Source organism: Rissa tridactyla, chromosome 1 (assembly GCF_028500815.1).
Source record: "Rissa tridactyla isolate bRisTri1 chromosome 1, bRisTri1.patW.cur.20221130, whole genome shotgun sequence".
NCBI lineage: Eukaryota > Metazoa > Chordata > Aves > Charadriiformes > Laridae > Rissa > Rissa tridactyla.
The window spans coordinates 106487985-106632163 of record NC_071466.1 but is presented as its reverse complement, the minus strand read 5'-3'; the positions used below and the strand labels follow the sequence as shown (position 1 = coordinate 106632163).

The window sequence follows — 144179 nt, the reverse complement described above, 5'->3', positions numbered from 1 at the left end:
TACAGAGGGATGAAAGAATACTGTCTTTGCTCAAAGAGAATTTACAGTCAAGGACCAAACCTTGGCATAAATGACTTGTGATTTCCCGTTACCAGCGAAACACTATTTCTCTTGGGAATGATTGTGCAAAGCGTTACTTGCAAATATAAGGTAGTTGTTTAAGAATCAGCTTACGGTTTTGTTTATCTAAGAATTCACAAAGCTAACAACCTTAGAAAGAATAACCAAAAGCTACATTTCCACGGTACATTACAATCAAGGGGGTAGTGTTACCCCCTACATGAGCTACACGAGTGCTGAGAATCCACTGCAAATCCACCACATTTGAAAAATTCATTGTAAGATAGCAATGAAAACAAACAAACAAAAAAAGTTATTTCCTTCTTTCTCTTCATGTACAGTCAGAGAACATCCAAAATACAGCAGACCCTATAGAGAAAATGAGATAAATTGGTTTCAGATAACTTGTCCCTATAAATCATCTTGAACCTCAACAACAGAAGTGCACATGAAAATCCTTCTGAGTTTTCATGGATGCTAAAGTACTGCAAAGAAATTTCATGCCCAGTTTCAGCAGATATGTTTCTTGGTCTGTTTTGCCCAGATCATTCCTTATTCACACAAGTTTGGCTAAGTCAAAGGTAAATAAGTTTCGACCCTATTTGATTCTACCTTAAAAGTTTCATACAGTTTCTGTTGCCAGAGCTCAAGAGATGCATCGTATAGGGTCATCTGCCAGGTTGGACTGACAGCAATCTGAGTCCACTCGTAAGTCCTGATTCATTTATGCACAAGCAAAAATAGGCCAAATTCCAGCACGTTCTTAAACCGGAGACATTCAGTTGGTGCATCCCGGTTCTCTGTCATGCAGCCTGGACAGACGGGGCATAGCACTGGGCTCCATGTAATATAACTGCCCACCAGTGGATGTTATAGCCTTAAGCAGGGAGCAGGCGTTGTGTCTGAGCTGCAGCCAAAGGAACGGTAGACAGGGCCTGGCAGGCGTCTGCCCAGCTCAGGCTCCTCCAATGCACGGGATGAACGTAGCAATGATATTGCATGCAACTTCCAGCACCCTCCTATAAAACACGGCGACGCCACTGGACTGCTTGCAGAGCGGAACAGAGAGCTTTGCCAAACAGAGACAACCTCGTTAGCCAACCCCCCGGAGGGGCTTCTGCGCTGGTTTGAGTGGGAACTGGGTTGAAGCTTTTTTCAGTTTTCAAAAAGAGTAAGGGACAAGTGACTGTGCTGCGACAAGGGAGCAGTGACAGATAGGGTCACTGTTTTTCCTTCTAAAGCTTTGGGAATTCAGTTTGCAAAATCGTAGTCTAGAAGTACACATCAAGCAAGCTCAGTTCCACCCTAGACAAAACTGAAGCAGCAGGACATACTGAATCAGGCCTTTTCCTGAGTTATACCTGAATTAAAGTGCTTATCAACCTGTTGTAATAGGGGGGAATATGAAAGATTATTCGCTGTCAACAAAGGGTAGAAACAAAACATTGCAAGCACACTGCACATCGTTAAATAAGGGTTTCTCATGTAACGTAACCTTATGTAAAAGTGTCCTCCTCTGTCCTCCAACATCAACAGGAAACAGTTGTGTGCCCTTCAGCATGCCTCGAATGCATTTTTATAGTACTATCCTGTGTTGGTGCTTTTAGATTTAAATCATATGCAAAGCTGAGTGCTCTACAGTGATTAGGAGGATTTTCTTTTGAGTTTGTAGGTTCACTTCATTCCAGAACAGGAAGCCGTTTTATTTACTTGCTTAATACAGCATCAGCACGATGAGCAGGATAGCTTTCTAGCTGCAAATGAAAAGGTTCGGAGATTAGCACTTTCCCCCAGTGGATGTTATGGCTCATATACCAAACAGCCCTGAATGGAGATGCTGGAGATGTTTCAGACCTTAAAACTGTAAAACTGTGTGTTAACTCAGACGACTCTCGTATTTTATTACTACAGATAAAACATACGATTTAATTAAACGTGCACCTATAAAATGTAAGGTTCAGTTAACACTCGGCTTTATTTTAATACAGCCTACATAGGTAACTAATGGTAATGTTATATAAAGAATGAATAGCTTTTCAAGTCGTAAAACACCTTGGAGCTATGTTGTTTTCTCCATTTATAACAGCTCCAATTTCCAGCTCAGTTTCTGTTCGCATCATCACTTAACCCTTCATCTTCTGTGCTCTTCCTCACACGTCTATACAGTTTATCTTTAGACACTATAATAGATTCGTTACCACAGCTATTTTCTGTATCATAAATGTAAGCGAATTTCAACATGCATGCATCCAAACCCAAGGCTGAATTTTAAATAGGGGAGATACAATATTTAAAAGAATGCATATGCAGTGGTACAGTCAGAACATCAAGAGCAGCAGAGCCGACGAAAGTAAATTTGGGGATGCTTTTTACCTGGGTGCATATTTGAAAGTCAAAGGAATTGAGTCACAGGTCGTTATTTTCTTATGTGTTACCAGATGCCTCAAAGATTCATCTTTTACTTTGGTATCCAATGAAGTGGGGGTTTTTTTGATCAACAAGCATGAGTAGGGTGCTTTTCATCCTGATGCTGATTTAACTTATAATTTCTGTTGTTCAAAACAAAATATGAAGCATTGCCGCTGTGCAAACATATATTCATCCTCACTTAGCAAGGTCAAGACAACTGGTCTTGAGCTGGTATAAACAGAAGAAAATGAAAATGCTACAGCTGTTTTGAATTAAATAATCTGCTGAGCTGTCCAAAACCTCCTCACACCAAGCACCTGTACTATTACCCATCTACCATAAATTTAAAGCACCTTTCCTGAAGACAAGAAGCATAGGCTTCCTTTCTCCAATACGTCGCTTTTCTTTGCTAAGGCAGCCTTAGAATATCACCTTTTCAGATGCTCATTCTTCAGCCATTTCTCCTCAGAAGTAAGACTGATATTTCAAGTTCAATAACATAATATGGGAGGGTTTTTTATTTAGAAAACAACAGTCAGCCCAAATTCTCCCAAATTCAGTTGGGCCTACTGAACACCACGTTCTCTGGAAAACAAGAACAAAACAAAAGCAACTCTACTCCTTGAGGCAGGAAGTAGTACATTGGATGACAAGAGCAGTTTATGCTGTGGGTCCCTTCGTCTGACTTAGGATGCTTCCTTAGCTTATTCAGTAGGCAGCATCTCTGAAGCATACCTTTCTTCCCTCGCTTCTCTTATCGGTGCTTCCTCCCTCATGCCTGCCTGGTTTGCAGAAACCCTCGGCAGGCAGGTGACCAGCTAAGAGCTACGCGGGCCAAGAACAACAGAAACAGCAGGTACAGAAACACCAGGCTTGGGGAAAGAAGAGCAAGGGCAGGACAGAGAACGTGGTGCCCTGCCTCTCTGGGGTTTGGGGTACTAACACTGCTGCTCCTGCAGCTTTCCTCCTCAGGACCAGGTCAGGAAATTACAACTCGCACGTCATCGCGGAGCGCCAGCGTAACACCGGGGGCCTTAGTGCCCAGAGCAAAGCTCAGCGCCGGCTCTTTACATCCCCTTCAGAGGAGTTTTTACGGGCCAAACACACGCATGGTACAAGTCCTCTCCTGCACTGCGTGGAGCTCGTGCCCTGAGAGTTGGTGTCATCCTCAAACCTTCTTAATTTCCTCTGTTTTAGGGAAGTTATTGTGGCAGGGTTGCCTAAAGTTATGCTTCTCCCTTTGCGTCATGCAGAGGTGAGCCATAGTAGAGACCTAAAGCAGTTGTGGAACTGGCCTTTTGTCCAGATTTATTAAGTGTAATTACAACACCATTCATTCCTTTGGCTTTTAGACATTCATTTATTTCTTGCTGGTTTACAACATCTTTTGCCAATGGAATAACGCTGATTGACTCAAAGGATGTCTCATCAAATAATATTTTTCTCATCTGCAGCCCCTCTAGTTAGTGAGCATATTTAACTAAGTTAATCAGAAGTAGACTTAACACAGTTTACACGATAAAAGAGATATTACTGCATTAATGAAAAGATTTTAATTGGCGTTTGACAGATGTTAAAGAAAATGCATTCCGAGGCTATATTGACTGCATTAGTTTTTCTATCCTGTAGAAAGACCACTCATCAAATTATCTGCCTTGTGACAGCAATAAAAATCTGGATCTTCACAATATGGGAATTCATCATTCCTTAACTGTTACCCTGAAGGCACATCAAAATCTTTTCCCAATCAAAAGCATTGGTCAGTTTGGAAAGTAATGTCTAGAACCATAAAGAAATTTTAAAAAAACCCAACTTCTTTTTGTAAGCTGAAAAAATTCTCAAGAAAATTTCCACTGAATTTTGGTTAGTGAAAAAAATGTAAAGACAAAACCTGCTTTCTATCAGCGCTTTATGCTGTTTATTTTCAAACTTGTGAGAACAGCTTTTATTGATTTATCTTCCCTCTGGTGTGCCTTCCAAAGCAACCATGCACACACACTTACAGGCTTAGGGAAACAATTGTAGTATTGGATAAAATCAGTGTTTTCCTTGCCCTCTGCTTCCCATTCCTCACCAGTCCCTCCCTATCTGCCACTTTCCTAGTGGCAGGTGATGAGGGAATTAAAACCAACTGGAATGAAGGGCAGATGGAATTTTCCACCTGAACTGAAAACAATTAGTTAGAGTGATCCCAAAGGAGAAAAAAATCCATTTGAAAAGCAATCTTTTCTCCCTCGATGTTTCACATGGAGAAACAACATTTTTAGCCAGTTCCGTCCTAGCACGTTTGTGTGTGTATTTAGAAATAAACTCAACACTTGGTCTCCTGCTGCTGCCTGCGCTCCAGAGCTTCAGGTTTATGTTAAAGAGGTGCATTTCAAGAAAGGCACAATACCTAGGAACAAGTAGCACCTGCAATGTTCATAACCATTTCAAGTGAAAAGGAACATTTTATGCTGTGTTTAAACAGGATGGCAGAATTTTTACTCCTAAATTTGGCTTAGGCTTTTGTTTGAATGTCAATACTATTCTAAAGTTATTCACTTTTACCACAATTTGGTTGTTTAGCTTTTATAACTGCAGTTTGAAAATTAAAGACTCTTTTTCATGGAAGCAGGGAAGGCTAACATCGAGGTCTTCTCCAAATCTTCACGCTTCTAGAATAAGGGCAAACTTGCTCTCATCTGTGTGGCGCCCGCTGTACGCAGTCTGTGTCCATCCTTACTGATGGATACCTGGCTAACATTTTTAGTTTATTTTTCAAAGAAGAGACTAAATCCTCTTTCTTTTTGGACAGAACTTAATTAGCAAGAGGGGGACTATATTTTTCTGAAAGCTCTAGCACAAAGTTCACAAAATGCAGTGTAAAAATGCCTTCTTAGTGCTTTTATCCTGATTTCAGTAGCTCTGTGTTTGTACTAGATTTTTTTTTGTCTTTTTCCTATTATCTTCTTCCTTATTTCTCTTTCATACAGAAAGGCAACTAGGATGCTGCTTGAAGGCAACCATTTTCAACAAGATTTTCTCCGAGTCAAACATTTATAGAAGCCGTAATGAGGTCATACTCAAAGAACTGCATATCTCTCTGCCACCCTTTTTAGATACACTTATTAGGCACTTCATAAATATTTGCATGAAGAGGCAGTCCATGAGTCTGGTATTATAAAACCATATACTGAAAATGTCTGAGGATCTAAGGCCTTTCTAGCAGCATCTCTCTCTTCTATTTGGTCCATAACAGAAACATGCAAAAGCTAGGTTTCTTTCCCAGGACAGTGAGAGAAGCAAAAAGTTGCTTTGCTTTGATTTTTGCTTTGCAGGGATGAAAATCTTCCACAGTACATTTAATTTCATCCAAAGCATGCCACTCGACTCCATTTGAATTCCCAGGCAGCCAGGGATGGTACCACTGACTCTGTATTACCCAGAGGCACAGGGTTAGAGCATTCAGAGGGAAGTTTGAGGCGCTGGAGGGAAAGGCAATACTACTGTTCCCCCCAGGTCTGTGAATTTACTTCTTCATTTTTCCATTTCTACCCCTCCCTCCTCCTGCCTATTTTGATATGGCCATAGCACACAGCTCATTTGGGATAACAAAACCCAGGTATTTCACCAGATTTATTCTCCACTGGAAAATATTCAGCATTCTCCTGGAGAGCACTGTGCCAAGAGGAGTCTCCTTGTTGGGCTCAGAATAGTTTACTCAGATACAGAAGCAAAAATACTAAATACCCTGATTTTATGGCTACAGATCAGCTTAAGGATGAGGAGATGGCAGACACAGCGTATGCCTCAGTTCATGTTCCCAACACTGGTTAAAAACCCAGCAAGCATGGCGGCTGTGCGGCCCCCAGCCTGCCAGACAGTGCAAGGGCAACAACTTATCCAGGCCAGTGGAAAGAAAAAGCACAAGTTTATGCACGTGGGAAGAATGGCGATCCCCTGCTTGGGGGCTGGGGGTGTAAGGGCTCACGTAGCAAAACTCATCCTCTCTCACACACACCATACTTTGTAAGGAGGTTCACCACATTTTCTCCACAGGACTCTGATTCAGATAGGAGTTTCCCCCAGGAGCTCAGTGCAGGCTTTCTGGAAACAGCCTGCACACAAGAACACAGGAATGCCGCCTGCAGGGCTGTTGGGTGGCTCCGTCTTCACGGTTTCCCTCTCTGGGGCACTCCCGCCTGCGCTGTCTGGTTCCTACTTGACATCTGGGCCTGGCAGAAGACAGACATGGCAGTTCTAGGTCCCACCCTGGCAGCCCAGACCTCCCCTCCAATCCACGGCACAGCTCCAGCAGAGGTATCTCCTCAGGTGGAGATACGGGACCTTGCACCCTTCCTGGCAGCAGAGCCCAGCCACCCCAGGGCTGCGCCACATTGGCAGGGGAACCAGGGACAGCCTCAGGAGAGGCTTTTGTGGTGCTGCCTGGGACCCTTTCTGACACCTGTCCTGGTGACATATGAGGCTTTAAATGTCCCATGAGCCAGCACCTGTGGACCACAGCCTGGGCAAAGGCAGGAACAGGCTGCCCTCAGGATCCAGGTCCCTGCTTGGAGGCCAGAGAGTCTCAGCTTTGAAGGACTGAATATCTGCTTTTTCGTAGGGATCCCGGCCAGTTAGGACAGGTGATCACCAGCACAGGACAGACACCAGAGCATGGCCCTGGGCACCAATGCACCCCACCGCTCTGTGGTGGAGAGGGAGGGCAGGAGAGGTGTGTGGTGGGTTGGGTACAGTCAGGTCTTGGGGGGCCCTCGCCATGGGGCTGCAAGGCTGGTGGGGAGGGAGTGCAAACCCAAGAGCAGCAGCACAGGGCCGGGGGGGACTGCCTGGAGGTAACTGTGGGGACTTTGAGGCAGGGGTGGTGGCTTGGGGGCACTCTGCTGGAGTGCACCTGGTGCTTCCTGGAGGCCATGCGATAGACACCCAGAGTGTTCAAGCCGAGGCAGCCCTTAATAATTTAATAGAAGAGCAAAGATGTTATCAAAACTATCTTTCTAAATCCATCATTCCCTGCTTTCTGCTCTTTCGGTGCATACCTAAGCATACATTATGCTACCAAGTAATCGCAAAGCTATTAGTATCTGCCCATCAACATTAGCAACGCACCTGCATGTAACAGCACTTATCTCTTGTCAATGAGACATCTCAGGTGCTTACATGCCTAGAATGCTTTGCTGAGCACATCTATGAAATAAGTGTCCTGGCTAAGGTTTTCTAGGTGAAAGACACTAATCTTCCATTATTTTTTGATGGAAAATGTATGGCATACCTAGTCTGAAAATCCAAATCCCTGTGGCTCTGCTGTAAGGCAGCAGTTTTGAACTTCGGTGGAGTGCTGACAGTAAATAGAAAGTTACTTACAAGGCCTGGGCAGCAGCCACAACATTGTAGGCTTCAATTCATTAAAACAAAATTTTAAGTAGGAAGGTAAATTTTGCAGTTGCTAACTAGCATAGAATTTCCCAAAAGTTTCTTTTTAGGTTACAAATTAAAAAGGACATAAGAACAAAAGTCAACATTCACATTTGCCTTAATTTCATATACCAGTGCATTTACATAAATGCCTGAGTCATTCCTTTCTCTTGTAGGCAGTGTGAAATTCGATACTTCACTCTTTTCATAGAATCTTAGAATGGTTTGGATTGGAAAGGACCTTTAAAGGTCATCTAGTCCAACCCCCCTGCCGTGGGCAGGGACACCTCCCACTAGACCAGGCTGCTCAAAGCCCCATCCAGCCTGGCCTTGAACACTTCCAGGGACGGGGCACCCACAACTTCGGACAACCTGTTCCAGCATCTCACCACCCTCATAGTAAAGAATTTCTTCCTTATATATAATCTGAAGCTATCTTTTTTTAGTTTAAAACTATTACCACTACAGGCCCTGGTAAAAAGTCTCTCTCCATCTTTCTTACAAGCCCCCTTTAGGACAGGCCACAATAAGGTCTCCCTGGAGCCTTCTCTTCTCCAGGCTGAACAACCCCGACCATCTCAGCCTGTCTTCACAGGAGACGTGCTCCAGCCCTCTGATCATTTTCAAGGCTCTCCTCTGGACCTGTTCGAACAGGTCCATGTCTGTCTTGTGTTGGGGACCCCAAAGCTGCCATACCACAGGTGGGAGCCTCACAAAAGCAAAGCAGAGAGGGAAAACTACCTCTCTCAACCTGCTAGCTAGGCTTCTTTTTATGCAACTTTTTTCATCTCCTCCCTATCATGACAACAGCCCTTCATCACTCACCCCATCACTTCTCCCTTTATCATCTCACATGGTGCTGAACAAATGTCCACAGCAAAATAAGAACAAGAGAAGTTTCAGGGCTGTTTTTCTTTTGCTTGCAAGTTTCTTCCAGAATCCTCCACTGTCTTTTAAGTAGATTTCTAAGCTTTATGAAAACAAAACTGAGGATATTAAATCTTTACCAGACTACCTCTGGAAAAATACCAGTTATTTTTGTAGCATTCATGACATACATACTTGGGGCATCACAGAGGTGCTTCTGCTGCAAGCACTCGTCAGCTTTCACTGAGAGTATCAACATGAGGACTATCAAATACAAAAGCTTATTTGGGCCTCTGGAAAGTATTTTCACAAAAGATGTTAAGGTAGTTTTGGGCTGTAGTGGTTAAAACAGATTTAACCATGTCATATAAATCCCCAGAAGCAAACTATACTGGCAACGGAGCAGGGACAATAACTGCTAACAAGACAAAACACAAAAGAAAGTAACAATTTTTTTTTCTTTTCTGAACAGTATTGTGAACTTTAAGAAAATTCTTACTCCACAGACTGAAGATAGTGTACTGCCTATGGTTTATAATCAGGATCTCATGGTAATCAGGCTGTTTATTAGGCTGTGGTAAACAAATCATCCTCAAGCCGTGACGACAAACACTTATGTATTTGTAATATAAATAGGAATACTACCACTAGTTGTAAGGAAAAAAACTAAAGAAACAAGTGCATGTAGGAGAAAATAAGAAAAGTCTACTGCTTTAAAACTCACTGGATCAAATGCATTACTGTTATATCTATTAAGATCAATTGAGTTGTATCATGAATGGAGTGGTTAATTGAACAAAATTGATGCGGAAAAATTAAGTCCCTCTTTGTTTTTTTAACAAAAGGAAAAAGCAGAGTATCCTAAGTAAACAACGAACAGGAAAATAAGAGGTTAAGAGTGGGAAAAGCTTATTCATTCTTTTTTATTGAATTAATGGGAAAACAGATTAATTCTGGGAGCTGGTCACGGTACAACCTGCTTGCTTATGCTTCACAAACCCCGCATCCACAGGACCCTTGATGAGCTCTCATTAGGCAGCTTCTCCACTCCGGTGTATTCCATAAGCAAAGTGAAACAGAGGTGGTTGCTTGGAGTCCAGCTGCACTGAAGCTACTCAGCTAGGAGCCACCTTCCTATTGTCAAAGGTTATAATCCGTAATGAATCATTTCAGTAATGTGATCATGAGTTACAGATCATGAGTTACATCATAATAATTCTATGCCCAACATCTGAAAACTTAGGTCGTGAGAACATTAAAGTGGAAGAGGCAGGAGCTGAGCACCTATTAGGACTCACTTTCCTTTCTTAAAGCAAAGCCAAACAGCTTCGTGAACATTAGAAAGATCTGGCATAAAAAAAGCTATTGTATGACTCATCATTGTATGATGCTCATCACAATTGTGAATAATTTCTTAATAAGCAGTGAGAAATCAGAGAAATACCAGTAAGAATCCAACAGCTGTACCAAACATAAGATTTCTGTACCTTGCACAGCATACAATTCAGTAGAACAAAGACGCTGATCTGTATGGTCCTTAAAGCTATTGTGTCTCACCTCATCTGCTAGTGCAAGAGTATACAAGGGGGCCTGAGGTATTTTTCTCCCTTCAGTACACTGGTTACTCACAGAGATGGTAGGACACGTGGCAGGTAGGAGGCTCTTTGAGCTATATCTGTCCTGCATACATAGAGCACACACAAGTCAGATTGTCATGGGCTCTGTGCTGATCCTAATCTTAAGCAATGGGAAGATAAGGGCGAGTTGGGAAAAATGTGTTGCACAGGTGGCAGCATCATCCCAACAGACCTCCGATCTCCAATTCCTAAACTATTAATATTAAACATCCATAAGTGTGTAACAAATGAAATTGTTATTTGCAAAGTCTTTTTTTCCAGTTAAGCAATTTAATAAATCAATGAATTAGCAAACAGAAGGAAACAGAAAATAAATTAAAACACCATACTTGTGTTTACATTAAATGGTCACTTGCATTAACGTTTATAGCTGGTTTATCTAAGGGCAACATCCTATAATTCATTATTCATCAACATTAATGAACCTTTTGTCCTTTAATTCTATAAGGAGTTTTGCCCACAATGTAACACAAGTACCATTTTTGAAGGATGTTTTGAGAACACCAAGGAGCTGGAACAGGAGATCATTGACAAGAATGGAAGAGTACATTACAGAGAAGATGTGTTCCTATGTTTGTAAATAAAAACCACGCAATTAAATAGCAATAGAAGTTATTTTATCTACTGCCATTAAATCAGCCATAAAGTCAATCCTTATTTGCATCTCCTGAAACCCATACTCCAGTAGATGCCCTCAGAAGGCACTTGACAACCACTGGAGGATCTGGGTGTGTTAAGAGACTGTAGTAGTGGCTGCAGGCTTGGTAGAAAAGGTAAAAATGCTGCTGCCACCCCTTGTATATAAAATATCAAACCTCCAATTCTGTTAGGACCTGTTCAGCCTGTTACTTCACGAGAATGATCTGATCACCAGGGAGAAGAAAGGAAAAAGAAACCTCCTTCCACGGTGATTTTCAAGACCTGCCTGGAGAAAGCCCTGAGCAGCCTGCCCTGATCCGAGAGCTCGACCTGCTTTGGGACTTGCTTTTTTGAACCAGAGACCCCCTGAAGGCCCTTCCCACCCAAGGGATTCCATGAAAAAGGAAGCATAGGAACAATGAGCCATAATCACTATCCCTTTTGCTGGAACTGTGAGAAGATCTGAGAAAGCAAAAAAAGTCCTTTCCATCCTAAATGATTCTATGTGTTCAAAATAGTCATCTCACAGAAAATGAGAGGGACCCACGTTTGAGTGTACGTTGCCAAAGACTCTACAGTCACCAGTTAAAACTTGCAATAGAACACACAAAGGCAGACCTTGAGAGACGTTTTTAAAGAGAAAACAATCCTTGAGCTATTCTTGCAAGAGAACAAAAAAACCCAACTATTAAGTGCAGGTACTGGACTTGGGATGCTAACCGGAGGAAGACACGGAGCCACAAGTAAACTCCAGAGCCCTAAAGAGGCAGAATTTGTGAGGTGCCCTTATCCTCATTTTTGTAAAAATTGTATTTAGACAGAATACAGACTGAGGAGCTGTACAGTTGTTGTATCCCTTCTGCAGTACCCAGCTCTTCCTATTGCAGCACACAAGAAGCCAGCACACACCACTACTCGACCGAGGTGAAGAGCCTAGTATCCAAATTGGGGGAACACTGCAGCCTCAGCGCTTGACAAGAAAAGAAAGATCAAATATCAAATAAAAAAAAAAAAGAAAGCACTATGTTCCTTCCTCTCACTTGCAAAACTCAGATTTTGATGCAAAACAGCACTCATTTCTAGTATGCATGGGTAAATAGGAACTTTATAATCCCAATTTTAGGTTGCATCGAATAGCTTTTAGATAGCTAAATTACGTTCTGAGGGCTACGTTTTTCTTATGCGCAGGCTGTTTAATTGGATTCCCTGTACTACAGTAGCCTAGCTCTGGAGTCAGAGGTGACTGCTGCTGGAACTTCAGAAGGCAAAGCAGTTTTTCTATATAATACATAGTACCTCAGTGATCTCTTTGGTGGAATGAGATATAAAAAGACCTATTTAACTGACTCATGCGATGTCTGATAGCTGAAGCTAGAGAAATTCATGCAAAAAACCACACATCTCGCTACATGAAGGGTATTAATTCTCTATCCAAGCAAATCTGTAAATCAACATTAAATCCTTAGAAGATATGTTCAGACAGAAGGGTAAGGGTTTGATGCAAAACACATTTGGTAAAGTTATGGACTGAGCTCTGCAAGATGGCAAATTATTCCAGTAATGCCTTCCAGGGCATTAGTCATTTTGCTAGCAGCAGTGTTACCACCACCAAGCCCCTACCATTAAAATCTGCATGAAATCAAACTTCAACTGGAAACCAATAATCAGGCTTTTTCTTCACAGACTGACCTATTTTTCAGAACCTAATCTGCGAAACAAATAGAAAAGATCAAACAAGAGAGAATTTGATCTAAAGCCTCTTTTCTTCATACGGAGTCCATTCCCATTCACTCCATGAACATCTCCAGATCTCCTAGGCAAGGAGTACAAGTATCCCTTCTCTACTCTTTTCTCTTCTTTTTTTAATGGGCCGTGCACTGGCTTTTTGATTGAGATCCAGGCTCCCTGCAGACTGCCACCTTGTTCCATAAACATTTTCCTGGGCAGCCTCATCACTCACAGCTTCGGGTAAGTCCATCTCCATTAGTGGACATTAAGCCACAAGCAGGAAATTTCACAACTGTTGTATAGATTCTGCATCTCTAAAATGGTCTTTAAGCATATTTTGGCAGTTTTTTGGTGCTCTTTGTGTGCCAAGGTTAAGTTTCTGACTTTGGGACAGAATTCTGTCCTTGCCTGCCCTGTTGGAGAGAATTTTGATTGTGTCTTGATATTTTTGTAAAATAATCACTGCATAAGATATCAAACCTATCGGTCCTGTTTTGACACAGGGTAAGACTATTATTCTCTGAAAGCTCTTCTATGCTAGGACAAAACATTTTGACAGTAAGAAAAAGTCTTTAAAATTATGAGAACATTGGACCTCATAGAAATCATTCATTTGTACTTAATTCTGAAGAATTTGACCTCTTCGCCTCTGTTTCCTCATGTGAAAATTGGAGATACTTGGTAGAGACTTTCATATTCCGTTACAAGAGGTAGTCTGCAATGTTTCGTTTCATTCTTTTATGTTTCCACTTTCGTCAAGAGTACTTCTTGCTGTCCCATTTCTTCTGAATATAGAAGAGATGTAATTCCAACTCAGTGGCTATGCTTCAAGTTTCCCAGTTCACATAACATAAGGTAAAAGTTAGAGACCTCACAGATACGCTTTGGTTAAAACTGTTAACATTGTAGGTCCTAGACAACATGCAATTTTAGGACAGAAGGCCACAGCAGAGATTTCTCAGGATGTAGATATATACATACATTTTCTTCATTAGTGTAGCAGACTGAGGTGGCCTCAAGTCTTCCCATCTCCACTATCAGTTCCTGTTCATGCATCATGGTTTATCACCATCTCGGATATAGCCATGCAATATGAGATCACATTGTAATCCTGATAAGCACAGCAATCCACTTTTTATGGGAAGAAAGCCCTCTCTGGTGCTGGCCTGCAACCAGTGGCATGCCTGAAAGGGCAGACAACTCTAGGAGAGCACACAGGGCAAGGCAGGGCTCAAGCCTCTCAACACTGCTTTGCCCCTAGAGAAAAAGTAGTTTTAAAAGATGTGATTCCATCTGAATACCTCACACATGGTGCCTCCAATACCATGATTCAGCTGAAAACATTTAAAGTAGGAAGGTAAAATTAGAGTTTAGAAACGTCCAGTTCAATAACGGTGTTTACAGTAGATGCAAACCACCTCCTTTAACCCCATTTCTGTATACTGGTATAGCTGCTGATTTAGCAAAGTAATTAAACCATGCCTAATTTTAAGCATGTGAGGAGTCCCATTGGGTTCAAAGGATTATTCATATGCTTAAGTACATTGCTGAATCAGTGCTGAAATGAAAATAGTTACATAATTACAGGATTATATGAACACAGTTGCAAATGTGATGTTTAAAAGAGAAAGGCTAATTTACAGGATGATAGGAACATTTAATTGCACTTTAGAGATGGAAGGAAATCCACCACCATAAATGATGATACAAAACACAGCATGTCTTTTAGAATCATGGTGACATCTTTAACTTGGAAAGCTTAAGCTGAGAACCCCAGCAGGTGTATGAACAGTACAGTGCTGCAAACAAGTTTCACGCAGCCTTTGTACGTTCCATTCTGTACCTGTACACGTCTATATAAAAATATCTGCTTCTCAAAATTTTGGGTTTTTTTCACTCTAATCCAACAGCAGTTTCACTGTGCTGTAATACTCAGGTTGTAACTCCAAGTTATTTCACAAGCCATCCATTATCTCAGCTATAGGAGCAGACTCTGACAGACTAGCGGGCTATATTGCCTTTTTCAAAAAAAAAAAAAAAATCACCTATTACTGATTAAATCCAGCATCTATGTCCATATGCACAGATTTTTGGGACTTACTATCCAGAGTAAGATCCAGAGCTAAGCACCAAATCTACCAATGGTGGAAGGCAGCCCTGCCTTGCAAGTAGGGACTATCTCATGTTGCAATGGTGGGTGACAAAGGTGCCGCCCCACTGCCCACAACACCCTTCTCTTGCAGGTTTTTACTTTTTCTTCCTACAGGGAAGGAAAAGCTGCTCATGAAGCCTCTGAACGTTCTCTACTGTAGATGAGAACACGATGCGTACAGACAAAACCTTCACAGGAAGGTGCTTCAGGCCTGCACAGCCTCCATGAACTGAGGGTAGATGCATCATCTTCTGACCAAATATAAGTTGCCCTGCTTGCAATTCAGAGCCTTCAGAGGTGTTCTAAAGATCAGAACAGAGAAATCTTTGTGTGCCTGAGTCCTGTCCCCCTCTGCGTTTCACATCCCTGAATTGTGAGTACAGAGAGATTTCTCCCTCTCTTCTGTTTATAACCCTCAAGCAGCTTCTGATGGGAGAGGTCTACAATTATCCATTGAAAGAATGAGCCTGGGCCATCTTCCGAGTCATCTAGCTGGCCACATGCTGTTCTCAGTCATATTTAGTTAAGTCAGTGAGGTTGCACCAATATAAGCCTACAATTTGACCTCAGCCATGCTGTTGTGCACGTCTAGCTTCCTCAGCTGAATAGCTGATGACTACAGAGGAGGTCAGCAATGTCTAACAATATTAATGAAACTGGAAGCTGTAACTATATATAACAAGTTCGTAAGGCTTTATTCGCATGACTGTTTCCTTCCTCCTTAAATTTCTCACCGCTGCATAACACTGATGCCATTCTATCAGGTACAGCAATTGTTCATGGGGTGTCAGTTCAAATGTGGACAGGCCACTGCTCTGCTTTGCAAATCAGTACAGCTTGGAATAAATCTCGATAATCCATGTCTGTGTGAGGGTAGAATAACCTAGGCAAAGCCCACAAGAAAATCCAGTGCATTAGGAGGAAGTAATTGAGACACTCCTTAGTTTGCTTGGTTAGCAGGCAGAACGAGTTCGGGGTGGTTTTATGAGAACACCTGATGTGAGATACTTGTTTTTATTCGCTCTTCGATTCCACTGAATGCTTGCTCTAAAAGAACATAGGGCTATCAAAGCAGCCCAAAACAGTAAACCAGTAGCAACCTCACAATAAAGGTTTAAAAACCACACCCACGTGAAATATACTTGCAGAAAATCTTGGTAGTGTTAAGCTATATCATGCCTCACCAAATGGTTTCCCAAACATATAAACTTGCAGAAATACCAGCAAAGATCACCAAAATCAACCAAAGTTGAGACAACTGTTAACTGTGTAAAACAGAAATACTCAAAGCTTGCTGAGAGATACACTATATTGTGCTTTACCTGTTAGAAGAGCACAGTATCAATTTTCCACCATTCAAATCAAAGTTTCTGAAGAACAAAAGCCTGGTTTTAGAAGACAGAAGCAAGTTACCAAGTTTTACCTCTTGTCCTGTCCCCGGGCACCACTGAAAAGAGCCTGGCCCCATCCTCCTGACACCCACCCTTTAAGTATTTTAAGCGTTGATAAGATCCCCCCTCAGTTATCTTTTTTCCAGACTAAAGAGACCCAAATCCCTCAGCTTTTCTTCATAGGAGAGGTGTTCGAGTCCCCTCATCATCTTGGTAGCCCTTTGCTGCACCCTCTCCAGCAGTTCCCTGTCCCTCTTGAACCAGGGAGCCCAAAACTGGACACAGTACTCCAGGTGCGGCCTCACCAGGGCAGAGTAGAGGGGGAGGATGACCTCCCTTAGTATTTGGTATCCTCTGGTCCTGAGAGGAAGGGTCATATTTGTGTCTAGGAGTTTCTCGCGTTACAGACTCATGGCTGTGCTGTAAGAGTAAACCCCTGTGCTCCATACTGTGTTTCCACCTCACTGTGCCATGTAAGAAGAGATGATTGAGGGTGCATTTAATCCAGTCAATGTAATCCCAGTATCAGGAATAGTTGTGGGCACTTATCTCTGCTGAAGAGTATTTTTGGTCTTTTTTTTTTTTTTGCTAGCTTTTTCTGGTGGACTTTAACACCTCCGGAGAAATTAGGTAAGTTTGAGAATCTGCATATAGGTGACTTTTTGCTGTTTCTCTCCTCCAGACATACCTCCTCTAAACAGGGGAAAATGGTCAGTTTTGTTATGACTAAATTGCCTATTATGCTTGCAAAAAAAAAAATTAAAAATTAAAGCCAGACTCAAGCAGCAGGGGTTTCTCAGCAGGGGAGGACTGTGGCTGCAGGGGGCCACTCAGCCCAGGCCTCCTGCCAGAACCCCACCGCAGCTCCCTGAAACAGCCAAGGGTTTCCCCAGGCACCCAGGCCAAGATCTTTATCTGAATGTGATGAGACCCCTGCTTACGTTGTGCCCCTTGCACCCCAACCAAGAATTCTTAAAGCAGCCCAACCTGCACAGAAACAAGACCTGGGGGAGTTCAAAGGAAGCGATTTTCAATTTTAAAAGAATTCCTAGTTGTCCGATGCTCTCAGCGGCAACACCCTCATCACGATTACAGGAGTTACTACTATTCCAGCAGCTGGCAAAAGAAACAAAATGGCATTGTCTGGTCAGTCAGGAAACAAGGGGGAAGTTCTGAGATCAATCACAGCTAACCTCAACAGCTCAAGTTCAAAGTACCAAATAACAATCCCCTGCAGCCTGAGGCCTGCAAGCACTCAACAGAATTAAAAAATGAAAAACGGTTCACTTGAATTCATTCAAGCAAGCGGTTTCTTCCTAAAAAAAGATGTAATGCTTATGTTTCATAAAAAAAAGTGCAAAAACAAATTAATGAGCTTCAATTGTGAAGTAAGCGCGATTTTCATATTGTGAAGCCAAGTACTCTATGTCTTCATAGGTGGGGCTGTGGTGTCAAGTATTTCCTTAGGCCAGTGTCACCGTTCTGCTGTCCCAGAAGCATTCATCCCAATGAGAACCTTAGCAGCTCAGTGTTTTGAAGGCGAGCTGCAAAGGTTTTGTGATTTATTCCCTGCCCCCCCCCAATTATTTTCAAAAAAGTTAAAAACATATGCTAGGTCTTTATGGAGTAAGAAAACACACCCTTTTAATAATTCCATTTTTTTAATAGTGCTACCATTTTTTTAAAATTTGAAAATCATTAAAGCAACAGTTTTAATAAAAATTGGCAAATTACAAACAAATATCTCAAAGCTACATATATTAAGCCAAGAATATGTACGAACATCATAACCTTGCAACTCTTTGGTTTGGTGTTTTTTGTTTTTTTTTTGTTTGTTTGTTTTTTTCCAGTAAACTCTGATTAAAAGCTTCTCACATGCTTTAAAGAATCAGCTAAAATAGTTGTGGAGCAGCCCTCGTTCCTTTGTGCAGTCAGATGTACCAGAAGTCATTTCTGTGACAAGTGTTAGCTGAAGGAAGAACAGTAAATTCACCGCTTGAAATTTTCTTGATCTAACTTGGAAATACCCTTGGTACATAATCCTATCATCAAATATCAACAATCTAATTACTGAACATCAAACATTCACCATGAATTATCTTCCTTCTGCATAAGAGTTAAGTTTTCTGCTCTGGGATTAGGATAAATTGTTTTTAGAAAAAAAGAACAAATAAGCTTTGCAAGAAGTCTGGTATTTCTATTTTGAGTGAGCTTTCCTCATCCTCATGAGAATGAGCCTGCAGAACACTGACTGCAAAACCATTTAACCGATTATCAGTGAAACCCTTCTAATTTTGCAATTACCTTTGATTAGTGAAGGGCACTTAAGGAAACATGATCACTAACTTTGCCTAGAAATTTTGCTCTAGATTTCAGCATGAGAGAAGTAAGCAGTGCACCAGGAGCTGAAGCGCAGCAGGGAAAGCATTGATTAAAAAAAATAAAATGTTAGTCCTTTGCTGTGGTTTGGGCCAGGCTGGACACTGAAACGAACAACAGATGCTCTTCCCCACCTCTCAAGGAGAGGAGGGAGAGAGAGACACTTTGAGTTTAGGAAAAAACAAACTAATGAAAATATTAATAAATTCATAAGAAAAAAGAAAATAATGACATATATACATTATATACAAAACTGTATCAGGCTCCCAGGATGACAATCATGTCACCACCAGGCATTGGGAAAGTCCCAGACTGGACTCAATGATGGATAGGAACTGGATTACGGATCTGGATTTAGGAATGCACGGATCAGAATCAGAGGCGGATGAACAGACAGGGTCCTCCTCAGACATCAGTCATTGAAGAAAGAGAGAGCTGACCCTTTGCATCCCTCAGCTTTTACACTGAGCACGGGGCAGATGGACTGGAACACCCCTGTTGGTCAGGTTTGGGTCACCTGTCCTGTCCGCTCCTCCCTGCAGGTGGGACCCCTCTACACTTTTCTGTTTCCAACCCTCCAATGGGGCAAATAACAACCTTGGTTGTTATGGGAATAAGTAAAGCAAGAGCCTCTCTGCATACCATTCCTTGGCATAAATTATACATAATCAAGTCTTATCACCCTGGGAGAGGACTACAGTCTTAAAAATAACGCCGTTAATTTCAGAGAGTTCAGTTAGTTAGAAGAGGCTAAGCTAAGAAGTAGAATTACTGAACAGAAAATCGGTTCCAATTTATCTCAAACTGAGACATCCTTGGAGTTCTTTTAAAATTGTAGGCTGTAGGTAGGCTGACTTTCCCCATTTTTATATATCTACTTTAAGAGAAGATTACAATCTTCATGAAATAAAACCTGATGAGAAGTAAATAAAGCCTTTTATCATCTCTGGCTACATCCTGTCTCCTTAATCATACTCCCATTTCCAGTATACATGTGTCAAATCAGCTGCTATCTCAGCAGATTGAAAAAAAAAAAAGGCTCCCAAAGCCAACATAGAGGGGCTGATGATGCAGGTTCTCTGTATTTGTGGGCTGCAGTGAAGTTTTCATCCTCGGCTTCCCGTGATGGATTAACCGTGGCTGCTGCAGGGCAGCGGCAGACCAGGCATCAACAGCCAGCAACATCCCAGAGCTGTTTCCCAGGGCAAGTGCAACCTGAGCATTTCCCAGGAAGGACAGATGAAGCTTGTGACAAACTCCCCCGCAGCAAGATGCATCTCAGCAGCCAGGAGCTTTCCCCTCCAGCAATTCACAGAGTCCGTCTTCCCCTGTTTTTGACAGGCTATCAGCATTCTTCTGGCCTCCTATTATATTTGGCTGCGTGGCAGCATCTTTGGGAGTTACAGTGGAGCTCCGAGCACATCTAGTCAGGAAATAAATGGTGCATAAAACGCTGTGAAATCTCTTACGAACACTCTGATGGGCCATGCAGTAGGTCTATCTGAGCAGCAGGTGAGAGCCATGAAGGATCTTGGTATTCTAGCTGGAGACTGATCAACAAAGTTACTCCCTTTGGTCTGCAGACCTCTGGGTGTCAGAGGAAGCCGAGGCTCTGCAGGACAAGGGAAAGGCTGGAGATTCTTCCAACTGTCCCCGACTGCCCTCCAGGGGCTTTGTTCACATCCTCGTCTTTCAGGACTAGTGACATAACTTATAAATAAAAGGATATAGTATATGAGCAGAGTAGAGATTAGACACTGCTTTGGGCTCTCCCCCCCAGCCCCCACCCCAAAAGCCCAAATGGAAATTCCTTCTCTGAAGCTTTCATGATTCTCTCCTCATTGCTTTCTTCTATCAGGCCACATGCTGAAGCAGCTCTGCTTGCCAGCAGAAAGTAGCATTCCTCAATAACCCATTTTACCTTGGATTTCATTCAGGTAAATCGTCCAACAGCTCCAAAGAGCTCACTCTTGCAAGAGACAAGCTCTGTCTCTCAAAATTTGAGTGAGGCCTGCTAGTCCATTTTCTTACAAAATTATAGCATGATTTGCAGTTAAGGTTTTTTTAATGACTACTGTTTTCTTAGGCATGGGAGAAATTACAGAATTAGAGAGATGAGTGCAATGTTTCCTTGGCTATAATGCTGACAGAAAAACTATGTAGGCTGAGCATTTATATGTCACAGATACCACAGAATACTGTGGATTCCATACTGATTTACAATATAGTAAATCAAGATTATCTAATCATTATTGCTACTTAGAAAAGATACGGATTTTGGAAGCCTTATGACCCCCTAACAGTGTATCATGCAAGGAACTGAAGTATTTTTGCATGAAAGCTCTGACTTCAGCAAAGTCAGCGGAATGAAGTAGAAGGTTTTTTTTTTTTTGAACAGTCGAGGTTTTACCCCACCTTGTACTCCCATTAGTATAAAACTAGGATGGCAGAGCCAGCCAGACCCCGTGCTTATATATTAATACAGGGCTGTCCCATGAAAGCATCACATAAATAGGAACATTGCACAGAACCGACCAGAAAGAAAAAGGTATTTTACTGAAGTGCTACAAAGTCAATGTAGTAATACTCGTAACCGTTCAGTCAGGTTTCTCTTAAAGTACAGAATTACAAGTTTGGAGATCCTGCTTTTTGACAGCTGATGAGTGCAGCCGTCCAGGAACCTTAAGTCACATATCCTCTTGGTTCTTCAGCTTTCCTCACGACAAGCTGTCAAGAACCCCCACCTCACAAGCACTCTGAGAAAGTAACCCGATCTTTTTGGGCACACACTGGTCATGGAACAGAAGGTACGCATGCATGGCAAATTAGTTCATGCAAGCTGAAAATGGGTAGTACAACTTTTTCCTCCCTCAAAAGTACCCAGCAACTCTACTCAGCTTGTGTCAACCCTAATTCCACACAGATCAGATTTTTCTTCGTTGCAGCTTGCAAAGAGTTAACAGTTAAGCCAAGAGAAACAAACACTGAGAAAAAACAGTGCTATTATGGCTACATTACATCCTTTAACATATTCTTTTAGGAGGCTGAGTATACATATTAGAAGGAATAATTTTCAGGCCATTAAGTACAATGCCTTACCGAAGAAAACATTCTTGCCTGATCATTTCTAGAAACAGCTGATATCTGAGACTGAGGACAAATTGCCATGGATCAAGTTAAAGCAGGATTTGAAAGCAGTCCAGTTAGACTAGCGAAAAGGCTATATGTTCACCCTCATCCTGAATTAAAGCGGTGATAGTGATGTTTTGTTTTTAAACATAATGGGTTGAAAAGTCTTTGCTCCTTAGCAAGGAGGTATCGACAACTCAGAAATGCTAAATGCAAAACACTTCCTTGAATTTATAAAGGAGGTTTTCTGTGCAACACACGAGGTATAAAGTGGTATATAAAAATCACATCAGACTGTTTGGCATTCTGAGTCTTTTTTTACATTATGGTATTTGGGGAAAAATCCAATAGATTAGTTTAAAAAGTGTGTAAGAAGGGTTAACATGGTAATTAAATACTTCTTTTAGGTGTCGTTTTATAGGCTTCCTCCTCTTCATTTTTATGAGTACTGCTGGAAAGCTGAATTACGATTTTGTTATTTTCCAGCCCTTCAGCGTTTCCCCTTTCCCCCAGGATCATTTTATTTGCAATGAGAATTCATGGGGGAAAGCCCTCAGTAAAACTGACATTTTCAAAACATGCTGGTTTGGATCCTACAAGGCCTTCAGCAGGCGTCTCACTTTCCTGCTGAGCTCAGGAGGAAAGATGCAGACATGGTCGGGGGAAGATTAATGTACCAAGAGACATTTTTTTAGAAAGGAATAAGGCAAGATATTGGCACACATTGTATATCTGTTTGGTTTAACAATTAAGATAAACCAAATAAAAGCTTATTGCACCATATGCTTAAAATAAAGAATTCAGCGTTAAGAAAATGTGATATTATTTCAACTGAGAAAGCATATCCATCTCTGTCACCGCGTTCCATGCATGCATATGCAGGACACAGATCTAATCAGCAGCTGAAGTCATGCTGTGTCAAAGAGACTGAAATACTACATTTATTAGATTTCATGGATGTAGCAAAGGTTCATTTTTCTGGGGAGCTATTTATAACATCTTATAATAAAGGTAAGAGGTTCCCTCCTCCGCGATCATACACATATTCCTTCAGAAGGATTAAATCCTCTGAATTATAACTCGGAAACACTGGGCTCCGCTGTGAGTTTGACAGCAAGCCTGGCTCTGAATGCAGTGTTTTTGTATCTCAGTGGAATAGCTGCACCAGCCACGTTTGTAACTCCGGCTGCCTTTAGGGTTTCGCAGAGCTGGCTTTGTGCTCCCATTAAACAGAAGCTGTGAGTTTCTAGGTGCCTGACAGCCACTTGAAAGTCAATTTGTAGTTGTTTATGCCCATTTTGCTGGAGCGGCTCCTCATGGTATTAGCCAGAGGGACAGCTGCAAACACGCAGCACAACATTTCAAGCAGCCCACGAAAGGGAGGCGATGGGGAGCTTTACAGGCTGTTACCAGCAATCCTGCATTTCCACTTGGCGGGACTTGGACACACACACGGGAATTCATTTGGATGTGGGGCAAAAATCACTAAGAGCTGGACTGGCTTCGGATTCCCCAGAAGATGATAAAAATAAATTGGTGTCCTGGATTTATTCCTAAAATCCAGTCTGCTTTCCCCCAATACTTACTGTATTTCAACACTTACACATTATTTTCCTTACGGTTGTCTAACCACCCCCATTTTACATTTACTACATTTTATCTTTTAAGGATGAATTAGAACCAGCAGCTCTGCCTCTTCCCCAGCCTGTAAAATAAAACCCCAAACATAGTTATAACTGCTTTTATCTTCTGAGTTTTACCTACCATATCCCTTTCATTTTCCAACAAGACACTGCTGTTGCCAAGTCTGCGGTGACACTAAATTCAGTTCCTGATATCATGAGACTTCATGCTTGTACAATTTACCAAAAAATCCATTTTGCTTCTTGCCAAAGGAATACACTCTAGTATACAAGCTAGCTTTAATTTTAAGTTACATTTCTTGTCTGTATGGTGTGAATTACACTTAAAATGGAATAGTATAAACATATGTGATGATTCCTGTGAGCTTGTAGAGAGGCTGAAAAACACCTAGGGTAAGACGCAAGGATTGACCAGTTCACCTTATAAAGTTCATAACTGTCAGTTATGAACAAGTTATTCCAGCTTGAAATTATCCTTCAGTCTCTTTCCAGGCCATGTTTGGCTACTCAGTGTTTGACTTTCACAGAACGCTGAGTGCATTATCTGTATTTTGTGCCTTTTAACACCACCCACACAGTCCATGTGGGACACCATGTAACATCGACCCACCAGTGGTGAGGAGATAATTCTGCATCTCAAGAGAAGATTGTCTTAAAACTGTATTAAGTACACTTACATGCATCTGGACCTCCCTGAACCCATCAGTCTACAGGCCCTACTGGCTGGAACTACATCCAAGCTGGAGGGACCAGGAGCATCTGCTGAGCGCTAGGTTTGGATTCACACCCCACATGCATCCCACGATCATCGTGTGTGTTAGACTTCAGTGTAGATCACTGAGAAGAGCCTAGTGCATTCATGAAGACAGGAGAACAACCCCTCTGTGCTCCCCCTCCCCCTAACTCCACATTTTGCTCGTGACTTGAGGGTGAACTGCAGAGCATAGCTGTACCACCATATCAACATAGTTTTAATCTGCCTCCAGTTAAAAAATATTAACACATCAAAGTCACAGAATCTCCTCCTCCTATCAACGACCACAAAAAATGTTGATCAAAATAAAATAAGAAGAGGTCATAGTGCTGGAAAGACAGAAGCAAGTTTTCGCCTACAGTAAGAATATCCCAAGTGGATTAACATGAAATAGAAGTATATTTAATGTAGCACTGTGGTACACATAATGAAAGAGAAGGCAAATCAGCCATTAATTAGCCATCTTTTATCATTCCTGAAGACAGCATCTACCATCAGTCAAAGCCAGGGGTAACAGCTCAATCGTATATCAAAATAAGCATCACATATGCCATGCTCAATTTCTGCCCCGTTTGCTGAATATTTTAACTCAGAATCCAGACATTACAATGGCAAACCTCACCATCTCCTTTCCAGCAGCTAGAAGCTTGGCAGCAAATAAAACAGTAGCATTCATTTTTGAGTGAAGAGTTATACCAAGGTTAAGGGATACAATCACAATATTGCCAAAGCTTGATTTTGAGATTATTCAAAGGCAAACCTTTTTCACTAGAAATACATCTGTCCTCCAAGATGGACTCAGATTGTCTAAATTAAACTCCTGCTTTTAATCTGCTTCTAGAAGACCCAGCCTCTAAGACTATTTTGAGTAATTTCTTATCTTGGATGTAATGTGTCATTTTCTTTAATGACTGTCCTACTAAAGGGTTGGTCTTTCCTCCAGGCACTTGCAATTCCAAGTTCTCTTCAATATTTAATAGTGCTTTCAGCTTAATCCAATATTTCCTCTTTTTCCAAAGCCTCATTTGCACTGGGCAGGTAAACTTCAAGTTCAGATTCAAAGCCTTGATGGTTGCAGGGGCGGGAAAAAAGTTAGGAAAACCTTCCACAGTAGCCTGTGGAAGATTGTCTTCCACAGTAACCATTACACATGATGGGGCCCTGCTTTTCTGGAGATGGCTGAACACCTGCCTGCCAATGGGAAGCAGTGAACAAATTCCTTGTTCTGCTTTGCTTGTGTGCATGGCTTATTTTACCTATTAAACTGTCTTTATCTCAACCCAGGAGTTTTCTCACTTTTACCCTTCTGATTCTTCACCCCCCATCCCACCGGGGGGAGTGAACAAGTAGCTGTGTGGGGCTTAGTTGCCAGCTGGGGTTAAACCAAGACATGTACAAGAGACAATCCACAGCAAGTAAGGGGCTGGACTGGGCCTCACATGATTAAAGCTGGTTAGTGGTCTGTGCACCAAATCCCACTTCAAAATGATTCCTGATTCGAAAGAAACACATTTGAACTAATCCAGTCTTTCACTGCCAATTTAGTACCCAGAAAAGTCATTATCAAGGGCTGAAATACTAAAACACAGGGGCACAGAAGTAAAAGGACACCTTTAACCAGAAAGAATCCCAAAACAATAACCAGAACGCAGCAGAGGCACCTCAGAGTGCATCCCCCAGCAGTTTGAGACAGCCAGGTAAGTCATCATTCCCTTTGCCAGCCTCCTGAAATCTCCACCTGCTGGGGAGCATCAGGCAGCCAGGGCTGGTGCCAGAGAGCAGCAACACCACTGACAGAGAGGCAGAAGAGGCAGCCAAAGGAAAAACCCTGCAGGAGCCGAGTCACTTCTTGCTGCTTCTCCAGCAAGCAGCAGGGATGACTCGTAGTAGGGCTCCAGTGGGCCAGGATGCCTCGGCAGGGGCTACTGTCTCCTCCTCCTCCTCCACAGTCCTGTCACTCTGCACTTCAAGGCACTGGCAGCACTTCAACAGTAATAAGATGGATACTCTTGTCTGCTTCCATGTTTTTCCGGAATAGACGCTCATTTCCAACCAGCACAGAAAAAAATCAATAAGTTTCACATCTCTGGAAGATCTACCTTCTATTTATACAAGCTACATCCCAAACTCACATATTCCAGTAGTCACATAGAAGAACTCTGGACAAACAGCTGTTTGTCAAGAATGAGAGGAAAGATGCAGTCTTAAAGTACACTGTAGCAAGCACAGTCTGGTACTTTTGAGGTGTTTTAGCAGTAAGAGTTTTGGCTAGTTATAAGACAAGTTACACTGAGAACACAGGGCATCTAATGAAATACTTGGTATTCCTCCTAACTTATTGTATAATTAGATCTCATTCTCACATGAAATAAAATTCAAACCACTAACCAGTAAACATAAATGAAATCAATCCTGCTGAATGCCAGCTGGCACAAGGTTATGTCCTGTTTGCCTTCCAGGTGGTGCCCCAAAATACACTGACATTTCTTGTCTTGCCCTTCTCTTTCTTATTCATGGGCAAGCCTCACTGTGAAACAGCATTTTTTCCTCCACAGAGCAGGTGAATAAAATTATTATCCACACCTTTTCTACTCAACTAACATGCTATTGCCTCCAGAATGATAAGGTTGAAGGATTAAACCCAAGAAGTGGTTGTCCCTCTTAATCTAACACATACCAGAAACACCAAAATGGCAGTCATCATTCAATAACTGCCTTCCTGAAACACAGCAGATCTGAAATCTTTACACCAGCTCCTGGATGGTCAGAAGGATAACAAATGGAAGAGAAATGGGTTCCCTCATTTCTACTGTTGATAAACATAATACTGAAAAAATACATGTCTTTGGAGACCCATTCATGTTTCATCCTTGAAACACGAACAACAACTCCATTTACTACAGAGAGATTAGGCGGTCAAGAAACATGAAGTGCCAGGAAATGAATCCAGAGTTTATTTTAATAGATTCATTGTTACCTGCAGACACAGACTAAGCAAACATTTCCTTCAGCAATAAAGTCAACAGCAGCCTTTCCAGCTGCTGTAATGACTGCCTTTTTTGACATCTCAGTTGATAGTTGTCTGCTCCGTATTAGTTTGTTGCGCTGACACCCACACAATAGCAGAGAAAACTGAGACAGTTTTAATTTTAATCTCCACACTCCAAAGAGATGAGCAGTTTCCTCACATACTCACAGTATAATTAAGAAGTTATCTCAAACAAAATGTGATTATCAGACAGGGAGCTGAATTACCCAGCCCTTCAGAGCCCGTAAAGCAGAAGCTGGCAATGGCTGAGGACTTGTCCCTATTTACCCCACGGCTCCCTGCCGCAGCCGTGAGGCTGTCTGTGACGGGGTACAGCACTGAAGCTCTCCAGGGGTTGTCAGAGTTTTGCCACACAGTAGATATTTACTTACAAAAAAAAAGTGAGCTGCAAGTATATTTAAGGATATTCAGGGTCAACAGTAGGCACTTGAAAAATTAAGAAAGGAGGAGGAGGAAAACGACTTTCATAGCATACATCTTCCTGCCGTGTGTTTTGTGAGATACTACTGGATTTGTTCCACAGTTATCCCTCCCTCTGATTTTGTTTGCTCACATTTTTATCACTAGCATTGTTTACATCAGCAATACAAAAAGCACAAAAAGAGTTATACAAAACAGTACCAACAACAAAAAATTTTAATTTTCCTATCCTTGAACTTTTTCTTCACCATGCATGCTGGGGAGGGAGCAGATTTCACATTACCTTCTGGGTCTCACAGGCCAAGGAATGTCCTGCCAAGGGATTCACCTTCCGGCTGTACCCATTTTCTTGTCCATTTGAACTACTGTGCTGCTGTGATGGGGAATCATTAATTTCTGTGCCTTTCCCTCCCCCCTCCAGGATCTTTTATACACTCATACCAAAGGTACATGCTTGCTCACATGCCCATATGTATATGTAAATACCAGTTTACACACAAAGCAGGTCTTGTTTCTATGGCACTAAAGCAAAAAGATTCTGTTACATATCAGAAAACAAAACCCAGCAAGCAATTATAGGTCTAAAGCTAAATAAATGACTTGCTATACTAGTATGTAAATAAGAATTCTTAATGCATACTATAGCCAAAGTGTATATGGCTGAGGAACTCCAGAAACAAAAGTGTTGTTCAGGATACAAGTCATATATATACTGTATACTACAGGATACTACTAGTGTCACCGCTCCAGCAAAGGGTCAGACATAAAAACATTTTCTTGCTTTCTTTCTTGAAACAGGAACTGGAAACTCAAGAACTTCACCAGTCTGAAATTCTTGTAGTTACAGCAGTGCCAGAGGAAAAAAAAACAATTTATAGATACACACATCCCCCACTTCAGCTGGTTTCATTGCTGCCACAAGAGTCGAGCTCCTTGGATTTTACCCAAAGCAACAGGGCATACTAAGAATGATTCCCAAAGTCACAATAATTCCTTATGGCTTAAAGCTTGTTTTTTATCACATACTTAATAAAAGTCTCTTCTCTGCAACAAACAAAAGAGATTTACATCGCTTCTCTTGTCTTTCACTTAAAATTTCCAGAGCTGCAGATCTCTTATCAAGGCATTTTTCTCAACAGCATGCAGGGAGAAACAAGGAGAACTCTCCCCTCTGCTAACTGAGGCATTCCAGGTATAATTCAGCAACAAAGGCAGAGATGTCCAGTGTCAATAGGATTCCCCCAGCCTAACCTACCTGCTACGTCAGAAGATGTACTGATCCACCAGTCCTCGGTCACCTCTGCTAGCCCCATGCTACCTCTCCAAGGAGCCTAAACAAGCCAAACTGATCTGAGCCCTTATATTTAAGCAACTGAATGCCATCAGACTAGACATTTTATCCACCTGCAGTCAATGAAGAGAACAAAGTGTCTTCAGCAGGTGATTCATCTAATTTAACGGCTATCTGACAGCTATCCTGTAACGGGTAGCTCTTTCTTCAGAAGCTCAGGGTCCCAGCTAGCCTAAACAATGCATACTTTAAAAGAGATGTGCCAATACTTGCTATTGCTATGAAGGTCAGTCGATTTCACATTCCTCTACCTTAAAGATAGTAGCAAGAAAAAAAGAAGGGGCCTAAGCAAGAAAAGCCTAGACCCCCAAAAAGCAGGGCATACTTCCTTTTCAGGTAATCTTCTTTATTATAGGCAGTGCAGTCCTCTTTCTAGCAAAGTATTTAAGTCAGAGAACAATGACAGCACAGGCTGCCAGATATCTGATACACATAATCACTTCTATGGTCTGGTTTCCCTTCTCATCAATCTCGTTTAGGCGACATGACAGATACAGCTTTTATTTGTTTTCTTGTTTACTTTAATGGCATCAGGGTGACTTGCTGCCTGCATGAAGGCCATTTCACTGGCCTTTTTAAAAAAGAAAACATGGTGGCAAATTGACAGTGGACTGAACAAAAGGCAGGAACCAATTATTCTGCTACCGAGCATCAAATTATATTTTTGTTATCATATATCCCTGGGCATGCAAACCTCAAATTTCATGGAGATTTTCAAATAAAGCAAAGAAACAAAAATCCCTGTTCACTCCAGCACATATATATACACATACCAGAGAAAGGACCTGCCACAGATCCAAAATCTATGGCAATTTTTGAATCAAAACCAACATGCGTAGCTTGGAGGCGCACTAGTAAATCAAACCTACCCATGACTGTCCCCTGGCTCTGGGGCCAGGAGCCACAGCACACCCTGAGCCCAGGGAGCAGCCTGAGCTCCGGCTCCCCGGCACAGCCTGGCTGCGGGCAGGCTGTCGATGGGCTCCCTGGTCCATGCTACTCCAATAGTCCTACCCAGGAACTGTCTGGCAATGTACTAGTTCTCCTGCACCAAAACTGTTCAAAAAAACCAGTGAGGTGTCATGTCCCAGTGCCCAGGAGCCTTTGGACCAGTTGTGTGGACACATCCCCCTTTACTGCAGCACTGGTGCCAGCCCTCTCTTTTCAGAGCGGCTTTAACAGCATCCGCAGGCACGAAACCTCAGACCAGACATGCTGTTCACCGGGGCTGGTGTGAAGCTCGGTGCCCCTCTGGCCACCACACTGAAGGGAAGTTCGTGGAGGTGAAGAGGACCCAAACCGCTGGCGTTGAGCCCTGGTGCTGGCAGGGCTGCCCCCGCAAGAGCCGGGCATCTGCAGCAGGAGCAAGGGAGGTGTTGCAGGAGCATCTGGAGATGGAGCAGTGAGATCTTCCTGAGGAAGATGAGGATCCAGTTGTGCAAATGGGAGAGAGCTGTATGCTGTGGCAACAGGAGGTTCTTCACAGCTGCGTGCCACCCAAAATCTACATCAGTATTCAGAGGTTCAGCGTTGGCTATAGCTAAAGGCGAGCCAGCAAAAAAGACCACAGATACTGCCTGTGCTCAGAGATGACAAATGAGATAAAGTAAATTAAGTTTTGAATGAAATCTGTGACTGGATTGAAGAAAGGCCCACACATTTATCTTCAGTATTTTCTAGAAGTGCTAGTATCTCAAGAACACCTTGGGTTGTTTTAAGCCTTTTCACGAGTCTTTCGAGAGCTGCTTCTGCTGTTTAACATTAATAATCCCAAGGATGTTCAACTCTTGCTATATGTGAACGTGAGGATACTAAACAAAACCCGCAAAAGATTTTTCTATGTGTGAGCCACACTGACTGATCTTTTCCCCATTGAGACTGGGATTTGGGGGCAAATGCTATTAGACTAAAGAAGTGCTGTCAGTGTTTACCACAGATGATGTTTTATTTAAACAAGAAACGTCTAAGAAAGAGCCAGTGTTGTTTTACATACTTTATCCTAGATTCACAGAAACTCTGTCTTCTTTACTTCCAGAACATCAATAAATTCCACAGTGTCCCATGGAGAGGATGACTTCTGTTACAAATGTGAAATCTTACTCAGAAAAGAGGCCCAGTTATTTATTTAAGAGAGACAATACAAAGCAAAGTCTCACCAGAAGAGCTCTTGGTTCCTTGGGCTGCTAATTTAAAACAAGGCTTACAGAATAGAGGAGGAATATAAAAATACCTGTGTTTGGAGTACAACTTCAGGGAGGACAGAGAACAGCAGGATCACTTTTAATAGTGTTCCTTCTTTATATGTGCCTTTGAAAATGTAGTAAAGATATCCTGTATCCTCCCTCTTTCTCGAGCAGCTGAGAGAACCATCTTGGGTCATAGCTTCTCAGATTTTCAACATCCCTCATTAAGTAAGTTGAGACACGGAAAGATATTTACAATGATACCACTCTTTTAGGTTCCAAATGATTTGTTTATCACATAATCATTTACGGCTAAAAAAAAAATTAGATGTTGAAATTAAATCATTTTGTATACAGCTTTGTGAATCTAAATGGACACTTTGATCACTAGCTGACACAATGGATTGTCTCCCTGAGAATAATTTGGGTATTAGACTTATGTGTGCTCGCCCGCCGTCATGCCTATAATAAGTTAAGCTACTTAATATGATTAGCTTCCAAAACGGAATTTACTGAATAAGAGAAGACAGGAGAAAATGAGGAAATAAAGTTTTCTTTACTGCTGAGTACTACAAATACTGCATGCCATTTGGCTATGGGAATATGAGTTTTGTCTTGTTTTAATTCATGGCATAGAATATAAGTCACATAAACGCTGTCTTCAGATGGCAGTTTAAGTGATAGCGTACAAGAAGCTCAAATTTAGATTTGGTTTATGAGAAAATAATGCATACAGTACGTCAGCTCTACCAGAGAGTGAAGACTGTCAGAGTCAAGGTTCCTGATTTGTTTTAACAAGGTCCATGTCCTCTGGACCCACAGAGGTAAATCTGAGACCTGGCTTTTGCCTCTGGTTTAGTGTGAACTAGGATCTTGTTGTCTGCCTGCCTTTGTGTAAAGAGGTCGAGAGCCACGGCCGTCCATTTCCCCAAAGAAGCAACCTTCTCTTCATGGTAAAACTGACAAGCTATAGCACAGGGGTCAGCTTGATGCAATTTCAGAGAGTCCAGACATGAAATTTCTGTAATGTAAAGAAAAATAAAAGACTTTTAGGTTTGATAATCAGAAAAAAACTAGAGGGAGCATTATTAACTATAGCCACGTCCAGAGGCAGCAGCGGTATTAATGTTGCCAACATAAGAAATCAATCTGATAGTCATTAAAAAGTTGCAGAAGTAGCTTCAGTGTAAGCAACATCCTGATCAGCTGAGTTTCGAGTGGTTTAACTTTCAGGCAGCATATAGTAAACATACATAGAAGGTATTAAATGATGTTCAGGTTACTGAGGATCCAAAAGAGGAGGAAGGAGTTGGCTTCTTCCCTAGTGTTACCTGGAAGGTAGCCAATAGCATGGAAAGGACAGGGCAGATTGGTACTGAGAAGGCATTTGGCTGTAGGAGGTCGGCTGAGCCGTGCGTGGTTGTGCAGGTCTGACGCTGGTTCCTGCCGTCAGGAACGAGGAAGCACATTTTTTTCATTCGAAGGAAACCAGTTCTGAGAAAAGCCATAAAACTAGCAGGAACGTAAACTTGTTGAATCCCAGGGAAGGAAATTTTATGCAAATCTAAGTCATGTTTTACTTAGAATTAAGCTTCTGAAGTTATTCACTCCCTGGTTAAGCTGGGTGAAGAATTAGGCCAATTAAATGGAATGGACCGTAAGAGAGAATTTTCCTGTCGCAGTGTTTTATCTGGGGGCTACTGGTGGTAGGAGCATTTCAAGTAGTTGCAAACTTTTGAAAAATTTGTGTTTATTTATTCGTTCTTTCAGTCTCACCAATCTTCAGTTGTTGAGGAGGTCAAGGGGTACAAGGATGCGTAATAATCAAAAGCTTCTAGGAAAGCATCAAGTTTATGCCTTCTTCTGGGAAAGGCAGACAGCAATCCTTTATTTTTACCAAGACAGATATAATTATTGCAGTTCTGTTTGGACAGTTTTATTGGAGATTCTTTTGAAAATCATAATAGGAGGGAGAAGAAAAGATGGCCTTTCACCAAAAGCCAGCAGAACCTGAAAAAAACCCTCTTACTTATCACTGCATAAAAGGAATGCACTGTTCAAGAGATGTCTTCAAGCTGGCCTCCCACTGCTTTGAGCCTAATTTGGTTGGAGAGAAACAGGAAAATAGTGGCCCTTGAAAACTCAAAATCGCACTGCAAAAATCTGGTCTAATGTTAACACGGACCTTCAGCTGCCATTGCCACAGTCAGATGTTTTAGAAGTGTTGATTTTCTTGTACTGATGATAAAATGTTATGAGAGTATTTGTCCAGTGAGTGCTTAGTGGCTTTTTTTTCAAAGTTAAGTACATTATCTCATCTGTTTCAGAACATTTTTCTTTCAGAGAAACCGTATGACATTAGACTGCTGTGAGTATGACTGCCTGCCAAGTTGCCTTTGTCTCTTCAATACTTAATTACAAGTCCAAAGAATGACACAAATGTAGGAAACGCTAGTCTGAAAAGCTGCGCTTACTGCAACCCATTTTTCTCAACAAGGAGAACAACAAAGTCAGAGCAAGGTTTTTTGGCCAAGTCGAACAATAAAAACATTTTTGCATGAATATTCATGCGCTTTTTCTAAGACTTCAGCTGTTTACACGGGTTCTGTCTGCCTTCCACGGATTTCAGACTTCTTGTCGAGAACATTCACCTTGGAAATGAAGTCCCGTAGGAGTTATGCCAACCTGCATAGGCAAGTCACCCATGTGGCATGGCTGCGGGCGTATGCAACTCCACCTCCTCAGCGTTACTTCACGCAGATTTCTCCTCTTGACCAAGCTGATGAGATCTCTTCCTGGAGCAACCTCACACGTTTTACCACTTTTGCTCTTGACCTGAGCGCGTTGCGTATTCACTGTTCTGATCCAGCGGATCTGCACGAGTTCAGGCACATCCTGGTCTTCCCTAAAAGAATCCACGTATGTTGTGGTATAACTCAAAAAATTGTTTTGAAAAGGAGGATACACAAAAAGATCTGAGAACAAACCATCCACGTGAATCACTCTCTTACATTTAGAAGCTCATCATGAGGTGACGCACCAGTCTGGTCTCTTAACTGATCACCTTCCTTAAGGGAAGATGAATATGGTTGGACTCGATGATCCCAAGGGTCTTTTCCAACCTAAATGATTCTATGATTCTAATTTTTAGCATCTGTCAGAGCCCTGATATTCCTCCCTGCTTCTGTTCTCTGGATCATCAAGGAATGAGTTCCTGCAGGTTCAAAGGGAGACTGTACCTGAATCTAGGGGCCTTTTTTCCCCCTTCCTGCCTGTTTACACAGACTTTTTGGGTGGTTTAAGCCAACACAGTCATGTGGCAAACCATTTTACAGTGCTAATACATGGCTACAGAGCAACCCTCAGCTCATTAGGGTGCATGTCCCACAAAAACCAGTTTTATTATTATTCGTCCTGACATTGTTTATGCAGAATGCTTTAGTTCTGAGGTAAAATTTAGGACAACAGGAAAATTAAAACAATGACACAGAACTAAAGAAAGGAGGAAACTATTTGCCCCAGTAGGACTCTTAAGGTCAAGCAAAACAAGGATATCTCTGGTTACTGTCCAAGTGATTCTCCCAAAAGGCCCACAGAGCTGTACCATCTTTCGTTAAACCACCGACGTTTGTCCTTTTTATAGTCCTGAACAGTAATTTATTCCTGGATTGGCTGAAATATTAAGTCCCTGGTGTTGCCGCTATGATGCTAAGGCAGAACATTCCGCAAATGTAGAGGGACAACTGCTTGTGCCTGCAGTTATGCGTGTCAGAAAGGTTGAGAAGGAGAGAAGGGCATTTTGAGGAGGCACATGACCGAATTGATCTCAAGTGAAGCAGGGGACAACTCACCACGACAGGGACTTACCTGGCCCAGGGAAGTGCCCCATGAATCAGCCTTGCTGGTGATGGGTTTCCTTAAGCTACGATTCAATGCAATTTTGTACTGGGGGGGAGTCTCAGTTATTTCTTCCAACACTGACACTCTGGTCGTTTGTTTTGCTCTATACATGGGCAGCCTTGGCAAGTTTTTTTTAGACCCAGGCCCTCATCTGTCCCCACAGGCAGATTTCTACAGAGGGCTATCCACTGTTGTGGTTAAAGACACGGGTCTTTTCTACTTTGCAAAGGCCTCTGCGTGGTGGGTCTTTCATGCATACACACACACACCCCCACCCCCCCACAGCCCCGTTTCCCTGCTCATTACAGGTAGTAGGGATGAGGTGAGTGGCAGTCTCCAAAAAGCTTTTTGGCAAGCAGACAGGGGCGCACCACTCCATTAATCTATTCAGGTTTTTTAATGGCCTCACCAGAACCATACCTGAGCCCCTTGCCGACTTTAAGCGGTTCTGTTTTACAATGCCCCCCTGATACAGAGAAATGCCATCCCTACCTCACAGACAGGGAACTGAAGCCCAGCAAAGATTAGATGTTGAAAATCACAGCGGCAGCAGAGTTATGAGCAAAAGCAAAGCACATCCTAGGCGAGCGTCCTATTCATTCAACTATCCTATTAACAGCTACATATTTGGAAAGGAAAATGAGGGTAAAATAATGAGGGAAGGAGACATTAATCTCAAGAAAGGAACCATGGGAAAGAAAGATTTACCGTCAACCGGTTTTACTGCGTAATCAGGCAATTGCTCTCCATTTTGGCTGCTTGCGAGTGTCCCCTGTCGCATAACTAAAATGGCATTTGGGGCAAGTTTGCATATTTCATTTACTGCCGCTGTGAGTGTGGGAACAAGAAGGGCCACTGGATGAGGGAACAATATCTGCTTTGAACCAGGACCGCAGGGGAAAGCAGAAAGCAGAAAAGCAGGACAGTGAGAAGAAAACCTCTGGTCAGTGGTTGGAGAATGCACCTGTAAATAGGTTAAACACTGATTGCTGGCCAGCTGCTTCTAAACGCTGCAAGCGTATGCAGCTACAGGTACTCATAACTCCAACTGAGGCGCTCGGAGTCAGATTTTTTGTTCTGGGGAAATGGCTCAGAGCTTCAGGCACTCAAGTTTCAGAAACTCAGGCCAAACTTAATTTGAACAGGAAAAAAAAACACCCCGGAAAAATAAGAAAAGGAAAACCAGCCATTCTGCAAAGTGAGCTAGAGCCATTGTTCCTCAGATATCTCATAAATAGGATTATCAACAGATACCTTTGGGAAGCCGTTTGAAACTCAAACAAAGGCTGTATTTAAATAATTATATAAACGATACTTTTCTAGACTATTCCTGCTCCCATTTTAATCAAGTTTTCTCTTGCAATAAAACCAAAAATCTAGACATTTAACTACCGTCTCCCAAGACAATGCTATTATTATAAAAGAAAAGCAGATTTAGAGAGTTAATAATAAAGTATAGATTATGTTTTCTTGAGCAAAAAGAATCACTTCGTAATATATTGCTCGCAATAAAGAGTAAGCCTCAGATTCCGTGCAGCAATATTAATTACTAAGGAGGGAGAATGAAAGAAATCACGTCAGATTAAGATTCTTCTGAATCACAGCAGCGAAGACAGAGTGCACCTTCTGAATAAACAGATTATGTTACAGGGAGTAAAATTAGCAGGCAATCTTCAGCGATGCCTGCCTCTAACAGTTCTCCATATGACTTCTTGTGGGCAGGCCCAGGGGAGAACAACTGATGGCAGAATGATTATTTCAGCTTCCCGTGTTCTTATTCTGCAGCCTTTCTCAGAGCGAGGGGGATATTAACTATTCCACCACTTCTCCGCGCTGTGGAGAAATTAGGCTTCGCATCAGCATGTAATGTGCGTGTGACAAATAATTGCTTATCACAAAAGCTTTTTGATCTGAAAGTATGAGAAACGGCACGCAGAAGAGAAAGGACTTCGTGTATTAGTGCTGGAGGAATGATAAATTTCAAATAATTGATGTAAAATAAGATTGTCATCAAGACAGCAATTTAATAACAACAGGTTCTCACACAGGAGAGTCGGAGGTACACGCTTTACATGCTGCAGTGAGAGTATTTCCACCGATTGTGGCAGACTCAGCCATTCTCCCCCACAGACCGGGATGGTGCCCTCGGCACAAACCAGCGTTACTGGGGCTGGGCCGTTCTGCTCTTTGGCTAACGCTGCCTTTTAGGAGCTTTTTCTTTAATTAATGTATACACAGTTCACCCCTCATGGACACAAGGTTTGTGAAGGCCCTGGGCTCTAGAGGAATTTGTTGCAAGCTGCCTCTGAAGAAATCTCTGTTTCCTGCTGAGGTGACAAGAAAACTAATAATATCCGTGCTGCCGGAGCCTGCCGGTCTGTACAGGTCTTCTCCAGCCCCTCCTGAAGTCACCAGCAACCCCGTAGTTACCCCAGCTTCATGCCTTTGAATGCCTCAACCTTGACTTAACACTCTTCTCCAGCCTGCTGAAGAGAGTGAGGAGCAGATCAGAAATCCTCAGAGGGGTCCATGTTGCAGAGACGTGCCCTGCGTAGGCTGGAGCACCTGAAGGACTGCTGGCGTTGGGGCAGTGGCCCAGGTGGTCAGAGGGGGGAGAGATGAAAGACCCCTCTGAAGGGTGCTCTTGGAGGATGGGGTGTCGCCTGGGGGCCGGGGGCAGTGGCAGGAGCACCGTCAGGCAGGCAGCCCCAGATATGCTGCCATCTCGGCGGCAAGGAGCAGAAATGTTTGGGTCAGGGTTGGGGAGATGACTGCCACACTGACAGCCTGCCCTGGATGCCAAAAACTCTTGCCCACGTGTGCTGACTCATAGAAACCTGTCATTAGCAGTTCATTTATAAGAATCCCTCCTATTCTAGAAATCCCGTGGGGAATCCATATTAGAAAAAAAAATAAAAAAAATAAAAAAAAGGAGGTTCTGAAATACAAACTTTCTCCTTAAAGTGCAGTGAGGTTACATCACCTCATGCCTATCTGGCATTCACGGAAATGTCTCTCCTTTTCATCAGCTGAAAAACCCTTTGCTTTGCCGAGCTCTGCAGAGATCCTGAAATGCACCGTTGTTATTTGGTGACAAGAACGGGGTCAAGCATGAGAGAAGCTCTTCATCCTCTAAACTTTAGGGGTGCTTTTTTAAAGGCATGGAGTTAACCGTCCCTGCTAGAAACGATGACTAAAATAAATGTACTGGGATTCTATTCAGAGCTGGTGGTGGGTAGATATGCTGTACGCTGTCTGTTCTCTGCCCTGCAAAAGGCACTCCTGTGCCCTGGTGGCGGGCAAGGCTTGCCACCCATACCCATTTATGACAGGCACAGTGTTTCTCTTAAAGACTGCTATTTATCCCAGGTGTTTCTCCAAAGTTTCATACAACAGAGAAACAGCAGCTGCCTGGAGATAATGATATAACATCTTGCCCTTTGGGAAATACCACCTAGTAAGAATTTACCCACTCTTCGAAAAATGGGTAAGAGAACATTTTTCTTTCAAAAACCCCCACATGTTTAAGTTTAAATCCTTTTTACACTGAAAGGGTTACCAAGCATTGGAACAGGCTGCCCAGGGAAGTGGTTGAGTCACCACCCCTGGAGGTATTTAAAAGATGGGCAGACATAGTGCTTAGCGATGTGGTTTAGTGACGGTTTTTCTCAGGGTTAGGTTGATGGTTGGACTAGATGATCTGAAAGGTCCCTTCCAACCTAGGCGATTCTATGGTTCTATGACTCCACGGAAGAGACTGACTTATATTGTGCTTGTTATGGCGTCCTATCTTGTATTTGGGGGCAAGATCTCATCTGGTGTGTATCAACCCAAAGCCACTGGAGGCTGAGCTGGCTCTGGAAGAAGAGATAACCATGGGAATATGAAGTCCAAACAAGGCAAGCGCCTCTCTGGAGGAACGGAGGGATTCTGCCTACTCCACTACTCGCCTTGTCCCCCAGCACCCCTGCGCCTCACCAAACTCCTCTTACAGCACCCTCTAGGAGTGGGGAGCTTACAGAAAAAAATCCACAATAAACTGCTATCAGTGATAACAAATGCGGTCTATTAATTCTGAAATTCTGTGATAGATCCTAGTTATTTCTGCACTGTTTTCACTAGAAGAGTCAAGAAACATTTAAGGCAAGGAGATGGCTTTTGTGCTATCATCTTGGCTTTTTTTAGGTTTGTGCCTGCAAGGTCCCCAAAAAGGGAAAGGGCGCTGCCTTGGAGAGTAACTTAAGAGGGATGTACAGGGGCTCCTTGCCTTTCTGAGAATTATTTACAACTAAATGGTAGACAGTACCTGTGAAGCAGCACAACTTCCCTTTGTTGTAACTATGGTATAAGGTACTTAATTCCCATACGGTTACTCCCACTTGGGAAGAACAGCGCGAAGTAGCTAAATGAGGCATCCTCATGCCAACAGAAACCCTAATTACATGTTGGGGAGTGGAGAAAAAGAGCGGGGGGAATCTCAGTTACTAAAGCAGTTATTAAAGTAAAATAGGAATGTTCCAGCTCAAGATGAAGCATGAAGTCAGCAAGAAGATATTAGATGGCGTAGAAAACTGAATGCTGGATGACAGGTAGCCCCCAAATCTCCTCCTCTGCAGGAGATGAGGGCTCTTTGCCAGAGCAAACATGCGTTGGCCGTCATTCCTTCTGGGGATTGCCACGATTTGGGCTTGGGCACCCATGAGCAGACTGCCTGCTGACAGCAAATGAGCACAGGTCTCACTGTATAGTATTTCCACGTGCAAGGGGTTTTTTTTTTTGGTATTTTCTTGTGCTTGCTTTGATGTGACACAATGCAGGGCCATATCTGTGGATCATCCAGTCATCTTGTGTTGGGATTTCACCTGTCAGCGCATTCACCATCCTCTTTCAAAAAAGAAAAACAAAGGCCTCAAAGCTGCTCACCCTACAGCAAGGAGGAATTACACTCATGAGAACAGTTGGGGCCGAGGGACCTACTCACATGCTCATACTTTTCCTCAACAGGCAGCTTTCAGAGGAAAGGGAGAGGGAACTGATGTGTGAAAATCAACTATGGACTTAAAAAGATAATTTTCCAAACTACCTGCAGACTTCAGCCTCATTAAACTCACATTTCTGGCAATGTTCTGTGAAGAAACTGGCATATCCCAGCTGGATATGAGGCGCCAGCCGCCAGGGATGGAGGCAGTCCAAGGAGAGGGGCTGGTGGGGGCACCCAGCCCACGCCACAGCTGTGCGGGGCCAGTGCAGACCTGCTCCATCCTCTCCCCCTGCCCCAGAGACCCCATCGCACAGTGTCCCCACCAAATGCAGATGACCATGGCATTGCCACGGAGAGCGAGGCGCTGACAGGCCTTGTTGCAACCGAGCAGCCAGCAGGACCCATCCCTTTTGGCACAAAAATGGAACTTACAGCTTTGGTTCTGGTTTAAATGGGAAGGGAGCCCTTCCTTTCTTCATCTCAGTTGAGATTTTTAAAAAACTGTATCTTCCTTATGTGAAAGATGGGTATTTGCCTATTTTTTTGAAGCTGTGAGACGGCTAATTATCTCACTGAAAAGCTGGGGGGGAGGAGCGACTCCTGTTGTTTGTAGAGTGTGGCTGAGGAAAGGGAAGTTGCTGTTAATATTAAAACTAACAACCCCGACTCTTATTTCTACTTGATTTTGCAATAACTAGGACTGGTTATTAGCTTAGCCTGTGGTACAACATCTTTTTTTTTTCTTCCTTTTTATCAGCAACTTTATTTAAGCCTGGAGATTTCCTGGACAGAAATACGAATGCACGCGCAGTAAATCTGAATCTTCTGGAAAGCTCTGCAGAGACGCAGTAAATCTCTTTCAAAGATAAAATTAATTTACGACAAGGAGCAGGCAATCAGCAGCACCTGAGCTGAAGACCTCTCTGCCCCTTCCCAGACCCATCAGGCTTTCGGGGCATGCGGGCAGCCGTGTGGCAGGCGGCGGTCTTCCCGCCCGGGGCTCTTGCATGGTGCCCTCAATGGGTCTGCTGAGTATTCCCAGCAAAACTCTGGAAAGTCCTCAAAATCTGCCAAGAAAAGCCCTCTGGGTGGATACGGAAGACAGAGAAAAACCGGCGAAAACTTGGAGACAAGGCCGTCTAAGCCCAAGTAGACTACAAACCCAGAGTAGGTGGGAAGTTTTCCTGTGTTACAGTGGTTTCATTACTTTTGCCTCCAGGTTGTCAAAGTTTATTCAGCATTCAACAATAGTGGAAAACAAAGGGGAAAAACCCCTCCTTTTCACAAAAGCACAGACCAGCTGCTCATGTCAGCGTAAACAAACCAAATTACAGAAAAGCATCCTACCCAACTCATATTCACCCTTCATTTATAAAAAGACAATTTTCTTGTAGGCTGTCTGTTGTAAAGCAAATTATAACCTACGACATCAGGAACAAAGATTAGAAAAGGGGGGACTCTCAACCCACTTAGATGGTTCTAAATTCCTTCTGGTCCTGATGACGCCCCTGCAGCGTGCACAAGGGTAAGGATGCTTCCTTCCACAAAGGGTCTGAGGGCAGGCTTGGTGGCCTGCAGTCATCACAAGAACTGATGTCAGTGGCCTGGTCTCAGCAAAATGTTTTATATAGTTAAGTCTCTGTATCACACACTCCAGTCCAGGAAAAATTAGATTTCAAGATCAGCGAGGAAAGGCAATGACGAGCCTTAGCCAAGCTCAGCAATACCCCACAGGTAACAGAAAACATATTAATAAGCAGTGAAGCCAAATACACCACGGGAGCTTCATCTTCCATGTAAATGGATGCTCAGATGAAAAGGATTCTTTAAATGGCATTACTTCTCCCACCGTACTCTGTTCTCACGCTGTCCTTGTGGGATAGCAGCTCTCACTCAACTCGCCACGCCAGCTCAAATTTACCTGTGAGGACATGAGTAACGGCAGCAGCAAAGGTGCGGGGTGAGGACAGCAGCGGTCTCGGGCTGTGCTGCAGTCTCTGCAGACCCCCACAGCGGGTCTGCATCTCATGTCCTCTCTGCTGCCCTCTCAGGGGGGCTACAACACCTGACAATCACACTTTTACGTCGCCACACAGGCCTGACCCCAAATCCTGCCCGCGTATTTCAATGAACGACGCCAGCAAGACACTTTAGCTGTTGACCTTGTATTCAGTATTTCTGTGGGCAAAACCGAGTATTTTGTCGTGCCTTATTAAATTCCTAAATTCAGGTCTTCACTCAGACCCTAACTAGATGCTGAGTAATTTTCTTCCTGAATTACACGGAAACTAGCAAAGCATATGTAAGGGAAACTACAAAAAAACCCCAAAAATGCTATTTTGTGATTGCATTGTCTCTAATAAACAGAGACTGTGAAAAGGTATTATGTTTGGTATCAATTATTCATATTTCCAACAAGTAACCGACACATCCTCAAGCTACGACTTCCATCCACGCTGGCTGTAAAATACCGTTTTCACTATGACTGGAATGGTGGTTACTGGCTGTCAATTAAAATATATATCATGTACCAGGCAATAGAAGCTGACAACACCAGGAGGAAATAACACTTGACAGCCACTTGGGAAATATATAGGCAAGAGAAGACTGAAAATTGCTGAAGATCTTTATCTACAGCTTCTTACTTTTAAACACTGACCTCCAAGATATGAAGAACAGAAAGATTTATCTGTGCTCGAAAATTTCCCTTACCTTCTGTTGTTCTGCTTCTTTTTCATAACCAGGATCAATGAAATATTTCTAATTTACAGACTCCAGTATGCAAATTTTAAAGAAGCGGCACCAAAGTCACTCGCACTGCCCAGCATGAAAAATTCCTTTTAGCAGAAATCCTTGGCTGTCGTTTTCGAGCCCTTGTGCCCAGGGTGGACTGGACCTAATTACCTGAAGTGAGGAAGTCCTCAGGTGAAGCCCAGGGAAGATTTATCATTTTGTTTGCTTAGCCTTTAGATACACTGCAATTGGCCTTTCATAGTAATATATCATTGGTACAGGAAAGAGGATTTTTTTTTTTCAGAAGCCGGAAATTCAAACAAAATATTCTCAACCCTCGGGTAGGCACCCAGATATGAAGATGATTTACACAAAAAACCCCTATACTGTCTAAAAAATTAACAGTCTGGAGATTGCAGAGTTGGTCATATAATTGCCTAACAGTTCCCAAGGCTGCAGCTGCTTGGAGCTGTGCCCATTCCCTCTGTCCGCGCTGTCACTGGGCTCCGCAGGAGGGCGAGGACAGGCAGAGCTACTGCCAGAGGTCAGCCTGTACTCCGCTTTCTTACTCCTGGGGCATGGAAGAAGCAAATGGCACAGATTTAATTGCCCTTTTCAATTGCAAAGGTTGAAAATACCAGCTTATCAGATTGATATAAAATAAGTGTATTTCTGGATGTTGATCCCACTTGCCTTAACCCAGCTTCATCATGCAAGTCTTACGTGATGGTCATGGTGAACAGGGCACCAGGCAAACCAGACACTTTGCTCTGTCTAGACCAGAATTATTCTTCTGTCATAGACCGAACCGATCACTGTTGTCAGATACCTCATCGGATACCTTGACTCTCATCAGATACCTTGACTATCATGATCAAAGTAAGTCTATCATCCACAGATGGAGAAGTGCTTTAAAACTTCAGTGAATCTTGAGCTCCTACTAGTGGGATGCTTTGTTTTCATAGAATCACAGAATGGTTCAGGTTGGAAGGGACTTTAAAGATCATCTAGTTCTAACCCCCCTGCCCTAAGCCAAGATCTAAGATCTAAATCAACCCCTTTTATTATGCCAACTGGTGTCAGAAGGATCATTGTCCAAGCTTACCACTGAGTAGATCAGGCTCAAAAAGGAAATCCTCTGCACTTACCAGTTAGAGAAAAAACATATATTGGGCTCCTGATCTTTTTTTAAATGAGTATGACAGGTGTGGAAGGGATAGGGACATCAGGATGCTACTCTTCTGGCTTTAAAGACAAGCATCAGTAAACCTACGTGTTTATGCTGTGACTTTTCCCAGGCTTCTTGATTATCAGGTCAGTCTTACCTTTCTGCAGGACTTCAGTCTTCGAGACATACGGCATCCCCTCTCTGCACCGCATCACTAGTCACAGCTTGTCTTCAATTTCACTCACTGAAGCTGACCAGAAATTACAATCCCCGATAAACACCAGCAACCAGATGGATTTTAATGCAAGTAAGTATTGGCTCTTGCCAAGCTGACTGACTGCCACGTCCCCATTTGTTTTGCCAAGCCCTGCAGAACCAGGGAGCAGCCACTTGTACTGCTGGGTGTGAGGACTCACGGGGTGGGAGAGGGAAGCCCTCCCCAGTAGGGAAGGATTGCTAAACTGCCCTAGTTTGGTTGTAATCACATAGTGAGAGCTGGTGGAAACTTTGTTTTACTCTACCAGTCTCTCAGATGTGACAGGGACCACTTACAACTTGCCATAGCCTCTTGTAGATTATGAAGATGGATATATAGGGCTAGTGTAGCAAGGGTTGTGGGTGACAGCCTGCTTAAATAGGGTTTATAGTTTGTGGGTAAGGAGCCCAAATCTATCACCCAGCTAGGATGGTTTATCTCCAAGTTCATCACTATGTGTACACACACATAGAATCATAGAATGGTTTGGGTTGGAAGGGACCTTAAAGACCATCTAGTTCCAACCCCCTGCCATCGGCAGGGACACCTCCCACTAGACCAGGCTGCTCAAAGCCCCATCCAGCCTGGCCTTGAACGTGTATCCACTGATTTCCCAGTCCTGAATCAGACGGCCAATCCCCCACCCTCCACCTCAGAGGAAGAGCACCACCAAATGAAGAACAGCAATGCAGCACATAATGTATTTATTTTCATTCTTAAATCTCAAGAACTTACCTGATGAGCTCTCAGCTGAGGCACGGTAGTGGAGGCTGCACTACCACAGCAATTCTTTGATGAATGCCCAGAAGAACTCTGCCTTGTTTTTTAAACACAGAAATAATGATGATGATAATTGACAAGGGCAGCCTCAGCTGATTTCCCAAACTCTTGTTATGTGAGGTAGCAGGTACAGAAGCAACCTTGTCTCTTGCCTGTCAATAAATGGCAGGTACCCTGGTATCCCTTCATGCCTTGGCAAGCAATCAGCCACCCCAAGCCCATTACCATAACAAAGCAGCTCACTGCTATGATACTCAGCCTCAAACAAGGGCCAGTCACAAATACACAGATTTATTCCACCTGTATGTTCTGCATATCCCGCCGTACAATCTACATAATCTGTAGTTGTCGAGTTATTATTCAAGCTTCAGGGTATAATGAAAGTGTTTGAGTCCCACTACGTAGGTCCACTGGATTCCCAGCCACAGATGAACATTTTGTTTAATTAAGCACAGACTAATCACCAACAAGTTACCGCCTGTGTAAGACCAAAGAACATTAGACATCTAAAAATTAAGACAGGAAGTGTATTACACTTCAACAAAAAGGGTAAAAACAATTTCCCAGTTGAGTGACTGTTCACAAAGGTCCAGACACGAAGCAGGGGGCTACAGGTACTGAAATCACAAGGCAGCCCCAGGGAACGTCTTGGCTTTGCAGTTGCGCAGATGGCCAGAGAGCACCCTCCCCATCCATTAAAGATGCTCTCCAGTGAAGGCAAACAGAAACATTCAGAGAAGAGGAGACATACTATCAACCTGATAGCTGACAATACACAGGGAAAAAGACATTCCTTAGACCTGAGCTAAACCAGAAAGCAGATGTAGCCATGACTTCTTTGTCCATTTCCCTTTCTTCTTGTTAAACTTACTGACCACATACACAAGAGTTTCATCACAAGCAAAGCTTGGGCTGAGGGTGATCTCAGGATGGCTGCCGGACAGCTGCCCTTCCTTCCCTGAAGAGGAGGCGATGTTTAAAACTAGAGTTGGGCTGACTCTTTCAGAGCCAGGCCCCTCCCGGGACGCTCCTCACCGTGGTGGTGCAGGGAGGCAAGGGCTTGGAAAGTGTTTCCTTGTGATCAGCGCTCTTCGGAAAAGCTCTTTGGCAAAGCAGCAGTAAAAGAAGGACACAGCCCTGAGGGATCTTGAGGGTGCATGTAAAATAAGGGTAATTGAGATGAGTCACCGGTAAATATGCTGTTAATATAAAAAAGACAAGGCAATTTGGATAAACTGGCGAAGGTTGTACCAGCGTTCAGATTAGTTCCTGTAAAGGAGGACTTCCCATCAATACAATGAGGGATCTAATGAGAGAAAGTTGGGGGTGGTTTACTGGCCATGAATAAAATGGTTTTGCCTGTGTTCCTGAAAATGAACGTAGCATAGATGTGTTGTGAAGGGCTAAGATGCGTTGTGTCATGGGCTACGAATGGCCAGCTTGGCATTAATGCAAGAAGGGAAAACTGCCTTGAAGCGCCCCCCCTCCCCCCAGCAGGTTTCTTGTGCGTGAGCAGAGGGCTCAGGTGAAGACTCAGGCCTGGGGAAAACCTGCATTACACAGCTCCCACTTCAGCCTCCCTCCTGCAGCCTTTGGCTCTTTCAAATCAGCTGCCTTCGCTGGCAGCAGGCCAGCTCGCCTCCATGAAGGAACCGGCTCCATATGCCAGGCTGACAAAAAAAAAAACCCACCTTCTTCAGAAACATCTAAGTCTTTGGCTTTCCTTTTGTTTCTGTTGGCTTTAGTCCATTCTTAGTCATCACTGTGATGGCAATGGCATCCCAAGGCTGCCCTTTCCTAGTCTCCTCCAAGGTCGCAAAATACTAATAGTGCATAGCATAACAAAAATAATTCACATTTTCCATTTCCATTTCCAGTGCTGTGTAAATATTGACCATTTAATCTTCACAGCAAACCAGACAGATAAACATTTCTGCTCCAGTTATTGCTTCCAGCACCTTGAGTTACAAAGTCTCTGAGCCAGAGCTCCCTGGATCCTTCTCTGGGCTGTTCTCCTGATGGCATGGCCGCTCCTCAGCGCACTCTGTGCTCTTTGCTTTCCCACTTCCTACAGCAACAGGCACTGGCAGCAGCACCAGCGAGCCGTCCTCTGTAGCTCATACACAATCAAAAAGCCTTCACCATCTTGTTTCTCACCGTCTCCTTCCCTTTTGTGAAGTGAGGTACCATCACCCCTCCCTTCTTCAGTCCTCTGTGTGTTCATCTCTTTTGGCTGCACACCAAAATCATGACGGGGTGGGAAGGGTGTTTTTACAATAGGTGCACTGGAATCCAGGCTTGGACCAGGGATCTGCTCTTCTGACCTCAAACGTTGCTGCAACATAAAACCCACCCGTAGACTGGGGGTAGCCACTGGACAATAATAATGGGGACCACTTGATGTAAGGTCTTGGTCATTATTTTCTCAAGGTGTTTTGTCCAAGCACTGACATTTCAGTGAAACTGAAGAAATACATTCAATTTCTCTTAAATCTTTTGTGCAATTTCTGCCTCGGGGTGTTACATACTATTACTGTGTGCTGTTAAATACCTGTTGTGTTTTATTCCAAGGTGACTAAAATAATTATTTTTCTAGTTACTAAAGTATTTGGAGAGCTTCCAGCATGAAAGTGAATACAAAAATGCCAAACATGTACTATTCTAATAGACAGTCATCAGCGCTTTATGAACTATCCCATTACACCCAAAAAATATCATTGTGGTTTCACAAAGGGTCTCAAGAACATTCCCTTTAAATTGAAAGACTCTATTTCTACTATACCAAGAGCAGTGTTAATATCGATCCAGGTGCTCTGTGGAGCAATCTAATCTTTTCATCGTGGCACTATTGAAAATCTGGTCTAGTACACTGGTAAAACTGCATCTTTCAAAGTTACCAACATTAAAAAAGCAAATCGTTACATTTTTCATTAATTAAAAAAGGCTTATAATAGCATTAATGATTCTTTCATTGGAGTGTGTCATTTAGGTAATGGCAGCCTAGCACATTAACTTCCCTTGGCTTTGCCTTGGCCTTTTAACTCCTCCAACTGATTATTACCTAATTTGTAAAGTCTCCCAAATGGGTCATTAGCCCTTAAATACATTTCTCCTGCTGTTTGGTATATACCCTAGAAACAGTAGGCTGTCAGAGAGCTAACTGGTTTGGAAGTAGCTCTTCCTGGGGAAAAAAAAAAAAAAAGTTAAAGAAATGCCAGATTAAATTAAGTCTGTGAAATGAATCATGGCTTGAAATATCCCCGATACATGATTAACTAAGACATCACACAGAATGTATTTTTTTCCACAAAGGAGGACTGGCACCAGCGTGTATGCAAGCATATGTGCCCTTGTAAGCACCTGCAACTCCTGCTGCTTCCAACCCATAACAGCGCCCGTGCAACCAGGCAGTCATCTAATGTGCTAAACTAGGAAACCACGGAGAAAGGCTGACGGCACCAGGTCCTGTACTCCTGACACAGTGACCTTCCCGCTCTGCCTCCCCAGCTAAGCCTCGAAATTGTGAGTCAAAAGCAGAACCACCCGAGATCACAAGAAAATCGATAGCAACCCAAGACCACAAGAAAATCAGTAGCATTTGGTCCAAGTATATGAACTGCCCTGGGCAATGCTACATTCACCACCCAAATTAGCGATATTGTCCACCGCCAAGCAAAAAAAGCAAAAGATCACTTGGCCTTTCTCAGCCATAGATCACATTCTGGTATTTTTTTCTCATTTTCCAATATGATGTAGGGCATGAGACTGAAATAAGTCGGTGTGACTAAGTAAAAACTCTTTGTACTAACCCACTCATCTGCAAGGAATTCATGTGAAACAGAATAAATGACTACTGGCCAGCAGTATCTGCACTGCAGGAACTTTGAATATGGAGGGAGGTATTGAACAAATTACATGTTTCCACACAAAGAAAATAACACTTAAGGTATAATAACACTTCAACTTTTTCAACTATATAAACTAATACAACTTTAGCATTAGCGAATGGTCCCACTCATTTATGCAGCAACAACTTTGTTCGATTCCTTTACTTTCATAAATCTTTCAGACTCCCTCCTCCTCTTTGGCTGTCTCAGCTGGCTTGCTTCTCTGTACAAGTTCTACCTGGTTTGCTGGAAGGGCAACACCTTTATGTTTTATGTCCTCAGCAAGGACAAGAGATGTGATGTCCTTTGAGATAAAAATCATTGTCTGGTATGACCCAACATACGCAGATCTGCAGAAGGTTAATTAACATATTAAAATCAACATCCTCACTAGTGTTTTCACAGCAAACAAACAGCTCTTTATCACTATTAAATTCTCAATTTCCATATTTTCCCCTGGAATAAGCCACATATACACTGTAGGTACTTCGGTCGCTGTGACCTTTGTGCAGTATCATCAGAGGCAACATGCAGTTGCAAAGCTGAAGAACAGAGGACTCTGTGATCAAAGACTTCTAGTTATTTTCCAGAAATGCCTTTTTATTTAAGAAATCTGCTTTATAACTTGTTCTGACAAATCTCATGGCTGGAGAAATTCTTCCTCTAAGGGAAGATTTACGATCCATAGGATAGTTTTCTTTCTCTGTGTTTTTCAGGAGACTGGACTCGTCAAATACAAACTGCTCTTTGATTTGTTTGTCTGCATGTTCAGCACAAAGAAATGAAATAGAAGAATGGGAAAAATGACAATACTCTTTATCTATAGGTAACTTTTTGGCACAGAAATATCATCCGGTGTGATCACCTGGAAAGTGCTGAGGTACTAGCGTAGAATGATGTGGTAGGAACAGATTTCCCGCAGAGAAAACTGCTTATTCTGTTCTTCACGCTGGCCACCATGTTGGCAGGCACATCAATACCCTAGCAGATGGTTTTGAGTAGGGACTGCCAAAATACCGCATGCAGAAGGTTGCCCTTCATGGAAGGATTTCAATTGAGGAATATCCACCTCTTGAGAGGTCATGGTACCAGCTGAAATGTCACAGGGCATAGCCCAGAGCAGGAATAGCTGTAAAGATAACATGTTCGGGACAGAAATGAGAATACAACTTTCCTTCCCTTGAGAAGACTCCAAGGAACGAGCAGCAACTAAAACCTGTGACACAGCTCAGTTTTCCTCTGACTGGTTTGCAAATGCTCAGGTGGCTAATGGGCTGGTGACTCAAGGCTCAGTTTGGCCAAGGGCCACAACACAGATCTTCTGAACTTACAGCGTCAAGGACTGAGGCCGCTTGCGCTTTCAAGTGAGGTTTCGAGAGGATAAGCTTAGTCAGCCTGGAAAGGACAAATACAACTACTAACCCTGAGCAAGAACAGTCAATAAGGTCTTGTTTACAAGAAAGCCTCTGAATAACTTTTGTGCTCAAAGTTAAAAGGTTGCTTGAGCTCTTCCCTGAATCAGCATTGAATGACAAAAATATCAGGCCTAGGGGTCGACGAGAGCTTGTCAGCTGACCTCACTTGGGATATGGTACCACCTTTTGCAAGCTGTTTTTTTATTCATCAGTATGCTGGTATACCTGAAAATAAGATGAGGGCTACGCTGGAAAACATTTAAATATGTTCTGATCTCTGAGAATCAGAGGTAACCTGCAGTCTCTCCCTCTGAAATGGACCTGATGCCACAGCTGTCCTAAACTGTCGGTGCCATATTTTTTGTCACCTTCCGCAATTTTGGCTGTAGCGTTCTCAAATTCCCAGCTACCCAACTCAAACTAAGGACGTTCGTCACTTTTAAATCCCCAAAGGGAACCACTGTCTTTGTGTTTCACATATAAAACTGAGAAAAATACTAGCTTTACCATTGAAGAACAATGCTTTAGGTAACCGGATGCTCTATTCTGAAATCAAATAGCTGCTGCTGAATTACAGTTAGCCCCATAAGTATATGGAACGTTTTAAATCACGAAGGCCTGTATTTCACATAGTAGAGATTCAGTAATTTTGAACAATATGTGTGACAAATGCAAAAAATATTACCAATCACTTACAGTTTTAAAATGCCCAGGACAACATTCAAAAGTAATCTGATGCTCACAGTCTTTCTGCTCATTGCTTTGGTTAGGCTGAGTATAATTATTATTGGTAAACAATATGATTTGTTTTTTAAAAAAATAGTCTTTATGCGAGTTAATTGAAGACAAACTATGATGTTGTAATATTTGGGTTGTATTTCTTCTCCCACTTATGAATTTCCTGATTCAGTTGTTTGTTTGTTTGTTTGTTTTTTTAAAATCAAAGTATCATTTGCTGATATAAAAAGCATTGTAGCATATTCCCAATGTATACAGTATTTAAGTCCAGGTAAAAGTAAATCAGCTATAAATTAGTGTATTTCACATATAAAAATGCTCTTTGTGTTTACATTTGAGGCCACAAACTAGTCCCAAACTGTTTAAAAGTTGGCACTTAAAACAACCTGCACATGGCTAAAAATAGCATCCATCATTTTTTGGTTATCAAACAACTCCAACAGCACTTCTCTTTGTAATATGCTTTTCAGACCAATATGCACAGCTGATCATTGGGCATTATCAGCCTGAAGCAGAAACTGAAAATAGCTTCAGTCTTCCTTGTTCTTCCTTATTCCCCTTATTTCAAGGAAAGGCACGACACCTGAAGACAACAGTTGGAGTTTTCTGCCAGAATAAGCCCCATGCGCTGCCTTTTGCGCTTTGGGAACAGCTCGTTGAACCGTTTGCATCACTTGCATGTTCTTACATGGGCAGAGCCCCGGTCCCACCCACTGTAGAGGGCTGCGGCTGAAGCCAAGCACTGATGCAAAGTACTGCTCATCAGGCATTAACTTACAGGAACTGTTTCTTTGGTCACATGTTGTTTAATCATGAAACACGATGGTCTGGAGCGGACAGTATTTTTCTTCATCCTGGCCATGGCAATCCTCACAGGTTATTCCAACACCTGGTGTTGATGCAAACTACATCCTATGTCCCTGAGCTGACAGTATTTGTCCCAATGGTGCTGGCTGTTTCAACAGGCTGTTAATATCCATGTCAAGCCATGTAATTATTTCCCTGAATATCCAGGGTAAGGAGGGGGTGGGGGATACTGTATTGAAGTCTGTGGAGTTGGAGTATAAGGTGGAGGTAGGTCAGCTGGGTACTCCATTTCGTATTCGTAACTGTATGGTGGTGGAGCCACTGAAATGGGAGAAAAAAGAAGAGATAGTTAAAAATCTTTTTTTCAGAGGAAGGCCCCCAAGTATTTCCTAGTTGACATTCAGACTTCCATACAACAGATGTAAAGTCTCCTGGCAAATGCGCTCACTCTTTTTTCAGGCTGTCATTATATAGTCGCTATATGTCAATGCAAGTCCTTGCTTATTGCCCTGTCCTTCTCTGCTTAGCCATGTGCCCACCGACATGTTATGCTGGTAACAGTGTTTTGAGCGGCCACATGGCAGATGATACCAAGGTGATGTGACAGAGCTAAACTTTTTCAGGGGAGGAAGGTTGGGTTTTATCAGATCCATCCCCATTCACCCCCTTCAGCAGCAACATGGACTTACGTCGTCTCAAATTAATGGTGTATCCAGGGCTGTTGCTGATCTCGACAGACCTCTCGACCACCCTCTGGATCCCCAGGAGATGTGTGCCACGTCATGCCATGCCATGCCAAACACAGCTGAAAGCTCCTCACTGCACAGCAGCGTCACACCTTCCAGGGCAAATGCTGGACATCTTCCCAGGATATTCCCTGGGCTCAGGCTGAGGAAGAACAAAGCTTTCACCGTGTTTACCCCTATGGAGACATCTGAGGAGAGCCCTCCATTTGTAAATGGTGATAAATATTCACAAACAGCTGAAAACATTTTCTCAGCTACTTCTAATAACTTTACAGAGGAAGGATGAATTCCGTGATCAAGAAGACAATAAATTCTGCAGAATGATAGCACGGTAGGAACCTAAGGCTCCGTATCAAGACCTCATGAGAGTAGTCTCTACAAATTTTAAGGTCCAGAGCCTGCTTCTTCTCTGTTCATGTCATCATGGATGCTCTCCTAATCTCTTCCTAGATGCCTCAGGCAGACTGGCAGTGAAACAGCACTTGAATAGAGAGGAGAAAGAAACCTAGGATGTTTGTGGTAGGGGATGAGACCCAAATCCCAATGTGCCATGTAAAGCACTCCCAGCTCTCTGAAAAACCATCTGCGACTGTGTCTGAGGCCAAAGGAAGGACATCCCCTCGCTTGCCGTTCCTGTTTAAAACAGGTAATGGCAGGGGGGAGGGTTGATCACAAATCCTGCGGCCAAAGCCAGGTCAGTCGTTACTCCAGAAGTGTTCATGACAACGGGGAGCAGAGAAATAATTTCAGAGCTTCCCCATCCTCCAAAATCCTGCTGCTGCTGAGAGGAAGAACTGCTCGAACTAATGTTTGCAGCAGGAAAGGGGAGCATGCAGAGTCAAACTCCTGGAGCTGGAGAGACAGGGGTGAGTCATTGCAGGGGCAGACTTGGGGAGGAAAAGGCTACAGCCTTGGAGTCTTCATTTTGCTCTTGTTTTTACAGCTTGCAGCGACTATTAGATTCTGAAATAGCTCTTCAGCAACTCATGGCCGAGAATATTGCAATTTTCTTTCATTACCCATCTCTCTATGCAAAACAATGTTGCAATGATAAGGATGATTATAGATGGTTTTAGCTTAACTAGAAAGTAAGAGCATGAGAGAGAAAACAGACACTCAGAGCAGTCAATGTGATAAAGGAACACATAATAAATATTGCATAGCTTGCCTGTAAGTATACATAATGCACCTGGGGTTTGCTGCAACCTTCGCAACAGGAGGGAATATAAAGGCAGGGAATCTCTAAGAGTGGGATGAGGGGACTTCATCCGTGAAACACCATTGCCTTTTGTTGCAGTGAACTCTCAAGTTATCCCAAGGCGATTGCTCCCAGATTTGTAATTAACAGTGTCACTGGAGCAAAGACGTGGCTGCATTACATAAACAATGTTATGCTGCTTCCAGGGTCAGCTTTCCTCTTCAACAACAGGGCCACTTTCACATGGTGGGGAGTCCAGACAAATGAGCCTTGCAGACCTCAGCTGGCTGGGTGCGGATCCACCTTTGGATGTACCCCAAAGGCTGGGGTACCACCTTTGGTCCTGTACCTCAATCCTAGACTGCCACGAGTTGGCAAGTGTGTCGCAGAGGGTGGCTCTGCACAGAGCTAGCTCAGGTGCAGCCTGATGTACCAGTTCCCACTCACTATGGGCACAACTGCACTGCAGCAGACCCATGAGAGGAGGTGACTCTCCCCTGGGGTGCCCCAGAGCCTGTGACAGCTTATTAGCTCAGTGCCAGATCTGACTAAAGCTCTGTGCCTCCCCTGGTGCTGCCCTGCACCTAAAAACACATTACACCAAACCAATGTAAATCCACAGAGAAGCCTGCGCTGAGCACGTCCAGCACTAAAAGCCAGAGCTAACAAGCACCGCCAGATCTCAGCTAACTTTGACCAAGGCACTGTGAGCATCTCTGCGCCGCGCTCCAAGTTCCTATCATTTCAGGCAGGGTGCCAGGAGGATGCAGAGAGCTCGCTCCGATCCAGCACCGCCTGCCAGCCAGCAGTCCCTCGTGGGACACACAGCAGAGAACACACCGCAAAGGCGCTTGGGTGCCTTTGTAGAAGTCATCAGGGATCCCGCAGCACCCAGCAGGGTTTGTGAGCTCTGGCCGAGTACCAGCCAGCTCGGGCTGCGTTGGACTCCACATGGCACCACTCAAAGCCTTTGCGCTATGATCCACAGACCTTATTGTCCAGGTTTTCCCCTCTCTGTGATATGCCAGGCCCCCATTGTATCAGACAATGAAAGGGAGCCGACTCCACGTGAACAAGAGCAAATACAAGAACCAGAACACAAAAGAAGAATAACTGATCTGTCGCCAGAGAGCCTCTGGCACAGGGAGAAGGTCTATCCTGCACTATGCAGCATCGCCCTGAGCGAGGTCCCAACGTGCTACTGCAGGCACCGCTAGCCATACAGCTGTGTGAGTATGGCACCCCGCCAGACCTCATTAGCCCACTGAGGAGCTGAATAAATTAGCCCAGGCAGAGCGCTGCACTGACGAACGCTGTGCACACGGAGCCGTCTTGCGTTTCTCAGCAGGGAGTCGTGCTGTTCCCCTCTGGACTGAGAAGAGCCGGCTGCTGTATTCACGTCCCCCATTTACTGCGGAGCCGTAACTATCCAACGATATGCTTCTTACCATGAACACGGGCACTCATGCAGGGGTGTTATTTTGCTTCCTTACCTGGGTATGTACTGATAGTGTTGATGTGCGTAGTTCGGATGACCCCTACTCGAGTCCCACGGTTGTTCTTCATGCACATGCAGATACAGATGGCAATCCCGGCAATCACTCCCATTATAAATACTATACCGAAAACAATTCCAGCTATTGCAGTGCCTCTGCAAGGGGAAGGGAAACACGCAGTCAGTCTCAGCCAAACAGTGTTTACAAAAAAAATTCTTTTCTCAAGAGTGGCACCCATTTGAGAAAAAAAAGGACATATTTATTACTGAAAATGCTGCAAATTTTGATCCATCAGGGCACCTGAACAGAAGAAATGAAAGATCTCTGAGACCAAAATGAGAAACTCTTTCAAAGTCGCCTTTGCAATCGTGCCAGATCGCTCTGCTGATTTACCATACATAGAATATGCCCATTCAAGGCCTTCTGAATTCAACAACTTTTAAATATTATCAAGAATAATTTCTTCCCTTTCCCCTCATCACACAAGACTTTTTTTATTTCCCTAAAGGCATCGGTATGATTTTCTTTTGAAAAGAAAGACTAAGTTATCCTCAGTAATATATTCCAGAAGCGTCCCGAAGAGCTTGCATGCTGTGCTTCCACAGGAATGGTTTTGTCATTGTTTTATCTTAGGTCAAAAAGTCCTGCTGCTGCGCTTCTGAGCCCACAGATTAAGGAGAGACTCCTCTTCTTGAGGATGAGCAGCAAGAAGCAAAGCAAATGCCCACTCTTTCACACATCTGCTGCTGCAGGCAGCGTAAGCATTTGAGGCTTAAACGATTTCTTTTAAAACGGTCCAGAGGAAAGAATTTAGCTCAGCCCCTTAAGTAATGAATCAGACTTGCCTTGACATTATATACAGAAAGGAAAGGAAGCCTTATTGCACTGACACATGGGAGAAAAACCTCACCAAGAGGCACAGAAGAACTCCCAATAATACTGAGGGCAAAATCAGCTTTTCTGATGAACCCTAGTTCACTCAGGTTTGTTGTCAGGCGCATAGGCAGTGAAGCATATGTTACATGAAAGATGGTATTTATAGCCTGGCCTTTTTATGAAAAAAACCCGGTGACTTGCCAGAAATATTCTTATTCTGTGCATCTCTTCATCTCCCAGCAAAGATTTCAAATAACAGCCTTGCTGGTAACTTTTTTACTGGACATTTTAATCAATCCAAACTGATAGTCTGTCAACATGAATAAGCTCCGCTAGGAATTGTTGCAATGCAGGGAATAAAACAGGCACTGCAATACGACAAAGACAAATATTAAAAGGAGTCTAAACCACTGTTTGGCTTCCCCATACACGTGTGGGAATAAGCAGCAGGCCTGATTTTCAAAATGCTGCTAGCCTACTGGCTTCCAAAAAAGTTAACAGTCAGGAGGGACTCAATACTTGAAAAATCCGTCCTTCTATTTAGGAACCTAAATATGAATTTAAGAGCCTGTTTTTAGGCCCCAGCTATTGAGGAACTTGGCCAAGATTTGCAGTAGAATTACTGAATTACATAGCAGAAGTAAACACAGACAATTTGCTGTCTTACTAAAATACACTGCCAGGGACCTAAATTGCTCTCTGCTGTTATGTAGCAACGAATGAAGAGTGTGCAGGGAGAGCAAACCTGTTAATATTTTGCAGAATATATAAAGGCCTAATTTATGAAACCTTAACTCATGGCAGCAAGCACCTGTCCATAAAACCAGTAGCTCAAGACAGGGATGTGATCAAGTGCTTTGGTATTAACCACTATGAGCAACTGAGAAACAACCCTCCCCACCCCCCTGCATCCCTGATGGTTTGCATCTAAGGAAAAGATAATCCAGTGCTCTTGGAAGATGTGATCAAGACACTTCCAGTTTTCCCATCCAGCTCTCTCTGGGAACTTTATCTCTACCTTGAGAGAAACTGCCCTATAAGAAAACAGTTTGATGCAGGAGGAGACACTTTAACACAATACTCTCTTCATTCCAGAAAGTTTTCTTATAATACCACAACTAAAAAATCGGGCATAGTGCTAGATACCCCTATTAAAAAAACACAAACAGTGAATCACTAATGCTTTTGCTATGCTCATTTAGTGGATGAATCACTGTGCTCTTTGCTGGGAGCATTGCATTGCAGAGTCGCAGGGAACTCTACTATGCTGAAATAATCCCTCTCCCAGGTGGAAGACGCAGAACCAACCACTACTGGCCACTGGCCTCAGGTCCTGCATTGCATTTCTGCTTCGTACACAGCCCACTGCTGCCCAGCTCCTGAATCCCAGGCTGGGTTGCAGGAGCTGATCTGCCTGGCTGATCTGCTCCAGTCTCAGAAACCACAACAGTTTCTTGCACGTCTAACCAGCTACACCCCCAGCAAAAACCAACCTCCATCCTAAAGGCTGACAGAGGTGGGTAGCAAATAGCACACGTTACCTTCCCAGCGCTAAATCCAAAGTTCTGTATTAACAAAGCCCATTTTAAACACAGTTTAAACAGCGTTTGTCTCAGCTGTCTTCAAAGGCAAAGGTGTCCCATTTGTTGCAGACGTGGTCAGCCAGATGCCATTCAGTCATCTGCCCTGAGCGATGGGTTGCGCTCTTCAGGCACCGGTGCCTACCCGACAGCCAGCCTCACTCCCAAAGCCCCCTCTCCTCTTCTGCATGAACAGGAACTGCTCCAAAGCAATATCGCTCCTCTAATTTAAATGACAATTCCACGATACTTCACATAAGATGTAAGAGTGTTCATACGGAAAGGAAAAGAGATGACAAAAGGTCCGATACCACCTTCAAAAGGAGTTCCCACCTTTCCTGAGATATTAAGCAGATACCTATAAACCTGCCAGCTTGCTTTGGGTGACAGAGCTGAGATCTGAGGATTCACTTGCAGTCCCACAGCTTTTCCTAGTGCCCCTTTGGTGGTGCTGGCTGACTGGCACTAACTTGCCTCTGCGGCAGGGCAAAACAGTGGCAAGGCAAGATACAGCTCTAGAAAGCCCATCTGTATCTGCCCGCATCTGAAATTCAAAAAAGGCTGAAGTCCACTGGCAGAACTTCCAAGGTGGAAAAGGCCTCTCAGTCTAAACACGACTATACTGGAAAGCAAAACATGCTTCTGACAGGATAGCAAACACAGGTCAGCAAAATAAGGAATACCCGCTAAAGCATTCTTTTGCTGATCCCCACCCTAGCTCCTGTTGGTACAGCCATGAACCAGAAACAGAAATGGTCACCAAAGGAAATATTCACCGGCTTAGCTCCGCTGAGGAAACTGTTAAGTGCAAGTCTCACTCACGGTTCTGAAATCAGGACAAAAAAGCAGTTTAAATAGCTAGACCCACCGCTGCTCATGGATTCAGGTTTTCACACTGCAGTGGTAAATTTAGACCACCCATGGATAGTTACGAAAAGAGAGCCTGAGATACGGAGCAAAAAATGTAGGTCACTTTTTAAATCCGGTTACAGCCTGAGTACCAGCAGAAAGGCGCTTGCTGGTCTCAGTGGGCTTCAGATCAGTCCCAGTGCCACACACGTGAAACTGTTCTAGGAATCGAGCATTTGAGTTGAAAAGGATCTGTTCGAGAGGACTTCAGGAGATGGACTCTCCCAAATACCTGTAACAGAGTATATATAACGCTATACCACTCTCTGATGGTGAGTCAAAACGTAAACCCATCCTGAAATGGAGATCTCCAGGCCCTGCCATTCACAACAGCCCCCGGTATAACCAGGGGCACTCTGCCATTGACCATCAGGCTGCACCTTCTCAGCACCGAATCCTGGCAGGGTAACAGTCGTGCAGTAGCTGTTCTGGGCACACAGCACAAAAATAAAAAATAATTGCTGGTTCTTTTTGTGGAAAGCCTGTGGTATGATCAGAATGCATGAAGAAAAATAAGCATATACTTTTTATAAAATGGTGAAGTTTCTCTTCATGTTATTAGGGAATTTTTGAAAATAAATATCCTATAAATAAATAGCCCTTACTTTATATTAAAAAATGGTTGCTTTGTCTCTCTTTTTCTCACTGATATTTTAGACTTCTGTAGAGAGACACAGAGGGATACAGAGATTTTTCACGCTATCACCGCTGTAGAGCTGCTCAAGGAAAAGTGCCTAAGAGAAAAAGGACACTGTAAAGCAAAAGACGACCTAGAAACCACACAGCAGAGTCACAGAGCAACTAGGAAGTTTGAAATATAGGGAAAACTTTGAAATGGAGCAATTTGAAGGAAAACATTATGCGAAGTCCTTTACAGAAGCAAAACCAATGAAGAGAAAAAGACTCCCACAGAAAAACAATGCACAGAAAAGGAGAGGGAAAAGTAATGTTAAAGCTGTGGAAATGTCAAGAGAAACTGTCCAGGTAAAAATTAGATACTCAAAAAAGCAGCTTCCAACTGCTTTTAGCAATATCCTGCTGGACAGAATATAACTCTCATTCCCAGCTTAGCGCTTCTGGCCCAGCAGAGCCCCGCGCAGGGACTCAGGCCTTTTGCTGGGTGGCACCAAGGCCCTGGCAATGCTGGAGCCAGCCTGGGCTCTCGCCGCTCTTGCGGACATCACCGCTGAGGTGCCCGGGGCCAGAGAACCCATCCCTGGGGGAACCGGTAACTTGGGTGTCTTACACAAGTGGCAGAGGCATCACCAGTAGTTGCACCAGCCTGTGACTGCTAGGGTTGAGATGACTGGGGAGAAGGAGAGAGACCGACGAGCGGTCCTGCTTCTTCAGGTCTTAACGAGTGGGAACGGAGTTCATTTAGCGCCACTTTCCCCTCCATAAGGCTACTAATTTGGGCATTAGGCAAGCAAACTGGATGTCAAACTTGCTTAAGACAAGTACTGTCTCCGCAGTTATCTCCGCTTTGGGACCAGTGTATCTCAGAGGCCTAAAAATCTTCTGGCTCAATAGGTTAGTGCTTCCTTAAGGAAGAATGATTACTAAATAGGTATCAATTTTTAAATGCATTGCCAAAATTTGCAAGCCAAGCCTCCATAGCCTGTACTGCTATATGGCAGGGACTTCATAGTCTGTTGGAATCATCATATTGACTGTTTTTCCTTCTCAGGTTCTGCCCTAACTTTGCATGTAGTATCGTGTGGAGCATAAAACTTTGCCAGGGACCCTGGTTTATTAGCACAAAACTGCAAAGAAAAGAAAAAACCTTTCAGTCAGCCTTTCCAGAAAGCCCACAGACTGTAACGCAAAACGTCTTCATTTCACTGGCCCTGAGACAGTTCATCCTGAGACTGCCCCCTCCACCTCCGCTTCCCACCCAGGGACCCCCAGCCAAGTGTACGTCCCCAAACTCCCCGTGTCACCGCAGCTGAGGGATGCTGCACAGCGTCTCCCTGGCTTCCTCCTGCCCCTGAGGCATCCTCAACAGGGGATCACGCACAGGTTGGACTCCAGGTACGGGTCAGGACAAACCAGGTAGGGTGACAGATGCCTTGCCAGCCCAGCCTCCAGCCACGTCCTTGCACCTCAGTGTTGCTTTAGTTTCCCCCCAAAACCCTCCTGATGAGGCTTGGGCTGCCCTCCTCCGCTCACGTTAGCACTCATGGCTCCACACCTACACCTCCTCCATGCGCCAGGACAGCGCAAGCTGTTAGCAACATCTTCTGAGGATGCCACAGGGCTGATTTGCATCTGCATGTCATCCTGTGTCCCCACCTGGCAGCACTCCTCGTCCCCTGGGTGCCTTGGAGGCAGGGGGTGCTGCCTGGTGCTCTGCTCGCTGTCCCCGCGCCCCTGACTCTTCAGCTTCGGGTTGTGCGATCCTCACGCCCCTGCCCCTTTTTGCATTTGTTGCTCTTCCCAAGCAGATGGTTTCTCTTGATTCTTGTTTTCCTTTAGCCCTTGCCCTCCCTGGAACACCTTTAAAGGCTTTTTTAAACTGGAGAAGCCACTAGGGGCAAGTAGCCAAAAAGACGCCTCGGGAAGAGCATAAGAAAAAGGAGAAAACTTTCTCTCCTGGCCTCCTTCAGTGTTTCGCACCTCAGCAACTTTCTGACCCAGACAGGTTGGTTTGTTTTTTAACTGTATCACTCAGTGGATTTCTCCTCTGCAAACCTGCCTGGCCTCATCCTGAGCTGATGTAAATTTTAGCATCCACAGTCTCACGTGGGAAAGAGCTTCCCAGCTTAATTACGTATCTGAAGAACTGTCTCCTCTGATCTATTCTGAACCGAATGCCCGGGAGATCCACCCAAGCCTCCCAGCTCTCAGCTTGCCAGCCGCCAGCTACCCGCTCTGCACCGCCCTTCCACACAAACCTTCAGCATCACGCCCGGCAGCCAACTCTTCCCCATCCGGCAGGAGCCCCATCCTACTTGGATGTTGTGCATCTGGGGACCGCTCCATGCCTCTCATCACCCTGGCCAACCCTCCTTGTACTTTTTCTCATCCTCTTGTTTTCTGAGAGCCGCAGCAGAAGCAAATACGTCACAAAGGCACGATAACATTTGCTGTTTTCCTCTCTATTTTCTTCTTAAATAATCCGAAGCATTAGATCTGTTTTTTCTTGACTGTCAAAACAGTCAGGAACAGAGACTTTATGACACTATTTACCATAATACCAAGTCTCGTTTCTGAAAGGTAATGTTAGCCCAGAGCCCATCAATTGACGTGGGAGTTTGGGTTGTTTTTCCCTGTATGCATTACATGGTGTTTACGGGCCCTGGATCTCCTGCCTGGACTCATGTCCTCTACCGACGGTGGCAGGCTAAAGCTAGCACTGGTGAACTTAAGCTACCAGTTTTTCCAAAGCCCAGTTCACTCTGTAATGCTGTATCAATTTAGAAACTCATTGCAGAAGTGACAGAGCTCCACACCAGAGATGCATTTATATTGGCATAAAGGTCTTTTCATCCTGTAAAAGCTCATGTTAGCAATTTTACAGAAATTTGACCGCGTATGGCAAGAAGTTGTTAGAAGCATGCGAAGATCAGTATTCCCACTCTGCCTTCACTGTATTTCATTACCATATTAGTGCAAGAAAGACGTGCCATTCTCAGTCTTCACTTTGCTCAGCTGATCTCTTCCATCTCATAATCTTTCCTAATTTCCAGTACTTTTTTAGCTCTCCAATTAATTTATTGCCATCTCTCTGTATCTATGATTTGCTGGCACTGCATCTCTAGAATAATATTAATAATAATGCACGCAATACATTTTGGAATACTACTGCTAATGCTAATAAACACCCTTTCATTTTTTTCCCCTTTCAGGCATTCAGAAAGAAGCTGGTAAGGGATTTTTTAAAACTCATTCTCTGAGATAAAATAAAAAAAAAAAGGTCAATCATTGATCCTATGATCCAGCCATTGACATTTTGAAAAATGTACTCTTTGGACTCTTAATCAGACTTGATGTTACTTGGAGGGAGGGGATGGTTGGGCTATTTGTTTAATTTTCTTGGCAAACCCTGTTTTACTTGGACCAACATCAGAAGTGCCGTGGGGTCGCACACTGCCTTCTCCTGCCTCCGCCATAGCAGGCAGACCTGTTCTGGGGGGTTTGCCCCCCTCCACGGTTGTCCCTTTATTTACATAAGGACAACACCACGTAGTGAGTGATCCTCTAAGAGACTGGCTTTGCTGTCTGGGGCACTTTGACTTTATCACTGGGGTATCTTGAGAACGCCATGGCGAAAGCTGATGGAGAAGAGACTGAATCAGCCGGGGTACCCCATGGCTGAGCCAGCAGCCTTCTCACCAGAGTTTTACAGCCCCAGAATGCAGATAACGGGGTAGCATGGACTGAAACATCATCCAAGTCACGAATCAGTTAAATAGTCAGCTAGCTGCTGCTTACTGTTTTAAATAAAATAATTAGTTTACAGAGTAGCAACTCAAATGGACCCGGCTTGCCTTTGAGGCTTTACTTTGCAAGTTGTACTTAGACAAAATTCCAACTACACTTCCTTTAAATACACTTTCTATCACAGGGAGGAAGATAATGATTGTTGGCTTCCGTAAACAAATCCTGCCTGCCTGTTAAAACTGGGTACAGACTGTACTTCGGAGAGTACTTCCTTTCTTTTGCTCCTACTTGTTGTATTTAAGGTGTGTTGTTAATGTTTGACTCCTTCCAAATAGTTTCCTCTGTGCCGTTCCCTCTCTACCTTGTTATATTTGCAAGATTATTAACTCAAGCACCAAAATATCCTGAGCAGCAGCTGTACAATGACATGGTAGTGGGTAATCATCCCAATTCCTCACCTCCCTCCTCCCAGCTCCTTGCGTACAGGTCATCACTTTGAGACTGCTCCATATTGTTAAGCTACAGAATTTTGCAGAGGGTTCAAGGATGGTATGTTCTCTTTTAGTATTGCCAGTGCCTGAGCAATAGGCACCTTCTACAGCTTGTTAAAAGGCTGCTGAGCCACTGAAGCGTAACTGTGGCATACTTGCAAAACCAGAGAGAAAATCATATAAACTGCAAACCAAAAGGACACATAATTACAGCTTGTTCCGGTTTGAGATATCATCGGACAGACTTTTCAGACAATTTGCCTTTTGAGAGATATGTAGACATTTTATGCTTACTTCCTTTATGCCAAACCATACACTTTTCTCCCCAGCACGTTGCCGGCGATGCTGCTTGGCCAGTAGTGCTGCAAAGTGCTTCAAATCAGCGATCCTGGAAAGGCTATGGTAAAGGGAGAGCAGAGAAAACAAGCTCTTCCTCTAGTTGGTTCCCAAACTGCTTCTCCTGCCCATGTATGACAGGCCTGAGATCCTTCCCCTGCCCTAGACAGAGGGGGCGGAGGGAGGGGTGGCATCACTTCCACCCTGCTGAAGACTCACCGGAGGGCTGGCTCAGAAGTAATTTTATGGACAGAGGGAATGGTGCATGAAACATAGCTGGGAGGTGCATGCCGCAATATAGCAAGCACAATACTTAATACGCAGTGGCGTTATTAACTGATCATGGCTAAGCAAATACATTTTGATCAGTCCCAGCCGGTCCAGCATTTTCATCAGACGAATACATGCACACATGCAGATGCTGCTTTTGAAACACTAAGTCTATCTGTCTGGCAGTCTAAAAATTTCAGAACATTGCCAGAATGTGAAAATGAAACCCCAACAATGCATACTTAAATGAAAACAAGAGATTAAAAAGAGGCAGAAATACAGACGTAACGGGGGGAAGCTTTTTTTTCCGAACCTTTTATGTGAAAGAATTCTAATTAAGATATTGCAAGGTTCCCAGTTACCACTTTTCACCCTCATGCTCTCCTGCTGCTTCTCTGTCCTTGTTTTGCAGCAGCTCCTCTCGCCCCACCTTTCCCTCTCAGACATCCTGTGCTGCTCCCTGCAGTCGTGACCTTCCCTCGCTCCCTAATGTGCTTCACATGCTTCCTTGGAAAGGAAACAGAAGCCATAATGCAATTTCCACTTTCCAAAACGTTCCGCATTGTGCTCACGAATGCAAGGCCCAACCTGATGTTAACCTAAACAGAAAATTATGGCACAATTGTACCTAATGTAGTCTTTGCTTTAATTCAGGGATTTTAATTCTTTTTATGCCTGCAGTTTGCATTGCTGGCTGAGCCTGCCATTTAAAACACTTTCTGAATCAACAGCAACGGGAGAGGCTGAAACTGATGCCCAACTTCCAGCCCTTTGACCATCAAAGAGCAAGAGGTCAGGACAATATGGTGGGCTTCCAAGAAGACCACAAAAGTTAGTAACCCCCAGTAATAACTCACTTTTGGCAGCTGAGTTACTGGGTATAAACACTTCGTAGAATCCCACGAATATTATCTTTCTGGTAATTCTTAACATACTCTTTCTGACAGTGATTTTATGTATACCAGCTTCTGCAAACGCCTGACTTGGCACGCTCCATGAGCTCAGCGCAGGAGAATCCCGCAGCTCCCCTCCTAGGAAGTTCTTGCTGCAGGAGCCTGACTTACTACTGCACCTCTTGCCTGTTAGATCCTGAAATCTCTGAGCGATCCAAAGTCAAATCTGCCTAGTTTTACCCAGGCATGCATCTAGAGTGTATTTGTACCCGGTCTGAAGCCAAGCCTGTAGAGTCATGGCTGCTAGCAGGGTTGATAGCTCGGCACCTTTCGGCACGCCTACTGCCAGCTTCGCGCCTGTAACAAACCCCGAAGCCAGCCATGCGTGGAGTGACTCTGATGTGCCAGGGAACGTTCTGCACAGGGCTGACTGCATTTTGGTCAGTGAAACAAGTGAGCAGGAACTAAGGGAAAGGGTCAAAGGATGGGGCTCTTAACTTTTGCTCTACGAGGCAGAGGAACACCAAGGCAGGATGGAGGTGACCCACATATTAATTAATTTTAAAAGAGAAAGAATTGTGATGGTTGCAATTGAAAAGAGCAGTTCCTCACGATTTCCAAGGCAATTGGATAAACAGAGAAGTAAATGCTAGATGTGGAAACCAAAGGAGAGCTCTACCGCACTCCAAGATGTCTTCTGTGTCCTACCTTCATTTTCTTCCTGTTGGCCTTGATGTCTGTTTTCGTAGTTTCACACCACTCTGCCCGTTCCAATCAACTTCACTTGCAAAGTGAAAGCTGGTCCTTACTGCATTTAATTTTCTCCATCACAAGACTGTCTTCTTCTCAACAGCCTTGTGTATGCCATCTAGCCACTGCCCCGAACACTGCAGCACGAGCTGTAATTGCTGGCAGAGCTATGAGTCAACCATCCTCTGCTGCCACAGTCCCTTTGGCTCAAACAAAGGAACCAATGTAAGAGAATGAACTGGTTGTTGGCAGAAAACCCTCTACCCCTTAACGTGACAACCGCACCTTTTTGTTGAAGTTTCTGAAAAATGACAACGAAAACAACAGAAAAAAATAGCAGTAGCACTCTCTGTGTTTCATTTGGGTGTCAGGGTTAAAGAGGGTAGGCATCAGGGTGACTTTCCTCAGCTGTTAAGAGCCGGGACCTGATTCCTGGACAAGGCACCCTCCAGGCATTTCACAGAAGTGCTCGTGCTGGCACGGCAGAGGCCAGGGCTGGGTGGCTCAGGAGGCCAGCGCTGGAACAGACTTCCCCTGCCCGTTCCTGGTGGCAGCACAAACTCGCACCAAACTCAACTGACCGTGTATCTCTGGCTGAAACTCAATGACTGAGTGAATCGAGGTAAAAACACATTATTTCCCTGCCAGTTAAATACTTTCCATGACAGGGTCATCTCTGAGAAGCAAAATGCCACTGAACAGAACTCTAAGACAATGTTATTATTTGGTTTGCTAATGAGAAACCTGTTTGTATTATGTAAAAGTGGCTCTTCTAGGCTACAACCCTGGACTTTCTAGGTTCCCCTCAGAAGCTCCCAAAGAAGGCCACGGTTCAAGCCTTCAGTCTCAAAATACTCTAACGGAGGCAAAAGCCCAAACTTGGTATCTTGCATTCAGTCCATGCTTCATATAAAATTGTATGTTGCTGACTCAAGATCTCCTTCCCAATTATGGAAAAGTTGAGGCCAACAGAAACATTTTTTTCCTTCTTGGTGGTCAGCTCTGAAGATGAAAGTAACCTAGATGCCAATCTAGGAGCTTATGTAGATTGCTAAGTAAGACATATTTTTAATATTGAAAGATTTCTGCCTAGATGCAATGTAGCCCCTAAATAAACACTTGGTGAATCATTGCAAAGAAGTGCACTATCAGCTCCCAACAGAGACAGCACAAGCCAAATATGAGCCTTCAGAGGAATGACGACCACAGAGTGCAGAGGGAGAAGCCACCAGGCAAATGCCACAGACCAGATATTACAAAACCGACTGCAGCTCCTTCTTGTGTGCACTGAACCGGATAAGCAGCATAGAGACTCTCATCCCTGAAATGCTCCCTGCTCATTCAGCCCGTTTTTCAGGAGTCTATCATTCTCCCTCAAGGGGGATAACAGATCTTATTCTGGCATCCTAGGATATATCCTCATCACCTATTTGAAAGTTGCATGGGACCTCAGATCATCCAACTTCTTTTCAGCAACACACTGTTTCTTCGTGAATTGCCTCTCTCTGAAGTAAGTACTGTCTTGGGAGAGATACACCTGAGCGCAGCAACGCCAAGCGTGCAAACCTTATTTATCCACAACATCACTGGAAAAGCATACACAGAGTATGAACAAATTGGAGGCTTTTGGCTCCCCCCTGTAACTTCTGGCAAGACCAGCAATGCTTCTGCTCCTTTTAATGAAATGTCGTGTGGACACCAGCACCGTGAGGGAGGGAGCACCGAGACCCACTTGCTGAAGCAGGGCTGGTGCCAATTACCTGATGACTAAAAAACAGCTTCGATGGTGAAAAGCCAAGCCCCTTCCAGTTCCTGCAAAGCTCAATGCACGTGACATGCAATTCATAGTCCTTCCCTAACTACTAGTATTGTTTCAGTTGTACTCTTTCACTGACATTAGTGAGCTATAAATTACTCCTGGAGCAGAAGTTTATTAACTCCAGTCTTCTTTTTTTTTTTTTTTTTCCTAATTCTTGGAGCTTGAGCGAGGAAGAAGGAGAGAATTTTGCTATTTTATGCAACGAAGAAGAGGAAGAGTGTAACCAAAAATCCTTTTTCACAACAACAACGAAGTGAAAACAACAGAATAAGACAAAGCAATAAGATAACTGAACATGAAAATATGCCTGCAAACAACACTACTTTATGGACCTGAAAAAAGGTTTTTGACTTTTTCAGAAATCTGATTCTCAGAATATAAACTGTGGCCCCAAATGCACTTATGGTTTATTAAACTTCAACTCAAATTGGAAGATTTTACTGCTTTTAGAATTCCATCTGTTAGACAGAAAAATGAAAAAGATGTAGGATTTTTTTGAACATTGAATAATCTGAAGTGGTTCCTGGAAGATCTGGGAGAAAAAAAACTGGATTAAGAGATTAAAACCGCAGTGTCATAAATTATTTGATTCCATTTTGAAAAGAAAATCATAAATTATGTGCATTGCCTCAGTGACAGTGCGATAGCTTTTTAGAAAGGCGGTGCTAGCTAGTACTGTGTATTTTGAGTCTAAATAAATCTATCTGGGCTTTGAATTATCCAGCATTGGGATTTTTCCCTCATATCTTCCAATAAAAATAATAAGACACTGAGAGTTTAATTTTAGAAATTCTGGAGCAGAGTGAAAGAAAGAAATGTTTTTCATCTTCTCTATCTTCCTTTTTCTAATGTACTTTAATATTCAACTCTCACCCCTGTGAAAGCAATAAAAGAGCCTCTTCTGCATTCTTTTCTGCATCAGATTTATAGCACCAATTCCATTTTTCTTTCTCATTCTCTCTTCCCAGGTGCTGTGTCAGAGTTTATGAGGACCACAAAGACCCACTGAGTCTAAGCCAGGGGACATTCTGGCTCTAAGTCACCATTTGCAAAAACCTACAATGAACTTAAAAGTATTTACATAAGTCTTTGCAGGATTCAAACCTTATTATGTAGCATAAGCAAGTTATGGCTTTAGTGGTTTGGAATACCCTCATTAAGCATGCATGAAGTGCCATTTACAAATGTAAAAGGAGTTAAGTGCTTGGGTATATGAATCATTTTATGTTTCTGCAGAAAAGGACTATGAGTCAGAAAACTAAAAAAACCTGAAAATTAAACTGTAGTTACAAAAACATGCTGTGGCTCTTACAGGTTCCATAAAATGATGAAAGCTGCTTTATCTGACGGCAGCTATGCTGAGGATGCAGAAGTCACCGCACGATAAAAACGTGTGCACACGCTACATTAAATAACGTTGAGCTAGGTTTGACCTCTTCCACCTCAGGAGCTGTTTGGGGGCTGGAAAAGAGCCAGTTACTGATGAATCAGCAGTAACTTCCCTTGCAAGTGCATGAAATCCTTGCTCATCTGCCTGCATGGCCCGAACGAGGGACAAGGAAACCCTACCGAGCAGCGAGGGAGAGCAGTCCAAGGACCCACTCCCTTCCTTGCCTTTCCCAGGAGAAGGGATGTTGCTTGTCACTGTGGAAGTGTGCAGAAGAGACATCCCTTTGCCCTGGTCCCTTCTTCACAGTTTGGTATCGCTTTACCTTGCTTTTTCTGCTAACAAGATGTAGCAAATAAAGTGCCCTGATTTCTTTAGGCACAGAGCCCAATGCCTTTTCCCCTCTCATGCAGGGAAGGTGAGAAGCGCTCACTTGGAAACCTCAGGAATGAACTTAAACATATGCTTAGGTTTAAATATCACGCTGCCAATGAAGTCCAAAGTCTTCATGTGCTTCGCTGAATAACAGCCTAAATCCACTGTCTGCCAGACAATTAAAATGTTATCCTTCCATTTTAGTTTTGCCTAAGGTAACAGCTTTGACGCTTGCTCGACTATTTGAGAAGACACGCTCTGCTCCCTCCTCTCGGAAAGGCGAGGAAGCCTGGCAGAAGGCTCTCCCATGCTGTGATTATCACATTTGACAGTCGTTAAACACAACCGGGAACACCAAAGCGCAGGCAACCTTCAGGTGTCCTTTGCCATGCCGCATGCTCTAGTAAGTTCATGCTCTTTAACAGGGCTGAGCGTTCGTCATGGCTCTGTGGAACAGCAACGGCAGCCACAAGCCAGGAGGGCTCGTATCCACGCAAAGGTCTCTGGCAGCAAAAATAGAGATGTAGCGACAATCTGAGCTACTGTGACAGAATGATCTGTAAACGTAACATTTTGCAAAGTTTTCCTTGAGGCTTAAAGTACTGCTGTTATGTCATGACCTGTTACTAATCTAAACTTCACACCATTTTGCAACAATGTGAGGGAAGTGACTGAATGCCGCTACATGGCTTGCAAAATATTCAACATCAAAAGCATCCACAACCACAAAACCACAAACTAATACAGTTTTCCTTGAGATATATGCTCACGGGGTCAATTTTTTTCCATGTGTCACAGCCCATTACAGTCATTTCACATATATGTGCAACTGTTGGAAAGAGTCAACAGCATGGTGAAGTAACACAGAGAAGTGTTTCCCCAGGAAAACAGAACAAACCCCATTGTACCCCACTGATCAAGCAAGAATTATGCTCTTGAATCAAGAAATGTACTTTAGCCTACACAGTTAATTAATATACCGAACTGGAACACTATGGTACACACAAGGACATGTCCTCTGCCACGCAGCGGCACCCCAAAACAACTCCAGTCTGGAAAACACCATCACTTAAGAAGGGATCAAAAAACCTACTTCAGAGTTTTACATCAAAATGGCATGTGCAGGGTCAATTTAGAATATTACTAGAATTAACACACTTGTAGAGGAAGCTTGCAAAAGAGAAGATTCTCAGTGATCAGAAGAGTCTGGCTCTGAACAGCCTTCCAGCAGATACAGCAGGGGTTAGCTACTTGAGAAGTGCGAATATTAAGCTTGGCACATTTCAGAAAGCAATCACGTGATGGGTTGCCTGTGATAGCGGGAGCCCAGTTGCAGTGACCCGGGAGTGCAACGCAAGCAAAAGTTCTGAATTCAAAGCTAAGCTGCAGTAGGTTTAAAAAAAATAAAATGCAAGACATCAAAAGGACTCAGGTCTCTCTGAGTCAGTGCTAAGTCACCAAAGCTCTGGGAAAGCTCTGGGCTCAAAGATTGGGAGAAGGATCTAATTAGCAACCTCCGTTCCAAACTTCTCCAAATTTTCAATTCTTTTCTATCTGAATCATAGAATCACAGAATGGTTCGGGTTGGAAAGGACCTTAAAGATCATCCTGTTCCACCCCCCTGCCATGGGGCAGGGACCCCTCCCACTAGACCAGGCTGCTCAAAGCCTCATCCAGCCTGGCCTTGAACACTTGCAGGGATGCGGCATCCACAGCTTCTCTGGGCAAAGGGAAGCTGCTTCCCTGAAGCAGCTGTATGCATTAACTGTTCCCATACAAAACACAGGAACGCTCTTGTATAAAGCAAACTTTTACCCCAGCACAGATATTTTTATCCCATCAGGACAAACAGAGGTGAGATCATACCCTCAGACAGGTCTCATGGCACGTGAAGTGGCATTCTTGGTCACCTACCTGATGGAACCAGACACATGTCACAGACCAGCCAATCTGAACTGCCAACTCATTTAAACTAACTGTACTGTACAGCAAATTTTCTGAGGTATAAAGTAGAATTATGCTTCCCAACTCTGTGGAAGACAAGTGGTAAATGAAAGAAGGCCAGAGTGATGTCAAACAAAAAGGCAGATGGTACAATAAGAAGGCAAAGAAAGTAAAAAATGGGAATCTAAGAGCAACTAGACTGAAGAACCAAAGAGACTAATAAAAGAATTAATTGCTCCTCCCTGTGCCTCTGAGGATCTCTCCTTGTGCCTTTCAAACTTCAAAGGCTACTTGCACTCAAGCAGGCTGAGTTGAATGCAAAGGCCCTGACTCAACAAAACACTTCATCACTTAGAGTTGAGCATATGTTTAAATGCTTTGTGGCACTGGGACTCCAGCGCTTAAGGGGAACGAGGAAAGCAGGAACAGAAAAATAAGTGGCAGTATGTTGGACTTGGCAGGAGCAGCAGAACACGCTGTGTCTAGTACGTGACATGAGCTGAAATGGAAGGAGGCTGGGGACAGAGTTAAGAATTAACAGGGTGTCATGGTTTAACCCCAGCCGGCGGCTAGGACCACTAGACAGAAAATTAACTCCATCCTAGCTGAAACCAGGACACAGGGTTTTAAGTACCAACAGCCTAGATGACATAATGGCCAAGGTCATTTATGGTTCAGACCTCAAGTTAAGTGAAGCTAATGCGGCACAGTGATTTCTCTGACACAGATCAGAGTTTAACGAGCAGTGGTGCTCTACCTGTGGATTGCGCCTTGCTTTTCAAACAATGGCCTTGCAGCTTCTCACCCTTCACATGAACAGTGAACATTTCAACTGAACTGAAGGTTTTGGACAGTCACGCTTCAGGAATCGTGGGAGTGAGCGAGCATGGGAGTGATGGGATTGTCCAAATTCCAGTCGCCTGACAGGAGAGCATCCAGAAGTATGAGACATAAACCAGAAACCTGCGGCTGTCCCACCTGGCACACACGGACTCCCGTCACAGAATGAGGTCCCATCATGGGAAGCCACCATGTTTTGCCCACATGATGAAGATAAGTCCAGGCACAAATTGCAAAAAGGGCAATGGAGAATGAGAACAGCGGTTGAGTAAGGTATTGGCTGCATTAATTAGCAAATTGGCCACTCTCATATTTGAGGAAATTTATTCACTGCACAAAAGCAGAGAACCACCAGGAACACTAAAGAAAGATTTTAAGACTTCAAAAAAAAAAGGAGAAAAGCAAAGCATTACTGTGTATAATGAAGAAACTAGAGAAAACAGGGGAAAATATGAAGGTGTTCTATCACACAGTTCTCATTTTCAGGCTTTTGCAATGGACATCTTACACTCTGAGTGGCTTTTTTGCAGTTTCACTATTTCAGACTTCAGCTATGTATGTCTGCCTGAACAAAAAACATGACTCAACAATAAGATAAATGCATTTTTATCTGCCTGTCTCTAATGTTACCCTCTTGTCTACAGCACTGAATAGAAGGTAAAGTCAATACGAAACCCATAAAGCAAGAGAATACAATGACCGGTGCAGACGACTTAATGGTGTAATTTAACGGACGTATTTCCTGCCATAAAAATGCACTTGTGCCTTTCTTATGACCTGCCAGCTTGTAAGTAATGAAATATGTGATCTTCCAGCTACTTAATTATTGTAATGTTTCTGTAGTTTGGTTTTGCTTAGGAATTATTTAAAAATCCTTTTTCCCACATTGTGTTTCTACCGTGCTTTATCACATAGATAATTACAAAGAAAGTGATTTACAGCTTTTTTTTTTTTCTGATCAGAGAACTCATGTGGATAAAGTAATACACATGCTTGCATGTTTTATAAGACCTTAATTTCAAACATCAGGATACCACTTGATTTTCAGCCTTCATCTCCTGCATTCACCAAAGACAACACAGCTTCTAACAGGACTGCGTCAATGACAAACCACCATTATTTTTAAGAAGTAATTTGCATTTTTTAAAGTGAATATAGGAAAGTAAAATAAAAACAGTCTCTCTGTAATTCTGACATCTAAGGTATTTATTTTGCAACTACTGTTCAGGACATGCCTGCACATGTTAAGTACAGTCACCACAGTAAGATATAAATATTGCAGCTGCCAAAGAAGTAGCATGAAGTATCCAAGGAATCATTTCAGCCTTTGCTTTTCTTTATCAGCAACTTATCTTGAAAGGTGTTTCATCTATTTCAAAATCTTTTTACAACGCCCTAATTTCTTTAATGGGTTTGGGGATTACGAACAGACCCTCCCACTACAAGGGAATCACATAATGCTCAGATAAACATCTGTTTAGAGACTGAAGGTTGTGGTAGACCCATTACCAGATTACAAGTGGTCTGGAGACCCTGTTGTAAACACTAACTTTTGGGAAACAGAGAAACAGATAAATTAAATCCTTTCATTTCAAAGCAGCAATTTGATAAAGTGCATTTCCCCCCCCCCCTCAAAAGTAGGGTTCAGCAGATTTCAGAGAAAAAGGTTTTTACCACTAATGAAAGGCTTAGCTGAAAGCTCATACGATTTAAACCACAGTGTTCCTTTCTTCCTATTTAATTGCCAAAGGGAACAACCATGTTTTAATTTTGCCTTTTCTTCATTTACTAATTGCACAGAAAGCTGTTTCATTTAGCTTATTTAGTTCCTTACAGAATTAAACTCTACAAAAACAAACTGTAAATCACGCTCAATCATCGACAGTTTAGACTACCAGCAAGCAGTTAGGTCTGATTTGAAGTAAGACAGAGTTTAAATGCATATTCCATTCGGAAGTCATGATCAAACACTCCGCTTTTCCAAGCCTTACAGCTGTGCTGGATTTTCAGAGAGGCCCACCAAGATAGGGGTTTTGACTGCCTTTGACTGACGTTCTGCACTGTGCTCCTGGTCCCACTGCTCAACCTTCAGCCTCAGGTGAGAAAACCATCTCAGGGTGAGGGAAAGCAGGAGGTGAGGAGAGAGGAGATCTCTTTCCCAGCTTCCTAAAGAGCCTCACCTATTTTAATCAGTCGACACCATGCATGTGTGACAATATTCACAATATGGAAAATAGCTTCTCCTTTCTTTCCTGAGGACAGAAAAGCTGCTTCAGATCCCCAGCTGGCTTGAGAGGCTGACAAATATTAATGCGGATATTCACCAGCCAAGGACCTAGCTCAGAGGGTTTTAGAATAATTTCTCCTGAGTAGCATTCAAATGACCCTCACTGTACTTCCTCTGTGTAAAACTATGGCCAATGACAGAAGAGATAGTTTCTCCAACTCCACAGCACTGCACAGAGCAGGTACCCACACTGCAGCCCACAGAGGAGTGTGGAGCAAGGGCGAAGTGTGATGAGAAAGGAGCGGCAGAGAGGACCTGATATGGACACGCCACACCCCCCATTCTCCATCCTCCCTGTGCCACTCGGGACAGGGAGGCAGAAGAGCTGGGCATGAAGCAGTGAAGTTGAGCCTAGGATGAAGCCTGGGGCAGGGGGTGAGGTAAGGGGAAGGTGGTTTAGTTTTTGTCTTTGTTTCTCACCATCCAACTCTACTCTTAATTAGCAAAAAATTAAATTACATTTCCCCTGGTCGAGTCTGTTTTGCCCATGATGGTAATCGATAAGTGATCTCTCTGTCCTTATCTCAACCCACAAGACTTTTCATCTTATTTTCTTCCACCTGTCCTGTTGAAGGGAGGGAGTGAGAGAGTGGCTGGGTAGGCACCTGTCAGCCATCCAAGGTCAAACCACCACAAGCAGATAAATGATCTAGAGATCCAAATCTAATTTTCTTCAATAATTCTGGGTCTCAGAGAGAGATGTTCCAAGATATCCAAGTAGCCAGGACCTACAGCAGGAGGAGTCAGATTTTTAGCTGATTAGAAGGGAAGATCTATCTTAGAAACCCCCAGGACTGGCCCTTAGCTGCCCACTTCACCTCCTCCCCACCATCCACACTGCGGGGACCGTTCAGGTTTCTGTAATTACTTACTCAACTACCACAAATTACAGTCTGGTGTATTAAGAAGACACAAAACTGGAGCAAGTTTACCTTAACTGCATAAAGCTTGACTGCCATTTTAGGGCAGGGGGCATAGTTTTTTCCTTGAATGTCTGGGTCGTTTTTTTTTTGTTTTGGTAATGTTAATGTGACCTCTGAATCAGGGCAGTAGAAAATTCCTCCTCTTCCAAAATTTTCTGCTTGGTGAGAGCAAATACAAAGGAATTCACTATAAAGATATCAGAACTGGCACAGACCAGCAAAGAATGCATTATATTTAAAAATGTATCACACAGGTGCTCAGAGGTTAAGCTCACCTATTCTGGTCTCAAGCTGACACGACATAAAATCAGAGGTAGAACAGCTTTTGTGAACCGAGCTGAGGGAACAGGCCATTCATTAAAATGTCACACTGAAAAACTGGAGATAAGTGACAATAGTTTAAATAGAAAGAAAAAATAGAATGAGGGGCAAAAAAAAAAATTCCTATTTAGCAGTCCAATAACATTTTAAAGACTTGATAGTAGCTGGTTAACCACCACTTCCAGAAAAAACACAAAAATCTCCCTGATTTAATGTGGAAAGTGAAAAATAAAGACAACCCAAACACCACAAAAGAAAAGGAAACACATTCCCTGTCTTTAAGGCTAAATTCAGCAAATACCTGTTTATCATCTAAATTTACGAAGATAAAGCTAGATCACACCTCTCGCAAATATCTGTGCCCACCTTACGAACCTTCCACAGAGAAACCTTAGGTGCTTTTTTTCGGATGTGTGCGTCATCCTATTATGTGGAGCCATAAAGAAATTAGTGCTGGAAAGGCAAAGCTGGGAAATGCAGCCAAGAAAATCATAGCCTAGAAGTTCCAGTGGTGGCAGAAAGAAGATTTGCTGTTGTCCTGGGGCTAAGCGGGAGAAGTGTATGATATTTAGTCCTTTTCCATCCTACCAGTCTCCACTCCTGGGGACAGGATCTGAGTAAGTTTGGCTGAAGCAGTCAAATAAAATGGAGATGTCATGCTGGAAGGGATAGCCTGGCTGGACTAACTAGAGGTCACAGGCTGGATTTTGCCTCCAGTGCCTGCCTTCTCTTCACTATCTGAAAAGGCAAATGGATTCTTTATACGTTCACTCCTACGTAGCATGTTTGCTTTGCCAAGATAAACACTGGAAATCACATTTTTTAAGTTGTGGAAGTTGATGCTGGTGTCCCTAACTGAGTTTTACAAATCTTGTTTATGACAGAAAATTAGCTTTATTAAAGCACTTCCTTAAGGTAAGTAAACACCAACCCCATTTTAGGAAAAAAGAGGAGGCACAAGAGGTTGAACTGCAGCAGTTCCTGAAAAAGAACCCAGGATTTCCAGTCCTCCTACATAATAGCTGCTTCCCACAAGCATCCATCTCCCTGCTGCAAAATAAAGCTTTATAATTTCCAAGTGTTTCACTGCATTGATGTGGAGATACTGAAAAGCAGTGCTAGAGGCTTCCTCAAGAGTCAGAGCACGAAGATCTGTAGAGAAATGCAGAGTTTGATGCAGGCTGTAGGATCCTTTCCTTTCCCTTAGCATATGCATTCAAAGGGTCTAACACATAAAGAATGTGCTCCAGAAACTGATGCTGAGCTGAAGAGCCTTCCAGTGACTCAGTCTGACTCCAGGCTTGAATTTCCTTCACCACTCGCAAGGACTTCTCACACAAGGAAGCTGGCAGTCATAAATAAATGTACAGCAGTTTGTGGCTACCAGCAAATTTCCATGATCAGTTAGTTTGATTCTGGGCTAAATATGAAACGAAACTGACGAAGTTACGGGTTAAGGCACTGATATATAAGCAAGGCTGGCAATAAATGGAAAAGCGCAGCCCCAGAACATACTACAGGTATCTTCAATCTCATCCAGGCACCTCTACTCAGAAACAGACTTTTGGTTTATTGGGTGCTGCTCCTGCCTCGGGCACTGTGGCAAAAAGGACCCTTACTGAAACACTAACCTTCGATGTGCTCAATACATAAGCATTGAGGGCTGCAAATAAGCTGGGTGTAGCTGCTGGAAGTAATGAACTCCAGGCCTTTCCCCTCTTTTGTACAGGAACCCTTAGATGTTTTTCTCACCCTTTGACTGGAGGATGAATGGAACAAGTGAATCCAAAGAGTTACGCTGTAGGTTTGCTTGCTGTGTAGAATGGGGAGGGGGGAAAGGCCACCAGCTTTCCTCAGGTCCAGGTAAATACAGAATACTTCTTCCACTTGGCACTAAGTCATGGGCCAAGAAGCTGGATGGAATGGAGTCACTCCCCAGGAGAAAGACATAGGTATTCTCACCTATCTGTTTAATAAACAGGAAAAAATCTGGTAGCGCATCTCAGTCTTCCTTGTATTTTCCACTTCTGTGCGGCCATTTACATTCACGCAAAACCACAGTGAAACGCCTGCAAATTAAAAGGGTAGGAGTTTACACTCACTTTGCTGCTGTATAAACGTGCAAGACAAAACGCAGTGGAGGAGGGGGAAAAAGTGAATCAGGCATTGATGGTAGAAGTGGTAGGCAAAAGGAGATTGCAGTGCTTCCATGAAATCCTCATGGCAGATTGTAGAAGAGCCTTTTAAGCGCAACACTGAGACCTTGCTATGCTGGGATCCCGCCATGCCCTATGGGCTATGCATGGCCCGAAGCCCCTGTCAATCTCTGTGATACTCCTTCTTGCACACAACTGGTGCTGTAGCAGAGGGCGAGTTATTTGACAAGCAATGTGCATTTCTCAGATCATTATTATATGCACAGACCTTAAAACCCAGGAGTGAAATGGTGGCACCACTGTAATACAGGAAGACAGTACGCGCTGCTCTGCGAATGTTAATGGCCTTGGGAATCTTAATGGCACTGTTGTGCACTTTTGCACCAGGCAGAAAAGTCAAGAAGGTATGTAATAAAATAGAAGTGAGCTTTTGTAGAACAAGTATGATCAAAATCCCCGCCAATGTGTTTCCCCCCTTCAACATTTCAGTTCTTCTGATCTTTGTGTCAACTTCCCCGTGTTTCAAATAAACCAGGAACTATTAATGCATTTTCTTTCATTTCAGGAAGGAGGCAGGCTCTCAGCTCAGGACTTGGTGATTGGAAACAGTTATTTTGCCTCAGCAAAATGAGTCTGCATGAACATAAAATGCTTTGGAAGCCACGATGGCATTGGCAACATAATTCTTTCAATGTTATCCATGCGGTGTAAATCCAACCTTTTTTGAAATTCATTGCCTGCCAGGCAAAACTATTCATGCATAATACATATCTTGGAGATGGACACAAGATTACTGACATTGTATTACTCCTTATTTCCTTTGTCCTGGAAGCTCTACATTCCTGGTAAATAGGAAAAAAAATAATCTTACATCTCTCATAAAGAAAGACCTCTCAACTATGTTTTTATTTACCATTTCTGAGCACTTACTCAAAGTTTAAGAGTTACTCCTGTTCCTCCTTTTCATAAAATTTTGAATTTGTTTGCATTGTTCATATAATACCTTCAAAATGGCATTAAGAGCAAGCATGCTTTACAACAAGCCCAACCACAGTACAAGTAAGAGCATGTGTTATAAAGAAGGCATGTATCAGTCATTCTTGGGGTAATTCTAGCTCCAACAAAGTAAAAAATGAAGCAACTCTGAGGTAAACCCATAACTGGATTAATTGTATTGGATGTAATTGTATTGGATGGGGCTTTGAGCAGCCTGGTCTAGTGGGAGGTGTCCCTGCCCGTGGCAGTGGGGCTGGAACTAGGATGATCTTTAAGGTCCCTTCCAACCCAAACCATTCTACAATTCCATGAATTTTTCTCTGAAAGTCTTAAGTCTACATTCTTCTAATATTCTTCACACTTTTATAAGGCAAGACAGTGCCACATTTTGAGCTTTGCTTTGTCATCTTTTTGAACCTAAGTGTCTCATTAACCACCCTAAAAACAAACACTTGTTCCCAGGAAGAAATATGTGTGTCAGTACTGTGTAGCACACATGCGGTAAGGGCAGTGCATCCTGGACACAACAGGGCTGCAGATATTCAGGAAAACCAACTTCAAACCACGCCAGGCTAACTGTCTCTGTGTCAATGGTATAGTGCCTGCTCATGAGCTTCGCAGACTACAGAAATCTCGGCCGTACTGTGCACAGCTGTTACCTTTGGACACAGATGATCAAAGTCTGACCCCTGGGGCGTTCACGATGGAAATCCTCCTGGTTATGGGAAGTCCCAGGACCCAGCATCAGGTCTGCACTGAGATGGCCCAGGCCTACCCCTCATGTCCATGAGCATGACAGAAGAATGGCCAAAGATGGGTTTGGTAGATCATAGACTCATAGAATAGTTTGGGTTGGAATGGACTTTAAAAGGTCACCTAGTCCAGCCCCCTGCAATAAGCAAGGACATCTTCAACTAGACCAGGTTGCTCAGAGACCCATCCAACCTGACCTTGAATGTTTCCAGGGATGGGTTTTCTACCACCTCTCTGGGCAACCTGTTCCAGTGTTTCACCACTCTCAGTGTAAAAAAAATTATTCCTTATATCTAGTCTGAATCTACCCTCTTCTAGTTTAAAACCATTCAAATAATTTCTAGGGGCTAGCAGTGGGTCAAATGCAAAAGAAACGCAGCCTCTGAGATAATTAAAGACAGCCTGTAACCACATTCTTCTAAGTTGTCCCACTGGCCACTTGGGAATGTGACTATTCAACTGATCAAAGTTATTTTTAAGGTGTTTCCAAGAAAATTTTTTTGAGTATGTCAGTATGATTTCAAATCTTGGCTTTGTACTAGATAATAGTACAGTGAGCACGATAAATATGCAGAATTACATTGTGTAGCAGAAGTCATGCTGGCAATGGCTGCTAGCAAGGACCTACCAAACATTCAAGCCTCTGACCCAGGTGTATCAGGTTCTCCCCCCATTGTTAATCACATCCAAGTCGGTATTTCTTTCGAGGATTATATGGACTACAATGATAGTACAAGGAGTACAATGACAACATTTGTACTAGCAAATTATGCAAAATATCACATGACAATTTCTTGTCAGTTTCAAAATAAAGAAATAGAGCTAAGAGGTCTTTAGGGTAGCTTTACATTAGTGAAAATACATCCACTGATGGAGGGAAGTATTTAGTTTTGCCATCTCACCACTGTGATTTTTTAAATGGAATAGTTGTCAAAATCCATTCTGCTTTCACTTCAGAATCAAAATTGACTGGGCTCAAAGAGTTCTTTGTTGGCTTTGTTTAAGTTCTCCTTTCTTTCACTACACCTCCTTCCTCCTGGTTTATATCCCTGTGCATAGGTGTTTGCTCAGTTAAAGCCTAAGACAGAAAGATGATATGGCTATTTCATGGGAGCTACTTGGTGAGGGCCATCTTGGGTCTGCGTATTGCAGCTGTGGATGGCCATGTCTGCACCACAGCAGCAGCACTTTCAGTGAGTTCACAGGCTGCAACAGTGCTGCAGGCCCTGGAAGCTCCTCTGCTCAATTTTGTGAGGGTCCTGGGGGTAAGCGGTGTTAAATAGGACTGGAAGGCAATCAGCATCTGAAAGCATCTGGTCCCATATAGGGATGGGCTGCAAAAAAAGCCACTGCTGACTGAGGTGTCTGCCACCTCTGCAACGCCTCTGCAAACGGTTTCATGCGGAGAACCTTTGGAGCTGTTCCAGAACGTTAGTCACTTTTCCAAAGTGCAAAGCAAAAAAGCAAGCACTGCTACTGCCAAGCCAGTGCCCCCCTGTCACGTTATCCGAGCAGCGGCTATGCCCTTGGCTGCAGGGAGCAAACTTTTCAAAGGAAAACAGTCAAGTGCGACGGACGTGTGGAGAAGGCCAGCCATGCAACCCTGAGCAGAGTGAGTGTGTGGTTGTAGCTGTTTGGCACAGTTATGTTTTCTTCTCTCTTTGTCAGGACCTCAACAACCTGCCTTGGGGAGCAAGGATGAAGGAAAACAGTGGAGAAGATGGAGACCAGGGCCGTCTGCAGGAAGACACAAACATGATTGGCAGAAGAGGAGAAAAGAACTTCTTACATGCAAAAGTTATTTTCCATTCTGTTGAGAAATAAATTTAGTCTTGTATCATTAATCACTTTAAATACATAACAGTTTCCACTACTGTTTTGGCAAAAGTGACTTTTCTTTGTGAGCAGCCTTTCAGGATTATTTTCATCCTGCTGCTTTCTGCGTTTGGCCAGGCTGATCTCCTGCCAAGGGCTGCTGCTGAACTCCCCACCGCTCTGATCCTCACAGGACCTCTGCCAGTCCTGCCTCTCCGCTCAGGATCAGGAGCAAGAGGGTGGCCTGGACAGTCAGCCCTGGGAGAAGCCAACCTCTAAATACACCAACCAAAGGGAGCTGTGCCACTGCCAAGAAGGGCCAGCAACAAATGACACTCCGTTCCATTGCCTCTCACATGTCACCGTTTAAAGGCTCCAGAGAAAGAAAAAAACCTCTCCTTCCTACCACGTCCAGTAGGACGTTTCTTAGTGGCGACCCAGGCTGAAATAAAACACCAGGACCTATGCCAGCGCATGCAGAAGTAGAAGCAGATGCAAATCTTGCACTGTTCTTCCAAGGATAGTGACACAAAGCCCAGAAATTCAAGACCAGAATTTTCCATTTAAAAATTATGCCAGGATTTGTAAACCTGATACAACCTCAGGATTTTTACTGTTCTGATTCATAAATCAGTGATTTCCATCCCACGGGTAAAGAAAGGATTTATATTTGAAAGCATATTTAGGATTTATTGGCAGGATTTGTACTGTAAAGGCATGGAAGGATTTGTAAATCTAATTTCTCACTTCTAAAAGCTTTTGAGGATTTTTGTGTGGTAAATCCAATTAATGTAATTTTAATGTCATGATTAAAAATCAGGCAACCCTGCCCCCCAAATTTCAAACCACGTCACATCCTCATCAGTGAGAGCCACTGGAACGGTAAGGGTGTCCTGCCACTGAGCAAGGGTTGTCTGGAAAAGCCTCAGCTGCTTATGATGGAGACAGGGGAGACGAGGAGCATGGCTTCCAGATGGATGCTGGACAAGAAGAAACACTGACGGCACAAAGGTCTTCAACTTTTTTCTCAGTATCTTTTTTGCTTGCTCATCTCCACCTCTCCCGAGCCACGGCAGGCAAACAGCCTGGGCTCTCAGCCCCAGACAGGCTGATGGGAGACCACGTCCTCCTTCGGACCCAGCTGCGTCCCCTCTCCCACCTCATCCAGGGCAGCAGATGAAAGGGAAGGAATGGTTCTGCTGGGTGATCGACCCAGTTTGGAACAGCTGTCCGTGGAGCATGGCTGTCTCCAGGCTGATGAACCCAAAGACACCTCCTGACATTTTGACTCTGATGGACTTCTCTTCTGCGTCTATCCCTGTCTGGGTCAGGACACCCCAAAACACGCAGTGATAGCTCAGTTCACAGCACCCACAGCATGGCTTCCCACTGGCACATCTTCACGCCAGAGAGGCTCATGCTTCAGTAAAGACACCACCATCAAGCTTACAGCTTCCCGAGAGACCAAGGTCCAGACACTGCTAATCCTCAAAACCCCGGCCTTCCCAAGCCGGAGAAGGTATACTGCATTATCTCTGCATGGTTTATTTTGAAGACTTATACTAATTTAGATCGTAAATAGATTTAGGTTTTGAAACGCTACTGGTCTCGGGTGCCCGGGCCGGGCTGTGAGGGGGAGCTGCCGGGCGGCCTCTGTGGTGAGCGGCCGGGGCTGCCCCGAGCCGGACACAGCCGGTTCCAGCCGGCTCCAACCCACCCCCCGCAGGGCACGGCTGAGCCCCGCAGCCACCATGGCGGCGCCTCGGGGAAAGCCTCTCTCAGAAAGGGCAAAACGCTGCCCGGCAGCCAGGGCTGAGGGGAAAAGGGTGAGACACGGCCCTGCCAGCCCCGGGGGGAGAGGGGCAGGAGCGGAGGAGGGGCTCCAGGCCCCTGAGCAGGGGTCCCCTGCGGCCCCTGGGGAGACCATGGCGGAGCAGGTGTCCACGCTGCAGCCATGGAGGACCCCACGCCGGAGCAGAACATGCCCTGCAGGAAGCTGCATCCCACGAGAAGGACCCACGCTGGGGCTGGTTTGTCCTGCGGGACGGCAGCCCGTGGAGAGCCCACGCTGGAGCAGGGGAAAAGCGTGTGGAGGACGGAGCGGCAGAGAGGAGCTGTCATGGACCGACTGCAACCCCCCATTCCCTAAAATCCCCCTGCGCTGCGTGGAGGACGGGGGAGGCAGAGGAGTGGGTGATGGACAAGTGAAGTTGAGCTTGGGAAGAGGGGTGGCCAGGTGGTTTGGTTCTGTCCTCGTTTGTCACCATCCGGCTCCATTCTAACAGGCAATAAATTCAATTAATTTCCCCCAGGTCAAGTCTGTTTTGCCAGTGACGGTAATTGGTAAGTGACCTCCCTCTCCTGTCGACCCAGGAGCTTTTTCATCTTTTTTTCTTCTACCTGTCCACCTGTTGAAGAGAGGGAGTGAGAGAGCGGCTGGGTGGGCGGCTGACAGCCGGCCAAGGTCAACTCACCACAGAAACACAAGAGACGTTGGCACAATTCAGGCTGCTGAGGGAGCAGCACCCATGCTATCCTTTTTTCCATGACTGAAGTTTCACATGTCATAACTCTTCTGTGCCAGTCTGCCAGTATTTTTACTTGTTAATCTAATTATGAGTTTATGTTTTAGAGAAAAACAACAACCACCCTGTTCCTGATGTTTGAAACAGCTAATGTAAGACAAAAGAATTCCAAGTACTTAATGATCCACAAGAAATGAGTTGATTACAGTAACGTTAAAAACAACCGGTATCACATATGCACTTGGATGTTAACCAGAGTCTGTTTTCTGCATTCAAATTTGCCCATCAGTTTCTAAGTCTCCCATGGCAGCAGCTAGAACGGCCTGTTTCTTTTCAAACAATGAAAATGACTTTTAAAGAAACCAAATTCCAACTTGAGGGCCAAGTGTCTGCAGGGTAAGATCAGGGACAGAGTCCATTAGCTATGCCAGGCCCTGCCAACCTGCATCTGGGAAGGATTTGCACAGAGATGCATTTAATGGAGCAAGGGACCGGATATCAGGAGAAATGGGGTTTGAGTGGTGATATAATTCCAACCCTTGCTCATTTAAAATGTTTAGACAACTCACTTCATCTCATGGTGCCTCACTGCAAACACAGAGCGGGGAAAGAAATGATTTTCTGCTACTTCCAAAAGGAGCCGTAAAGCAGTATCTGGTTCCTAGCAGCTTTGGGATTGCGGGCAGTATAAAATGTGGAGGTAATTCTGATTTAATTTCACTCTTAAATTCTGTGAAAGTGCCTCCAGTAAACAGGGAATATTCTTTATTATGACTAACAGTGCCACAGGGTTTCAACCAAGACTATGAACCTACTCAGCCAGGAAAAAAAAAGAAAATAAAAAAGACTACACACACGCTCACAGATTTGGGAACACTCGATTCCTTCAATGTGTTTATAGGCCGAGCTGATGACAGCTTGCCCCAGGCTGCCCAGGATGTCAGTGCCAGAGCCAAGAATTTACCTCTGACTTTCACTAGTCCTAACCCAGCACTGCAACCTGAATTCTCTCCTTGATACTTTCACAAAATGAAGACGGAGGAAAATCCCAGTATTAGCAGAGATAATTCTGATGAATCACAAAAACTATAGTATGGCTGGAACATGTGTTTCTCTCCCACGCATCAGAAACAGGGATGATGCAGATAATCCTCAACAAACCACTAGCTTGGTACAACAATTAATTACCGACCTTATAAAAGTTTAACAGGATAAAAAAATCCTGCTAATGGAACAGCACAATGTACAATTATGTTTTATCTTTCGACGAAGAAACCTCATTTGTACCAAAATATTGGGTGATTTATATTTTCTGTTTCAACAGATCATTTAAGATTTAACAGATTGCTGAATAAATTGTTTAAATATGCAAATCATCTGGGCATTTTGTAATATTTCTCCAAGGGCTTTTTCCCAGCAGTTCTCACCAGATCATGCAAATTACGGGTGATTCAGAAAAGGAAGCATATAATATTTTAATTGACAGAGTGTTTATTTCGGCTCCAGTTCTTTTACATCTTCCCTCTCAGACAACTAGAAACATGACCTCCAGGAATCCCCATATTCTGTGGGGCTCATGAAAAAATCAAGTATTAGGAGAGACGGAGCACAGGAAATTAAGTGGTTTATGCAGATAAAATGAGCTGACTTGGGGAATACAAATAGTACTAAATTACACTATATAGCCTGCCCTGTACACCTAATTTCCATGATAAACGACGAGCTGTAATGGGCATTCATGCATTCCTTGCACGGCATCCCCAGAACTTCCTCTGGCCTCTCCCCACGTCCTGCTTAGAGGCTAGTAGCCGCCGCTTCCCGGGGGTCCGAGGTTAGCTCTGCCATCAGGATCACCACCATCTCGATGCTCAGGGTGGGGGCAGCTCCCCTGCCTGTCGTTTCCACCACCACACACTGCTACAGCCAAACCCCATCTCCATGAAGCACTCCCGACGCGATGCTCGGGGAATCCACCTTTCCACCCCAAAGCCACAAAAAGGAAAGGTTTTCTCCTTCTTTCCCATAGCTGTCGCCTGAGACTAACTCTTTAATTACCCTACTTAACCAACAGCAGCCCAAAATCTGAACCTCTGGGCCAGAAAAGGAAAAAAAGAAAAAAAAGAAAAAAGAAGGGGAAAAAAAATGGCAGCTTTTTCCTTAATGAGTCATGCGCTCATTTAACTTACCCACTACCTGCTGAAAAGGGAGCATTTGTAATTGCGCTACAGAATAACATTAAACACAACATTACTTTTTTTTTTCCTGTTTCTTAAAGCTCAACCTCTGCATCAACCCAGAGAGCAAGCAACGCAGCCCGCCCTCCGTCCCTGCCAGCCAAACGGTTTCCCCTCCTACATGGCTGCCGAGGAGCAAAGCCTGCAGTGGCAGATTCGGGTACACCGGCTTCAGCATCCGCGCAGTTCCCCAGCCAGCCACTTCAATCAGAATCCGAGAGGAGCTATTCCAGCCCTGCAGCGTGGTGTGAGCTCTGCTACCTCATGCATTATTTCAGCATGAAATATTTATAAACTGGAGAAGAGGGGCAGGTTCCTTCTTTAAAAAGTGTAATGAATTTTTTTTTTTTTTAATGAATGAGCGCAACTTTTAAGAACCTGCAACTTGTTTGACATCCTGGGTTTGTTTAATAGCCCGGTCCCCACTCCTCACCCATACAAAAGGAGCTGAGATTTCACCCTGTAACCAACTTCTCTTTGAAAACTGAACTTACACCAGGCAGGTATTTCTATATCTTAGGGCTAGTTTTGCTTTTCTTTACATTAGCTCTTAATACCACACCTGTATATTTTTTTTCTAGAAAAGAAAAGATAACAGCATTTGTATCGTAATTATCTTTCTCCTCTCAGCACTTTGTATTCTGAAATTAAAACGGTGGTCACAGTCTGCAGTGAGGCACTGTCACAAAACTGGTCCTTGGAAAACCATAGGGGACTGCTACTGACGGTGGCAAATATGACAAACTAAGGGCCAAACCAGTATTCCCATAATACAAAGCAGTGGGTGGAAAAAGCCACTGACAGGTAGATTCCCTCGCTCTACCAGATTACACCCGGAAAACATAACTCCTGTTTTAGTTGGAAACCAGAAGGTGGGACTTCAAAAAAGCTGCAGGTAAATTGGTCCTCTGTGGGCACCGGGGTCCTCAGCGAGTGTAGTATTCTTACAGCGTGGAGGACTTGGGGCTGAAGAGCACAAATTTCTGCAAATTAACCTTCTGATTTGACGTGCTACTCTGCTAACGAATTCTGCAGAAGCAGTTACACAATTGACCTGTTCTCTGTAGCACTGATGAAGCTTTACTGTTTTTACCTACAGATTTAGAAATATTTACCAGCAGAGAACTAACTGACTCTCAGGAGAACAAACCCAATTTTACTTCCTTTGAAACATCAGGAAAACAATTCCAGATGCGTAGCACCTCACAAGCAGGAACACAGCAGTTGTCACTACCTGGCATTTCTAAAGTAATTTGATTACAGAGTAACTACTTACTTTTATTTTTTCAATAAAAATTGAGTGATTTCAGATATACTTTTTGTATTTCCTACCTGGCAAAACAAAGGTTAACTGACCTGCCTTCCACTCAGCCCTGAAACACGTCCTACCTCTGTCACCTGCTAGGGTAAGCCTTAATTTATATTTCCTTCAAGCCTGCACTATAAATAGACTTCTACGGAGGTACTGCGTCTGCAGAGATCCTTATAAATGCCAGGACCACTGTGAATCCAGCCCAGGGAGCCAAGAGGTGTGTGTGGAGCTGAGCACTGAAGCATGCCAGGCAGCCTCTGCCGGCCCAGGGGAGCACAGCTTTCAGAGGGAATGGGCAAATCCTAAGCATCCTGGTTTACACCAAACCACAAAAAAAGCTTAAGCCCAGTGACAGAACACTAAAAATTAGTTATAACTTGGGCTACCTCTGGAATTTTAAATTCCTGGTTTGGAAACTGCGCTGTTTAAACAACCAGGACAGATGCACCACAGCTAAGTTAGCAGATGCAAATCCTCTGAAACAAGACATTTGCACCCCGTTACTAAAGTGATAATAGGAGAGTATTGAAGTGAGTTGCTAAAAAGATTACGCTTTTACTTTATTAAGGGTAGGTGGTCTGGCTTTAACCACTTATCTCAGTACCGGGAATCTTCCAGGAAATCAACCATTTGCTCAAGCTGGTAACTTTTTTCCCACTGGGGTCATCACTCACTCCCCTTTGGTCACTCATTCCTACAGAGCATCACCTGCTTCACTGGCAGCTACTGCAGTGACAGGTACCACGTGGGGAACAAAGCCTTGTACTTAATCTATTTCTATCTTGCAGGACATATCCTTACCACCACCACCACCAAAAAAAGCTCCATTTCACTCAGTGCAGCACAGGCTGCGCTAAATCTGTGCCATCTGGTGCAGACGCACACAGTAAGTACCTATTTAAATTTAGAGAGCAGTTACAGCATGACCTGCAGACCACGGCAGTGGACACTGATGTCTGAGCAACATTATGTGCTTCCATTATCACCCTGCCTTTTAAATGGAGCCCTAAAGCCGACAGCGCATTAGCTATTTTTGCAGGTGTTGTCTCTGTTACACACCGCCTTCTTCGTGGCAATATAACTAATTCACTGGGAACTGACAGACACGGACTGTACATTGCTATATTCACTGCCTTGCTTGCTGGCATTAAGCGAATACATTCAAAATGTATCCGCTTTACATCAAAGCACCTCTCTTGGAGTGCACAGACTCCGCAGTCTTGTGTTTAGTGTGTGACTTTGCTTCAGGTTCTAAATGGAGATTACGCTGATTTTTAAATGCGCTGCTTGAGAGCTGGAGACATCCAGGGGAGCTGTAATAAAATTTATATCCATGTGATCGGTTCAGAAATACTGCTGTAAGAACTGAAAGGGATCCAGCTCCCAATAATCATAACTGGCTACTAAGCCACCATAACTGACATCAGTCATGACACTGACTGCTCGAGTCAGCAGTAGGACTGAAAAGCAAATGCCATTTCTGCTCAGGTGGACGAGGAGAGGACAGTATTACCACTAGGAAGGTGACAGTCCTCCAATCTCCTCCACCACGGCCTATGAAATACAGCGTGAAACTTTCTGCTGATTCCCTGGGAGCTGAACCGGGACTGAGGTTACAAGCCAAGCAGATTTTAAAAGAAGTTCATTACAAATGAAGTGACAAAAAAGAAACCATCTACATGGGTTACAGCAAATCCATACACTCTCAGCGCAGTCACTCATACTTACAAAATAAACAGTATTTTAAACAACACTTCGGCCCTTGTAAAACAATTCAAGAAATGTTACAACATGCCTTAGCATAAAACTATTCTCGTTCCCACCAAACACAAAGGCTTTCAGAAACTTGTACCAGTGTTGGAAAAGTCACCTAGGTTCAGACATCACTATGTATTTCGCAGTAGATGCTTCTCTCTTATGCCCCGTTCCTTGTGAGAAGGTGCCCAGACGGCTCTCTGAAAGCACATCCCCTCCTGCCTTGCTGACCCCACTAGAGTAAAATGCCGCCTTCTCCTTCTCTTTCTCCTCGCTGCCCTCGTGAGCTGGGGTAGGAGAACTTGGGGATAGGTGGTCACTGCCACGTCTGCACAGGTGAGCCGGGCACATGGAGGAGCGAGCTGCCTTTCCATGTGCTGCTCATGCAGTCAGAGTGCCAGCAACCTGGCCAAAAGAGGAGCTGATTCATGAAACGGCTTCGGCCAGCTTGTCATACCCTGAAGACAGGCCAGGCCTTCCATATTAGGTGGATGATGTTCCTCCACAACCCCTCTCAGCTCCCACACCCTGCAGGTCCCTGTGCAAGACAGAAGAAACATCCCTGGGAACTGGAGCTTATATTTGGAGGATGACAACCTCTGCTATCCCTTTCCTGCCTCTCCTCAAACACGACGCCTCCCTGGAAGGGCCAGATGTGCTCCACCATCACCCCTCGTGTCTCATACCTGCCTGCTGAGCTCTGCCGCTACCTTTGTGAGCTCCTCTGGACAGACAGCTTACCATGAATTAATACAATTACATAAAGTAAACCAAACCCATCACTTGCCAGAGCTATGAAATGGCAAGATGCAGGCCAACAACTGATTTGCCAGGGAATAAACAAACACTTTGAGAAGTTACAAAGAAGCAAAACAGTAAATTCACCCTGAATACGGGTGGGAGAGGCTTTACATCAAGGCAATATCTTCTTAAAGTTGCTAGATCTGTGTAGTAAACCATGCGGAAGGTGGTCCCCTTCAGCAGATAGTTTCTGGACAAATTTCTAGAGGCCATTTACTGCATGAAGTTGGATGGTATGACCTCCTGCTTCACAAAGAAATGGAAGAATGCCACAAAGATCCTACATTGACAATGCACTGCTATGATGATCAGGTTCCAACCACCTATTTTATTTCAGAGATTAAAATGGCACACATGAACCAAGCATCAACCATTGCTGTGCACATAGACCAGAGGTATTTATTACCAGTCCAGTTCTACAGCCTCAACAAGACTCCTATTGACTTCAAGATAAATCAAGCTGGCATTTTCAGGACCACTGGAAGTATGTTTTCAAACTGTAGAAATTAAGGCTGAGACAGACATATAAATGCAGATTTTTAATTTTTTTTAAAAGACAGTCTTGAAAAAATCTTGCTAAAAATACAACTATAAAAATCCTGTTTCAACAGATTAAATATAACACTGCTATGAAAAATATGCTAAGTAGCTTAAGAGAATGAATATATTGTTACCGAAATCTATTTCAAACACGACAGAGCTTATTTTCACTCTCTTCTTGACCTTTATTTGAGAAGATGCCCTGAAACTCTAGGTATTTTATATTACATCTGATGGCACTAATTCAAAGGAGTTTTCAACCTATATTTGACTATCGGAGATCACAGCACAATCCAAAGCTGCCCTCCCTCCCCCATTTAATTCACCATTTTGGACAGCTTTCAAATATAAGAATGCAGTCACATCTGATTAAGAGTTTGTTTATTATATTTCATGGTTTAGCAGAAATAATGTAAAGAGGTTAGTGGAGACTATGGAGGGATAACAATCAGAGTAATCGAGCGAGCAGAAAATGCAAGAGCTTTTTGAAGGGGGTGTGTTTTCTGTTGTTTTTTTATTTTATTTTATTTTATTGTTTGTTTTCTTTGGGTTTTTTGTTTTGTTTTTGTTTGTTTTTGTTTTGTTTTGTTTTGTTTTTTTTAAAGGAACAGGAAATAGCCATGGTGCCAAGACTAAAAAGTCAGGAAGTAAGTGCACTGAACTCAAAGTACAGAAAGACCTGCAGTTTTCTAATATAGGGGGTAGAACTTTGGTCATGGAAAGCAAGTGTCCCAAAAGCCTGGGGTGACTCCACAGGAGACCACCTGCAGAAAGTCGGAGTCTTCTGAGGCCTCCCAGAGCCTTTCCTCTGGAAGTAAGCCTCTTGCTAGATACACGAAAACGGGATCTGGGATCCCTAAACACTTTTGAACATAAGGGCTGGAAAGCACTTTGCTATGTTTGTAATTAAGTTGCACAGGCCATTTCTCATTGTATTGTCACTGAATTCCTGAAACACCACAATAAAAATGACAATTAGAACGCTGAAATTTTTATTGCCTTTTCTTAACATGCTAACATCACAGGAGAACACATTTTGTTTGTGTTCAGAAAAGTTATGCCACAGAAAACAAGAAAAAAGCATCCCTGTACTGCTTTTCTAGTTGTTGTTTGTCCTGGCCAGGAGGTACTGCTGCTCCAAGTAGAGGGCACCCTCGGCTCTCTGGCCCTTGTGCATCCCATTTGAGCTACCCAACTAATATTTCGCCTGGCATCAGCTCTGATGAACAGTAACAGCTGGAATAAGGCCAGCAACATATTTCATATGAGCTGGTAAAGAATTTTGGCCACCAAAGGCCCCAGCAACTTACAGGTCTGAAACCTCCCATAGCAATATCAGAGAGGGGACCTTTTGCACTACTGCATGCAATACGCCTTAAGGGGCCAAGTTTGAATCTGTATAGAGATATACATGTATAGAGATATACACTGAAAACATCTCCCTGCAAGACATATACGAACGTTACAATCCCACAGCTTGGTGATAACCACGTAATTGAAAGCTGCACCACAAAGTGTACAAAAGAGGAACAAATTAAGGTCACAGAAACCCCCTTAAATCTGTCATCTGAGAACTTCCAAAGTGCATTCATTTAAAATGTATCTTTCTCACACACACACATTTAGGACCAGGGATTTTGCATTTACATCCTAGGTCCTGACTGGAATTGGAAAATTTTCAGTGCTAGTACTAATCCCCGAAGAACCTCACTGCGAACAGCCCTCATTACACGATAATTCTTTGCTGCCTTCACTTTTTGACATGTCAGACAGTTCTTAATCCTTTTAACTTCTTAATGAAGTAGTTACACAATGGTGGCGTCCTGTGGAAGGTCACCGATCTGTCCCTTGAGAGCGCTTCCCTGGCACATGGCATGGAGAAAAGGGCTGGGATCCTGGTCACAGGGACAGACGGCTCTGGGACAAACACCACCTGGGAGGATGGGGCTCCCAGCCTGGGAGAGGCAGCAGCAGGAATTTAGGGCTGAGGATGCTGCAGTGCACTACTTCCTCTGAAGAGATGTCCTGCTTGCAGCTCTGCTCCCTGGGCAGAGGTAATGACAGCTCCCACCCATAGGCTGCAGCCCAACCTTCCTTGGGATGGCTGATCCGTGCCTCCACACACCCCTACAGCAAGAGAAGCACAGCATTGTCCCCCTGGGGAACAGCAGCGATGATACTGTGCCTATGCGAAGAAGAGAAAGCAGAGCTTTTTCCTCTGAACCGTTACGGTCCTGCGGTGGACAGGCTGCACTTTCTAGCCCAATCTGTTTTTCTTTTGGCTCCTGAGTCTGTTTGGAGCTGCTACAGCAGAAGAGCAAACGCCGGGCAAAGGGAGCTCTTCCAAGCGATGTGCTCATGGCTGAGGCTTTTGTGTTGCTGCAGTCGTCATGAGTGCTGTCCATGTCCACCGGCAGGCCAGGCAGGTGGGACAGAGACAAAAACTAAAATCGGCTGGCTATTTTCTGAGGAAGAAGCAGCTAAAAACCACAAGGATAAAACACTTGGCTAAAAAACAGGGGCCAGTTTGAAGTTCAGCCTCAAGCAACTTCTTAAGTAGGTCACAGCACAAAACCCAAAGCTGAACATTTGAATTCACAGGGGGAGAAACCTCCAATCCCCATTTTATAGGACAGGCATTTGGTTTGTGTTGCTCTTGCGAAGGTAATATGAGGATTTTGTTGACCATACCAAGGAAAAAGGTACTTCTCATACCTGAGCATGGCCAGAGGATCACAGGGAATCCTTATGGTGGTGGAGCTGCCACAACACTCTTCTGAATGGGCCAGAGGCAGCCCGAAAGATTTTGTTTGCCAATTTTGAAAGAAAATCTCATAGCTCTTCTCATGCTGGACCATGTTTTCAGCCAGTGCATGTCAGCATCAAGTGACTTGAGGATTTTGCCCAGTTAATTGACAGTTTGTATATCGTGACACAGCGGAGTGATAAAAATACAGCAACAGCTATAGCAGTGCTACTGGTGGTTATGAAGGAGCTGTTAGTTCTGGCAGTTATTAAAACCATTCAATGCGAGTGACAGATAACAGTAATAAATCAGCTGACTTGTTTCACATATCCACACATCCAGTGTTTTTTGTGAGCACAGCAAGTATTCAGCCTGGAAAAACAACGGTATCTCATTACAAAGCCCTATCAGCAACATACATTAAATTACTGACACCTAACGAAGTCAAAGTGAAAACCCTCACTTGAGGTAGCGCCTTCAGATTTAAACAGCGGCCGCTAACTGCTAACTTGCTTTCCAGTTACTGGTCTCACAGAGTAGTAATTACTTTTATGTTAGCTAAAAGCAATTACTTGCATTTTCCATCAATGCAAGGGCTGTATCCCGAAGGGGTGGCCTTGGGAGCCTACTGGGAAGGTGCAAGAGGCCACCTATGCAGCGAGAGCATGTCCTCACCCACCTGCAAGATCTCCATGTCCTCTCCGTCGAGGTCCCAGCCTCTCCTGGGGAGGCCCCTCCAGCCACCCCTTACTCGCCAGGCGAAGGCCAAGCACCAGGCTGGACCAACGCACCCAGAACTGTGCCACTCCTGGAGCACGGCACCATGGGCAGGACAGGGAGGATGAAATGGAGGTATCTACCAGTGATGGGCAGCAGGGTCAGGCACCTGCCAAGAGAGCACACTCAGGGGAGGAGCTCATAGCTACCGACATGCAACCTGCTGTTTTCCTACAATTACTGGAGCACAAATGCCATGAGCAATTCTCCTTTAAACCCCAGTATACAAGGTACAGCAAGAGAGTACCAGGCAGCAGTTTTCCACCTTTGACACAGCCCTGCTCTCCCTCACGCAGTTGGGGCAGCTGGAAGCTCCTCAGAAGGAGTCCTGGTGATTTTCTGGATAAGCCAGCAAGCCTCTCCCCCAGGGAGCAACCTCCCCATCTTTTAAGCAACAAGAACTTCCAAGTAACGCAACTTCTTCACAGAAGAGGTAAGCCAATCTTTAATGAGAGTCTAACCTAGTCATTGCAAGTTCCTGGAGTTATTTGGGATTGGAAGTAGCTCTGTGATGACAACAAATCTCTGCAATGAAAATAAACCAGAATTATACAGAAACTTAACTGATACTAACTCAAAGGTACCTGACTGTACCTGTACCTTACATATTTCAAATGACATGGAGAAAATCTACAGGTGTTATTTTTCTGAACTCCTGAAAATATCTGACGATCTAGTGGGCACTCAGCACAGAGTGGTCATCACAAGAGCCCCCCTGCAGTCTCCCACCACCCACCTGCCTGAGCGGGATTCCCCAGCATGGCTACCCAGCCCTTTACAGGGGATCGTAGGGCTCTTTGTATGCCTACTGGGGCATCCTTCTGGGGAATGACTCACAGACACGCAGAACAAAACCTCCCTTGTTGGAGGCAAAAAAAAAAGGCCATCCCTCCTTTAAACAAGGATGCATGGCTCAAAAACCCAAACAAATTCACTTTGTAACTTGCCAAATGGGAGTGATGTAAACCGGGGCTGTTTCCCTAGCAGTGCACGGGCCAGTTGACACCCAGAGGTGGTTGTCCACACTGGGTAAACAATACTGATCACTGTCTGCTGTGCAGATGCCAGCCTGGAGGTCAGCTTGTAAGCGACTGCAGAGGAATACCGGAGAGAGACCTTCTACCTACCAGCTCGCTGAGGGCTTCAAAATGTTTGATCAGACCAGGTCCAGAATGGAACAAATTCTTACTTCTGTGGCTAATGAGAAAGGACCTTCCCAGGTCATCAAATCCATGCCCTGCTAGCGCAGGCAGCCGAGCCCCAGAGGCCATTCCACGAGCTGATAACGCTTCCTCACGCACCTACTTCAGATGAAAGGATGACTGGGGAGGGGCCTGAGGAGCAAGCAGGAAAAATTTCCTTTCGTGAAGGAGAATATGGAATTTTAATGTAAAATAAATTATGTTACAAGACAGCGACAACGTAAGCTTACCAAACATAGATGTTAAATACCATAGCTCCCCTCCTAGTCTCAACACATTATCTTAATATTATTCGAAACATACAGCAGACATGCCACTATGTTTACAGCACCCCTGTCATATAGCAATTTTGCAAGCATTATTGTCACGCTGACATTTTATTACATTTCTGGAAATATGCTAATTCAACATTAAGTTTTGTTCAACAACCGTGAAGGCTTGGGAACAAAGAGATATTACGCTTTACTTCAGACAATTTTAAATGTTGCTGAAAACAGAGAACGAGGGCCATAACTTTTCATCCATCCCCTGTCCCCTTGAAGCTCTATTCTTTCACTCTCCACTGGAATTTAATATCAAATTATCCCTGCAAGGAGCCACCGGAGGAAAGCAATGCGAGGTAAGCAGATTGGCGCTCCTGTCATCCATTTTCATAATTTCAGTTTATGTAAATAGGCCAGCTATTTCCAAGCCAAACACAGGGTTACTGCCATGGACCGAACAAACAATATTAGCTTTCAGCCATGTAAATATATTAGCTATCATCAGATGCAGCCTCACTGAGGTCTCTGGGGACTAGCACCAGGCAGCATAGCAAGCGGTCGGCACGCTGCAGTGCGGGAAAACTGTGCCCCAGAGCAGAGATGTCGGCAAACAGAAAGGCAGGCAAAAATAACTGTTGACTTAAAAGAATGCAATGCTTGCACATGAGGTGCTCTGACAAAATAGGTTTGTGGGAAGGTTGTTAATTACTTCGAACAGATTAACATCAAGGCTTCCCATTCACAGCTGAGAGCGCTTTTGTGCTGGACGTGGCAGGAAAGGACTCCTCACACGCAAGGCCATTCTCCATCCCAAGAGGTTGTCACGGTTTTCATCTGAACATGCTTACCAATGGCATATTCAATGGCTATATTCAGACATGAAACTTTGGCTCCAAGTAATCAAAATTCTGCCCATAACCCAAATAATTCATCTTTATTTGTGGTAGCTTACACTGCTTTCAGAACTGAGGAGCTGTCACCAGCAGGATGGCAGGCAGGCAATGATGCCCAGATGCTGCTGCCTTGCCTGACAGGATATTGTGAGCACAAGACTGAAACAACTGACAATCGTAAGTGTTTTGAAACCCTTGGAAAATGATATGCTACACAAGTCGAAAGCAAAGATGATTACAAAAAAGCTGTATTCTTCATACAAAATATCACACTAACAAAATTCTTGTTGTTCTTCCAGGAAAACCTCAAAGATTCCAAGAGATGTATTTCAACAAGGTCTTGTACATAATACTATTAGAGTTGCTTTAGTCCCAACAATGAAAAGTTAAGTGTTAAATTTATGCTGGCTGCCTTTTTTCTCTCCTCTTGCATTTCCAAAACAGCAGAAGAGGAGATGCCCAAAAGCTCAGGGACTTGAAGGATTTGATACAAACAAAAGAATTAAGAGCTACAGTCATGTACCATTTAAACATCATCACACTATAAGTGCTACTTATACGTAAGTAATTAATTTTGGGTCTCTCCATTGCTTGCCCGAATTCTGCTCAGCCTGCTGTCAGAATATTTCTGCTTCTCTTTTTCTCCACAGGTCCATTGCAGAGGTGCCGTGACACGGGAATGAGCGTTTGCAGCGCTCCTCCCTCCTCCCCATTCCCCACCCCAGGCAAAGTCACAGGGTCCGTCTGGGCTGTAGCGCTCCCAGCAAGGGGGGCTTGCAGGCTCCACGGCCTATGAGTCTGGAGAACAAGTCTTATGAGGAGCAGCTGAGGGAGCTGGGATTGTTTAGCTTGGAGAAAAGGAAGGTGAGGGGAGACCTTATTGCTCTTTACAACTACCTAAAAGGAGGGTGTAGAGAGGTGGGGGTCAGTCTCTTCTCCCAAGTAACAAGCAACGGGACAAGAGGAAATGGCCTTAAATTATGCCAGGGGAGGTTTAGATTGGACATTAGGGAAAATTTCTACACTGAAAGGGTTATCAAGCATTGGAACAGGCTGCCCAGGGAAGTGGTGGAATCGCCATCCCTGGAGGTATTTAAAAGACAGGTAGACGTGGTGCTGGGAGACATGGTTTAGTGATGGTTTTGTCAGTGTTAGGTTGATGGTTAGACTTGATCTGAAAGGTCCCTTCCAACCCAGGCGATTCTGTGATTCTATGTATACGTATGTATATACATATACACATCACGTAGAAAAGGTAACAGGCAGCAGCTGCAACCCCCTCCCCTCTCCTTGGCAATGTTCCTGTTCTCCCCAGTTTATGTTACCTTACCCGGTGGGCTGCAAACTGCTCCTGGGGGACTCTGTCCTCTGAAGAGCAAGACAGAGGTGACTCCCCCTCCATGGGGCGACATGCCACTCTCCAAGGCTAACTGCTTCCCTCCTGTCCCAAAGGATTATTTCTATTCTGTTTCTTTTACTGAGGAGGAGGAGGGATTGCCAGTGGTGAGGGGAAGGAAGGAAGGGACACTGCTTACATTCAAGCCCTTTCTAACCTGCTGCTGGAAGGAAAAAGTCAAATGCCCAGGCACAACAGGAACAACCAGTAGAGAGTATCAGAGACCAAAACTGCAGTTAATGTGATAGCATAGGCACAGACATTTGGGGCTGCGTTTTATAGACCTAGTTTACTAACACCGGTGCCCTATGGGCTGCTCAGCAGCTGGAAATAGCTACAGGGCAGCAGTACCCTACTTATACCTTCATTAGATCACCTTGACCATGGACTGTATAAAGGGCTGGAGTACAGATAGTTTGCACAGTCCCTTCACGCTTCAATAGCAGTGTAGCAAGTCCACAAGGCACCTAAAAATAAGGTTCACTGCGTTTTGGCTGACGAACAGACATTTCAACAATAGCTGTAGATCCTTAGTACCTCTTGTGCTCGTGACAAACTGTACCGTGGGCCTCAATAAAGAGAGAGAAGCTGGAACATTCAGCATTAAACCAACCCTCCCTTGTGAGCAAAAGGAATAACTCCATTTAATGATAGCAGTAAAAATCTCCTATCTGTATGGATAAGCCAACAGAGGGAGACACGATGATGAAACTTGCCTGTCCAGTTTGTGGTATTAGTGCCACCCCATCCCATACTAAACACTTATGTAAGGAGTAAGTCCCAGGAGAAATATTGTATTTTACAAAAATAATTCATTACAGGAAAAAAAAAAGAGGTTTTTAGGATAGCAGAAGAGATTCTGAAAGTAAACATCACAACTTTTTTCTTTTTTAAAGAGAGAAAAATAATGGAGAAAACTTCATTGAATTTCTAAAGATTACATGAACTGTGGAATTTCTATCTCGATGAGGTTATAAATCTCGGAGGAAGTTGTGGCTGCCCTGTGAATTAATAGTTCATTTCCTTTAATTTTTAATAACTCACTTATATACGCCGAACTTTGTTTCCGTCCCTTAAAGAGACACATTAAGATTAGAATGAGAGTTTATCTTTCTAGGACAATATTGTTCAAATATTGAATTAGTGCTACAGGTTTTATTTGGATTGGCTGCAATTACGCTGTGCGCAGCACCAAACGGCCCTCTTGCACAGCTTTTGACCCAGAATTATCTTTATTAATAACCCTGCTCTGAGTTGGTGTGATCTTACTACAGAGCAACCAGTACAAAATGCAACAGACTAATCCTCTGAGAATCCCACGAGCTCAGTGAAATCCCAGAATTAGGCAATAAAACAGAAATTCTCCAGTTGGGGCTAGAGGAGGCATGTATGCATTGGATGTGCAGGGATTGGATGAGTCAGCTGAGGTGGATTTGTCCTGTGTATCTCCCGACCCTTGAGGAGTGACACACCTAAGCAGCACTTGAACAGGGAGCAAGGGAGCATGAAGTAGCAGTGAACACGGAAGGTACCACAGAGAAAAGAAAAGAAAAGAAAAGAAAAGAAAAGAAAAGAAAAGAAAAGAAAAGAAAAGAAAAGAAAAGAAAAGAAAAGAAAAGAAAAGAAAAGAAAAGAAAAGAAAAGAAAAGAAAAGAAAAGAAAAGAAAAGAAAAGAAAAGAAAAGAAAAGAAAAGAAAAGAAAAGAAAAGAAAAGAAAAGAAAAGAAAAGAAAGAAGAAGAGAAAAGAAGAGAGAAGAGGAAAGAAGAGAGAAGAGGAAAGGAGAATGGGGTTTTTCTTACACTTGGATTCAACAAGGTACTTGAGCTTACAGCTTGTCCCATTAGAGCCAAGTGCATGAAATCCCCACTGAAGTAATTAGCTTATTGATTTCAACATGATGAGGACTCTATCCATTGCATTTACTCACTGCCTTGAAGTTATAAATGCATTTAACTGCTTTGCTGAACTGGTGCCTAGCAGACTACCTGAATTCTCTCACAAGCTTTGGATGTACAGATGTCTGAACAAAGCTACAGATTCTTATTGAATTCAGAGGTGGACCCTTCCCCAACTTGAAAAAGGGAAAGGGGTGTGTGTGTGTATAAAATAACAGACAAAAGGTAAAATTCTTATGAAGAAAGGACAGTATTCTTGTGATCAGTGTAATCCCCAGGCTCAGTCTTTACATCAGTCTTACTAAGTGTTAAGAAAACATTTATCTTTTACATGACCAAACCTTATGGGAAAATCCTACAGGCCTCCAAAACAGACCACTGCAAGTGATAAACACAAAATTATCTTTTTCACCGAAAAATCTTTTCAAAATAAACAGTGCATATAAGCAAGCTAATTTCACTGAATTCCTTATGAATGTTTATTTTTCCCCCTTAAGAGTTTTCTGTAAGCCACGGAGAGCATTACGGTGATTTATACCTTAATGCTTCCATTTTCAGGCCAAATTCTAACACTCTTCTAAATGATGAGAAACAGATGATCCACAGGGATGTCAACAACTCAAGTTTTAGCACAAAACCATGCTAGCCTTTTTTCATATGAACAACTGAACTTGCATGTTTACAAAGGCTTCCAGTTTTCACTAAAAAGAGTATTCCGGTTCTTATGGCTACCTACTAAAATAAAACCCCCTAAACTTCCAAAACCGATCAAACAAACAAAAGCACCCGGTCCAATTAGTCCCAAACATTTCAAAACAGTTAGTCAGACACCCCCCAAAAAAAGAGGTGGGAGACCTGAAGCGGGAGCTAACTTTTGAGAGCTGCAGTTTGGCAAACAAAACCAGTTTTTTTGCATTCTGAGCTGCTTGTCACAACACAGGGTCAGAAATGAAAACACAGAGGGCTAAAGAAGAGGCGCCCTGTGCTGGTGCTGACAAGGGTTTCCTCTGCAGCCGTTGTTAAGAGCAGACACTGCTCTGGTCGTAAATCTGATTACACATTCTCTGCTGAAGGATATGAACTGGGACAATAGGCACGGAACAAAAAACAACGGGAAGTTCAATCGCTTCGCAAAGGTCACATTTCGAATACCAGTTCTCTCTCCAGCAGATCTTACAATGAAAATGTGGTCTTTCTCTAAGCTGCGGCTGATCAACCCCCTGCACAGAGAGAGCTGGATACCTCTCTTGCAGAGGTTTTCCCCGTCTGACGCACGGATAGCATCTTTCCACAGGTACTCCAGATGTTTATGACCAAGGATTAAAAGGCTGAACTGCTGTTCACCTCTTAGAATGAAAGGGAAATGGTTTTAGTCTAATTATCAGAGTCTTGCCCTTGCTGATGACACGTTTACAGCCAGCCCCCAGCACTCAGCACAAGCATCCTCAGGCTCTGCTCCGTGTGCTCATTCAGGGAGACTCACCTGATCAGAAGCCACAACTCAAGCCAAATGGAAAAAAACAATTATTGAACCAGGCTTTTGGGGCACCTCTGGCATCTTATCGGAAGTCACAGAGCCAGAGACATAAAATGGCAACTCCCAGGTAAATTGCGGTTTTACATATTGTCCCACGGTGCTTCAATCATGGCAAATTTTGAACATTATGTTGATGGAGAGGAACACAATTTTATTTTAAGCAGAGTACCATACAACTCTACTGCAGACACAGAATCAACCCCAGCCCATATGCTGCTTCACATATTTACTGTGGGATGCCTGAAAGTGTCTAATTTTAATTATTTGGAATCTACAGCGAATGCCAAGCTTCCTGATTATTATTTTTTTTTATTCACTATGAACTCCAGAGACTACATCTTTATATTCTGAACTCTTAAAATGTTAATTCTGTCCTTTGGTGCACTCCTCCTCCATACCCACCCTCCAACCCATATTCTCATATCAAGTGAATCAGCTTAAGGGACATTCTTCCTTTCATGAACAAAAATGGCATTCTCTGAGGTCAGCTGCTTTTCTCAAAAGTACTACTGGATATAATCAAGTACTTCACATCAAATGCCACACTCAGATACACTACACATGACTTTTTCTTCAGGCTGAAGCATGTACACAATTTTTACACAAAATGTATTCTCTGCCTCTTTTCCTCCCATTCTCTCTGTCTGCCTTCCTTCCTTCCTGGCCACATTGTGCAACCTCTAGACTTAAAACAAAAAACCCACCCAAAAAAATCACCCCCTCCAACATACATTAAGTTCATGTAAATAACACCTGATATTTCAGCGGTCAGAGCAGGCTGTTGCTTCCTCATTATCCCTAGTAAGATTTTTCCACCTACTCTCTTGCAAATCACCATTCAAAACCTGTAATAAGATTACAGTTCTCTAAAGTTTTTAGTTACTTTATCCTCCAGTTACTTTTGAAGTCCTTGGAATCATGTGTTTTACTTTGTTTCGCTTTTCTAAATGAAAGTTGCCTTACAGTAAGTCATTGTGAAGACATTTACCAAGAAACTTCATACACTTTGCAATATAATGTAGCATCACTGCATCTTAGCTTTCTTCTTCTCCTTAAGCCAATATACCAGCTTACTACCCTTAAAGACTTATCCAGGAAAATATGGACCAATCACCAGGGCTGAATATCTTATCAGTGAGTTTTCTTAAATACTGTGGGCTAAATCTGGGTATAAGTCCCATCATTTCCGCTGAATATTCAACTGGCACAGCAGTATTAATTTGAAAGAACAGCTGTACTATTTGTCCTCTTTGCTCCATTATTTACCTGGAATCTGGGATCATTTCACAGCAACTCACAGCCGCTGGCTGTGAAGTGATGTGAAAGAGCAAAGGCAGCATCCAGAAGCACCCCCGACAATATGCAACTATTGACATCGCTGCCCAGAGAGCTCCCCACGGCGCAAAAGTTACCTGTGGGAGATGATAAACACAAGGCACAATGTGGTGGGAACGACTAAACTGGCAATTAGCCCACAGAAAATCCACCTGGATAAGCATGAGGGCCAGACAATCTGGGGCCTCTCAGGAGCAAATACGAAGAGCACTGTCAGAAACACTCAAACATAGACATCTGGGTTCTGCAGAAGAAACCCCTTTTGTACCGACTGCCACCTCTGAGGAGCTCTGGGGTTTGAGGCTGGAGCTGAAGGCAATAACCAGATGTCTCCCAATTCCTCTGAGTGACAGAAGGCAAAATGCTGCCGGTTGGTTAGTTAGGGAGATACTGTTGTGGGCAAACCTGGAGCATCTGTCACGGAAGAAAACATGCTGCAGTCCTTGCAGTCCCTAGCCTGGTAGCAGAAGCAGAGCGAAATTGTTAAAAGGTCAGTCACAAATGATTCAATAGCTTAGAAACTAGCTGAGGAGGAGGAGGGCAGTTTCAGTTTCTTGACACCAAGGGCTGGGGAGATGCTGATGACTCGGAAGGGTGCCTCCACCCTTCTGGTGGGGAGTCGAAACGGTGGGCAGGAGGTACAGTCTCAGCACTCGAACATCCCTGCACCTCTTTCTCCATCCCACAGACACAGCTCCGATATATTGCACAAGTCCAAACAGAAATCTGTAATTCTTCCAAGAAAAAAACATTTTTAGAAGGGCTAACCATGAAGCATTAGATGCTGGGCAAATAAATAGGAGGAAATGCATATGCATCAGAGGAAATAATGACAGGCTGTAGCTATTGAAAAGTAGTAGGAAGGGAAATATATCTGGAACGTTAATGCTGTAACAACTTGCTCTGAAAGGGTATCATGAAGGGGGGCGAGGAGTAGGAAGGATGTGTTACTTTACATTAGAGATGCTCATGGGATTACAGATGACTCAATCACAGACCTTGAATGCTTACAGATTATACCTGTAGTCCAACTAAAGATGGAGTTACTGGAACATCTCTTACAGGCCCTGAAATCCTCATACTAGAGTGAGCCGATAACTCCGCATCTGTTCTTCATATGTGGAAAGAAAAACAGGCTAATCACAGATGCACACAGCCTAGAGGATATTTGCTGAAAACCTCATCTGACTAAAGAAAAAAAATAATTCCCCGGTGTCCTAAAAAGATGATGATTTCTTAAAACAGAAAATTCTAAAACCCTACATGGAATATCTCAATGTTGAATCTCATTTTAATGAGTGAAGAGAGTTAATTCATCACCTAAAAGCTACAAGCAACTTAAGTATCAATGATCATGAACTAGTCACACTGACTCTGTTTTTAAATCAGTATATACATTATTGCCTGGTGTTTATAGTCTGTTTGAGCAATTGCTGGCATATGGGTCTAGAAAGAGAAGAGTGAGAGTCGTGAAACAAAAGAGAGAATTTTTAAAAAAGAACCTACTGCACACCAAAAGGCTTTTCCAAAACCGCAAAAGAAAGTTACGCTTGTGAAAAAAAACATTCCAGAGAAGATACAGTGCAGAAACTTCAGAAAGACATGCAGATTTATAAAGAACAGAGAAAGCAGAGAAATTAGGAACAAACAAATGAAGCACAGGCAACCTCTAAGGAAGCAGAGGAGCCAACACAACACTGAGGGCTACTAATGATGCTTAAGACAGCAAAAATGCACTTCTGAAAGCACCCATGCAGATCGAGTCCATTGTTTGGCGCAGACAGTAGGATCAAAAATGACAACATGGGAAAAGATGGATATATAAAGAACAGTATTACGTGGAATTATAAGGACACCTATTTGTTGGATTAAAAATGGTTCTTTGAAAGATTTCAACACACAGTTAACAGAAAGCAGATAGTCACTAGTGGCCATTTCCAAATTCCAGGGATAGTGTCTTCTTCTAATGCAACTTCATCAGTTTGTCATTTTGTGAGTGAGGCAACATGAAACTTCTGCGGGAAAAGCTTGCACGTAAAAAAAAAGACCAATATAGTGCCAAATAACGAGAAGGTTATTCTTACGGACCATAGTTAAAGTCACAGTAGCATCTTTTGCAATGCAACTAAATGCAAGGTAGTAACCCTAGCAAAGCATAGTTTGCAGGCTTAAAGCAGGAGACATGCTTTGAAGACTGTGACTTAAGGACTCGGAGCTGTAACAAATTGCCAAGTTCATTTATGTCTTCTGTGATCATCACAGATAGCTCCTTCAAAATAGGGACTCAAAGAAAGATACAGGAAAAAAATAATCCTAGCAAGGCTTCTATCAAAACCCCGTGCTCAGCCCTTCTAGCCACACTTCAAGAGGGAAGTGAAAATACTAGAGGGAGCTCAAAGGAAGGCCAAAGAATTGACCCCTGGGCAGGGCAAAACAAAACAAAGCAAATCTTACATGTGAGGCTGACAGAGTTCACCCAGCTCAGTGATAAGGTTGAGAGCTGTCATGATGACTATTTAAGGCCACATTTCAAACTTGCAGATAAAGTTAAGAGCTGACAGTAGGAATTTCAACCTTCGTTTCCCAGCAAAATTTCCCATCAATGTTAGTAAATGAACTATAGAATAGTTTACCAGGACAGATGGTCAACTCATTAACGCCTGAAGTTTTCAAAATGAGATTACCCATGTTTAAAGAAGACACACCCAAAACAGCTTTTAGGGAAAAAAAAATAAATCTACGGCTCAATCAGGCAAAATGTCAGGTCAGAGGAGTATAATGACTCCTGACTGGTCTTTGAGTCTATGAATTGGAGTACTTAACCATGAAAAATTAGAAGAATCAAATGTCTCCGAGACATGTTGTGGCAAACGGCCCTTGTAAGAGCCCCTCCAGTATTCAAAATCATCCAGATACACACGAACCCTTCCCATGTGTCACAGCCACTTGCACTCAGCTCTAATTCAATAGCTGTTTACATTTGTTAAATAAACATATAAAAGACTAGGTGTCAACCTGGCGCTGAAGGCATGGTTTGAACATTTCAGCAGTCACTCTAAAGAATCCCCTGGTCAAACCTTTCCAAAGCAGAGCTCTGACATCAGGCTAGACAAATGCCAGTGATGTTCATGGAGAAGTGGGACACAAAATCCACTTGCTTTGTTCCTCTATGGGAAGGCTTTTTCTTATAATGTAACATCCTATGCTATTGTGTCCATCATTCCTAACCACATGTGAGCTGGAATAAGATATTCAAAAACTGCACCTCCTTCCACGCATGTAAATGGGAAAGCAACTTTGGAATGAGAAAAGAAAAAAAAATATCAAAGCAGACATTCCCTAGGTGAGCGGGGGAAAAAAAATCACTTGTCATTCTCCAACAGTAATCAATCTTAAGTACACGCTTTTTTATTTCCAGAGGAATGAAGGATTCTGGTGCTCTATCATCATTTTATTTACTTTAGCTCAGGAAGTGTCTGATCTGCTTTAAAAACTGTGGATCAATTCTGTATTAAAATACCATCACTCTGCCTACTCCTTCAAAGTGCTATAAAATATGCTGAAGGGAGCACTGGCATGTTCTCCAGGTACCACGGCTAAAACAAAACCTGCAACAGAGGAGCCGTTTTAGAAAAAACAGCTACCACCTTCCCACTCACTCCTCCCCAAGCACTGAGCAGTCCGTATGACATACCTCTTTTTCCTTTGCTGGTTTTAGTCAAGAATACAAACCAAAAATACGCCACAAGCTGCATGCTAAAGGTTAAGAAAATTACTGGCGGGCTTGACGAAACAGAAGGTAAGATGCCCTGTCTTGAAGAACAACATTTTATGTTTTGTTGAAATTTGTCCTTGCACATGAGTGTAATACTTATGGGTTGTCACTTAAATTAAGCCCAGAGCCTAGAGTCAGGTACACTAGCATGCAGGCTTCTCTTCTTCCTCACCAATGCAGAGCTAACAGCTGCACTGGAGCCTGTGTTTTTGATCAACACTTTACTCCTCTATTTTTCTCTAGATAGGAAATATTCATACCCACCTCATTTCACCTGCTGTGGTTTTTTTAAGCACTGTGAAACATGCTATTCATACTGCAGTGTTAAAGGGTCAGAGTACCCTCACTAGAATCTATTCAATAAATTCCACCAAAAGTCAAAACACCACTTGACAAAACCAAACAAGTCAATAAAAAGGAAAAAAAAAAAGAAAAAAGAATCTCAAGTCCAAGTCATTTGAATAGTGGTTTGACTCAGGTATTGTAACAAAGCATTTCAACAAAACCCACAAGATTTCTATTCACAGTTCTTTTCATCTGAAGAGCTTGAAACAAAGTTCTTAACCACCTCTAAAGCTTACGTCCACAAATCATATAATTCTACACAAGCTAAGGACATAACCCTCAATTTTAGCAAGCTTTCTGGTATGCTTCAAAAATATGCGCTACGTGAGACTTTAGAAGAATACTGATGTTTGTTACCAGCAAGCTAAAACCCAAACCAAACCCAACTCAAAAAAACCCAAACCCTGCCACTGTTTATTGTCAAAACACAGTTTCCCACAAACCGATTTTACATCAAGTCCATGAACACAGCACATTGGGTTTTTTTCGAAAGCGCAAATATACTTACGAAAGGACATTCCCAATGTAGGCATAATATGAACAGCAGTAGGGAGTAGTCCCATCACAGCAGTAGGCTTTGCAGTCATTATCACACTGAGCCAGACAATCTTCTGCTGAATAAAAATAACGTTCATGCGGTCAAATGGCAGCAACAACAAAATGCTGTACAGCACAGCTTTAAAGAAAATGCAATCTAACAGTTTTATACAATCACAGGACTTCACTCGAGGCGCGACCTGACCCTGTAATCCAAATGGCAGCCCGTTTCCACTCATTCTGCACTTCAGTAGGAAGTTCAGAGTTAGGTACTTTTGTGTATGGGTATTTTGTATCTGGCCATATCAGCTCCTTCTCATACTTAATCATTTAAAATAAAAAAAAGAGCATTTTGAAACGTCAAGACGCCACAGATCACCTTTTTCCATTCCAGCAAGGAGTGCAGAGGGACACCTGAGGCTGCGCTGCCTGTCTCGCTGAGCTGCAGGAGAGGAGAAGGAAGCCGAATGGGAACTGGCTGCCTCCCCCGGTCTCTGCCCAGCCCCAACCCCAGGGTGTAAATCAGAGCTGCCTCGGGCTCCTTCGTCCCGCGCCAGCTGGCAGCGGCTCTCCTTGCTCTGCTGCTCCAGCCCCGTGGCCACTGCCAGCGTGGCATGGCGGTGCCCAGGAGCGGGGTCAGCAGTGCCCTCTCTGCCCCACCGCCAAGGATGGTCCTGCCCAGCCAGGGCCATAAATGTTTCCAGCAGCGATGCCCTGCCGGGCTGAGGAACAACACAAATTGTGAAACAACAGTATGAGAGCTCTTTACAACTAAGAAACGTGGAAGAACATGCATTCTTTTGTTGCCATGAGAAGCTATTTTAAAGCTATTGGCCTCTCGTCTCTGGGTACTGCCAATGCACTGTAAAAGCATCCTCTTCCTGAATCTCATCCCAGTCTCTCCTTCCCCACTGCCAGGACCTCAGCTACCACTTGGATGAACCCAAAAGGACCCCCTGCCTCACACACCCTTGGTCACCTCTTCGGTCATGCAAACGCACGCTGCCACAGTGGAGACCTGAAAGCGAAGGTGACAAACTACACTTCTGCATTCCCGATAAACCATGGCTCCCCTTCCCCAGGCAGCAGATTGTGCTATGCGGTTCCCGCTCTCCCGTTACTGTCTCTCATCTGTGCTGGCCCAACTTTTGGCGCACCAGGATCCAGGCAACGTTATCTCCTCTCAGCTGCAGCCACGCTCCCCTTCCCGACCCACCTCCCGCTGCAAGTTCCCACCTGGCCCCCAGGCTCCTTTGAACATTGACTGCGTGGGGAACGGCTCATCCATCCCAAAACCTTAACCTTGCTTGTTAGACTAAGTCAGCTCTCTCAACTTGCTCACTCTCTGTCTGCTTGAAAACAAGCAGCGAGCGCGGGGAGGGCCGGAGAGGGCTGTGCGAGGCAGCCCAGGGGCCAACTCACGCATCTGTGCCCCAAACCCGTGCAGTTGCCCCTGTAGGAGAGACCCGCACCTGCACAAAAAAGCAGAACAACCAACCCACCAGTCTGGAGACCCACAAGTGGATCGGGGCAGTCGGAGGGATGGCAATCTCCATAAGGAAAGGGGAGCCCAGCAAACAGCAGGGGCCCTGCAGCGAAGGAGCAGCAATGGGGAAGGACTGCCATGCCCACGCATGGGGCTCCCGGTGCCAAGGCTTTTGCACTGCTGCCCTCGCAGCACTCCCCATGCCAAGGCGTCAGCCTTTCTGCGCCATTACCCATTTTTGGCACCAGCCCTTGTGCCGCCATCTCTGCCCCCAACCCAACCACGGCCACTCCACCGGACGCCGGCCCAGCAGCTGCCCGTGGCTCCCGCTCGCCCACCGCACCCGGCGGTACCGCGGGGTGCCTTCGCCCCTGGCCCGGGGCGCGGAGCCGGGACACCCCCGGCGTCTCTGCCGAGGGAAGGGCGCGGGTTTAACCTCCCCGCAGCCCGGGAGGGACTCACCCTGCCCCGGAGAGAGGTCTGCCGAGACACCCCGCAGAGCTCTGCCAACTCCGGCTGCCAGTTCCATCACCGGCAAGAAGGGGAAGCCCCCGCCCCTGCCTTAAACCGCCGGGCCCCGGCCCCCGCCGCCCTCCCAGCCCCGCTCGCACCCCGCTGCCTGCGGCTTCGCGCCTCCCCGCGGCCCCGCTGACCTGCCAGGAGGAGGAGGAGGAGGAAAGGGGGCAGCAGCACCCCCCACGCCGGCCGCCCCTCGGCCCGGCCGCGCCGCCCCGCTGCCTCCATGCCGGCGGCGGGCGCGGAGCCGCCGACCGCCCCGTCGTGGCGCGGCGCGGCGCGGCGCGGAGGCGGGCCGGGGTGGGGAGGGTGGCGGTGGCGGGCGGCGTCGTCGGGGCCGGGCCGGGCCGAGCCCGCTGCCCCCCGCCGCGGCGGGGCCGCCCCCCACGGGCTGTCCCGGCGGCGCCCTGGGTGGTGGCGGCGGCGGCGGGGCCGCCCCGTCGCGGCCCGGCCCGTCGCGGCCCCTCACGCTTCCCCGCCTCCCGCCGCCTTTGTCCGCCTCGGCCCGGGGCCGGGGGTGGCGGGGGGAGCCCCGGAGGGGTGTGAGGGGCCGCGCCCGTCTGCCTCCCGCCGCCTCGCTCCGACGTGGGGAGGTGCGTGTGTGTGCGTTTAGTGGTGGTGGTTTCTGAGAGGATAGAAATCGCGATTGTTTGTAAACAGGGATGAAAATGGTGATTTGTTTGTAAGCAGAAGCGGTGCGTGGGAGGGGGCGGGCTCTGGGGGAGGTGGGACGCCGGCGCTGCTGCTGGCGGCCGTGGCGACGGCAGAACCGGGCTTCTCCCGGTGCCCGGCGCCCCCCCGGCAGCCGTCCCGGCGCTGCCCTGGCGCGGGGAGCCACGGCGCCGCCCTGCCGATGGCTGCGAACCCCACATCTGCCTGTCCGTGCTCTTCCCTTACACATCTGTTAAAAGATTTTTCCGTCAGCAGGCCAGAACCGTACTCCGAAGATTTTTTTTTTCTTTCAAGAGTCAGTTTTGATGACGGTTTAAACGCTGTTGTGATTAACTCCGGGCGAGAATTCCCACGGACGGGGCCTGGCGGCCAAAAATATTCACCCCATGGTCTCACAAAACAAAAGGGTTAGCTCCTGACTTTGAGCGAAGAGCTGCAAGTCGAGGAATGCCCTTTGAAAGGCTGAAGTATGCACACAAAAATGAGAAGCATCCACAGGTGTTTCTGCTCATAAAGGGCTTCCTGCTGCTGGCAGCTCAGAGGGGAAGGCTGACACAGAAATGTATAATGATATTTTTGTAAAGGATTTCGCTATTCTACACTAACAACAACAAAACCTCAAACCGCCAAGCCGAATCACTTGAAAGCCAGTTGTTTTGTTTATCAATGCACAGCTGGGTGTTTTTTAAACACCAACCAGAACTTGACCATCCACAAAGAAAAACAACTTTTCGTGTTGTCCGTGCCAACCTCATAAAGTTCAGCCAGGCCAAGCACAAGGTCCTGCACACAGTCGGGGCAATCCCAAGCACAAATACAGGCTGGGCAAAGAATGGATTGAGAGCAGCCCTGAGGAGAAGGACATTGGGGTGTTGGTGGATGAGAAGCTCAACGTGAGCCGGCAATGCACGCTCACAGCCCAGAAAGCCAACCACATCCTGGGCTGCATCAAAAGCAGCATGGACAGCAGGTTGAGGCAGGTGATTCTGCCCCTCTACCCTGCTCTGGTGAGACCCCACCTGGAGTACTGTGTCCAGCTCTGGAGTCCTCAGCACAGGAAAGATATGGACCTGTTGGAATGAGTCCAGAGGAGGGCCACAAAGATGATCAGAAGGCTGGAACACCTCTCCTCTGAAGACAGGCTGAGTGAGTTGGGGTTGTTCAGCCTGGAGAAGAGAAGGCGCCAGGGAGACCTTATAGCGGCATTCCAGTATCTAAAGGGGCCTACAGGAAAGATGGGGAGGGACTCTTTATCAGGGAGTGTAGCAATAGGATGAGGGTAATGATTTTAAACTGAAACAGGGTAGAGATATTAGGAAGAAGTTCTTTCCTGTGAGGGTGGTGAGGCACTGGAACAGGTTGCCCAGGGAAGCTGTGGATGCCCCATATCTGGAAGCGTTCAAGGCCAGGCTGGATGGGGCTTTGAGCAGCCTGGTCTAGTGGGAGGTGTCCCTGCCCATGGCGGGGGGGTTGGAACTAGATGATCTTTAAGGTCCCTTCCAACTCTAACCATTCTATGATTCTATGTTTTTAACTACTCTGCAGTGTGTATCCCTTAGTTTATGCAATGTCCTGAATTGAATGTATAAAAGGAAATTTCACTTATATGTTAACTGCTGAGAGTAAAACTTGGACCAGGTAACTTAATTTCAAAGGAACTGCGTGCTCCCCATGTCTTCATCCAGTCACAGGCCACAGTTTGTCCCTGAACAAATCCCCAAAAAAATAATATGGTTATGCCAATAGATAGCAGTAGTAGTAAAGGAAAAGGAAAATAATTTATCAGGTAAAGGAGACTCCTTTAGGTAGGTAACTCCCAGAAACGTTGTCATCTCCAGGTTTTTAATTTTAATTAATATCTCCAATCACCATGCCAGCCTGTTTTAGAAAAGCCTTTTGTTCTATTTTTGTTGTTGATTCCTTCCCTTGCAATCCCCTCCCCTCAGCTCTCTCAGCAAGTCACCTTTCAGTATTTCCCAAAAATGTTGGATAAAATTGTCCACTAGTTGTACACTGGTATAGCATGTTTGATTGCTGTACTGGTTTGCACATAACAATCTTTTGGGCCTTCTATAGCTGTTACTTCTTTCTGTCAGCAGGGGACAAGTCTTTTGAACCTCTCTAATGCTCCCCAGCCCTAATTATTGCTTCCCACGTACTGTCCTTTGGACAAAGTATTGACAGGTCCATCTGACACAGAGAAATATCTCTGTCCTCTTTTCCACTGCTCCCAGCATCATGGAGGGCATTTGTAGAAGGCTGAGAAGAGGGAGAACGATGTCAGGGGGATATCGTCTGGGGTGCGGTGAAGGCCTTCTGGGACCAAAAGCTATTTCGTGTTCTCAGAAAGAGATTTTAAAGGAAGACTACTTCATAGCAAAGAACAACAGAAGATTAGAGCTAAGGTCCTAGCCACAACAACACTCCTTAGAAAACTCCGTATCAGCACCACATGATGGCAAAATCATCTCTTACCAGAAATTTTTTTTGAAAGATGGTTCTGCAAAGCATGCAGGATTGCTAAAATTATGTTAAGTCTACAAGCCCTGAAGTGCTAATCTTCAGGCGCAGTTCAAGGAGAAAATCCCGCTCCCAGTGCACTAGTGTTTTGAAACTCACTATGATCAGGCATCTCTGTCTCCAGAAGCTTAATTAGCAGTTTAGAAACAGTAATTATCACACGTAGAGCACTAGAGGAAACTTAACAGAGAAAAAGGCACATGCTTAAGACAAGCATTTAAACTTCTTTACCTCTAGACTACCTCTAGAGAAATCACTTCAAAACAATTAACAGGATATCTTATATACATACCGAAGATGTCTCTTGCTGAACTCAAGCTGCTAAGTGGCTGAACATGAGGAACGATACATCTTCTACATGTTTTCCAGCATGTATCCAGCCGACGAACTTCAAAGCACCTCCAGAAGAGCCTGGACATACTTTGTGGCAGCAGGAGAGATGCCGAGTTGGCCAAACTTGGGCAAACCCATGGGTCTGGATGGAGGGGAGGCTGGGTAGATGTCTTTTCATCTCTGCCCCGTGTTATGCTGTAATGGCATCGAGGGGTGGTCTCATCTTCTGGGCAGTAACCACCTCTTGGCCCTGCAAGAGGGCGTGCCTCAACCTCTGCTGACATTAATGAAAGGCTTCCCAATGACTCCACTGTTAGCTGGACCCGGCTTTTAATTTCTGATTCCCTGCTGTCTCCCTTTATTTATCTCACCACTAGTAAAAAGGCTTAATCTTTTTTCCTCCTTTGAATGGAAATCTTTTTGCACTTCTAATCAGTTTCATTGCCACTTCGGGATGCTCTTTCTGCTAAGCCTTTTTCTGAGGATGGCCTGAATACTAAATGCAATATTTAAAATGGATTTTCAATATCAAACCCTGTCCTCCTTTGACAGAGTGCCATGTCTTTTCCTGACCGCTCCATTAGCGCCCATTAGGTCTATTGTAGTATTGGCATATAGTTACACGTACACTATTAATGACTATAACACAAAAAACCCCACATGCTTGCTTTCTTTTTCAAAAATGTTGTCTATGATTACATTGCTACTTATCGCCACACAAGCCACTTTATTAGCTCCTTCGAGGTTTCTGGTTTCTGCCGCTATCTTTGACGCTGGAGAATTTATCACAGAGCTCCTAGAAGGCTACGAGACAGTCTTGTTCTTCTCCGCGCAGACTGCCGGTCTCTGTCACATGAGGGATGTACTCAACACTCCCTGTTGCCGTATAAAGCTCGCAAAAAGCATAACGCAGGAATGTCATTATTCCTAGGCAGCAAACAACGTATCTTACGGCCCCTGTGGTTATATCTACCATGTTAAGGTAGGTATAATCTCTGCAGTACAGCAGTTATATTCTACAGAATAATTCTACTGGTAGAAATACATTCTTTTTGTAAACTATAGATTATTCTTTTCAGTCTGCTGGTAAACTGGATTACAAAATAATACACTTATTTACTTGAACAAAGATAAAATAGCAAGTAGCAGAAACCAGCTGAGACTGATGGCAAATGAGGAGTTGCACACTGGGAAAGAGTTGTAGCTTCTTGTATTTAGGAGGGAGGACATAGTTACTCTCTATTTAGGAGGGAGGATGTAGTTATTCTCTATTTAGGAGGGAGGACATGGTCACTCTGCTGTTCCTTTAGTCCCTGGCCTACAGTTTTATGGGTTGAGACAGGTAGTCTTCTGTAGTGCTGTGTTCTTACATACTTGCTTGGGCAAAGATAGCTGTTTGCTATTTTTTTAAAAGGCCATCTTTTGTTTAATCCTTATGGTTGCAACAAAATATACGTGGCTCCCAATGCTTGTCAACATTGCGTGACTTGACAGGAGCCATTACATTGGAGAAAGCTTAACTTTTCCTCTTGAGGGAATATAGACATAGCTGTCTTGAAAGGACGGCAGCCCGACATGCTGCTCATGGAAATGGTGGCGGAACATCCCTAGTCCAGCAGATACACCGTGCTAGTGGGCCCGGTCATTCCCTTCAGTATCCTATTTTCATGAATTGAAACAGGAGAGCGGTATTTGGTAACATTATTTTTTTAAACTCTCATACAAGAGAGAACCTGGTCCCTGTTACCTGGACTTGAGCACTTTGCCTTTCAAAATTCTTTTGGCCTGTGTATCTGCACCTCAAATTCTTATATAAATTGGTAAGAGGGACAGCAGTGGTAGACGAGGAGTTGACGAGATGGGGAAGAGAAAGAAATCCAACTACCATACTCACAATTCTGCAACTATGAAAGGGCTCAAAGGCACATGTCTGAAGGTGTCCACTTTTATTGTCTTCAGTATTTCAATTGCTCTAGTCAAAATGCAGTTGCTCTTCCTTGAACAACTTCAGGATCTGGAAGCAACTCTTTGGCTATTTCTCTGTCTTACATAAGGATGCTTTCAGAAGTGGCAGTGTGCTTTCATTGAAAAACAAAACAAAATGTTCTAAACTTTGCAGTTGAAGAAGATGACAAATGTTTTGGAGCAGGGTAGAACTCATTCAAGTTGGAGGCAGAGAGAAGGGTCAAGGCAGCACCATCTATATTCAGCAGTGTTCCTAATCATCATGGCCAGTGGCACTGGAATTACTATTCAGACTGTACGCTCATTAGCACCTTGGCAGCTTGCTAGTTCACTAGAACTGGCAATAGAAACAAGTGATTTGTATTAATAAACTGCGGGGAAAAAACACATCCTCACAATTGCTAGATGTTTTTCAGTTTCCCAAAAAAGCTCAGCTGAACAACTTGTCTCCTATTTTCAATGCTCTCTGCAAGCATCTTTGTATTGATCCCCATGAAGTAGAGGACATTAGAATAAAAATATTTTCAGTATTCTTACAGTGGTGTTCTGCACCCTGGTGTGTAGGGAAATAAGGTAGAAAGACTACATGTCTTTTCTAATCCACTATGAGAAGTCAGTGACAGAATCAGGATTTGAAAATGACCCTGAGCTTCCGCTTCAAGTGCAGTCACGAATGACATCCCAAATACAACACTAGAAATTTTAGGTAGATTGGTTTCATCAACAGAAAGTTAAGACAAAACTGCCCATACCTTGCCATGACATTCTAGCCACACATATGAGTGAAAAAAGCTGCTTCAAGAACAATGGCTCTACTCTGGTTCAAAATGCAGGGATTGTGTAACCCTGTATAAAAGCTATGAACGCGTTGCTCTTTTTCCTAGTAATACACTAAATGCACACTTATGTGCATATATATATTATATAAATGTGTGTGTATATAAATATTTTTCCATTTATACATACACACACATATATTCGTATATGTATATATATAAATAGACAATGAGCCTGTGTTCTGATAAACAAGCATACAGAAAAAAACAGTGATTTGGATGTTTAGTGAAGCTGGAGGAAGAAAACTGAAGTGCAGTGCAGAAGTCATACGTATCACCTGTCTTATAACTGAAGGGTGGTTGGATGTTGTAGAAGGAGAACAAGGGACACAGCCTAATGCTGTCCTCTTAATGTTATTGTCATTTTGCTAGCTAGATGGTGGATAACCCCAAGCCTTACCCCTCACTTCCAAGCCTCGCAAGAGGTTACAGCAGGATTCCAGAAGAGTGAATAGTGGTGAGTCTCCTCTGTACTGTATCAGACAGCACAGAAAACCAAAGCGGTTTGGTCTGGTTCTTGGCTGTCTGGCTTTCGGGTACAAGAGCAGCACAAGATGCTCATCGTGGAGAAGGAGTGCTTCTGGCTAAGGCTAAGGGGCAATGTCCATAGGAGGCGCTGGATTCAGAGGAGGAAACTGCAGTTGTCAAAGACTCTGCCCCTCTACTCTGCTCTGGTGAGACCCCACCTGGAGTACTGCGTCCAGCTCGAGTCCTCAGCACAAGAAGGACATGGAGCTGTTGGAGCGGGTCCAGTGGAGGGCCATGAAGATGATCAGAGGGCTGGAGCACCTCTCCTATGAGGACAGGCCGAGAGAGTTGGGGTTGTTCAGCCTGGAGAAGAGAAGGCTCCGGGGATACCTTATAGCAGCCTTCCAGTACCTAAAGGGGCCCTGCAGGAGAGATGGGGAGGGACTGTTTATCAGGGAGTGTTATGACAGGACACAGGGAACTGAAAGAAGGTAGATTTAGATTAGATATCAAGAAGAAATTCTTTCCTGTGAGGGTGTTGAGGCACTGGAACAGGTTGCCCAGGGAAGTTGTGGATGCCCCGTCCCTGGAATTGTTTAAGGCCAGGCTGGATGAGGCTTTGAGCAGCCTGGTCTAGTGGGAGGTGTCCCTGCCCATGGCAGGGGGGTTGGAACTAGATGATCTTTAAGGTCCCTAAGGTCCCTTCCAACCCGAACCATTCTGTGATTCTGTGACTCTCCCCATGCTCTTCCATGGTGGCACTGTGCGAGGCCCTTATGTGAGGTGGTCACAGGCTCCCTCCTCAAACCCTGAGATCTGACAGTCTTCACGTCCTGGGGCTAGAGACAGAGAATGAGCACAGAGATTCAGACTAAGTGCCAAGGACTAATGAATGGAAGATTAAAGCTCACCATTCTGAGAAATGCCCCACAGACATCTCACCATGACTTCTTGCCATAAGAAGGACTTACTGGAATCAAGGAGCTGTTAACAGAAATAAAAACCACCATTAACAGCAACATGTCTAAAAAGTGACAAATGCACCTTCTTTATTCTTCCCAGACACTTGGGTATTTGGAGGTCCTGCTGTCTCCTACAGAGATCAAGGCTCAGAGGCTTTTGTTTAAGGAATAATTTTGGAAGAGGAAAACATTTCCCAGGGATGTCATAGCCCGCTACCATAACAGCTCAGGTGATCAGTTTTCAAGCAATGGCCCACTTTTCATGGCATGCCTTAACTTTGGGAGTAGAAGGTTTTCAATCTCTTAACGTTTTTTCAAGCTTTCTCTTTTGAATTGGGAGGCAGCTTGTGTGCAACGTCACCCTTGCCAGCAGCACAACAGCTGTTAATTGTATTCTGCGGAGTTCGTCATGTGGTGACACAAGTTGTGGAACTGAAAAGCAAAGGGCTGGAACAGCACAGGCGTATAATCATAAGGGGGAGCCATTATAATCATGCTATATACATTCCGTTTTGGAACTGAAAAAATTATCTTTTCAGAATGATGAAAGACTTGGTAAAATGGATTGTAGGAGTTAAGCCAAGAGATTACTAACTTAATCAGAAGAGAAGGCATCTCCGTGTACATTGAGATTTAATTGCATCTATCCAGAATTATCCTGTTATAATGGATCACACAATGGATTACCCAATATACAATTAGTAACTATTTTTTATAAAGGATAGGGAAAAAGTATGTGCACTGGATGCAGTAGGGGCAACATTTTATCAAGTACTTCAGCCCTCACCCGTAGGGACATCCTTTCTGAAGCTCCTATTTAGGTACCAGAATGTGTCAGCTTATGAAAACCATTGCAGCACAGGACTTTGTCCTCACCATGTCATGAAAGCAACACTCTGTGCAGACTTATTGAGGGTCCCAGGAGGGTGAGCAATGGAGGAGGAAGGAACACAAGGAAACTCTATATCCATGTGTTGATGCTGAGTGGCTAAAAATCTGTTCTGTTTGAATATTGTGTCTCTACAACTCCTCAGCACCCATCTTGTCCATGCGCCAAATTTGATAGGTACGGGATTTTACTAAGAACACAGCAATGCAATCATGCAATTCACTTACAGGAGAGCTGCCTAGACTCTCCTACCAGCTTGGGTCAATTCCGATGAAAACCAATGACATTATGTCAATATGGACAGCTGTAACTGAGCCCAGTCCTGCAAACACCTTACACCACAACTTCCTCCAAAAGAAGCCACCTTGTTACGCACCCATGCTCCCATTCTGCTCCTGGTGTCTCCTTCTCTTGTTCTGGTGTGGGAATTGGCGGCATGGCCTGGTGAGGAGGACTGGGAAACTGCCCTGAGTTAACCATCACTTCCGTCTTTTTTAAACTTCTTTTGTTGGGCGATTTTCTGAGAGCAAAATTGGACCAGATGTCGGTGCAAGGCACAACTTATATAATGAGCATATCCTTTCCATTTCCTTTGTTTTATCTGGAGTCCCTGTCTGTCCAAGATACCAGCCTTCTACATTGTATTCATTATTTCTCTTCCTGTCAGACATTCCTGTGATAAAGCATGAGTTTAAAATTCCATTCACCTGTTTACAGTGATCAGAGGTAATTATTGTAACTGGTTGATGACCAATGAGGGTCGCTTCAGGGAAATCAGATGGAAAACTGAAGCTATGAAAGGTCATTTTTAATCAATTCCTCTCCTGAAAATCTTCTCCAAAGGTCTCTAAACTTTTGGTTGTATACTCAGATAGCAATGCAACACTGGTTAAAAAAAAAAGTAACAATGAATACAAGTAATTCTCAAAGATGTTTCACAGCCTACGGATAAGTTCACAAGTCATTAGTTAAAATAAAGTGGTTGTCAATGAAAATTAGATTTGCAGACAGTTGTCACACAATGATTGATATTTTCTTTATTCAGAACAGAAAATACTTCTGCCTATAAAAAAAGCTGACGTCTTAATTATAACCACTATATTACACCAGCTGCCCACGTGCAGTTTTACTAAAACATTAAAAAAGGAAGTTGGCACATATAATACATAGGTGTTCATAACCATAACTCTCAAAAGAAATACTGTTTTGGCTTCCTAAAGGCAATACCATTGGTCAATAATATCTGTGTCCATATGACGTGCAGTCAAGGAGTGACCTCTTCAGGAGACAGCGATACTCTAACTCCTGTTTGACAGAGATATCCGTACAGGGCATGATAAAGAAAGTGGAAAATACCCATAAAAAAAAAACAGTGTTCTTGAGGTTTAGGTAAATCCTGCTCTAGCTTTCAGATTAAAGAAGCCCACTAAATTAATGAAAAACATTTGAAAAATGCCATTTATGTTTGGAATTCGTGACTAGAGCCTCTGCTGTTGTAAATTGACATAGAGCCTGTGAAATCTCAGCAGTTACACCAGTCTACAGCAAATGAGGATCTGGCTCATGATGTTTATGCACGTGTAGCTTGTAGAAGGTGCAAACTGCAGGAAAACATAAATGCAAACTCATAAACTGAGAAGATATTGAACCACAGGATCAAATCCCAGTTGCTTTTTGGAAGCCAGGAACAGAGGGCTGAAAGCAAAAAAAATGAGAGTTATCCTCAGAAGTGGCAAGGATTTCCTTTGTGAGCTCTCTAACCTTTGTATTCCTTGTTTATCAAACAATAAATTAAATTGGACAATAGCAGCTGCCCACAGAGGGCTTAGTTCACTATTGTTTTGTGAGATACATTGAAAACCAACAGCAGAATCTGCAATAGAAGCTAAGTTATATCTTATGGTTCAAATTCTACAAGTATAATAAATCAATAAGTAATACACTTAAATGTGTAACACTTTTTACATGGACAGCATGACAGTAAAAGAAAGTAGGATTTATTTGATAACAGAAAGATTGCTGATGAACTTGTGTTATAGCAAGAAACAGCATAACTAAAATTGAGGGAAGAAAAATCTTGGTCCCTTGCCAACAGAGAATGTAAAAAGGAAGCTTTTAAATCTTTTCTTATTGTTTGTTCCATTATTATAAGAGAATGACAGAAGTCTTTACTAATATGCTGTGCAAGTGAATGCATAGTTCATGGTAGCATCCGAGTCTGAAGGCTGGAACGTAGCTGAATATACCTGAGGTCGTTTGTTATTTGGAGGAAGAAAGAGAATCATCATCACCCACATTTTCCAGAACAGAGGTCATTTTACAGATTTTAATAGGCTTAGACTTTAAAGGTCTATTTCCTACAAGAGCTGCTTTTTTATAGCCATTCTCTCTGTTGAGTAAAGAACAAAGAAGCTCTACTTTGAGCCCAGGGATACCTGCTCAGTCTCTTCTTCAAATTCTACAACAAAGACCACCACCACCATCCTTCTAGTTTCAAAAATGCTTCTTGCCTAAATTCTGTATTCCACAAAAAAACTTAAAAAAATCCCAGTAAAAATGCAGTTGGTTATGCTGAGAGAGGGCAATATTAAAAATCTACAATGGCATTTTACCTTGTTTGACAAAAATAACCGCTTTCGTTCCTTCTGACAGTAAATGACTTGTCTAATTGTTGTAAGCCATTTACAGGTATCTAGGATAGGATGAATCTGGGCATTCATCAATTTGAGCGTAGTCTTCTCCAGTACAAAACCAAAAAGATGAAAAAGCCTCATTTTTTTATATTTCTAGAAATGGTCTCATTACTTCCACTGGTACGGGACTACCTGTTTGGTAAGGTTAAGCTTGTGCTTAAAAGCTTTGCTGGTTCAACACCTAAAAGTTGTAACTTTTACCAGACTGTTTACTTTTGCAGATGACTGCTCATGGACCAATCTGTTTACAATGGTGGTCCTGTGTATTTTATAGAAAATTACACATTATAGAAAATTATAGAAAATTAAGGCATTTTAAACTGCATGCATAACAAAAAAAAGTATAATAAAACATTTTAGAAGTCTCTAGAAATGATTTAAAGGAGATCACTCTTCAGTGTTGATGTTTCCAAAGTTGATATAAACTGAGAACCTGCTTAAGCAGGACGCTCAAACCTATCCGTGATGTTGGTTGACTTCAAAGGAAGAAGACGTGTAATTATTTCCTACATAAGGATGAGCTTAATTTATAAAATCTTTCATGAAATGTTCCTGAAAACAAATGGAAAAGCTCAGTGGAAAAGCTGGGATGTTCCTTTTCCCAGGGTGTAAGGTTTTCACATCCAGCTACTATCAGCTGTATTGCATATTTATTCTGTCATTTATCCTGTCCTGTCAGGACAGGAATACCATATATTTATATATCATTCTCATGTTAAGGCAAATTATTTTTGTGGCAGGTTTTTATAACTCTCAAAATGCTAATATATGCTTCACGTTGGGGATCTGGGAAGCTTGGAGAAGCCCCAAGAGAGTCAGCAACAGGCAGAAAGTAAGTGATGTACCCTAGGTGCAATTTTTTATATGACTAGGACTTTCATGACATGTTGGATAACATATATTTCTTCATGTGCACCCCACTAGCAACTCAAAATATATGTTCAATTCAGTTGAATAAATGAAACATTTTTACATACAAAGATGAACAAGAGTACTGTCTGTAGAAAATTTAATGGACTTGAATGACTCTCTTAAATGGTAAATAAAAGTTTGAATAAAAGGTATAATTGCCTATTTACCAGATAGGCTGACTAGAGTAACTTCCGTATTGTCATTCTGGTCTGCTGAGTACGTAATATGCTTTAAAAAAGCTTAATTACATACTTAGCTGATAGACTAATAGCTCTGGTGGGAGTAATTTTGCTCTATTAAGTATGAATAAATATGTATTTACCCAAGATGGAACCTTCTTAGTCTCCTGAATGAAAGGTAAGAATTGTTGGTTTCTACCCAAACATGAAAGAACCATAATTAAAAGAAACCCAAACCCAGGAAAAGGGCAAAATAAGGTATTTTTACCTACTAGAATAACTACATAAAAATAAATACATGAAAAAGATTTCACAGGCAATAAAGCATTGAAGTAACACTTTTCCAATCTCTCCCCAGATAGCGTTCCAGCTATAAATATCCACAGGTGAGAAGGAAACATCCCTTACGTCTTTAAAATGGCAACAGCCATATAGTAATTTCCCTCCTTGGAGGACAAATTGTTCTACAGAGGATACATGGGCTGGCAGCTGGGAGGTATTTGCATTCTGTGGGGCTTGGCAGGCATCAAGAGAGACCTTGAGGAGACAGGACTTCCAGGTGCTCTGAGCAGCTGCGTCAGCCGCTCCCCACCAACCTGTTCAGCACACACGAACAGGTGCACCCACTTCTCTTTGAACAGGCTAGAGAAATAAATGCCCAGCATCCCTTGATATGCTGGGACAGCTAGGTACAGTGTAATTTAACACCCTGCTCCAAGCAGGGCTGACATTAAAGTCAGATAAGGCTGGTCAGTCTTTGTACAGTCACGTTTCAAATATTTCCAAGGATGGAGGTACTGAAAGTTCACTGGGCAACCTGAGCTAGTGTGTAAACACCATAATTGTGATCTTTTTACTCTATGGTTGGAATTTCCCGACTTGTGAACATTGCCTGCTGTCTTTTTGCTGTGCACCTCCAACCTTTCTGAGTCTGTCTCTTCTATAAACCCCACAAGATAGCTGAAGGCAATTGGTCCTCTGGCCACCCCGAAGCCATTTCTTCTCCAGCCTGAACAAACCAAGCTGCCTCAGCCTCTCCTTGCACATGATGTGCAGCAGCCCCTTAGTGTCCTAGCGGTCGGTCCCCAGACTTGCTCCAGTGTGTTGGTGCTTTTCTTGCCAGTCCTCCAGCTGGGGCCTTAAAAGAGCTGCATGTAGGAGAAGCATGACTTCCCTCGATCTGATGGTTATACTCTTTCTAACTTGGCCCACTATGAGGTGGGCATTGCACTGCTGCTCCTATTTGACCAGTTGGCCACCAGCACTCCCAGCTCCTTCTCTGCAAAGCTGCCTCCTGAGCAGTCAGTTCTGCTGCTTCATGGGATTATTCAATCCCAGGTGAAAGACTGCATTTGTCTTTGTTGAACTTCAGGAGGATTTTTTCAGCCCATTTCTCTGGCTATTGAGGTCTCTCTGCATGCAGCTCTCCCCTCTGGCTTGTCAACCACTTACCCTTGGTTTGGTGTTATCTCCACAGTTGACTTCTGTCACACCACCCAGGTCACAGGTGGAGGTGCCAAACAGTTGGGCTCAGTACTCAGCGCTGTGGAACGCTGACAGTAATCAGCTGCTAGCTAGATTTTGAAACATTTGAGTACTATTATTTGAGCCCATTGCTCTTGTCAGCTTTTCACCCATTTTACAGTCCACACACCCAGTCTGTACTCTTCAAATTGGCTATAAGGATGAGAAATAATAAATGTGTTTTGCACTTTATCACTCTGAGTCCATACCGTGACTTCATACAGATGCTGAATGGAAAGGCAGAGAAACAAGCGATCCTTGTAGTGATCCATAGTTGCAGAATGCAACTTGCCATCTTCCCTACGCATTCAGTACATTTCTCTATTTAAGTGCACACCCTTGGACATATGTAATTTTTCTGATGAAAAACCACAGTACTGCATGACCAAGAGTGTGAGTTCCTGCACGGAAGCTCGGAATGATGGAAATGGCCCTCCATCATCATCAGGAAGGCATACATTAAGATTTTTCAGTCCCTCCCAATCTAGATTGTGCCAAGTCTAAGATACATTCAGACAGTATGAGGAGTATATTTGCAGCTGGCTTTTGACTATTTTTTCCCAGGAGTTTGCTATGGAATGGCAGGTACAACACTGACAGTAGCTGGTTAGAGGTAATGGATGGAGGACTGGCTTCTCCCCTCGCAACCGAACTGTTGAAAGGAGTTATTCCCTTGGTTTGATGAAGAGTTGCACCAGGAGCTCAGGAATATCCTTCAATGGTCAAAAAGGGAATAGGCTAGATTTGTAGCTCATGGATCAAGACCCTTTAGAGAAGGCTGGTGTCTTTTAAGAGCAAGCATATACAAAACTGAGATAGAGATGGCCTAACAGTCGGTTTAGGAGGCACAGATCCATGCTACACAGGAAAACTTGCTGGCTGTGTGTATTATCCCACTTCTAATGTGGTGGAATAATGGTTTAACGTAAGAATGCCTGTCCCAGACCAGAGCAGATCTTTACTTTATTCAGTACTATGTCTTTGATGGTGACTAAGAAGGGATGCATAGGATGGAGCATAAGGAAGGTACAAAGCAACATTGCAATGCTTCTTCAGTCTGAGACTCAGACTTGTTTTGTTTGATAATCCTTGAAGGAACCTTTCTCTATGAATGTGTCTGAATTTCTTTTTGAGCCCCTGAGAAAGCTTATGGCGCTCACAGCCTCCAGCAGTAAGGGACTCCACACCTGAGCTATGGATTGTATAAGAAGGTGACTCCTTTTATTTGCTCTCAGCCTGTTGCTTTTATGATTCATTTGATGCCCCTTTGTTCTTGTCCTGAGAAGCAGTGAATAATCATCCTTTATTTACCTCTGCATTATCATGACTTTATAGACATCATAAAGGTCATTTATCTTCCAGGCTGAAGGATTCTAGTCTGCTTAATCTCTTCTTGTATGGAAGCCCCACACCTTAGCCATCTGTGTTAGCTTTTGCTGCACCTTTTCTCATAGTACTGTATTCTCTCGAGATGGGGGGATGAAGGTTATGCATCCTGCTGAGGATGCAGCTACCATCTAGACCTATACAGCAGCCTAGTGACGTTTGTTCTTTTGTTCTCTGTTCTATTTGCTTTTTTGACCGCTGCCAAGCTTTGAGCTGACATTTTCACAGAACTATTTATTATAATTCCAAGATCCCTTTTCTGAATGGTAATTGCTAGTTCAGAGCCCATCATTCTATATGCAAAATGAGGGTTGTTTTTCCTCTTGTGAATCACCTCACAATCAGTGAAATTCGTATGCCGTTTTATTTACCCATCATTCTTTTAAGAACCTTCTGCAGCCTGTCACAGTTGGCTTTTTTCTTTACTTTTGACCATTGCCCTGAAAAATTTAGTATCATCTGCAAATAGACACTGTGCTCTCTACTCATTTTTGGATCATTTAGAGGTATGTTAGACAGCATAGGTCCTAGCACCAATTTCTGCAGCCTCTCCCATTTCGCAAAAATGTCATTTGTTCCTACCTTTTGTTTCCTGTCTTTTGGTAAAGTATTAATCCATGAGAGGACTTTCCCCTTTTAGTCTGTAGTAACTGAGTCTCTTGAAGAGCCTTCTGCTTGGAGAGGAGGAAGAAATCTTGCTGAAAGCCTTCTGTAGATGTAGCAGCCCATGAGCCTGTGATGGTTGTCTGTGCGCTCAGTCCACGCAGTCAACTTCAGAGGACCCATGTGGATTTGTGAGGCATAACTTTTCTCTAAAAAAATATAATGTGATCTTCCCCAATGTCACTTGTCTGTGCATTTATGAATTTGGTTCTTTAGTGCAGCTTCTGTCAGTTTGCCCTCACTGATGTCATAGAATCATAGAATCATAGGGTTGGAAGGGACCTCTGGAGATCATCTAGTCCAACCCCCCTGCCAGAGCAGGGTCAGCTAGAGCAGGTTGCACAGGAATGTGTCCAGGCGGGTTTTGAATTTCTCCAGAGACGGAGACTTCACCACCTCTCTGGGCAGCCTGTGCCAGTGCTCTGCCACCCTCAAAGTAAAGAAGTTCCTCCTCATGTTTAGGTGGAACTTCCTGTGTTCAGGTTTGTGCCCATTACCTCTTATCCTGTCACTGGGCACCACTGAAAAGAACCTGGCCCCATCCTCCTGACACCCACCCTTTAAGTGTTTATAAGTGTTGATAAGGTCCCCCCTCAGCTGTCTTTTTTCCAGACTGAAGAGACCCAAATCCCTCAGTCTTTCTTCATAATATAGGTCTTCATTTGCCAGTATAAAAAGAAGAAACAACAAAAATGCTGCTGCTAAAAGCTGTTGGGAAGAGAAAGTGCCCATGTTTTGTTTTCTGCTCTGACTCACCTCTGGTAAATTCTCTGTCCCAGTGGATATACTCCCTGCTATAGTGTATGATAGGGTCCTACAATAGCTATTCTCTCCTTACCATGATAATCTGAGATGCAGTTAATGAGAATGAGGAAGCTCTTCATGCAAGGACATTGTTGACCTTGGAGTCCTCATGCAGATGCTAAATAGCACTGTCACGAATAAAAGTTTTGCACATGCAAAGACTGATTAAACAAACCCCACCAGTAAAGACCTCAGATTTCTTTTGGTTACGGACATAGCTATGTGTTGATGTTTACTGAAGCGCACCTTAATATGTCTTTTCCCCTGTCTTTCAGTATTTTAAAAAAGTAAATAGTAGTTTCATAGGACACTTGAATCTTTACGCATGCCATATGACAACAAGGTTGCCATGGAGACTTCTCATCCTTGAATACTGGTGTAATTAATGTAGAAGAATTCATCTCCTTTTATCTGCATCAGAGTTACAAGACAGTCTCTTCTTTTTTGTCCACTTTTTTTTTTTCTAGTGATATGACTTTTCTTGTGATAACAGTGCAAGGCATGTAAAGCTGCAGTCTCCTTACCTCTGAAACAGTGAAGAAAATAAACAAATACAATGTTCGCTGCTGCAAGCAAAGACTGAGATTATAGCCTGTGTGAAAAATGCATCAGTAACAACACAGTAGCAGCTACTTGCAGTAGGATGCATACAAAGCAGGAGGAGAGCCGGAAACGTGATGAATCACAAAATGGCAGCTCCCCTCTGACATGTCTCTTCCTTGTAGTATCCCTAATAATTTGTCACGTGTAACGTGGAAACGTCTCTTTAATTAATTCATTAATAGCTCAGTAGTCACCCAACATACATACAAAAATCTGACCTGGAAAATTTCCTTTACCCGACATCACAGAAGTAAATATATTGCTGTTTGGCGATTATTACCAAAAGCAACAGGTTGCATTGATAGTGTAATGCTTTGAAAAAAAATAAAGTTGCATATTTAAGAGCTGTTGGATGGAGAAAGGGATGTTGGCTTTAAGTCAGTGGGAAGATTCTCTTGCAATTCTGTATAATTCTTTATTTACATTTGGGATGCTCTCCAAGACTGGACCAGAGTTAGGCTGCCTTATATATTCAGGCCACTTCTTAGTTTTTTCCTTCCCTCCTGTCTATCGTTAGGGATTCAGATCCTGCCTGTACTGGATGATTCTTTTCACTGCAGAACTAATGAAACCATGAGTGCATGAGAGACAAGAAAATGAGCTATTACAACGAAATAGGGTTTCAACACAATTGTTTAAAAGTAATTTTTGTTTTGCTTTTGTTAGCACCTATTTAATTTCAGCACCTCATGTTCTGTATAAATCGGCAAGGTTCTGCTAAAATTTCTACAGTCTTAGCGTTTCACTTAAGAATTTGAAATAAACAACCATTAGCCTGTCTCCCAACAAAAAACCCTATGTTATTTCTGGTTTTATATATTCCAGGGTATGCTGTCAGTAAAAAGTAATATATGTTCTCAATTCACGTTAATTAGCTCAGCTCAAATGCTGAAAGATAATCTCTCATGCTGAACTTACTTAATGGTGCTTTTTTCCTCATGGAGACATAAACTAAGGTACAAATCAGGCAGAATTTAAGGACAATTGTAAGAAACATAGAAAACATCACCTTTCAAAGTCTTTGATATTCCATCTGATATTCAGTAGAGCTTCCAGGAGTTACAAGATTTCTTTTTTCACCTGTATACTTCCACCCTCTCTGATATTTTTGAAGTGGAAATACAGAAGAAACAGCTGATAAAAGCCATGCAACTCGGTCCTTGTAACTTTATTTTTCTGAGACTAATTGAAGTAAGGAAACCTTGGCTTTCCTTTCAACATATGGTCCAGTTCTACGTCCACCATGAAGTTGTCAAGTAGATTAAAGGCAACAGACTTCAGGAGCAGCAATCCTTTCTAGCGTACAGGTGAGAGAGGCCAGACCAAGCTGCAGCACTGCAGTGGGCAGAGCACAACCAACTGGCTATTGGTGAAACCATACCTTCAGGGACCACTTCTGCTCCCTGCAACAGCTGGCCCTTAACCAGAAGCCTTTTGAGCAGGGCCTAGACTGGAAAACAGAGGATACAATCTCAAATTCTGGCTCCCTTACAATATTTTGGGGGCCCATGTACTCAAAAGGGTTTTCAAGTACCTGACATCCAGTGACCAGAGGTACCTAAAGACCTTGAGGACGCTGGGCTGTAGTTCCCTGTTCATCAGCGAGTCTGTTCTCATCCGCCTCCTTTTAACCTTTTTTTCATCCCATCTGTTAAAACTGAAAGAGTAATCCTTTATTCAATACCTCACAGAGCACCTTATTTAACTGAAAACCTGCTCTCATGTTCTGGGTAAATTAGTAGATGAGATGTACCCACAGATGACGTGGCTGGCACACTGCTTCTTGCCTTCATAGCAGTTGTTGTGAGCCAGATGGCCACAGAGGGGTGTGTCATGCCATCTGAGTGGGACCCCACATCTGCTGCATCAATGGAAAGGGAAGAGCACAGAAAGGCTGGAAACAAGCCTTGCTAGGAGATGGGAACTGCCAGAACTGGGAGTTCTGGCCACGCAGGGCTGCATTCAAGTGTATTGGACCCTAATATTATAGCTACATCCTCTGTGGAAACATTTGGTGGTAAACAAAAGAAAGAGAGAGAGGGAGAGGAAGAGTGTCTCTGCATCCATGACTGTGTCTCTGTGACTGGAGTGTTGTTGAGGTAACCATAATTTGACACCAGATGTAAAGCTTACGTCTGCTCTTGATGCTCTTCTGATGTAACCATTAAGAACCTTAAACCATCAGATTCAGATTTCTGGAACTCGTCCACATCTTGTTGTAAACCAGCTTCTCATATAAAATGTACATACCCTGTATTTTCATTTCACCTTTGGGTTAATTTCTAAGGGTCTTTCTGTCTTAATTTGCATAATTCTCTTGGAAGTGATTCCAGAATGATTTGTTAAACAACCAGAGCCAGACAGAGTGGCTGGCACCTCTAGTGAGATGAGTTACAATGACCCATATGGAATAAGAGATAGGACAGACTTTCCTATCTAAGGGTATTTTACTGACAAGAGTTTTAAGATTACTTTTTCACTTACAGAAAAATAGAAGCAGATTTTCTTGTCATACGTTTAGACAGAGAGGTTATTAACAGCATTTGTTGTCCAAACATTGCAGGCGGTGAGCTCAGTTTGGGGCACAGGGATTATTATGTGGTGTAATTCATTCTGCATTATTTTTGGCTCACAGAAGTTAAATGGAAAGGAGAAGCGAGGGTTTGTGCCTACCATTGCTGCGTGGAAGGCGTGTTAGTGTGCCAGTGCCCAAGGAGCCTGTTGGCAATTACACGGCAAATGCCCAGGTAACGCTGGTGCACTTTAAAGGGAAGCCTGTGTTAGCAGCCAAATTTTATTTAATGAGCAAGAAACCAGAACTGCCATCCAGGCTGCTGTGAGAAGTCAGTATCAGATGGGACTGCAGAGGCACCGTGGCTTGCCTCAAGCACAGTTTGGTTCCTTACGTGGTTCATGTTACGCACCTGACACCTAGCTCTACTCTGCGATCCGTCTGATTCTGAGCAAGGTTCTCCTGCACTTTTCCCTATGTTGGCACGCCATATATTTTAGAAAGGAAGTTGGGAACGTTGCTAGCCATTGCAAATGCCCCACATCGCAAAATACCTGCTTTGTTGTGCTGTCAGTGTTTGTCAGTTCTGCCCTGGGGGACGCTGGTGTCCCAGCCAGGCTGGGCTTGCCCTGATGGGTCCTGGAGATGGGGCCTGGCTGGAGAAGGAGGGCACCACACCACCCTCATGGCCCTGTATCCACCCTTCTTCCCCATGTAGGACTTTACTGGGCGTATTTAAGTTACCCATTGCTTTTTCTTTTTTTAAATCTAAAAAAACATGTGTTTGGCTCTCTGACTGCAAAGTCTGACTTTTTTTCTTCTAGTCAGGGAGAAGCACCTCAGTTCTGCGGGCATCATTGATACTGAAACTGGGGATTGAAACAAAACCCAAAAATCAGGTGTGTCTCCTACTCCTCTCCACCCAGAATGATACAGTCAAAGATTGCATTGACTACATCAGTCGTGTGATTACACGTTCAGCTGATCATCTGCTGCCATGGCCTCCTAAATCTTGCTGTGACAGTCCCCTCTCACAGCAGTGTGACCTCCAGTTCCCACTCCCAGATGCACGGCTGCACTACGTCACATGAAGAGGAAGGTGGTTTGCTACTTTGCCTCCCAATTACTGGGATGACACTGAATCAACGACTTCATCCTTCCCAATGTTGGCTGCTGTCCTAGCACTCGTGTTCACTGGAAACTTTGTTAGCGATGGTTTTATAGAGCCTTACAGGTCACACTTCAAATGTCAAATAGCACAAAACCAAGCCAGGGATGGGGAGGTCTCCAGAGAGAGCCAGCAACCAGATGGCTCGTCCCTTTTTACAATTATATTTTGAGATAACGTCAGTTAAGCCAGTTTAGATCCATTTAATGAACACCATTGTAAAACATTCTAATTTCTACCATTTCGAACCATTCTAATTTCTTAACCAAAACACAGAATAGTGTCCACTCAGTCAAACCACACAAGCCTAAATACATTACCTCCACGTGTTCCATTTATTAACAATATTTATAATGTCCTAAAAAGTTTTTTTAGGAAATAGGTGTTTGTAGGCTGGTGTGCTGTGTGACAGCTTCAAACAGACATAACAGATATACCACTTTTTTCTGGTATGCATTAAAGACAGTGTTCCTACTGAGGTATTTGTATTTTGTCCAGTATCACTTTGTGGTATATACCTATAATAAGCTCCCAAACATGGGGTAGTTGTCTGATCTGGTTTTGCTTTTCAAAAGGTATAACCCTGATTCTGCTACCTTCAGTCACACACAGGCTTTATTCCTCGAGCGTTTACTTGAATGCATGGGGAATTCACAGATAAAGAGCACACTCAATGCAAGAAAAAGTATCACGATCTGGTTCTAAATAGTAGAATTATATGGATGCACATGGTATTTGAACTATTGTTTTGAAAGTATATTACAGTAATAACCCCTTACCTGCCCGACAAGAAATAGAACTGACTAGTATATCACAGGTATGGCAGGTTTTTTTTTCTTAATGAGTCAATTATCAGGAAATCATCAAGCTTCCCTCTCAGTTTTTCTGTCCCTGCCCCCAAATTTAAATAACTGAGGAACACTTCTGGAATTATCTGCTGAAGCTTATACACCATGTGCTTTAAAAACCATTAAGAGTGCGAATTTCCTAATGCTGCTTGATTTCTTTTACAGCATCAAAATATTTTCAAAAGACAGAAGTCAAGCACTCGCTGTGGCAGAAACAAGTATTATGAGAAAAAACATAATGATAAAATCAGTTTCTATTAGCTAACAATGCTGACAGGCAGGCACAAATGCAATATGGATCCTATGGTGTCCCAAAGCTATGTTTTTTATGGCTTTAAAATGAGGACCTTCCACAATGAAAAATGAGTTGATTTTCCTCCTGATGTTTGCTCTTCTCACCATGAATTTCCCCATTAACTGCTGCTTTCTTTGGCTATCAGATCTTTTTATTTTCTAGGAAGTAAGTTGTCATGTTAGTAGAACAAAATGGACTGTTCACAGAGTAAATGACTTAGAAATATGTTGAGAAAGGTGCCTGCTCCAACAGGGTCCTGTTCTTCAGCTCCCTGCCCTGTTGAATGCTCTCACTGAAATAAACAGGATTGCCGTCATTGCAGAGGTTTTCAGAAACGCGTGTAATCGATCCCATTGCTTGGCTCCAGTTGTGCAGTCTCTGATGCTGAAGATGAAGGAGAGTGCTGGATCCAACAAATAGCAGAGTCAAGTTCCTGTGCCATGGGAAGGTCTTATGCCAAGATTCAAGGAACAATTTTTTTTGAGCAGCCACTGGGTAGTGCAAAACACTGACTATGACAAAGAAATAACAGAATAATGTTGTTAATTCAGTTTCAGTGTATTTTATTTGGTTGGCTTAAAAGCGGTGAAAACACACTAAATACACTTTTGGTTGTTCTAAGTCATCCACTGAGCCCAGAAGGATTAGAGCTGAACTTCTAATGTTCCCAGAGAGGGCTTTTTTAAGCTCTTTCTCCCTTTATTTCTATTAATCACAAAGATTGTACAATGCTTATTTCAAAATTACTTTTAACAGCCAGTTCAATTCTGACAGCATGCTGTTACCCTTTTCTAATGCATTATCTTTTTGTATTTTATGGGTCACAGACTAGGATATATGAAAACTTTCCCTCATGCTGACAGCACAGGACAGCCAGACAAATCCCTGTATCTATCTAAATTAGGCTATCAGACCACAAAGTTTCTGTTTTGTTTTATTACAGCAGCTCAACACCCTGGCATAATTCAGAAGCTATTCCAACCATTTTCTTCATTTGATTCTCCCATAATTGTGAAAAAGGGGTTTGGGAAGAAAACACAGTTCTCACTGTAACAACATGCTGTTTTCTTGCCTCTGGGTGCTTCAAACCCTAGTCTCGATGCAGATTTGGATTTCCTGTCTGGTTTTCCCCAGCTCTGGAGGCTTTGAGGACCTCCCTGAATCTTCCTGTGCCTTGGTTTCCCAGCTGTGCAAGTAAAATACAAACACTGCCTCTCTCTTGTTGGCAGAGTGCTAAGCAGAGAGAACTCTAGTTGTAGTACCAACAACCAAGTTAAGACAACCCATCAAAGATATCTTATTTGTAACACATGGCTCCAAACAGGTCTGAAAGCCTTTCAGCACCTTTCTTTTATAATAAGATGGACAGGCAGCATATATATAAAAGACCCTAAGTCAGTACTAGCAGACATGAACAGGATATTAGTGTGTTTCTACAGAAGAAGAGAGCTGATGGATTTTGTTTTCCTTTTTTGTCTAAAACTTGAGAATCGAGTTTTCAGTTTGAGTTAATTGCTAGTCAGAGGAGCTGTGGCAATTTCCTCCAGCTGAGAGGTCTGCCCACTACAGCTTTAGCCTGGTCTCTGAGCTGTGTGATACGCTGCTGAAGAAAAGCAATTTTAGGGCTAATGTTAAATTCTTTTGTCACAAAGCTGTTGTCATATCAAATACAGTATCAGCATGTGTCAAAAGAAGAATCGTGAGAATAACAACACTGAAAAAGCCCCATAATTCTATTTTTACTGGAAGTAAAATCTCTTCAAAATGATTCCAAAGGATGTGAAATGCAGAAAACTGAGTCATATTGCGATGATTAGAAAGACATTGCTCCTCATGAAAGGTTTGAAGCAACTGGGATTGCCATGATCGTGTCTGTTCACTTAATATAGGTTGGTTACAGCAGCCTTTTGAACTAGTTTACCTAATGATTCAATGTCTTTCCTGCTGCAGGTAGAAGCCATTAGCCAGCCCACTCACAGCTCTGTTGTTTAAAACCACTCCAACTCAAATCCAGGAAAGGTACCGGATAAGCCATCTTGGTGGTTGCCCAGGAAGTTTCTGCCCAGGCCCTGAAGGCACTGCTAGCCCTGACTGTCCCTCACCAACCCCAGGACCCCATCTCAGCACCCCGGGGCCATCAGCCCCCTGCCCCAGTGATGCCACAGCAGGGCCAGTCTCCAGCTCCCCATAACCCTACCCTGCCTGGCACGGGTCCCCCCAAGCCGGACCCATCCACAGGCCCAGCCTCAGCCCATGCCCTGGAGGTGCCCGATGCCCAGGTCTGGGGCTGCCCCATGCCCCCCGGCTGCCCTGCTCCTGGCTGGGTTTGGGACGGGTCCTGCCATGCCAGGGGAGCCCCCGCCGCCCCCAGTACCCTGGTCCCCAGGGAGCCGACCACTCAAGGCAGAGCCCTGATGATCTAGGCCCAGCGTCACCTTTCTGAATAAAAGTTCTATATTAAGAGCAATTTTTGGACAGTCTCAGGTTTCAAAGCTAAGGAAGATTTGTGAAAATTTTTCATCGCCACTGAAGTGTTGAAACCATAAATATGGAAAAAGAAGTAGTCTCTCTAAGTCTTACTGCAAACTGTCCAGGGAAGTTCCAACAATGCCGTTTTTCAGTGTCTGAATAAGCATGCTTATTCTGGATAGATCATGCAAACCCTGCCTATGTTAGGAGAAATGTGATGTCTCATCTGTGAAACATGTAAACAGAAGTTAGTGCCTCATCATGGCCATGTGTGTGCTCACACACGCGTGTGGGGACGGCAGCAGAGCAGAGCCTGGAATGGCAGCTGCAGGGCAATGGGAGAGGGACGCCATTTCCCCCAACTGAAACCAGCAATAAAAAGTATTCCTCAATAGAATTCTTTGACAGCAAGGCAGAGACACATAAAGAAAGGTAAATCTCCTGCAGGACAGTTGTGATTATATAGACAGCGCCCTCTTAGAATATTAGTCTTCGTAAGGGCTAAACCTTTTTGGTTTGGAATAACTTCTCCCTTCCCCACAGATTTATAGTTCCTTGGAGGGAAGGAAAAGGTTTTCATAGGGCACATTTCAATAGCTCAGCAATTTCTTACTTTATGTATTAATCTTTCTATGAATCAAGTAAGTATATAATGGTTTAAAGGAGATACTTTGCGTGGGCAGCGTATTGTCTGGAAGCTGATACTGCAATGGGTTTGTTAATGAAGTGACAAGCATCCATGCAGTAAAAAACCTGATAGCAAACTTGTGGTCAATGATGTGTAACTTCAGCTGGATGAAAAACACAGTGGAGGGCAGACGTCTGAGTGAGAAAAGCAACCACAAATGTTATAATCAAGAATATCATTAAGCAAAGCCTGAAAACATAAACGGAAAGAGAATGTTTGCTACACTGCACTACATTTCTCCATACAGGTCCGTCCTATAACACAGAGAAATTCACTTGTGGGAACATTGCATGATTTTAGCGTGGAGTCACACTCATGCTTTGTTTGTTTACTCATTGTGTGCTTGGCATGGAACATGCTACTTCGGAGAGGGAAATGCCTACCAGAGCTTCCGCATTACAAACACATATGCTGCCCTATTACTTTGAGAGCTTACCACGGTGCCCTTCTCCCTGTGGTGGGTTCCTTCTGTTACACAGGAAACACCCACGTATTGCCAGTTTTCACCACCCCCTGCATCTTTCGGGGTGCTTCCAAGGAGGAAATAGATAGCAACTTTTCAACTCCACATTAAGAAGTAAGTTTCTTATTCTCTTCCTCACATACTGTGTTTCAGTGACCAAGAAATTGATTCCTCACTGATTAAAGAAAAATTTATGAAGCCATTAACTATTTTCCCATAATTATAATAGGGAACCAGACTCTGTTATGCCTACAAAAGGTTGTTATGAAGAACATCAACAAGGATGGCCGAGGATGGCAGAAGATCTGTAGGAAAAGAGAAAAACCACAAGTATGTAGGGCTATTCAGGTATGAAAGGGAAGCTGATGTTAAATTGTTAATGGGAATCATAGAATCATAGAATGATTTGGGTTGAACGATCATCTAGTTCCAACCCCCCTGCCATGAGCAAGGAGACCTCCACTAGACCAGACTGATCAGAGCCCCCTCCAGCCTGGCCTCGAACACTTCCAGGGATGGGGCATACACAACTTCTCTGGGCAACCTGTTCCAGTGTCTCACCACCCTCACAGGAAAGAATTTCTTCCTAATATCTAATCTAAATCTACCCTCTTTCCATTTAAAACCATTACTCCTCACCTTGTCTCTACAATCCCTGATAAAGAGTCCCTCCCCATCTCTCCTGCAGGGCCCCTTCAGGTACTGTAAGGCTGCTATAAGGTGTCCCCGGAGCCTTCTCTTCTCCAGGCTGAACAACCCCAACTTTCTCAGCCTGTCTTCACAGGAGAGGTGCTCCAGCCTTTTGATCATCTTCATTGCCCTCCCCTCGACACGCTGCAACAGGTTTATGTCCTTCTTATGTTGGAGGGCCCCAGAGCTGGTCTCACGAGAGCGGAATAAAGGGGCAGAATCACCTCCGTCAACCTGCTGGCCACACGTTTTTTTTGATGCAGCCCAGGATGCGGTTGGCTTTCTGGGCTGTGAGCACACATTGCTGGCTCATGTTGAGCATCTCATCAACTGACATCCCCAAGTCCTTCTCCTCAGGGGTCCACCGGAAGAAGTTGTTATGTTTGAACAGGGAGATGGAGGCACAAGCTGACTTTGAGGCAGCTGGAATAAGGACAAACAGTCTGCCTCGTGAGCAAAAGAGAAAACCAGAAGAAACCTCACAACAATCTCATCAGAAACTTTGTGGAAAAATGTGTAAACCCATTTGTTCATTTATTCTGTACATAACTATGGTTATGTAACATAACTCTGGCTATCCAGACACAATTTTCAAATCGCACACTTGTGCGTGGCACCAGGAGCCATGGATGTATTGCAAATGACCAACATACAGAACATGTTTTGTCCTTAGTGCCACCATAATATTGGATTATGATTTTTTGAATCCTTTTAAGATATTTTATTTTTTTTCAGCCTTAAACTTGGCTAACTATCTTTTATTGTGGGTTTTGCAAGAGAGCAGCAGAAGTCACTGTGTTAGCTCGTCTTTTATATAGCTCTTGTCCCTGGCAGGCTTTGTGTAGACATCACAGGTGATGAGGTAGTGGCACACAATAATTCTGAAAGAGTTTTTCACAGGAAGCATAGACAAGGAGAAAATTTTGAAATGAACATGAGAGAAGCTGCAGTGGTGGAAACCAAACACTAGTCTAAGATTTTGGATGCAAATAACTGCTCCCTAGGAGGCCGGAGACCTTTGTTTGCCTTTGAATCTAAGCATATGGACAGTAGTGTATGGGCCACAGGTAGAAAACACTGTAGATGCTTTTCCTCCCTTTTCTCGTTAATTACTCGGAGACTGAAATGGCAACTTCACAATGGTCAATACATCCCTACAGATTCAAAAGAATTGTAATCTACCTCCACCATAACAACCACAAAAGAATAGATGGGAATTTCATAGCATCCTAGTAATTAAGCAGGAATAGGCCAGCGGACCTTAACAATAGCTACAATATTTTCAGCACCTTCTAGGCAGGGATCTCAGAAGTACTCTTAACTTTATACTGCCTTCCTGAGTTATGCTTGAATATCTCAAGTAAGTATGCAGAAAAATGGAAGGACCAAATGCCACATGGCTGAGATAATAAGCAAAACCAGTAACAGATCTAGAAACAGAACTCAGGGTTTGTGACTTCCAACCTTGTTTTATCAATACACTCTCTAAAATAGAAGTGTTTGCTCAGCACTTTCAAAATTTGGAGCAAAACACGGTCTAAGTGAACATGACCTCACATTAGGTCCTGGTAGACATTTTGCTCAAAAATCACCTGTTCTGGCTTTCTGTCTGTGACAAGAATAATGTAGGTCTGCATTGGCAGCCTGCCAAATGAAGTAGGAAGAGCAGTCAGTGTCTCAAAACAATTCTCCATAACACTAGGACTAAAGAAATTTCAAGAGGAAAGAAGGGAAGCTTATGTTGTTTCCTGCCCTATTTTAGCGTGTGTTGGGTTGAAAGTTCAGAATCTGTTTCAAATTTTTCCCATACCTAGAATGGCATATTTCACAGAATTAGAACCATGCAAACCTCAGTCCTGCCAGAACACCTGGACAGATGCCATTGTGGGGAAATCTGCTGATGTCCACTGACTTGTTATGAAGATAGCGCTTATCGCTCCTGCAGGGTAAGAGATTCTGAATAGTTTTGATTAATGCTCCTTGACTGGTTGAAAACAAGAAAAGAATCACTATACATTTGGATGATCAAGTTCCCTCATGGAATATAAATCAAAACATAATAAATTTATTAATTGTCATAAGAAGGGAGATGAAGAGTCCAAAAGATTACTTGCATACTTACTGTCTCAAATCCCTTAACATCTAGCAAATTGCAAAAGATTTCAGGCTTTCACTAAAATGCAAGTCAGATTAAAATGTGAAACCTTACAGTTTACTGGATATAAAATTTCATAATCAATTTTTAATAGTTTAAGATTAATTCTAGTTATATATTTCCTATTAATCTGCTGAAGCGTAGAGCTGTAATCAGGAGAGAAAATAATGATATTTTGAATTCATTATATTAAATCGTCTTGTCTGGACTCGTTGCTCTCGGTTTCAGTTCTGAAACTCCAGGAATTACATGTAAAACATATAGTTCTAGATAAATTATTTTTAATATTCTTTTCCCCTGTTATTATTCTTCTAAAATCGACCTAGAAAAAATACAGTTACTTACCCTGCAACTTCCAAAATTTAAGTGAGAAGCAAAAAAATACCGAACAACAAAAACTCTATTCCAACTTGTATAACAAAGCATCCTATTAACTGCTTTATTAATGCATCACAGACCTTGTATTTAGGTGGACATCTTTTCTTGATTTTATAGATTAGAATTAAATTCCAAAAGCAGTAAGGAAACACAGACTTACCATATCTGATTTTGAGATACAGAAGTTTAGCAAGGAGTTCAGATGTCAAAGGAAGTGTCTGTACAATAAGTTGCAGCATAACGTTGAGACACATTAGCTATTTTTTAAACAAGAAACAACACATGGACCTCTAGGCTACCATGGCTGCCTCCTTCCAGAACCTGACCTACCTTCCTGAAAACTACTTGTAATATTGCCGTATTAATGCTGTGAATGTAGGATATGGTGACTCTTGTCTTCCACTGAAAACTGCAGGGGTAGTCTTGCCTTCAAAATGGTGTGTTTCCTTGCAAAATGGTAAAATAAATGATAAAAGAAAATGTTAAGTTCATACACTTTAAATGTAATGATGTTCAAAATTCAAAAGAATCCATTCAGACGTGGTCTGCAGTAACACAGCAGGGAAAAGATGAACTGGTCTGGCCTACAAAATAAAGTAAAGCGGGATTTGGGAATTTAGAAGAACTTGATATGTTTTTTTTAAAAAAAACAAAACAGCCACAAATAAAATATAACCTACCCACACAGAGGAGAAGAATTAACTATGACTAACTACTATTTCTTGCCTTCTTACGCAAGATTTCAAAGATCTGCTTGAATGCAGGGGAGACTCTCGGGAAGGACAGCAGCCCTCTGTTTTTCACCATATCCCTCAGAGCTCCTCAAGAGAACAGGAGAAAAGTCATTAGAGCTGTGAGGAACTTCCTCTCTGTTGTACTCCCAGAGCATGGCCAATATTATATACCTTTAGAGATTACCCCCTCAGAGGCAGTGGAGGACAGCATACATCTCCCATACCCCAGCCAGTCCCTCTACCTTACTTAGTATCACACCTGCAGCAAGGGCATCATTTATACTGCCTTTATAGCCACATATATAAGAGGCACAGCAGAGAATATACCCAAAGCACTGATCTTAACTTCTCACCTTAAACAACAACAAAAAAAAGAGTATCTCAGGATGGTAATGCTGGATCTTTCTGATCCAAACCCTAGGATTCCCTGTGAAACAGTTTGCAACACTTAGACCTCTAGGAAAGATTATTAGCGATAATTGACCTTGCTCTAGTGAAAACTCTGTACCCTTGATTCTAGCTTGCAATGCTTAAGTGCGCCGCTCAGTCAACTGTATCACAGTAACGTTGATGTCATCATGTTTTACTATTATAAGATACTGTCTGCCACTAAACATCAGCAAGACATTCAGCCTGTCGCACATGAGCAGTTAATGGCTCATGGCCTGTAACTCTCAAGTTATAATAAATCTGAAGGAAAGAGTCATTCTGCTAAATGTTATCTGTGTCACTGCTCGTTACAATACAAGGCGTAAATGTGGGGCTGAATATTTTGAAGGGTACAACACAAACTTTGATAGATCAATTATGCTTACACTTTGATCTCTTTTGAAATCTGAATAAAGAAAACTAGAAGGCAAGAATACCCCTCATAGTCTTTGGGAGTGTTCAAATACCCCCAAAATATTACATATTAAAAACCCTTTTAATCTAACCTGTCCAAAAAGCTTGGAATAAGACGATATTCCCTGCACTACATTTGAGGCCACTTTATCTTTGGTCATAGTGAGACTGAGCTTCTCTTAGCTGGAAATAAACATGACTCATATACTGTCCTGCAGAGATTAAATACACTGCACTCAATTAATGTTCTTTCATAATGCCTTGAACTTCAAAAATAGATAAAAAAAAAAAATTACTCTTTTGAGAAATAGGATATTGTAGTTCATCCAGAATATGTGCCAACCTACTGGGTCTTTTTCTTCTTAGCATCCTGATTGTGCCTGGACCCTGGAGTCCTACAGACCGGCACTTTTTGCACAGTGACAATTGTGTGGGAAGGGTGGTGACTATCTTCTTGGAGCTAATCCTAAACTTCTTTTCTTGCTTTCTCACTTGCTTGAGGAAAGGTAATTTGCTTTGGCCCTCTACCAGGAGAAAGCTGTAGCCATCTCCTGTTGGTTCAGCCACACTAGCTTCTTTAGTGGAAGAGTGAAAAACAGGAGTTTACATCCTCTCCATACTTTCCCCTGCCAAACCGTCAGGACTGATACAGATCTTGGCTTGGGTTTATCATCACACAAGATGGTATCAGGCTGCTTCTGCTACAGAAAGGCTGCCTTCCTCACTCTCCTCTTAAAATCTGCTTTGGGTTTTACCACAGTTAGTTATGAGACTGAGATTCAAAGTGTTATAAGCTTAGATTCTTTAGCCAGAATGAATTATGGTGCCTGTTCCAACTCTGATTTGTTAATAGAAAGCTTCCCCTACCAGGATTTATCTTACCTTACTTCGGATACTTACACATTAGATGCCTAACTGTACCCACTGCCTGAATTCCTACTGTGGTCGGTTGATAAAGACAGGCAGCACTCGAGGATGTTTTACTCCCTGTAAGTGAGATACTGGCTGTGGAGACATAACATGCTGCCAGAGGATGCTTGTCTCCCTCTTCTTTCTCCCTTGACTAACCAAGATTCAATGCTTAACTGCTAGGAAGTTGAACAGATGGATCCCACCCCAGGCAACACCAAGGGACTGGATCAGCTTCCTAAATATTAATTCTTTTTATCTGCAGAAAGACTCTGTAGAAAAAGTTTGTAATTAAGTAAAGAGCTTGAATTCAGTAGTTCCGGTGTTGGAGGTAGGTAGATCTAATATTGCATCACAGTATTGGCATGTTTAGACCTCCTGGGCTGAAACGTGCTGTGCTGTCTGTCTGTCCCCTACACCTGATCATTTAGAATCACTCAGTTATTTCTAAGGAGATTAAGAACAAGCATGTGTTGGAGGATTTTTGGTACAAAGGGGTCATCCTGTGAACACTCCAAGCACCGAAGAATTGCTAACAACTATGTAGGCTTTGTTAGTTTGAAGGTTATGTGAAAACATTGTAGCGATGTTAGAAATGCTGAGACAACTAAGATATGAGAAAGCGTGCTGAACTCAGCGTGCGAAATGCAGAACTTCACCCAGGATATAGGAGGGGTGATTGTCCGCGTGGACAGATGCTTTAAGCCAATTATAATATGTTGCTTGCCGCATGCACAGCTCGTGCAACCAATCAGCAAATTGTCGGCGCGTGATGCGGAATCAGAACGTCTATAATAACTGAGCTATCTGTGCAATAAACAGGCATTAACCTGATCATATTGGTTGTTGTGTTATTGTCCAAGCCTTCCGCGTCGACAAGTGGCGCCCGAACAGGGACCCTCAGATCCGTGTTGGGATCAGCGAATACCCGATGAGCAACCGACGGACAGAGGGGGCGGAAGAAGCCAGTCGATAGGCGAGTGCTGCCCCGGCACTCGGGAAGACGCTAGCGCATCAAGGTAGGGAATCTCACTCTGGCCAAGCGAGCGGCCGGGGAGGAGATGGGGTCTACACTCTCCAAAGAAGAAGAGGCGGTAGTTAAGCTCCTCCAACATATACTCTCTACGAGAGGATTGAAGTATGATACGCCTACCTTGAAGGTGCTCTTAGCATGGGCGCGGGATAAAGGACTTATCCCCACTGTTGCTGCCGCTTTTGCTCAAGATACGTGGGCTAAAATAGGAGCGGTGTTGTGGGATGAAGTAAGTAAAGGATCCAAGGAGGCGCAGAAACTCTCCACCGGGTGGAGGTTAGTATCAGAGACTTTAAAAACAATGCAGGCAGAACACGGTGCGACTGCCTCTGCCTTTGCAGCATTAACACCCGGAGTTAAGGATGTTTCCCCCACGAGTCTTTCTTTTGGGAGATCGCCAGAAGCTGTCGTCCCTCAACCCCGGGGCTGCAGAATAACGCAGGGGAATGTAGCGAGTCGTGCCGTTACTGCCCAGAGCCAGCCTACTCCCGCTACAGACTCTCTTGAGACACCTGTTTATGAAAGTGGAAAAGAGGAAGAAACTATGTTTCCTCCTCTCCCTCCCAAAGACACTGTTGTTGAAAGTACCGAAGGAGACCCCCCTGAGGATTCCAGGGATCAGCCAATGCCGTACCCTCCTCTGCCACCCTATACTCCACCATCACCCGGCAGCAGCACTAGAGTACCACCTGGTGTACTGACAGACCATCAATTCCGGGAGTTGTTAAAAAAGTTGGAAGCGATGGAAGCTCGTCTAGACGATCAATCCAGTTCACGAGCTCCTCCAGCTTACCCTGCTCCTTTGCCATTGCCTCATCATGCCTTGTCGTGGCCACCATCGTCGGGATTTGCGGGGGGTGGGGGAGCGGTAGGAGGGGAGAAAGAATTGAAAAACCGATGGAGGGGAGTAATTAGAGATGCAGCAATTGAGGGTGTGTTTCTTGAGCCTATGGTGTTTCCGGTGTTTGCTAATGTGGGGGTTGGAAAGGATTGGGAACCGTTTGATTGGAAATTGTTAAAGGAGGCGAAAGAGGCTGTTAGTCAATATGGACTAGGGTCTCCCTATACCAGGGCTATGGTGGAGCATTTATTTACTGCAAATTTACTCAGACCACATGATTCAAAGCAGATTTCTCAAATGTTGCTCACCCCTTCTCAGCAGTTGCAGTTTTTCAGTGTGTGGCAGAACCTATGTGATCAGGCTGCTGCCACCCCGCGTCCTCAAGGTGATCCTTTGTATGGGGTACAAACACAAATGTTAATGGGGACGGGACCTTACGTTTGGACTGACTGGCAAGCTAATTTTGCTGTGGAGGTTTTGCAACTCAGTCAACAGCTAGCTCACAGGGCTTTGCTAGGGATTAGAGGAGAAAAAACTCCTCCTGCTTTTACAAATGTTCACCAAGGACCTACGGAGCCTTATTCTGGGTTTGTTGATAGATTGCACGCGGCTATTTCTGCTCACCCTGACCTTGATGAGACCATGAAGGTGAAGTTTTTAGACTTACTTGCTTTTGATAATGCTAATGATAAAACAAAAAAGATTCTTAGTACCCTACCCAGAGGCAGTACCACTGCGCAATTGTTGGAAGCCGCGGAGAGTGTCCTTGCACACGAGCAAGCCACCGTAATGGCTGCTGCTGTGGGGGCTGCTGTGCGCCCACTTGTCCAAACTCAAAAAGGGGGAAAACGCGATAAGAAAAGCTGTAATTGTGGATATTTCAAGGTCATCTCATTAATCATTTAAACCGATCATTTCCTTTCCCTTTGCAGGAATCGGATCTTTTGGGGTCACTTCCAGCAGTGGGACATCATGCTGGAAATAATACTGGCAGGCATACTGGCAACTTTAGCTTAGGATGTATTGAATTGGGAGGGCAAAATCCAGTATTACATAGAGATTATGGGTTTAAGATGACAGGTGCTTTCGCTGGTATGCAAAATGTTACTCCCACTGTTTCATTTATTAAGAGTAATTATTGTCAAAACGGAGGTGCTGACCTAGGACTGTCGTATGGAGGGATTTGGAATAATGCATCTTTTCCTAAGCTACTTCCACCTGGATATTTTTTGATATGTGGTGACCGAGCTTGGGGAGGCATCCCTAGTCGCACAGTAGGAGGACCGTGTTATTTAGGCAGACTTACCTTGTTTGCTCCTGACAGGATTAGTCTTATTAGTCTTAGGAACTAGTCACGGCGATCGCGACGAACGATTACCGATTTTACTCCTGAGTGCAGTGATCGCATCGAGTTTTGGGATCGCCTGTCAAAAATTTTTGCAGGCTTTTTAGCTC

General features: G+C 43.6%; 1 protein-coding gene across 5 annotated transcripts; it reads right to left on the bottom strand.

Annotated features, from left to right (window-relative positions):
- Positions 1-45380: 45380 nt before the first annotated feature.
- On the bottom strand, positions 45381-109561 carry CYYR1 (cysteine and tyrosine rich 1). 5 transcript variants are annotated; one of them, XM_054186768.1, is made up of 5 exons: positions 109427-109535; positions 107667-107729; positions 107259-107364; positions 55312-55469; positions 45381-52195 (listed from the first exon to the last, which is right to left on the bottom strand). In XM_054186768.1, the coding sequence occupies exons 1-5, from the start codon at positions 109515-109517 to the stop codon at positions 52062-52064; spliced, it is 552 nt and encodes a 183-aa protein (XP_054042743.1). In that variant the 5' UTR covers positions 109518-109535; the 3' UTR covers positions 45381-52061. The 5 variants fall into 5 exon arrangements, with proteins under 5 accessions (XP_054042743.1, XP_054042753.1, XP_054042760.1 ...); XM_054186778.1 differs by having other exon boundaries at positions 107259-107361; XM_054186785.1 differs by lacking the exon at positions 107667-107729 and having other exon boundaries at positions 109427-109561.
- Between the last annotated feature and the right edge of the window lie 34618 nt (positions 109562-144179).

Coding starts and splice junctions, on each gene's coding strand:
- CYYR1 (XM_054186768.1), bottom strand. CDS start 109,517: ATGGAGGCAGCGGGGCGGCGCGGCCGGGCCGAGGGGCGGCCGGCGTGG. Junction 107,730..109,426: donor CCTCCTCCTCCTCCTGGCAG/GTCAGCGGGGCC, acceptor CCTCTCCTGCAG/CTCAGCGAGACAGGCAGCGC. Junction 107,365..107,666: donor CCTTGCTGGAATGGAAAAAG/GTGATCTGTGGC, acceptor ATTTTTATTCAG/CAGAAGATTGTCTGGCTCAG.